This window comes from Peromyscus eremicus, chromosome 20, assembly GCF_949786415.1.
Source record: "Peromyscus eremicus chromosome 20, PerEre_H2_v1, whole genome shotgun sequence".
Classification (NCBI taxonomy): Eukaryota; Metazoa; Chordata; class Mammalia; order Rodentia; family Cricetidae; genus Peromyscus; species Peromyscus eremicus.
In genome coordinates this window covers 4,634,487-4,774,955 of record NC_081436.1, presented here as the reverse complement: position 1 = coordinate 4,774,955, position 140,469 = coordinate 4,634,487, and the positions used below count along the sequence as shown (strand labels likewise).

Below are 140,469 nucleotides of genomic sequence, written 5' to 3'. Positions count from 1 at the left end.
TCACAGAGGTTAGAATTGTGACTTTGTGGCATATATGAGGCCTGCCTTGTGTTCAACCCCCGCCCCAACACACACACACACACACACACACACACACACACACACACACACACACGTGGGGGGGGGGCTGGAGAGATGGCTCAGCAGTTAAAGAGCACTGACTGCTCTTCCAGAGGACCCAGGTTCAATTCCCAGCACCCACATGGCAGCTCACAACCGTAACTCCAGTTCCAGGGGATCCGTGCACATGAAATAAAAAATTTAAAAAAAAAATGAACTAAAAGAGACAATTATGTCATGGGAGCTCCAAATTAATAAATGGATTCATCCCTTGGTGAGAGAGAACAGAGGAAGAAGGCCATTGGTGGAGGGTGCTCCTGAGGCTCTAGTTCACTCTGGTCCCTTCCTGTATGCCTCCTTTTGTGACCATGGACCAACCCTATGGAATTCTGAGCCAAAATAGACCTCTCCCTCCTTGAAGTAGTGTTTCTTGGGTATTTGGTCACAGAGTCACAAAATTCTGACTAATGTCGTGCTTCACAGGCCTTCTTTGTTTTCTACAACTCCAGATCACTGCCTACCTGATGTATAATAAAAATCATTATCATCATAAACAACACTGGGCGGTGGTGGTGCACGCCTTTAATGCCAGCACTCAGGCAGGTTGAGCTGAGTTTGAGGTCATCCTGGCCTACAGAGTAAGATCCAGGACAGCCAGGGCTACACAGAGAAACCCTGTCTCAAAAAACAGTCATGATAATAAACCGTAATACTTGGTAGCTGTGGCTTTTTTACCACTGTCTGGGGTTTGGGGGCATTTTTATTTGTTTTTGTATTTTATATTTTTTTTTTGTTTGGATTGAGTTTGGTGTTTTTGAGACAGGGTTTCTCTACCTATCTCTGACTTTCCTGGAACTCACTCTGTAGACCAGGCTGGCCTTGAACTCACAGAGATCCGCCTGCCTCTGCCTCCTGAGTGCTGGGATTAAAGGCGTGCGCCACCACTGCCCGGCAACTTCCCACTCTTGACACCCTGCTTCATAGCAGACACGAGGCCGTCTATGTCAACTGTGGAAACAAACCTCCAAGTTGAGTATCTAACCTACAGCAACCTGAACTTGCTCGTATCTAGTTTATTGTAGCTACTTGAGTGGTAAGAACCTACTTGAGACTGGGGGCATAGCTCAGTGGGAAAGTACCTTCGAGCAAACACAAGCCTGGGTTTAATCGCTAGTATAACTTAATAAAAAAAAAATTACAGAAAGCACAGTTCCAACACTTTATTTTTGTTTTTTTTGTTTTGTTTTTTGTTTTTTGTTTTTTGTTTTTCGAGACAGGGTTTCTCCGTGTAGCTTTGCGCCTTTCCTGGAACTCACTTGGTAGCCCAGGCTGGCCTCGAACTCACAGAGATCCACCTGCCTCTGCCTCCCGAGTGCTGGGATTAAAGGCGTGCGCCACCACCGCCCGGCCAGTTCCAACACTTTAAACAAACCTCACATAACAAAGCTGAGGGAAGTGGCATTGACATGGCCTGGCACCTCGACAGTTCTTGACTCTTTTCTGATGTCGTCACCCCATGGCCACACAATCAGGTCACCTTCAGGCATCACATCTAAATTCTAATGTTTTATATTGATATTTAAAAGCAACATTTTCGTATTCCAAAGTTTAAATGAGACTATGATTTTTTGTTTTGTTGTTTTCAACACAGTTTCTCTGTGTAGCCCTGGCTGTCCTGGAACTTTCTTTGTAGACCGGGCTGGCCTTGAACTCAGAGAAATCCACCTGCCTCTGCCTCCTGAGTGCTGGGATTAAAGGTGTGAGCTACCACCACCTGGCTTTTGATTGTATTTTTAGTTGGTTTTTGTGTTTGTTTTTGAGACAGGTCTCTTGTTACTTAGGCTGGCCTCAAATTTGCTGTAAAACTGAAAACTGGCTTTAAACTCTGGGTCCTGTGGCCTCCACCTCCCAAGGGCTAGGATTATAAGTGTGTGCTTGGGTCTCATGTACTTACACATAAACATATACATATATATTTATATACGTATTGGTAGTGGTAGTGGTAGTCCTGGGAATTGTGCGTAGGGCCCATATATTCTAGGCAAGCTCTGTACTGAGCCTGAGCTACCTCCCTATCTAGTTTTTCAATTTATATTTTGAAAGGCCTGCTGACATGGCCCAGCAGTTAAATAAACTTGCTGCTCTTCCTGAGGACTCTGGTTCAGTTCCCAGCACCCACATGGCAGCCCACAACCATCTGTAACTCCAGTTCCAGGGAATCTGATGCCCTCTTCGAGCCCCTGCTCACACCAGGCACCCACATGGTGCACATACATGCAGGCAGGCAAAGCACTCATGCACATAAAATAAAAATAATAAATCTTTAAATTTATATTTTGGGGCAGGGTCTTACTAAGTTACCCAGGCTGGCCTTGAACTTACAGGCCCAAGTCGGCCTGACTCACAAGTCTCCCGCTTCAGCCTCTTAGGCAGGGTCACTATAACTACGACACCTGGTTTTGTGTGAATAGCAGAGACAGCAGACTTGCTATCACGCTGGGACTCAAACAGTCCTTTTAAAGCTCAAGTCTGATCCTACCAGTTCCCCCAAGCTTAACTGCATTCATTTCTCTACTCACATAACTCCATCTTCAAAGTCTCCTGTGTACAGGTAGATGCCTATAACCTCATCCTTTGGGTTAGTTGAGGCAGGAGTGTCTCGTTGGTGCTCAAGTGGAGCCAGGTGCTCAAGGCTGTCGAGGCAAGGCAGCAAGACTTTCGATTTCAACATCAACCAGAAAGAGAGGTGGTGTAAGATATCCTTAGTACAGTCCAAAGCCTACCAGTATTTTCAGGGCCTGATAAATAGTCGCGGCAGCGACAGTCCCCGTATCTGACCTCTTCTTGCGTGTTAATTCACCTTGTTTAAATCTTACAGCACCTCAGGTTTTCCAGCCTCCTGTCCAGCCCTTCGCCATGGCCTCTGGCACCCCAGACAAAGTGATTTCTTTGAGAACACAAGTGATGAATAAGAACCTAAAAGGACATAGAAAGCTCTATTGGGCCGGGCGGTGGTGGCGCATGCCTTTAATCCCAGCACTCGGGAGACAGAGCCAGGCGAATCTCTGAGTTCGAGGCCAGCCTGGGCTACCAAGTGAGTTCCAGGAGAGGCGCAAAGCTACACAGAGAAACCCTGTCTCGAAAAACAAAACAAAACAAAACAAAACAAAAAAAAAAAAAAAAAGAAAGCTCTATTGGTTTCTAGATGTAGAATCACCGTCCCATGAGAAGCAGTCAGTTTAAAAGTGACTACTGAGGAGATGGCTCAGTGGTTAAGAGCACTGGTTGCTCTTCCAGTGGACCTGGGTTCATTTCCCAGCACCCACATGGCAGCTCACAGCTGCCTGTAAGTCCAGTTCCAGAGGATCCGACACCCTCACACAGACAGAAGTGCACATAAAACAAAATAGAAAAGTGGCTACTTCTGGCATGATACTCATTCTCTCCAAGATACTTGCAAGAATTTCTAGGACTTATCATGGAGTTTTTGAAAGAAACAGAAATCTACCTACCTTCTCATCCTACCAGACATGTGCCGTCATCCTAGACAACTTTATCATTCAAAACCAAACTCCATTCTTCCTCCACATTCTTCCTCAAAAACTCCATCCTCATCAGTTCATAAAAGGAGAGAGAAAAGGGAGGCTGTGTGTGAGATTTAGACTCACACTATGCCTCCTACAGCAGTCCAAGGGGTTTGGGGATTTGGGGGCCACCAGTGCCAGGGAAAAGTAGGTAGGAGACTTGGCTCATTTAGTTTAAAAGGAAAAAAAAAGGGGGACTGGAGGAATGGCTCAGAGGTTAAGAGCACTGACTCCTCTTCCTAAAGGTCCTGAGTTCAATTCCCAGCAACCACACGGTGGCTCACAGCCATCTATAATGGGATCTGGTGCCCTCTTCTGGTTTGCAGGCAGGACACTATATACATAATAAATAAATCTTTTAAAAGAAAAAGAAAAAAAAATCCATAATACCCACTGTCAAAGATTTAAGGCAATCTTAAGTCGGGCATGGTGATGCACACTTTTAATTCCAGCAGAGGCAGGAGGATATCTTTGAGTTCAAGACCAGGCTGGTCTATGTAGCAAGTTCTAGGACAGCCAGGGCCACATAGTGAGATCCCGTCTTTAAAAAGAAAAAGTCTGTAAGATCACGTAGACTAGCCAAGGACTCCGGCAACGAAGGGGCATGCGTGGTGGGAATGAGAGCAGTGTCAGCTGCCGCAGCTGCTGGGCTTAAGCAGCTGTTCCCTGGGCAGCTGCAGTGTCCAGCCCAGGCCTGGCTGTTAGGGGGGCGGCTCTGTCTCAGTCTGTGGACACCGGCTCCACGCTAAGCCAAGGCTCTCCTCACAGGACCGCTTGAAAGCCACAGAGAACAAGGGACGCCGTACTCAGGTGCTAGGGCCCGACGGAGATAGGTTTAGAGGCAGTCTGGACTTGGGTTTCCAAAGAAGCAAATCCGAGACTAGAGGGTAACAGAGTCCTGCTGTGTCCTCGCCCACTGAGTCCTGCTGTGTCCTCGTCCACCCAGCTGTCCAGGGGATCTGACACCCTCACACAGACACGCATGCAGGCCAAACACCAGTGCACATAAAATATAAATTATGTAAAAAAAAGGATAGATGATGATTTTCAACAACTCCTTTTGTTTTGTTTTGTTTAAAGGTATTACTCTTAGCATTTAATTATGTGTGTGCATATGGGTGCAGCCCCTGCAGAGACCAGAAGAGGGCATTGGACCCCCGGGAGCTAGAGTTCCAAGTAGTTGTGAGTGGCCCTACATGATTCCTGGAAACTGAACTCTAGTCCTCTGAAAGAACAGTGAGTGCTCTTCATGGCTGAGCTGCTTCCCCAGATCCTTTTGTTTTTTTTTTGAGACAGAATCTCGGGCTGCTTTAAAACTCCCCACTAGCCAAAGCTGGCCCAGAGCTCTGATCTTCCTGCTTCTGCTCCGGAGAGCAGGGTGATAATGTAAGCTGCTACGACCAGCAAAAGAGAAGATTCTTTTCATTAAGTCTTTGCTTTGACACTGGTCTCTTCCTAAAGACCGGAAGCCTGCATTCTTTGGCTATCATGATAAAATGTCACAGATGTTAGCAGGACATGCTGGCTCACATCTGTATTCCTAACACTTGGAGACTGAGGCACAATTGCCATGAGATTGAGGCCAGCCTGGTTTACAAAGAGAGCAACAGGCCAGCATGGGCTGCAGAATGAGACCCTCCCTTGTAATAACAATAAATCAATCATTAATTTGTCATAATTCTGGAGTTTGGAAGCCCAACACCAATGTTCTTCCAGATTCAGTTTCTAGTAAGGGTTCGAGACAAAGCCTTCCCTCATGTTCTCACCTATGGTCCTTCCTCTAGAGGTGGGGAGGAGCTGGAGAGATGGTCAGTGGCTAAGGGCATTTGCTGCTTTTACAGAGAGGACCTGGCTTTGGTTCTCAACACCCACATCGCAGCTCTCAACTGCTGTAACTTCAGTTTAAAGGGAATAATGCCCTCTTCTGGCCTGGAGCAGAACTACACTCAGATGGTACACTGGTGAAGTAGAAACACACACATACAATAGAAATAAATAAAAATAAAAATAATTTAAAAAGATGTATGGGGACAGCTGGGCGGTGGTGGGTTTTGTCGTTGTTGTTTTGTTTTGTTTTGTTTCCCCCTGGTGGCTAGTTTTGCTTTTTCTTTTCTTTTTTCTTTCTTTCTTTCTTTTTTCTTTTTTAATGCCGAATGCCGTTTATTGAAGGAGGGTGAGGTCTTAAATACAGGCTTACAGGCTTGTTTGTTTGGTTTGGTTTGGTGTTTTTGGTTTTCCGAGACAGGGTTTCTCCATGTAGTTTTGGTGCCTGTCCTGGAACTCACTCTGTAGACCAGGCTGGCCTCAAACTCACACAGATCCGCCTGGGCTCTGCCTCCAGAGTGCGCCACCACCACCCAGCCTAAATCTTTTTTTTTTTTTCAAGCTGAAATGGTCCCTTGAGTTTCCTCAGTCATGTGTCCTATGCTCTCATGCAGTGTATTCTACTTCTTTGCTTTAAATAAAATGGCTCCGCTGCTTTGAAGTGGGGGAGGGGAGCTACGTGGACTTTGTAGCCACGTAATGAGAGGGCCAAGCAAAATGAATAGAAACTGAAGACCACAAATCCCAGCCATCCATCAGAACACTCTCCTTCCCCATTCTATCATGCATCGGCTGGAGCACCCCAGGATAAGGACTTACAGCTCTGCTGTGAACCGGATGTGGTGGCCGGCTCACACCTGGACTCCCAGCATGCTGGAGCCTAAGCAGGAGGACTGCCTGGAGTTTGGGGCCAGTCTGAGCAACACAGTGAGCTCTAAGCCTAGGCTACAGAATAATACCGTGTCTTAGAAGGGGAGGGGGGAAGGCAAACAAACGTGTTTTCTTGAGTTTCTCACCTGTGGATTTACTGTAACTGTGTGAGGATTGAATGAGAATACACATACCGTGCTTGAGTTCGGCCCAGTGTGTACTGAGTCCTCAGTAACATAAGCTTCTTAGTCCCAGTATCTCTACTGTCAAAGGCCACACATCCTCCCAGATGCCAAGTTCCTGCCTGAGACATCCTTTCCAGTCTTGCCCTCCTACACACCCGTCAACAACCCTATTTCAACCCTCCTCTACCCACAAGGCCTTCTCTGCACCAATATGGCATATACTGCCAGTTGGATTCATCCTAGATGATAACATTGCTTTAGTAAGCCTATGCATTTATACATTAATGGTTATTTCTCTAGAATGTGGTTTCTTGATCTTTTGTGTGGTTTTCAAAGCCTAATACAGTGTTCAACTGTAAGTGTTCAGCAATTATTGCTTGAAAAAAGAATGGACTTAAAGTCAGCAAAACCTTTGGGTAGCAGGTTCTAACTCAGATGACCCTGTATGTAGAGGTCTTACCAGGGTTATCACAAAATGGTCTGAAATTCTCAAAAGAGGGTTAGGTTTTTTTCTTAACTTCTGAGCTCTCTCTCTACCTAAAATTTTTTATATCTTTGTTTTGGAAGGTTTGTTATTGTTTCTGAGACAGGGTCTCTCTGTTTAGCCCTGGCTAGTCTGGAGTTCTCTCAGTAGATCAGGCTGGCCTCAGATTCATGGAGAGCCAGCTGCCTTTGCCTCCCAAGTGTGGGAATTAAAGGTGTGCACTAACAGGCCACAGTACAGCCACAATTACTTGTAATTATACTTTCTTTTTTCTTTTCTTTCTTTCTGTCTCCCCCGCCCCCCGTCCCCCCCCCCTATGGTTTTTTGAAACAGTGTTTCTCTGTGTAGCCCTAGCTATCCTGGTACTCACTCAGTAGATCAGGCTGGCTTCAAATTCAGAGATCTGCTTGCCACTGCCTTCTGAGTGCTGGGATTAAAGGCATGTGCTACCACCACCTGTATAATTATACTTTCATTCTAAAGCACACCCAGTCCCAACATTCTGGAAGCTGAGGCAGGAATATTATGAGCTCAAGGGGAGACTAAGTCTCTGAGTAAATAAATAAATCCAAATGTGTCATGTTGCATCTGATTAAAAAAAAAAAAGTTTGTAGCTGGCTGCCCTCGAACACAAGATGATCCTCCTGTCTTAGCCTTCGGTGCTGGGATTATGGACACCAGCTACCGTGCCCAGCTTGAAAATCAAAACAAAATTCAACTCCTAAATCTTGCATTTAGTGGAGTATAGACAGCAGAATGCAGCGCAGCAATGAGAAAAAAAAATGCAAAGAATGGACAATGTTTGCACAGTTCCCGTGTTGGAAAGAGTTGCTGCACTTGGAAGGTGCTATGTGGCAAGTTAGTGTGCCCGCCTGCTTCAAGCAGATGGTGTATTTACCTGCTTGCAGACAGAGGGTATTTTTTTAGATAGCTGGGAGGGGCCTCAAGGGATGATGTTAGAGGGGGGAAGGTGAACCTCAAGCCTGGGAAGTAACCTACAGAATGTGATTTAATGATAACCATGCTCTTCTCCTTATCCCCAAATATATACATAGCCATTTGAGTGGTACTGGGGACTGACCTTGGGCTCTGTGCACACTAGGCTAATGCTCTGCTACTGAGCTATATTCCCAGGCAGCCATTATGGTTTTCTGGTTAAAGGCCTTAGTCTCAGCAGTTTAGATACATGTCATACTTAGGAAAGGTAGTAAACACAGGTTGCCCAGCGACACAGAAAGACTAGCTTATCAGATTGCTCATCATCATAAGACAAAAGGTACCAAGATCTGTGAGAAGCAGACAAGAGTAGGAAAAGAAAGAAAGCAGAAAAGGGTATTGTTTGGGATGTGTGTCTGAGACAAGGAGAAGGCAGGCAGGGTGATTATGGGTACTCGGAGAATGTAGACTGAGGATGTTGGTGAATGGGAGGGTCTTCGTCAGGCACTATTTGGAACTCTTATTTACTTATACCTCTGGACCACAAGATTTGAGGGTCACCAGAGTGAGGGACATGAGAAAGTCTACACCGTTACCTATACCTCTGGCTTCCCAGAGCCACAGAGCTGAACTAGGCACAGGGCTGTAAAAATGCCAAGGACTGAAAGAGAAGCAAGCAGGTCCTTCACCGTCTCCGGACACAGTGGCACAGTGCTAAAAGCTTAACAAGTCCCGTGCGTCAGTTCTGCCTTCTGGGACATGGTTCCTGTGAGCAAGTCCGGTGAGAGAGAGAGAGAGAGAGAGAGAGAGAGAGAGAGAGAGAGAGAGAGAGAGAGAGAGAGAGAGAGAGAGAAAGAGAGAGAGAGAGAGAAAGGGGGGAGTAGTGGTGGTGGTGGTAGTGGGTGGTGGGTGGGGGGACTGTTTGCCTATGTGCCTAGGCTTAGAATTCTCCCTAATGCCACCAGAGGGCAGCGTATACATAGGCTGGACTCAGATGCTCAGACCAGAGCCAATCTTTCTGGCAACATAGATGTAGCAGGCTTGGGCTCAGTCCCTGGAAATACCAACCACTCTTGACCATCCCTTGGATCCTACTTACTCTACTTCCAGAGGAGGCCCACCTGTGCATTCCTAGCTCAGGGACATCAATCTACCTGTATTTCAGGTGTCTGCCATGTTGGAATCCAAAGATTCCCCAAAACACCCACACCAAAGCAGCACAGTCAGCAACCAGAAAAGGGAAGGAAGGGGCTGGAAAACTGGCAGAACTGTCACCAGGACTTAAGGAAGAAAACTCACACTGTAACGCTAGAGCCTAACAGAGGAGCCTGTCTCCCTCAGATTCACCCAAGCCAAAACCTGTCCTCTCCCCCCCCACACTATTAAGCCCAGTTAGCCTTGAACTCATGGTCCTCCCGGTTGTCCTTTCTCCATCTCCAGAGTGTTGGAATTATAGGCATGTGCCACCATTCTTGGTCACTCTAGAGTTTTTGTTTGGGCCACAAATGTGTGTGGACTGTAAGGAACACACATAGTTCCTAAATTCGCCTAGCAAAATCCTAGGGAAAAAAAAAAAGAAATCAGACCACTTCATCAGCAGGCAGGATGGCAGCTGGGCTGATTCAGTCTATAGGGATAGGCCAGAACAGCTAAGAGAAGACTCCAAATGCAGGGAGCGGGAGGAGGGATGAGAGGGGGATCTGTGGTTGGTATGTAAAATGAATTTTAAAATTTACATAAAAAAAGAAGACTCCAAATGCTTTGAGTATCAATCTTCAGGCTCCCTCGGTAAGCCCCACCTCCACCCTCAAGTTGGGATGTATACTCATAAGCACAGTTCCGGTCCCAGCTGGGGGTAGGACCAGTACCAAAAAAGGGCAGGACATTTCTGGTCTGTTGCTGATGGGTTGGGATACCCTCTGAAACAAAAGAGTTTGAAAGGTCCTGCTGAGGAAGAAGGGAGGGTTGGTTGGACATAAGGTGTTGATTCTGGTTAGTCCCCACTCTCCCGCTCTTTGGAGGTGAAGTGCCTCTGAGTGAAGGTACTTTCCAACAAGCCTTCCCTTTATTAAGCCACCCGCAGGAAAATGTGAGAGTGTGAGACGTCAGATTGGCTGGCTGTGTCAGACAGTGTTAACGCCACACTCCAGGTCCTCACCTTGGTGGGCTGGGCCAGTAGATCATTATATTACAATTTATAAATAGAAAATAAAATTATCGGGTGGGACTGAGGCACTGCAGACGATGGAGGGGAAAAAAAGCCCTCATTAAAGAGTGCCTACCAGCAAACCCGGTTATCAAGGACCGGGAGACCACTCCTCTCAGCTAAAAGTTGCCCTTAAACCAAGAAGTTCCAGTACAGCCCTTCTGTTCTTCCTCTCGTTCCCCACCCACTCTCCCAATCGGCATCACCAGCTGCCCACATCCCCAGATCTTAGCATGTCTCGGCTTCGGTTTCGTCCAGAGCTTGGAGGACTTCTGTGCTCCGACGCTCAGCCCATTAACTCCTCCGCCAAGCGGTAAAGTAGTCGAGAGTACCAATGCATGCCAGTCGGCTGGACTGCACCCCCGGGGAGCAGCGCCCCGAGGGCGTGCAGCAGGCGCAAAGGGGCAAAGGCGCGATGGGCCCACTGATGACTCTCCAGGACCGCATAGCAGGACGCAAGGACGTCGTTAACCAGCAGCGTCCCGTGCGCAGTGAGCGGCGCGAACACGCCCACGGCTTCCTCGCGCGCCACGCGGGCTACACGAGCCGGCCGGAGCGCGTCCCCGCCGGGAGCCAGCACCGAGTCCCCAGCGCGTAAGCGGCGCGCGAACACCGGTGCAAAGTCACCTGGAGCGGGCGCTGGCCCGCGAGCCGCAAACACCAGATGCCAGGGTGTGAGCAACAGTTTGCGCGGAGGCCGCTCGGTCTCCACAGCCACGAAGGAGGCGCGGCGCTGCAAGTCCCGGTCCAGGAAGAGGAGCACCGGCGTGGGCACCACCCGGCCCGCTGCATCCGCGGCCAGTACCCAGTCACCACGATGGAGTTCCCTTAGGCCCTTCCGCTCGCCGCTCCGCAGGCGCACCGTAGCATTTCCCGGAAAGCAGCCGCCGGCTCGGACCGCCAGTGAGTTATCTGCAAGGCACAACCATAAAGAGGAGTAAGTCCAGATCAGCAAATACAAGTATAGATTCTCGAAGATGTGGGTCAAGCCCAACGCAGTCATGGGACAGTTCAATTTCCCAGGGATCTAGTCCCACCTTGAATGGAAGTGGGAAGGTGGTTTAGAACACTAATGCCCGTTTGGTCCCCTTAGGGTAGCAAGAAGGCTACAATTGACTCAGTTTCCCCGAGAGAGCCCCCTTTAGATGAACCACCATCTGGCCTCTACTCTACCAGCTTTGACGGACACGTGCACGTGGTTTCGGGACTCGTAGTAGACCCAGTCGAAGCCGGCTTCCACGGCTAGGCGTGCCAGCAAACCATACTTATTGCGGTCACGGTCGGACGTGGTGATGTCCAAGGCACGGCCTTCGTAGTGGAGTGAGTCCTGAGCGTGGTGACCGTCCTCGTCCCAGCCTTCAGTCACACGCAGGCGCACTCCTGGCCACATGTTCATCACCGCAATAGCCAGAGCATTCACCCTCTCTTTGCAACGCTGGGGGATGGGGGGGGGGGTGTAAAAGGCGTTAGTTTCTCCACTGCCATCGCCAGGCAGGCGATGGGAAGGGTGAGGTAGGTGGAAGGGGACCATTAAGGGATCGGTGCATCTTTATCCTCTGGACCAACCTCATTCCCTCCCGCCTTTTGAATGTCCTGGGGAAGCGCGAGGATTTGAATAGGTGTAGTCTCCAATTGTACTTCATTGCCAGGGTGTGCTTAGAAAACCGAACCATGGTGTTAACCCTTCTGAGGTGGAGAGGGGGTCCCCATGCCCAGTTATTTCCCCCGTTTTCAGTGCCTGCCTTTCTCCCCTATTTGTTCCAGGATCTCAGTCCAATCAAAGAGAGAACCATAGAGAGGGAGGATGGAAGTTTGGTTAGGGAGGGCCTGGCTCCCCGAATTGAGCCCTATTTAAGCCTGACCCCACGCCCCGGGCCCCAGCTGCCCTCCCTCCGTCTGATTCATCTTTTGTTTGGTTGCCTTCCCTGGCACTGGGCATCGCTTCCTTCCTTCCTTCCTTCCTCCTCCTCCTCCTTTCAGCCTCTAGCATTAACCCATTGGTGGTCTGGGTGCGCCCCTACAGAGGTGCCCGAGAGGAGCCGCGTGGGATCAAGGCTGCTGGAAAAAGGGTTGGGTGGCGGGGGTTGCATGAAGTACAATGGCCATTCTCTGAGATGACTTAACTAAGCGAGAATCTCGGGCCGAGGCCGGGAACGCGTCGGGAGAAGCGGACTCAGCAGCTCCAGCTACAAAGACGCTTTTCAGCCGCCCCGGCTCAGGGAGAGGAAAGGGCAGAACGCCGCGCCCCACATCCCTGCTCCCGCCCGCCAGGTCCCCTCCCCCAGCGTGCCCAGCCTGCCACTGTGTCAGCCCTGGGAGCCCCCATCTCTCCCATCTCTGTTCCAGAATCAGCCCTGAAAGGCGTGGGAGGAGCAGCACCTGAGACTGGCAGGAGCTACCCCCACCTCCGCGCGCAGGGTGGGAGTGGAGGAAAAGGAGCCACAGACGCAGGCCTGCACCCCGGGGGAGGGAGGCCACAGTTATCTTGGCGGCTCCGGTCTGGGAGTTGGAGACCTTGGCGCGCACCAGAGCCGCGACACCACGGGAGCAGGAGCGCAGGAGGAGCGCAGAGAACTTCTTTTCCTTTGTCCCTCTACATCCCTCACCTCAAACTTGGATTCTACACGATTGCTAGAGGGGCGTCCCCCCCCCCTACTCTCTTTTCAGGTCAACTGCACCTCTCAAGAGGCGCAGAAGTGGCAGCTCTTTCTCACTTGGTGTCGTTTTGGCCCCTAAGAAGGCCCTGACCTGCGGGGGCAGTAGCCCAGTACAGAGCCAACTCAATAGAGTCCTTTTGCAGCCAGGGTGTGGGAGATAAGCAAGACTCTGTGTGTGTGTGTGTGTGTGTGTGTGTGTGTGTGTGTGTGTGTGTGTGTGTTGGGCGGGGGTGTTCCCGGGCCTTTGAGGCCTCCTGAGCTTATCCCTTCTTCTGTCCCCCTGCTGCAGGTTTCAACTAGAGGGAAGGACCGCAGTGGTCCATGACCACGGTGGGAAATGGATGCCCCTTCTCAATTTCTGGAAAGAGGATGGCTTCCTCACTGGAAGTTTTGGCCTGGCAAGACTTTAATCCCAGCAAGCGCGAGGTAGAGGCGGGACTCCTGTGAGTTCTACATTGCCAGTTCCAGGCCTGCAGGGGCTACATAGTGTCTCAAAAAAAAAAAAAAAAAAAAAATCTCTCTTCCCTGTACAGGTTTTCCTAACAAAGTAACCTGGAGAGCTATGGCCGTTAGTTAGAGGAAATCCGTCCCCCCCTCCCCCCCACCTCCCTACAGCACACACAATTAGGTGGTGTAATGGAAAGTGTATAGGACTCGGAACCTGGAGTCCTGAATTCTAGTCTCAGCAAGGCCGCTAATTAGCTGTGAGGCCCTGATTAGATCGCTTTTTCCTCCCGGGGGGCCCAGCTCTCAGCTATAAAGTGAGGGGTGGAGTGAGGGTGCCTTCTGAATTTCCTTACTGTTCTGACACCCCAGAACACTGGTCAGAGGGGGTCCTTCTTTTCCAAGACATGGCCCACCTTACTCCAGGTAGGTTCAGTGCCCATCTGTGTAGCAGGTGCTCCATGATGGTAGTTGAATCTAATTTATTGGAAGCAAAGCCCTCAAGCTGAGCTGTTTGGACGCCCAGGAAATCTGATTCTCAGATGCACCCATTGTTCTGAGCACTGCTTTTTACCCAAAGTCTATTGTTTAGACCCTAATACAGGCCTGCCCTGGTTTAGGACATCTCTCTCATGCCAAGGGCAATTCCTGACCACCCTGTTCTCAGGTAGATGGCCTGGTAACCTGACTTGCCTATCCCTTTCCCAGCCCCCTTCTTTTTTGGCTCATAGAGCTTTTGGACATCAGGCCAAGAGCCAGGCTAAGTGTAAAGCCTTCTGTAGGCTACCTACCCTAGCCAGCTCCTGGCCCCCAGCTCACCCCAGCCCTTCCTGCCTGGCTCGGTGGCTGACCCCCGGTCCACGCCTCAGCCATTTCCCGTCTCGCCTGCCGCCATCCTCCTTTCCCCGCCCTCCCTCCAGCCTCTCCCAGATTCACTCTCACTAGCCAGTTCCTCCTCCCCCTCCCCATCCCAGCCTCTCCCGGTTCGGATACCTCCAAACCACTACCAGCTGGCAGGTCATTTGCTTTCTTGGAGGATGTGGTGATGGAGGTCTTACTTTTAGTTTAAGGTCTCGGGAGATGAAGTGACAGTTCATCTTCCAGGGCTGTGGTAGGAAAACTGAGGAGTTGGTGGTGTGCTCGAGAGCAGGTGGGGAGAAGCGCTCCTTACCTCTGTCATCAGGCGGTCAGCCCCGCTGTTCTCCTCATCCTTGAAGATTATGTCGGGGTTGTAATTGGGTACGAGGTCTCGGAAGCGCTCGGACCCCCTTGCTACCCTCCCCTCCGCTGGCCCACTCGCGCCAAGGGTCCGCTCGGGCACACTGGGCACAAACTGCTTGTACAGCAGAGGCACAAGCTGCTTGCGCACGTAACGCCGCCGGCCAACCGGTCCGCGGCCCGGCCCGCAGCTCTGGACAGACAGTGCCAGGAGTGCCAAGCAGCACAGGGGCAACAGACTGGCCGGCAGAGCCATGGGCGCAGTGGAATTGGGTCGAAAGGGAGCGTTCTGGTCCTCACTAGCTCTGCTGTCAGTTGAGCATCTCCACGGGAGCCAGCACCGCAGATAGAGAAGCCCCTAGAGTTCCTGGAGCGCTTGTGGCTCCCAACACCGGGCAGCCGCTAACTCTGCCTACATGCCCCGGGGAACCTGGAACCTACTACTGATAGACTACCATTACAGGGCAGGTGGATCGAGGGTGAGTGCCGGCCCAGCCAGCCTCTGCTGCCCAGCTCCCGGGCTCCCAGAACCGCCCTGACTCCGCCTTAAGTGGTCCCCGGCCCCGCCCCCCCGCCCTTCTCCCAGGACTGTCCCGCCCCCTCCCACCCGGGCTGGGGATCTAGCGGTCACCACTGTTTCATTACTCCATTGAAGTGTGTCCCATCCTGGAAACCAGGCAGGCACCTGCTTAGGAAATCCTTGAAGCTTTACAGTCCTGGCTGCCTGGATAAGCATCCTTCTACCTCCGAGTCTAAATTAGGAACCAAACTACCGTCCCCTGCTAGTCTTTGCTCCCAAAGTCGACTCTGGTCAAAGCCCCTCTGCTGTCATCCAGGAAGTCTGAGTTCCAATTTCTGCTCAAGGCCATCCAAGCAAGCCCTTTGGGCATATAATCAAAGCCTCTCTCCTCTGTGGTCCTCAGGTCTCCCTCATTTCTCTCTCTCCACACTCATCCATAACCAAGAGTGGATCCCAGAGGATCATTTTCCTTGGTGAGTTTGTATCTTCTGGGAAACAGAGCTTGACAGTCACAATCCAGCTTAGGACGTGTGTGTGTGTGTGTGTGTGTGTGTGTGTGTAAGTCAGAGGACTTTTGGAAATCAGTTCTTTTACTGTGAGTTCTAGGGATTGAACTCGTTAATCAGGTGTGTGCGCCAAATCCTTTGACCTGCTGATCCACCTTGCCAGCCTAGCACTTCTCCAGTTGTGTCCCCTCAATCTTAGCCAGGCACTGGAGGGTCACCTTTCATCCCTCCCCTCCTTGACAGAATCTAATGTAGCTCAGGCTCAGGCTGACCTTGAACGCTTTCTCCTCCAGCTTCCCAATGCTGGGATTAGTCATGTACCAGGTTTATGTAGTGATGGGACCTAAACCAGGGCCTCCAGGGCTGCAGAGATGGCTCAGCAGTTGGGAGCACTGGCTGCTTTTCCAGAGGACCTGAGTTAGATTCCTAGCACCCTCCATGGGGGGGGGGTCAATACTGTCTCCTGGCCTCCTCAGATACCAGGCATGCAATTGGCACAGTACACATGCAAGCAAAACACCCATACATATAAAATAAAACCTTTAAAATTAAAATAATTAAAAACAAAAACCCAGGCCCTCAAATATGCTAGGCAAGCACCACAATTTATCTCTATCTATTGAGACTTATCCACATTTCTCTTTTTTATTTGAGACAGTCACATATAACCTAGCCGGCTTCAAATTTGCTGTGTTAAGATGGATGGCCCAAGGCCAGGCAGTGCTAGCTCACATCTTTAACCCTGGAGGCAGAGGCAGGCAGAGTTTGAGACCAGCCTGGTCTACAGAGCAAGTTCCAGGACAGCCAGGGCTGTTAAGCAGAGAAACCCTGTCTCGAAAAACCAACCAACCAACCAACCAACCAACCAAGATGGCCCTGACATCCTGAGTGTTGGGATTACAAGCATGTACTTCATCCTGCACAATGCATTTTGAATAAGTAATTTGTCATTGGGAAGCTGCTGAAAGGCAGCGAGCACCCAAAATCCTGTCTGTAAGAGGATGGGGACCAGTTCTCTTTACCTTCTGTGCTCTCTAGCCTCCCTCTGGACCAAGGAATTTATTTCACATCTCCCAGGCCTCATCTCAGAGACACTTATCCACCAACTCCTATCATTTAATCAGTTCCTCCATGAGAAGTGTCATGGGGCACATGAGGTAGCACATGCAGGTGGATCAGGGTTCATTATCCTCAGCTACATCGCTGTCCTAAGAGTTCCTGTTGCAGTGATAAACACAAAGACCAGAACCCACTTGGGGAGGAAAGGATTTCAGCTTACAAGTCCCAATCACAGTCCATCATGAAGGGAAGTCAGGACAAGAGAGAGCTTAAGGGGCCTGGAGAGACGGCTCAGCAGTTAAGAGCACTGGCTGCTCTCCTAAAGGACCCAGATTCTGCTCCTGGCTCCCACATGATAGCTCACAACCACTCATAACCCCCATTCTAGGGGATCTGACACCTTCTGACCTCCCCAGGGGAACCAGGCACATGCACGGTAAACATACATACATGGAGGCAGAACACTCATACACATAAAATAAAAATAAAAGCAACAAAAATCCAAAGCAGAAGCCTCAAGGGGGGAACCTGGAGGAAGGACCCAAAACAGAGGCGATGGAGGAGGGCAGGCTTGTTTTACCTGTTTTCTCATGCGACCCAGGACTACCTGAGTCCAGTGGGCTGAGCCCTTGTGCACAATTGTTAAAGAAAATGGTCCAGAGTTGCCTACAGGCCAATCTTATGGAGGGGATTCTCAAGTTAGATTCTTTGGTCCAGAGTTGCCTACAGGCCAATCTTATGGAGGGGATTCTCAAGTTAGATTCTTTTCCCAGGTGTGTCTAGATTTGTCTCAAGTTGACAAAACCAACCAGGACAATAACTGTTTGCTACTGGAAGGCAATTAAAGGTGGAGGGATGGGTCACCTGCTTCTCCAAAGGACCAAGGTTAATTCACAGCACCCACTTGGCAGCTGATCAGTGGTCCGTATCTCCAATACCAGGGGATTCAACACCTTCTTCTGCCTCCTCAGGCACTGAACTCACGTAGTGCATAGACATACATTCAGGCAAAACACTCATAGGCATAAAATAAAAACAAAACCTAAACATTTTAAAGTCAATTAAAAATTTAAACTCGGGTAATTGGAGAGATGTTCCAGCATGTAAGACTACTTCCTGCTCTCACTGAAGACACAAGTTACCTCCTAGCTCACAAGTGACTGTAACTCCAGTTCCAGGGCATCCAATACCCTCCTTCTCTGGCCTCCGTGGACACGTGGACACACACATACACATGTGAATAAATAATAAAAAGAAAAGCTTTTGTGCTGGAAAGATGGCCAAGAGCAGTTAGAGCACTTGCTGTTATTGCAGAAGACCTGTGTTGGTTCTTAGCATCCCTTGGTGACTCACAACTTCCTGTAATTCCAGTTCCACAGAATATGATGCCCTCTTCTGGACCCTAGGAGGCACCAGGCATGCACACAGTACATACACATGCATGCACACAGACATTCATACATGAAAGCTAAAAACAAATAATTTTATTTATTTTGGTTTTTTGAGGCAGGGTTTCTCTGTGTAGCCTTGGCTGTTCTGGAATTTACTCTATAGTTCCAGGCTGGCCTTGAACTCACAGATTTGCCTGTCTCTGCCTCTCAAGTGCTGGGATCAAAGGCATGTACCACTAATGCCAGGCTAAAAGCAAATCTTTAAAAAAAATTTCTTGAAGCCCTGTGGCAATGGTGGCACATGTCTTTAATCCCAGCACTTGGGAAGCAGAGGCAGTCGGATCTCTGTGAGTTCTAGGCTATCCTGGTCTACAGAGTGAGTTCTAGGACAGCCAAAGCTGTTACGCACAGAAACCCTGTCTCGAAAAACAAATAAATATTCTAAGATAGAGTCTATGTATCCCTGACTGTCCTGGAACTTGCTATGTAGACTAGGCTAGCCTTGAACTCAGAGATCTACCTGACTCTGCCTCCACATGCTGAGATTAAAGGTGTGTGCCAGTATACCTGGCCAAAGTTTATTTCGTTTTGTTTTTTTTAAAGGGGCTTGGCATGGTGTTGCACAACTTTAATCCCAGCACTCAGGAGGCAGCAGCAGGTGGATCTCCGAGATTTGGAGGCTAGCCTGGGCTATATAATGAGACCTCAAAACCAAACAGGGCTGGGAAGATGGCTCAGTATGTAAAAGCACTTGTCACCAAGCCCAACAACCTGGTTCCAACCCAAACTCACGTGGTAGAAGGAGAGAACCAAAGCGAGTTGTCCTCTGATCTCTACACTTAACACCGTGTGTCCATGCGCACACATGCAAAATAAACATTACAAAGTTAAAAACAAAAAACTCTCCCTGATGTCCTGACACTGTGACCTACGTCCCCTTGTAGGGCCGCGATTCACTGCCACAGCACTACAAGTATTAGAATACTGGCACCCTTTAGACAAAGCAACTCTTCAGCACAGGCTTGTTTATCGGGTATTTCCAAGGCCGTCTAGCTTAAAGTACTGTACTTGGCAAGTATTTGTGGAATCTACACTTTTGTATTCCACGTTCACCCTCCCTCCACCCAGTTCCAAGGCTAGCACTCAGTGACTTTCTATGAACTAGGAGAAAAAGCTGAAGAAACCCTTCTGACCTCTGACTTCCATCTACAAGGAGATGATCATGGTGATGGCAATGTAGCTCAATGGTAGAGCCAAGTGCCTAGCAAGTGTGAGGTCCTGGGTTTGACACCTCCCCCAGGACTGGAAAGGTCAGGACAGGGGCAGAGGCATTTGTTGAATTTGATTCCCCAGGATCCACACACTGGGAGAATGGACTCAAGTTAACCTATGACTCCACACACACCATGATATTCCTGATCCCAATAACAGAATTTTTAAAATTCTAGGGTCAGATATGGTAGTACATGCCTTTAATCCCAGCACTAAACAGGCAGGAGCAGGTGGATCTTTATGAGTTCGAGGCCAGCCTGATCCACACAGTGATCCAGGCCAGCCAGGGGCTACATAGAGACTCTGTCGCCAACAAAACAAACAAAAAAAATAGTAATTACAAATAACTATGGGGGAAATGGTTGCCTTTGAAGCTATGCAATGTATAATCTGTAGATGTCTACAGAAGGTTTGTCCCTTAAGGACATCAAGGAATTGATAGTCTTTACAAAAATGAAGTCAGGTTCTTCTCTAAGGTAGGAATAAAAAAAAACTGCCAGCCAATCACTTTTACTCTACAATTGTTAAGTATGGGAGGTCAGGGCTGAAGGTGTAGGTGGGCAGAGGATGGGACCCATATGCTATAGTACCCCAATTTCCAAGGTATAGAAACAAAGCCCCAAGTAGTAGAGTGCATTCAGCTCACCATGTAACCTTGGCTGGTCTGGAACTTGCAATTAAAAAACAGAGATCCCACTGGCCAGCTTGAACTACGAAGTGACACCCTGTCTCAAAATAACAAAGCTGGGCTGGAGAGACGGCCCAGAGGTTAAAAGCACTGGCAGCTTTTCCAAAGGACCAGAGTTCAACTCCCAGCACCCACATGGTGGCTCATTACATATCAGTAATGAGACCTGGTGCCTTCTTCTGGAGCGCAGGCAGAACACTGTATATATATCATAAATAAATAAATCTTAAAAAAAAAAATAGAGATCCCTTCACTCCTGAGCGCTGGGATTAAAGGTGTGGGTCGACACACCAGCTGAGACCAGCCAACCTGAAGTAAACTAAGGGAAGCACAGAGGGGAAGGCAGACTCACAGGACCAGCCGGAACAGGTGTTATAGACACAGAGACAGGCTCTTTACAAAAACCAAGAGAACCCTGGGATCAACTTTATTGCTGATGGGTGCAGCTCTTCCTCCCTGCACCCTTGGTCTCTCCAGTGGTCCAAAGCCCCTCCACAGGATAGCACAGTGCTTAGGCTCTGCTGGGCCAGAGGCAGGGAAGACAGCCTGTCTCAGACCCTACCCCGGCCTAGTTCCCCCCACTCCCACCCACCCTATTGCACATCATCATGTAAACATGGCTTCAGGCATGGCCTGGAACAGGATTGAGGCAGATTGATGTGTAAACGGATCTGGGACCAGGAACTAGAGCCAGTCCCCCGGCTCCACCTTCTGCTGAGGCCACAGCTCCATCTGAAAAGGCCGGAGACTGGGTCCCAAACTCTGGCTCAGATTATGCAGCAGTACAGATGGTTCGGTTCCCTCCTCCACCCACACTCTCAGATTCCAACCACCCTGGCTCGCTTCCAGGCCTAGGCAGTGTCCAGTTTTCTCCTTCTCAACCCCTAGCGAGGGGTCGGTCACTGGTGCTGTTTCTTCCCGGAAGCCCGGGGGAAACCAGAGACAGGCAACGGCAGTCTGTCCAGCCCTAGAAAAGAGAAAGCAGACAGACAGAGTGGACACAGGTCCAGCTCCTCAGAGGTGAAGCAACCAGGGCAGGCAAGGACTGAATGAGACAGGTAACATAAAAAAAGGGAGCACACCCTCTTCTCTGCTGGGGCCACCCTCAGAATGAACATCCCTAGCCCACAGTTCACACTCCCTTACCAAAGGCTCGAATCAGCTCTGCCCTCACAGCTGCAGTGAAGGTCTTCACCAGACAGAGTGTGGTGAGGCCAGCAAAGGCTGCATTGTAGAGGAACACGATGTAGAAATTGCCCAGCCAGTTGAAGCGTCCGAAGTCACCCAGCAGGTCAAAGCGAGTCAGCCCTGAAGTAATAAGAAGGGGGATCCCCCAAGCCCTCTCCTCAAAGGAGCCCAACTTTCTGCTGCCCCCTCGTGGCCACATCAGAACATCACATCGGCTAGCATGGCTGTGCAAGAATTACTACTCTCAAGCCCATTCTAGGCCAGGCCAGTTCAGGTAGCTCTAGGAGTTCCCAGGATGACAAGTGGTTCCTAGCTAAGAATCTACAAGTCGGCCACTAAGTTTCCAGTAGTGCACATTCAGTAACTAAGAAAGACTAAGCACACAGTGCAAACTGTCATCACGCCTTTTTTTTTTTTTTTTTTTAATCCCAATTCCACTTCTCCATAGCTGGGTGATGCATGGCAAGTTCCTTAAATGCTCTGGGCCTCAGTTTCCTCAATTTTAAAACAGAGAAAGCAATGGGGCTATAATAATTAAGGCAATACACACATTTACCTGTTTGTACCAGGCACTATTACAATCTCCCCTTCTTTCTCTCTTTTGAGACACTCTCCTGTGTTCCAGCCTGGCTGTGCTACGTAGCTGAGGATCACTAAGAACTAGAAGTTTGTTTGTTTTTTTCCCCTGAGACAGGGTTTCTCTGTGCAGCCCTGACTGTCCTGGAACTCACTCTGTACACCAGGCTGGCCTCAAATTTAAGAGATCCGCCTGCCTCGGCCTCCCAAATTCTGGGATCAAAGGTGTGAGTGTGCCACCACCGACTGGCTCCTGCCCTCTTCTAGCCTCTTCTGGACCAGACACACAAATGGTGCACAGACATACATGCACATACAACAAACAAAACCGAAAACAAGCACCCAAAGCTTGGTGCAGGCCTTTATGGAGCTACATCTTCTCCTTCTGCACAGAAGGGAGTCGCTCTTTGTGGGTGTGCTGTGGACACTAGGGAGCACATCTAATTACAAAGTATTTTTTCTTTCTTCTGTGTGTGTGTGTGTGTGTGTGTGTGTGTGTGTGTGTGTGTGAATGCACATGCACAGGTAAAAGACAACTGGAGACCATGGGTTCTCTCCTCTCTTGTGGGTTCCAGGGATTGAACTCCAGTCAAGAGGCTTGATGGTGGCAACTGCCTTTACCCACTGAGATATCCCCTTTTGACCCTGACCCTTGAATACCTTTTTTGAGTACATACTCAAAAAAAAAAAAAAAAAGCCCGGTGCTAGAGCTGGTTCATTAGTTAAGCGCACTGGCTGTTTTTCCCAGAGGACCCAGGTTCAATTCCCAGCACCTGCATGGCAGCTCACAACTGTCTGTAACTCCAGTTCCAGAGATCAACATCCTCACACAGACATACATGCAGGCAGAACACCAACGCATATAAAAAATATTGAAAAAAAAAAAAAAAAAACAGTTCTGGGACTGGAGAGATGGCCGTAGTTAAGAGCATATGTCGCCCTTGCAGGAAGGAGTACCTGGGTCAGTGCCCAGCAGCCAGGAGTGGCTTACCACCACCGGAATCTCCAGTTCCAGGGCATCTGACCCCCTCTTCTGGCACCTCCACAGGTACATGCATGAAAGAGGTGGAAACATACACACAGGCAAACACTCATACACATAAACTACTAAATCTTAGAAAAAATAAAGCCCAGCTCGGTATGGTGTTGTATCACATAATTCCAGCATTCTGGAGGCTGAGGCAGAATGATTAGTGAGACCTTGGCAGTTCTGTTCTGTTACAGGGTCTCCCTGGGTAGCCCAGACTTGCTTGAAACTCCCTATGAAGCCCAGACTGGCCTTTAAAACTCATTTTTTTTTAAACTTTATTTTTTTTAATTTTTATTTTCCGTGCATCGGGGTTTTTCCTGCATATCCATCCAAGATCCCCTGGAACTGCAGTTACAGACAGTTGTGAGCTGCCATCTGGGTGCTGGGAATTGAACCCAGGACCTCTGAAAGAGGAGTCAGTGCTCTCAACCTCTGAGCCATCTCTCCAGCTCCCAAATCTCATTTTTAAAGCTATGAAAACAAAGCAAATCAGTTCTCTTCCCGACTTCCAGTTCTTACCGAGGGTCCGAGAGAAGACAGGAAGCGCGGAGCTCAGGACCAGCAGGCAGACGCAGTTCCCGATTATCTGTGAGAGAAAACAGAGAAGAAGCAAAACAGCAGGAACTGCCAGCACCCGGGAGGCAGAGGCAGGCCCACTCTGTGAGTTCCAGGACAGTCAGGGCTGCACAGAGAAACCTGGGGGGTGGGCTGCCAACACCCAGGGCTCACCCACCAGGAGGCCTCTCCCCTTTCCCTGCTATACCTGTGTCATAGCTGTGTCATGCCATCTGGGCCTCAGGCTTCGGAAAAGTGGAGAACTGTAGAAACCCACGACCGAAGACACCATCAGGTAACTGTTGCCCTGGGTTAGGGAAAAACTGGCCAGCTTCTAAGTAACCACTGCCTGTCTCAGAGAAAAGACTCCTCAGACCTCTTTCCAAGATGAAAGTTTTCTGTGTGGGGTATGTGATGTCCATGTGTATGCAGAGGCCACAGGTCAAGGCTGGGCATCTTCTCCTATCATTATTCATTTTATTTACTATTTTGTTTGTTGGTGTGTGTGAGGGTGTGCTACAGAGAACAGCTTTCAGGGGTTAGTCTTTCACACCACTGTGAGTTCCCAGGGGTAGAACCCAGATTGTCAGGCTTGCAGGGTAGACACTTTTACCTACTGAGCCATCTTTTAAAAACACTTTCCTCAATGTGTGTACGTGTGTGGGGTATGTGCATATGAGTGTGGATACCTACAAAGGCCAGAAGAGGGAGTCAGATCCTCTGCAGCTAGAGTTACAGACGGTTGTGAGCCAACTGAATTCGGGTGCTGGGAACTGAATTCGGTGCTCTTATAAGAGCACCACTACCCCTCCCCTAACCGCTGACTCCTCTCCCAGCCCTCGCTGAACCATCTCGCCAGCTACAACCTTACTCTTTTCTGAGACAGGCTATTTCAAGCCTAGAACTTACCAGTTTGGCTAGACCGGCTCTTGAACAAACCACCAGATCTTCCTGTCTCTGCCTCCCAGCACTGGACTACAGGCAGATGCACTTAGCCGACTGAGTTATCTCCCCAGTCCTCAAGATCAAATATTTCCTTGTCTGAACCCAAGTTAGATGAAGATTTGCCCCCCTTCCTCCTCCTCCTCCTCCTCCTCCTCCTCCTCCTCCTCCTCCTCCTCTTCAGTGTTCCCAAGGAGTCTATTGGAGTCCTGGGAGGCAGGTTTGGTAAGCAGAAGCCATGGGAATTTCCAGAAGGATACAAGATCAATATGACCTGGATGATGGCACCAAAGGATCCCAGTTTGGAGAAGGAGACCTGGCCCAGGGAGGCATCCTGTGGGGGTGGGGTGGCATGATTTAGGGACATTCCCACCATGAGTACCACTAGCTCTACCCAGCCTCCTCTCTGTCCTCAGCTTCTGTGTTTCTCTCTCTCCAACATCCCCCCACCCCTCTTAAGACATTATGCTATATAGCACAATGTAGCCCATTCTGTCCTGAAACTTGTGGCAATCCACCTGCTCCAGCCTCCAAGTGCTAGGATAACAGGCGTAAGACACCATATCCAGCTTCCCTAGCCTTTCTCAATTAAGTCCTCTCCAAAAGAAGTGGTGGGAAAGAAGAGAGCCCTGTACCTGAATGCCCCGCGGCATGGCGGCCTCGTCGATGAGCAGCTCCAGGATATGGATGGCCACAATAAGCACAGACAGGCCCTGTGTGCAGCAAGGGCACCAACTCCCATCATCCCTGCTCCAGCCCACAGCTGGGCTCTGAGCTCACCGGTAAGAGCATTCTCTTTAGTTCAGCGTTTTGTTTGTAAGAGTACTGCTCCCAAGCAGCTTTAGGGACCTCTTCGAGCTGCTGCTAGCAACACAGCACTCTGAGGATATTACTGGATGAACTGCTTCCAAATGGATGGACTGCAAAGCCTAACCAGAGAGAGCACACCTATGGGGCAGGGGGTGTAACTCTGCAGAGCACTGAATACATGCCAAGGCCTGGTCCAAGCCCAGCCATACACACACACACACACACACACACACACACACACACACACACAAGAAATGACCTGGAGAAAGGTACTGTTTCCTCTGAAACTATTCCTGAAGTCCTAATCCAGTACTGAAGAGACACTAGATTTTAACCTTTGTTCTCATTCCAAGGCAAATCTGTGTGTCTTCTCAATGACTTTGTGGGATTTGGGGCAAGTCAGCTGTGTTTCTTCATCTACAAAATGGGAATTAATGTTCTTAGCACAGGAAGGGACACAAAGCAGGCACTCTGACAGGCAACTACCACAATGGACGACAACCATGTCCACGTACACCTCTGTCCTCCCTGAGGATGCTCAAGTACCCATACTCCCCATGCCCACCAAGGCTAGTCAACCCACCGTCAGCAGCAGCAAGCACAGCATGGCCAGAGGGTAGCCCAAGTTCCGCTGCCAGGCTGAAGCCTTCCGCCGCTTTTCTGTGCAGGAATGGGAGGTTGTTAGCAAGTACCTGGAACAAGGATCTGCTCTCCCTGGGTAAAGCACCAGTCCACATACCCAAGAGGACCCTCTGTGTCTGCAGAGCCAGGACTTGTCTGTGCAGCAGCTCCATGTCCAAAGGCAGCCAGCAGGAGGTGGGATCTGAGGCAGAGAACACACTTCCCTGCAGTGCTCGCCCAGGCCAGTCCACCACCCAAGCAAGGGGGTATCTGAACTCACTGCAGATCCTCCGAGTGAGAGCTGCCTCCTCAAACGCTGAACAGTTCAGCTGTTCTTCCAGATCTTCCAGTAGCTGAGGGCAGGGGGAGAGGGGGCTGTCAGAGGCTCTGACCCCAACAGCCCTCTACAGTCCCGGTCTTGGCTCTAACTCTCCTTCACCCCCCATGCCCAGCAGCTTTGTCCTATCCCTTCCAACCCGAGTTCTGACCAGCTCAAGAGGATGGGGCAAAGGACACAGAAGCCAACCGAGGCTGTGGCCTTCTGCAGGTTGTGCACAACACAACCCTAGGTTCATTTCAGGGTTCGGCTTCAGATGCAGGAGATTCACCCTGTACAAAAGGCAAGGAGCACTACATACTCGAGGTTTGACCAGCAACTTCCCAGTGACGGAGAACATGCGGGCGAGACCCAGTGGAGTGCACACTGTTGGGACAAGAGCTTGTCAGTCACCCGCTAGATCCTTCCCCTGCCCTTCTCCTTCCACCCCGACTGCTGGAGCCTCCCCGACTCTGCACTCACCCAGGAGGAGGAGGACTCCAAGGAAGGAGATACAGGAGTAGAGGTAGGGGAGGTAGTACTCCCAGAAGTCTAAAGACAAGAAAAGGCATGTCAGCTTGTCTTACTCCTCCTGATTACCAGGAGGTGACAGACCTCAGGGTCTAGACAAGAACAATTCAAACACCGCAGGCTACAGGCAAGTAACACACATGGGAAAGCTGCTCCAGGTTAGCGGTAGAGTGCTGGGCAAACTAGAGACCCTGAATTATACAAGACACAGCTGCTGTCTGGTCCAGGTGAGCAGGGTTAAGTATAGCCAGATCCTCTCCCTTGTCAAGCAAGGCAGAAACTGAGATGAAACTTCTCGGTTCTAAAGTAGGAGGCCAGATATGGTGGCACACATGCCTGGTAACCCCAGCAGAATCAGGAGGTGGAGGCAGAAAGATTTCAAGGCCAGCCTGGGCTTCATAGTCAACAATTGGTTATCTATTATTTATTTGTTTATTTTTAAAGATTTATTTATTTATGATGTATACAGTGTTCTGTCTACATTCATGCTTGTAGGCTAGAAGATTACACCAGATCTCATTACGGATGGTTGTGAGCCACCATGTGGTTGCTGGGAATTGAACTCAGGACCTCTGGAAGAACAGCCAGTGCTCTTAACTGCTGAGCCATCTCTCCAGCCCCTGTTTATTTTTAAACAAGGTCTTTCTATGTAGTCCAGGCTGGCTTGGAACTCACAGGGATCCACCTGCCTCAGCCTCCTGAATGCTGGGATTAAAACTGTGTGCTACCATGCCTGGCTGATTATCTATTTTTTAAAATCACTGCGTGGACCCAGGGAATATTTCTATGTGTTGGATATGTCCAAAGTCCATCAGTTTGGAACTCCAGCCTACAGGAACGCTGTCAGTCTTCTCCACTTAGGGGGACTACAGTTGACTAAATGCACACGGCCAATTCAAGAGCCAGGACTTCTTTTCTTTTCTTTTCTCTTCTTTTCAGACAGAATCTCAGATGAGTGGTGGTGGTGGTGAACACCTTTAATACCAACACTTGGTAGGCAGAAGCAAGCAGATCTCTGTGAGTTGGAGAATAGCCAAGGTTTCTTTGTGTAGCAAAGAAACACTCTCCAAAAGAGAGAGCGAGAGAGACAGAGCATCTTCCTCTGTGTCCCAAGATGCAAACTCACTGTATGAACTCATGGCAAGTCACCCTTAGTCCCGAGTGCTCAGATTACAAGCTCTGAAGAGGAGGTGGACGGACAGGGGCTGGAGAGATGCTCAGTGTAAGAGCAGCTGTTGATCTTACAGAGGACCCAGGTTTGGTTCCCAGCCCCACAGGGCAGCTCACAGCCTCCTGTAACTCCAGTTCCAGAAGATCTGATGCCCTCTTCTGGTCTCTGTTGGCACTGCACAGATGTGGTGCACAAACACAGATACAGGGAAAACACCCAATACACATAAATCTTGTAAAAAGAGGAAAAGGCTGGCGCTCTGTTGTGGTTTGGATATAAAACGGTCTTTCAAAACGTGAATGTTGAAGGCTTGGGCCCCCATTACAACGGGCAGAGGTGGTGTTCTTAGGACGTGACTGGAGCATAGTTTTAGCCATCCATGGGTTTAGAGGCTTTGCTCCAGCACATGATCCTTGCCATGAGGTTCGGCTTCACCACAGCCCAGAAACCAGAGCCAAATGACCACAGACCGAAACCTCTGAACCCATGAGCCAAAACTGTTCCTCCTTTAGATTAGTGACAGAAAATTGAACTCTCACCATAGAGTGATTCCCTGCTGGCCTTGTCATTATCTACAATGGCGGATGCCACCCATACCATGCCCAGGACAAGCAGAGTGAGGAGTATCAACATCACCACTGTCTCGTAGACCCGGCCCAGGACACCCTACAGGAGGAAGAAACGGGTAAAGCAGAGGAGGGGGGTCAACTTTACAGCAGGGTGAGGAAGGAAGGAGACATTAGAGCTGCGGCTGGGCTTGGGAGACCAAGGAGGTCTGGATTCAGCAGGCAGGAGGGGCTGTTTCTCTCTTCTAATTCTGAATCGCTCTGCCTTCCTACTCCCCAATCTGGGTTCATTCCATATCCTGGGGATCCACTTGTAAACCCATCCTCGAATCATTCCATCTCCTCGTCTGTTCCGAGAAGATGATCCCTGACATCTGCACCACACAGGCTCTCTGCTCTGACTTCTAGTTCAGCCTGCCCCAGGCAAGGATCAGCAGGGAAGTGGAAGGTAGTGGAACAAGTCTGGGATTTCCTATGCAGGATTTCCTATGCTTTCTCTCACCTGTGGCATGATGGCTTCCAGCAGCAGCTATGACAGTAAGACAGTAACTCTTCTGCTAAATGAGCAGCTCATATTCTCAATTTTACCTACCAGCAGTTCTAGAAATGCCCTGTAGGCTAGGGGTGACAATGACTTCTCATGTTGCTACAGCCTCAGACTCCTTGTTCCATCCCTTAACTCTGACTGAAGTCTGCAAATTATCTCCTATGTCAACTCCCTAGACCAGAGTTCTGCTCCTGGCCTGAGTTGACTAATATTCCCACATTACCTTTCTGGAGCCAGCGAAGCCCTCAGACTCTGTGAAGAAATATGCAAAGGGCATAAGGAAGATGAGGGACAGGTTGGAGAAGAGAAAAACGAGGTTCCAAAGACCTAGAGCCAAAAAGGAAAAGCAGAGGTGGTCATTAAGGGGCCAGTGGAGGTGGGCGCCATGACTGATTAGCCCAAGGCTGCCTGGGTCTGCCTAATTACCTGCCCTACTCCCTGCCCCAGCTCCAGTCCAGAGCCACATACCGTGGATGAGGGAGCCGTTGAGCCACTGGATATAGTAGTTCCGTGGCAATGAGAGCAACACCTCATTGCTGAGGATGGAGAAGGGTAAGAGTAAGACGGCCCCCAGGGCGACTGCCAGGGTAAAGGTGCACAGCTCCAGCCTAAGAAGGGAAGAGGAGGTGTCTGCCCAGCACTCACCGCCCTGCTGCCCTAGAAGACCCATTTTCCCCAAGGGCATCTATGGCTTCTAGAACCAGCCGGAGCGACGGGAAGGAGCTACCCAGCTGGGCTCTGCCCACTGCTATCCCATCCTAGTCCTCACCTACAGGGTAGCCTTGGCACCTGGAATGGATGCCAACTCAGGCATTCACAGGCACCTGATCACCGGCCATGTCACTTGTTTAGGCTATCCTGGGAATGTGATCTTCCCATACAAGCCCATAGGGCATGCCAGGAATGCTAACAAAGCAAGGGGCGTGGCACCTCCTCTGCTTAGGGATATAGATTTCTGAGCTTGCCTCTTTCCCTACGGATAAGAGCTCAATCACTCCATATGGCTATGCCCTTTAAGAAGGCATTAGTGCAGAGGATAAAGACAAGCTAAAACCCAACTTCCGAAGCAAGGCCTGTGCCATGGGCCGCACCAACTGGAAACAAATTCAAAAGGAGAGCGCTGCCTTCTAGTCTGTCAAGCCAGAGGGGGCACCTCCACATTTCCTCTGTATGTGCTGCTAGTGAATAAGAACCGTCCATAGGAGGCTGGAGACATGGCTCAGTGGTTAATTCCCAGCAACCACATGACAGCTCACAGCTGTCTGTGACTACAGTTCCAGGGGACTCCACACCCATGGCAAAACACCAATTCACATAAAATAAAAATAAATAAGATTTAAAAAAATGTCCATAATAAGGGTCTTCCTCTAAGAACCAAGCATTTTTTGCCCTCAGGGTGTGTGTGTGTGTGTGTGTGTGTGTGTGTGTGTGTGTGTGTGTGTTTTCGGAAAGTGGGTGTTTTGAGACAGGGTTTCCCTGATCCCTCAGGGGTTTTTAATCTTCACCAAACCCTGTCCTGTTTCCTTAGCCTGTCTCCCCCTTCCATTCCCCACCCACATTGACTGCTGGGAAGTGAGGCCAAGCTGAAGCCATTTCTTGGTGACTCAGGCAGGTCCAAGCCAACATCCTGATCATGAAGCACCTGGCCCAACCAGGGAGACAGGAACAGCAGCTTTTCTGAGCATCCCCAGCATAAGGCAATGCCAGAAGAAGCCAGAGACAGGGTGGAAGTAGGAGCTCTTTCTCTCTTGGACAGATGACAGCTCCTTCTCCCGCTGCCCTAAAGGACTTTCCAGATCCCAGCGTTTAAGTCACTGGATTCGGGGTTTGAGGGAGCAACACTCACGCAATCTTGTTAACGGTGGCATCTTCATCATCCACTGCAAGAGACAGACAGGAAGGGGGCTCAGCAGGACAGCAGTGGGCAGTTCTGGGAGTCAGATGTACTATAATGTGTCCCCTGTCCCCACCACTGACAACAGTGCTGAAGAAGAGGCTCTGGGAGATCTTACATTATAAACCTCAACCTGTTCTCCAACCAAGGTGGCAGTTTAATCATCAGTGGTCCTAGGTACACAGAACATAAGCCCCAAATTCCCCTCCTCCTCCTCTTCCTCCTCTCCCTCCTCCCCACCATCACTATCACCACAGGTTCCTCTTTATAGAGACTCAGACTGCAGTCTGTGAGGTTGTTCATATCAGTGGTGAGGGGAAGAGGGGATTCACAGAGAAAAGTCCCCGAGGGGCAGCACTAATGGAGCTAACTTGCTAGGTGTGTTTCTCTAGACCCACTGAGATCTATGGGACCCAAAGCCACACTCTGAGAAAACTTAGTCTCTCCACAAAGAGAAAGATGAACGTTGCCAACCCTTGGGAGGTGCCAGGTCCAGCGGGAAAGCACTAGGAAAGAAGATGGCACAAAGCAAGTGCCCCGACACTCAGCCTGCAGCTGCCCACTTCAGGGTCACAAACGGCTCTCATTCGGTCCTCCCGTGACAAAGTACTAGGTGGACTTAATTATGCCCATTTTGTAGGGTGAAACTGAGGATTAGAAAAGCTACATGGATGCCGGCCGGTGGTGGCGCACGTCTTTAATCCTAGAACTTGGGAGGCAGAGGCAGGCGGATCTCTTGAGTTCAAGGCCAGCCTGGTCTACAAAGTGAGTTCCAGGAGAGTCAGGGCTACACAGAGAAACCCTGTCTCAAAAGGAAAGACAGGAAGGAAGGAAGAGGGAAGGAAAGAAAAGAAGGGAGAGGGAGGGAAGGAGGGAGAGAAGGAGGGAGGAAGGGAGAGAAGGAGGGAGGGAGGAAGAGAGAAAAAAGAGAAAGAAAAGCTACATGGATAGAGATGTGGTAGCACACACCAATACACCATGAAGCCCAGTATTTGGGAGGTAGAGACAGGAGTTCAAGGTCACCCTTAGCCACATAAAGAGTTTGAGGCCAGCCAGGACTACATGAGATATTGTCTATAAAACAAAATAAAACCAAGAAAGGGGTACCTGACTTTGAAAAAGCCACAATACAACATTATTTTGTACTCTACCTTAAAACATATAGAAATAAAGTAATTAAGTTACAAGAAAGAAACGAAAGCTATTTCCATCTAGGCCACCTTAGCTCTGCCCGTGGAAGGACGGGCCGAGGCAGCCGAGCTTCCAGCACAGCCACCTCTCCTGTCCCCACAGGCATCGTCACCCACTCCTCTGAGGCTAGCTCCATGGCAACCGGCACTCTGGCTGAGGTAGGAAGTCAGAAGCACCTGTGGTGAACTCAGCGGGCTTCTTGAAGCGGGTCAGGAAGACATGGCAGAGGATGTAGAGTGTCGCAAACAGAAGTATCGAGATCTGTGGCAAAAGACAGCCTGGAATGAGAACTTCTATAGTTTCCAGCACATTCCACAGCCCCAAGGGCCTCAATATAAAGCTCCATACATCCGGGGATTCTACAATTCTCACAGATGCCTTCCTTCTAGCTAAGAACCAAACAAGAGGATGTCCCAAGTCCCTGGGGAAACAGTGCCAACCCAGCCCCAGTACTCTGCTGGAGCTACAAGCTTCAACCATATCTTTAGAGGTGAGCAGAGACACTCCGAGAAATACATATACTCATGCACACCCCATACCCTAAATCAAGCCACAGAACAAGAGAGACTGACTATACTTTGAGAATATTCTGGGAAAGTAAAGGCTTGCGGAAAGATGTGTGCATTGTCTTGGTATGGCCTCTTACCCATCTCCATTTGCTGTCAAGGGAAAGGATACTCCGTGAACTACTATAAGAGAATCTCGTCTCTAGACCACATCAGAACTTCTACTGTGTTTCATCAGGGCCTGAAACATCAGGTCTGCTCTGTGCTAAACTAGAGCCCATTTAATTATCATTTAGCCTGAGATGTCAGGCCCAACATTTCCAGAGCTGGTTATCCGCCACTTTAAAGTAGTCAGTCCTCAGACCCTGCCACAAGTGACTTCCAACTTCAGGGCCAGGTCTCTTAGGACCTACCCACGGCCCTGAGTGGTTAGACCTCCAATTGACAGGACAGATAATTAGTGTGTGGGTTACATCTCTACACTATCTCAAAGTTGGAGAATGCCAAAAAAAAAGATGTCATTGTAGTTGAGGTAGGCAAAGACAAGATCAGCCTCATGTGTCTTCTAGTCTCCAGGAGGAACTGACCCTATAGGAAATCTGTACCGTGACAAGAACAACCAAGGAAGTCCTGTACCTAGAACAGAGCTGGAGCTTTTGACTTAGGGAAGCCCACAAAGATTGTAACTGCATTTTTACAGCCAAGTGTTCCGCCTTATTCCTCCCTGAACTTGCGTAATAGCCAAGGAGGTAGAGAGCTCAAAAGGTCAGGCGTGGGGTTCCACCCAATCCCAGTAGATAGAGGAAAAGCTGTTTCTTTCTCTCTCTCTCTCTCTCTCTCTCTCTCTCTCTCTCTCTCTCTCTCTCTCTCTCTCTCTCTCCAGGGTTCCTCTGTGTAGCCCTTGGCTGTCCTGGAACTCACTCTGTAAATCAGGCTGGCCTCGAACTCAGAGATCAGCCCTGCCTCTGCCTCCTGAGTGCTAGGATTAAAGGCATGCACCACCACCACCTCCACCTGGCCTAGGTTCTCTAGGTTCTCTAACTTCTAGATGAGAGCCATGTAGAGGAGGTAGTAGAAACCTTCAGCTGCCCTTGGCTGGTGCTGATGTCCTAAGCTAATGCTTTAGAAGGCAGAAACATACAGTTTCTGAGGGCTCATCCCTCCAGGTTGTCAGCCCCTATACAGCATCTCAAGGCCTAGATGTGCCTCCATGATATGCCCAATGTCCCAATGAGTACCTCTCCACCAAGGAACACACCAGGGATGCTACTCGATTCTTACACCTCGGGCCATACACTTGTACTTTCCAGCCCTCATCGATAAGGGAGACCTAGGTATATCCTGTTTGCCTCTACTTTCTCTTCAATCTAAGCATGCCTAGGGGTAGCCAGCCTAAAGCTCGGCCTGAGAAAAAGGATGACTCCATCTGTGTCTCCCCTCAATTTAGTAAGACTTCTTTCCATTCCTCCAGACTCCTCTCTTTTCATTTAGTACGTGCAGAGCTCTGTGGGAGAAACAGCCGACAGAGAGATGATCCAAGGAAAATATGCTTCCCTAAGTTCCACTGCATGTTCCTACCCTGGAGCAGTATACCACTGTGTGGAAGGTTCAGCTGCGGGCTGAACTCGAAGGAGTAAGGAGTCCACTAGATGTGCTCAGGACTACTGCGGACCCCCCTCCCAGAAGAACTCCCCTGAATGGCCAGAAAGCTGGACACCCAGTCTTCCAAGAGTGTCAAACCAATGATCAGGAAGTGTTGCGGGGTGTGCGTCACTGTGTTGGCTTGTGTTTGGCATGCTGCACGCCAGAGGCCCAGGGTTCAATCACAACGCGAATGAAAACAAACCACCATCCTTGAAGGGGAGAGAAAACAGGCGCCGCCGAGACTTCGGGGTGTCCCCATCTCCCTATCTGACAACCCACCTCGGCCAGGATTACTTTCTTCCTCAGTGGGAGGACCCACGACATCCCTACTCTTCTTCCCTCGCGCCAGCAGAGCAGATCCTTTAGTTAACTGCTCAATGTGACCGGGTCTCCAACACCCGCTACGATCGCCCTCCATCTACTTTCAAGGGGAACACGCACATCAACTTGTCCCGAAGCAAATCCGTCCTTTTCCAGAAGATCAGACTCTTCCTCGCAAGAGGACCCACCGCCAGGAACGCCCACCGGGGTGGAGTAGAAGGGGGCGGGGGGAGGGGCGAGCAGCCGGGGAACGGAAACCCCGCGGCTTTGTTTACGGCTCAGGGACCCGGCGGACCCGACTCCGGAGTTCGCCGTCCCGCCCCCGGCCCTCTCGGGGACCGAGGTGCTGGCAGCCCGGGCAGCAGGACTTCCTGTCCCCACCGCTGCCCGCCCGCGCCCCTCCCACCTCGGCCCGGCCCCTTCCCGCCCAGGTCCCGCACTCACGATGCACTCGCGGACCCTGTTGTGGAACAGCTGCTCTCGCACGGATAGCACTTCGTAGTCAGCTGCTTCCATACTCTGCTCAGCATGACTGGGGCGGGGGTGTCTCCGGGCCCGGGGAGGACGAGCGGGGATGAGGCCGCCGCCGCCGCCGCCGCCGCCGCCGCCCGCCAAGCACCCGGACCCAGCCGAGGAGCCGCTCCTCGCTGCCCGTGACGGAAACTCAAGGTAATCTGGGGCTCGGATTCAGCCGTCGGACGCCCCGCCCTTAAAGGGGCAGGTCCCAGCCCGCCTTGTCTTAAAGGGCTCGGGTCCCCCCGCTGCTCCCTCCCCTTTAAGGTGGGGGGGGTCACCCACAGTCACGTGTCAACGCTAGTACCGGCCGCCCAGCTACGCGGAAGCGCCTGGCTTGGTGCGAGCCTTTTAAGAGGCCCAGTGACGACACAAGGCATGGGCGGGTTTCTTCCAAAGAGCGGGACTGATTGGCTCCTCGTTGGCCGTCGCTCATCGTTAGGGGTGCGCTGATAGGATATTCTGGGAAGGGAGGTGGGATATTTTCGGCCTGTCGAAGCTGTTCTAAAACTTAAGAATCCACTTGATCCGCTGGTGAGATAGGATGGTTCCAGGGTATTAGTTAGTGTCAGCCACGATTTTAGTTTAAATGAATGGTTTGCATCCGGACAACCAGTCTAGATGTAAGAGCACCACGGAGCTGTGAGAAGGAGCCGCTGCCCTGGCACCCGTCAAGGGCCTAGAGCTTTTTCTGGAGGTGTGTTTGTATTGTAGTTCCCCGCAGCCACTCCTGAAAGCTTTCACTCAGTCATTTGTATGGAAGGCCTAGGGTATCAGAGGACAAATAGTAAAAGCAAAACAAAAACTGGATAGGGAAGCCGGGCGGTGGTGGCATAAGCCTTTCATCCCAGGAGGCAGAGACAGGTGGATCACTGAGTTCAAGCCACCCTGGTCTACAGAGTGAGTTCCAGGGCAGCCAGGGCTACACAGAAAAACCCTGGCTCAAAAACAAAAAACAAAAAACGAAAAAAAAAAATGGATAGGAGGCTACAGAAAAATGTCACGAAACTTTTGTTTGGTTGAGACAGGTCTTGCTATGCAAACCAGGTTATCCTTGAATTCTCAGCGATCTTCCTCAGCCTCCCAGTTGATTGCTAGATGATAGGCATGTTGTACCAGGCCCGGGCTATCCTGAAACCCTGTGAGGAAATGTCCACAGGGAATACTGGTGAGCAGATTGAGCGAAACATTAACTAACTACCAAACATTAACTACCTACCTGCTATGTGCCGTTCTCTTTATAGCCTTTATCTGATTTTAACATCATAGCAAGAATTTGAGACTAGAAATGAAAGGTTGTCGCGGTCCTACTTAAGACTTAGATTCTAGCTGGACTTTGTGACAGATGCCTTTAATTCCAGCAATAGGAAGGCAGAAGCAACTGGATCTCTAAACACAAGGCCAGCCTGGTCTACATATCCAATTCCAGGCCAACCAGAGTAACATGATAAGAATCTATCTCAAAAAGCAAAAACATATATGCAGATATATGTGTGTGTCTGTGTGTATAGCAAGCTTTCTTATTGGACTATCTTTGGATTGCCAGATAACAATATGGAGACTTATTAATTATGAAAACTTGGCCTTAGCTTAGGCTTTTCCCCAACTCACTCTTATAACTTAAATTAATCTGTTTTTATTAATCTATCTTCTTCCGCATGGCTCGGTTGCCTCTCCTCTGTACCACATGTCCGACTTCTTCAGTGTCTTTCTGTTGTCTCACATGCTCCTAGATTCATCCTGAGTTCCTCTCTCTGCCCAGAAGTCCCACCTATTCTATCCTGCCTAGCTATTGACCATTCAGCGCTTCATTAAACCAATCACAGTGACACATCTTCACACAGTGTAAACAAATATTCTTCAACATGTATGTGTACAAATAGTTGGCCCTCCACGTTGTTGAGTTCCACATCTGTGGGCTCAATTAATCTCAAAAAAAAAAAAAAAAAAAAACCCTAAAAAAACAAACCTTTGGGAGGGGTAGCTGTCAAGATGTCTCAGTTGGTAACATGCTTCTCTGCAAGCAGGAGCTAAGATCCATCCCCAGCAGCCACAATTAGTAGTGCATGCTGGTGAACCCAGCATGGGGCTGGGGAGGTGGAGACAGGAGGATCCCCAGGGCAGGCTGCCTAGCCAGCCTACTCTATTCATATAGCCCCAGGTAAAAGAACATTTGGAGTACAAAGAGGGAACCTGTCTCAAAAACAACAGCAAGATACATTTGGGGTAAATGTAACTCAGTGGTAAAGAACTTAGCATGTGCAAGGCCTTGGATTTGGCCCCTAGTACCATGAAAAAAACAATTTGGGAACAAAATCATGTCTGTACTGAACATGTATAGACTTTTAACTTCTTGTCATTATTCCTGAAACAATAGAGTATGATAACTATTTACATAGCATTTACATTTTATTAAGGATTGTAGGTGTTCTGGAGATGGTTTAAAGTATTCTTTTTTTTTTTTCATTTTGTTTTGTTTTTTTGAGACAGGGTTTCTCCATGTTGTTTTGGTGACTGTCCTGGATCTCGCTCTGTAGACCAGGCTGGCCTTGAATTCACAGAGATCTGCCTGGCTCTGCCTCCTGAGTGCTGGGATTAAAGGCACCACCGCCCAGCAGTTTAAGTATTCTGGAGGATATGCATAGGTTATATGCAAATTCTACCCCTCCCCCCCTTTTTTTTGAGACAAGATCCCTCTCTCTGTGCTTTCTTTCCTGAAATTTGATATTTAGACCAGGCTGACTTCAAATTCACAGAGACCTTCTGCCTCTGTCTCCTGAGTGCTGGAATTAAAGACATGTGCCACCATGCCCTACTCTACACCATTTTTAAATTTAAGTTTTACACATATTATACATATGTGAGTGTGTATGTGCACACTCACAAGTGTGCACAAGAGCAAGTTCATGCCAAAGTGCATGTGTGGAGGTCACAGGACAACTTGTGAGAGAGAGTTTTCTCCTTCCACAGTGTGGGTTCCAGTAATTGAACTCAGGTTATCAGATTTGGCAAGCAAGTGCCTTTACAGGCCAAACCATCTGAGTCCTCAGATACTTATTTCAACTATGAAAAGCATTGTGCTTTAATGACTGTATTGAAATGCAAGTCAAGTTGAGGTCGCATGTGTTGGTACATGCCTGTGATCCCAGCATATGGAAGGCTGAGACAGAAGGATGTGAGTTGGCCAGCCTGGGTTAATGAGTTCCAGTCCCACCTGGGCTACCTAACATGATCTTGTCTCAAAAATAAAGAAATTGATATTGTCTCAACAAAATAAAGCAAAAATAACTAAAAGACTTAGAGAAACAATCATACCACAAAGATACATGCTCAACTATGTTCATAGCAGCACTATTCATAATAGCCAGAACCTTGAAACAACCTAGATGCCCGTCAACTGAAGAATAGATTAAGAAAATGTGGTACATATACACAATGGAGTACTACTCAGCAGAGAAAAACAATGACAGCATGAAATTTGCAGGCAAATGGATGGAACTAGAAAAAATCATCCTGAGTGAGGTAACCCAAACCCAGAAGGACAAACATGGTATGTACTCACTCATAAGTGGATACTAGATATAAAACAAAGAACAATCAGACTGCAACCCACAGATCCAGGGAGGCTATAGTGGGGGGACCCTAGGATGACTGTGGCTTATAATAAGTTTTGGTTTTACTCAATCACTGGGCAAGCCTCAGTGAAACATTTCACTATTAGGATAAGAATTTGGACTGTATCAAGCTGATAATAGAAAAATAAATAAATAAAAATAAATAAATAAAGTGGAAAAAAAAGACTTAGAGCAAAACCAGAACATTTCATTCATATTTACTTAATTGGCATGCATAATATTAAGGTCCATAATGTGCCAAAGACTAGGCATGGGTAGCAGACAGAAATGAAGGATGGAGCTCCTGCCCTCGTAGAGCTTAGAATAATAGTAAAGATCAGTGAGAAGGAACTTGCAGCCACCTGTGACTCTAGTACCAGTGAGATCCGATATTCCTGGCCTAGGAGACACCTGCACTCATGTGCATTTACCCAACATACAGACCCACACATTGTGGTGGTTTGAATGAGAATGGCCCCCATAGGCTCATTATATTTGAATACTTGGTACCCAAGTGGTGGAACTATGTAGGGTCTCTTTCTCTGTCCTACCAGCCAGCTCTCCAATAACCACACAGAGACATTATTAATTATGAAAGCTTGGCCAATAGCTTAGGCTTCTTTCTAACTAGCTCTTATAACTTAAATTAACCCATTTTTATTAATTTATGTGTTGTCATATGGCTCATGGCTTGTTATCTCATCTCCTACATGTCATGCTTCCTCTGCATCAGTCTGGCAAGCCCTTTCTTCTCAGAGTTCTTTCTGCCCCCCAAATCCTGCCTAGTTATTGGCCATTCACCTTTTTATTAAACTAATCCAAGTGACACATCTTCATAGTGTACAAAAGATTATTCCACAACAGAACTGTTTGGGAAGGATTAGGTATGGCCTCGTTGGAGGAAATGTGTCACTAGGGGTGGACTTTGAGATTTCAAAATGCCCAGGTCATTCCCTCTTTATCTGCTTCCTGCTTATGAATCAGATGTAAGTTCTCATCGTCTGCTCTACAGCCATGCCTGCCAGCCGGCGGCCATGCTCCTCACCATGATGGTCATGGACTCACCCTCTGAACTCCCTAATAAACTTTTTCTATGAGTTGCTTCGGTTATAATGCCTTATCACTTCCATTTAAAAAGTAACTAAGATGTAAATTGGTACCAGGAAGAGGGTTATTGCTGTGACAGACCTAACAGTGCTGTATTTGGAGGAATGTGGAAGACTTTGGGACTTTGGGCTAAGAAATGGTTGAATGCTGTAATTGGGGCTTAACAGTCAATAGTACTGAGAGCAATTTGGACTATGGAGGCCCAGCTCAAAAGGTTTAAGAGAGAAACAATAGTAATTATTGGGCTAGACTCTCTTCTTGGGATATTTTGGTTAAGAATGTGGCTGTTTTTTTATTTTTATTTTTTGTAAGAATTCACCTGAGGCTAAATTGAAGAGTTTTGAACTAATTTCGTTGGCAGAGGCGATTTCAAGACAGCCCAATACTGACTTTGTCGCTTGGTTATTAGTGATCATTCTCATGCAGGTCTACATTGGAAAGGAGCAAATGGGTCAAAAAGAGATTCAAAATGTGCAATTTGAGAAAAAGAGCACCAGGAAATTTAATGTTGGAGCCAAAGCTTGTGCTGGAGGACAGAAGGAGAAAGAAAGTAGAAAGTAGAAAGAAGGGTGTAGCTGGAGTTTTCCTGCCTGGCCCACGGTCAGGACAAATCTGTTACCCGCCAGTCCCACAGCCGCTCAGACCCGACCAAGTAACACAGAGACTTACATTGCTTACAAACTGTATGGCCGTAGCAGGCTTCTTGCTAACTGTTCTTATATCTTAAAGTAATCCATTTCTATAAATCTATACCTTGCCACGTGGCTTGTGGCTTACCGGCATCTTCACATGCTGCTTGTCATGGCGGTAGCTGGCAGTGTCTCTCACTCAGCCTTCCACTTCCCAGAATTCTCTTCTCTACTTGTCCCACCTATCCTTCCTGCTTGGCTACTGGCCAGTCAGTGTTTTATTTACTGACCAATCAGAGCAACATATTTGACATACAGAACATCCCACAGCAGAAGGGAGTGTCCTCAGGCCAAGACCCCCATTCAGCTCATTCTGCAACTGTAAAGAGAAAACTTATCCAACAAAGGGAAGCAACCAATCAAAGCTTATGCAAATAGAATTGGGGAGGGGGCAGTTCCATCCCAAACAGACAGCCTAACAGGCAACATCAGCCACATGGTTCTTTCTTTCCTTTTTTCCTTTTTTTTTTTTTTTTTTTTTTTTGGAGGTGGGGGGCTGGAGACAGTTTTTGTGTAATCCTGGCTGTCCCAGAACTCATTCTCTATAGACCAGGCTGACCTTGAACTCAAGAGACCTGCCTGCCTCAGACTCTGGAGTGCTGGGATAAAAGGCTTGCGCCACCACCATCCCCTGGCTGGTTCTTTCTTGAAGGATATAGGAGTGTTGAAGAACAGAGGAGTAAAGAGATTGTAGAATCCTCTTCCACCGTCAAGGAAACCACCAAAGCCAGGTGTGTGACAGGGAGTCCCTGCCTGCAGGCCAGAATAGGCCATTTCATGAGCTGTGAAAGTGAAGCCTGGATTGCATCGGAGACCCCAAGATGTTGAGGCTGCTATAGTTGTGAGATATCTGCCAAAGAGAACTTCCAACAGGGGAGTGGGACCAGCCTAAGAGAGAAAGATGTGTTGTAGGCAGCAAAGCTGGAAAGAATGAGCCATGGGGGCTGTTGACATAGACATGGAGTTCCAGGTTTTGGAGTTCGCCCTGCTGGGTTTTCTGTTTTGTTTGATCCAGTATTTCCTCACTACATCTCATTATTCTTTTGGAATGGTAATGTATATTTTGTGCCATTGTACACACACACACACACACACACACACACACTCATGCTCTCATAATTAAAAAAAAAAATTTTTAAATAAATTAGGAAAAGGGACTTGTGATAAAGTATGCCAGACTGATTAAGGGAGATGAATTTGTGGGGTGGGGGAAGATTCCTCTCTTCTAAAAAAAAAAAAAAAATCTCATGGCTCTCAGAGGTTGTACAAGAGTGATAGAGGCTTTGGGTTGATTTAGATCAATCTTTTTTTTTTTTAAATCAAATCTCAACCATGGGAAATGATCTCTCTCTCTCTCTCTCTCTCTCTCTCTCTGTGTGTGTGTGTGTGTGTGTGTGTGTGTGTGTGTGTATGTGTAATGCTGAGTGCTGGGGACTAAACCAAGGATCTTGTGTGTGGTATTGCTAGCACTCTACTACCGACCTACACCCTAGCCCAGAATGTTTCTTTTCTTTCTTTCTTTCTTTCTTTCTTTCTTTCTTTCTTTCTTTCTTTCTTTCTTTCTTGTTATATTTCTTTATTTAATGTATATGAGTGACCTGTCTTCAGGGACACCAGAAGAGGAAATCAGATCCCATTATAGATTATTATGTTATAGAAGGTTGTAAGCCACCATGTGGTTGCTGGGAATTGAACTCAGGACCTCTAGAAGAGCAGTCAGTGCTCTTAACTGCTGAGCCATCTCTCCAGCCCCAAAATGTTTTTTTTTTTTTTTTTAAAGATTTATTTATTTATTATGTATACAGCATGTATGACTGCAGGCCAGAAGAGGGCACCAGATCTCATTACAGATGGTTGTGAGCCACCATGTGGTTGCTGGGAATTGAACTCGGGACCTCTGGAAGAGCAGTCAGTGCTCTTAACCCCTGAGCCATCTCTCCAGCCCCCCAAAATGTTTCTTAAAGAATGATCTGAGCCAAGTGATAGTGTCACACACCTTTAACTCCAACACTCCAGAGACAGAGGCAGGTGGATTTCTGAGTTTAAGACCAGCCTGGTCTACAGTATGAGTTCCAGGACAGCCAGGACTACACAGAGAAACTCCATCTTGAAAAACCAAAAACAAAACGACAAAAAAAACAACAACAACAACAACAACAACCAAGAGGAATCAGACCCCTGGCTGTATAGATGGGACGGATGTGTGCACTGGCCCACACCCCCATCATGCAGTTCCATACCTTGCCAGATTTTCTGTTTGTCAGCTCAGATTTTGTATTTATGATCTAGACCTTTTCTCTTATAACCTATAGAAGGCTTTTTTGGACCACCAGCTCCTAAATCATGACATGGAAACTTCTTCTTCTTCTTTTTTTTTTTTTTTAATTTATTTATTTTGGGTTTTTCCGAGGCAGGGTTTCTTCATATAGTTTTGGTACCTATCCTAGATCTTTCTCTATAGCCCAGGCTGGCCTCGAACTCACAGAGATCCACCTGCCTCTGCCTCCCGAGTGCTGGGATTAAAGGCGTGCACCACCACCGCCCGGCTGGAAACTTCTTATAATTATGAAAGCTTGGCCTTATCTTAGGCTTGTTCCTAACTAGTTCTTATAATTTAAATTAACCCATGTTATTTTAATCTACGTTCTTTTATGTCACTTGATTACTGCACTGCCCATCCGGCTTCCTCCGAGTCTGGCTGGCAACTCTGCCTTTCTTCTTCCCACAGTTCTCTCTGTCCTGAAGTCCTGTCTACACTTCCTACCTACCTATTGGCCGTTCAGCTCTTTATTATACCAGCAATATATTTTCACACAGTGTACAGGAATATTCCAAACCAGTAACCTGGCTTTTTCCTCATTCTGGCCTTCTATCAGTCCCTAGTGAACCTTGCCAAGCCCTTTCCGATCTCCGGACTCTGGATTTATTGTTTCCTTTATCCAAGATAACTCTTTTTCCCTTCCCAGTTCTCTTCTGTCTGGCTCCAGTGGCCCAGGATGACCTTGAACTTCTGATCTTTTCCTCCCTTTATCTCCTGGTTCAAATGTTACAGCTCAGAGGAGTCTTCCCCCACTACCTTATCTAAAGCAACCTATTTTTTAATGTTTAAATTATTTATTTATGTATTGTGTGTGTGTGTGTGTGTGTGTGTGTGTGTGTGTGTGTGTATCTAGGTATATTCCTGGCATTATAAAGTATGGAGGTCAGAGGACAACTGGCAGGAACAGGTCTCTCCTTCTGTCGCGTGGGTGTTGGGGCCCAAACTCAAGTCATCCCACTTGGTGGCAAGTGCCTTTACTTGCTAGGCCATTTTGCCAACCCAGGCAGCCTGTTTTTTCTCATGTTATCAGAAGCCACCATACTTATAATTAGCTTGTTTACATTCATTTGTTGGCCTTCTCCATATAGACTTCTCTGGAGAAAGAATCGTGTTTGTCTTGAACAGAGTGATTTTCTTAGCTTGTAACCTGGTGCCCAATCCATGAGGACAAATATTTACAAACATAGTAAGAAAAACACAGCCATCATTAATATAATCAAAAGATCTAGGTTCTGAGTCTATTAGTCTGTTGTCCAGAGCTATACTTCACTTTGCCTCATCTCGTAGTCCAATGGTTTTTTTTTAACCCTGTGATGGGGATCAAATCCAGGGCCTAGTACATGCTAAGTAAACACTCCACTGTTGTTGAGCTAAAGACCAGCCCTCCAGACCCTACTTTTTTTTTGTTTCAAGTCAGGGTTCTGCTCTGTAGCCCAGGCTAGTCAGAACTGTGCTATGTAGTCTGGGCTATCTTCGAACTCCCCAAGGTCCTCCTGCTTCTGATTCTCACAGGCACTCCTTGTTATGGAATTTAAGTAGACTTTTCATCTACAGCCTAGAGATGTGGAGAACCGATGTGAGCCATGTTTATTTCTTTTGAGACAAGGTCTCACTGTGAACCCAGGCTGGCCTCTAGTGCTGAACTACAGAAGTACAGTACACCTGGCCTGAAGTGAACTTGAAAAGGCAAAACATCAGGAACTGGAGAGATGGCTCAGTAGTTAAGGGCACCTGTTGCTCTTGCAGAGGACTTGGCTTGAGTTCTGAGCACCTATATGGTGGCTTACAACTACCTGTAACTCAAATCCTAGGGGAATCCAGTGCCCTCTTCCAGCCTGGCCTTCCTTGGGCACATGCACACTTTGTTTTGAGAAAGGGTCTTACTGTGTGACTGTAGCTGGCATGGGCTATGTAGACAGGGCTGGCTTCAAACTTACATGTCCAACAAAAGTAAATCTTTTTTCCTCCGGAGACAGGGTTTCTCTGTGTAACAATCCTGGCTGTCCTGCAACTCACTTTCTAGACCAGGCTGGCCCGGAACTCACATCTGCCTGCCTCTGCCTCACCAGTGCTGGGATTAAAGTTGTGAGCCACCACCACCTGGCTACAAGCCAATCTTTTTTGACATGGTCTACATAGTGAATTCCAAGCCAGCTAGGGCTATAAAAAAAGAAAGAAAGGAAGGAAGGAAGGAAGGAAGAAAGAAAGGAAGAAAAGACAGGCAAAGTGTATCAAAACAAGCAGTGATAAGAACTGTATAGTGTAAGTTCAAGCAAAACCAGAAAAAATTTAAAAGACCTCTTAGTAAAAGTGGTTGAGCCCAGTAGCAACCTGTGACCTGTTTCCTAATCCATAGAAAGCACAATAACGTTTTTTTTTTTTCCTTTTGTGACTAGATCTTCCTAGGTAGCCTAGGCTAGCTCAGCACTCACATTGACTAAATCTTCTCTATTAATTAGGCTCTTTTGATTGGCTTACTGAGGACAAGAGGCTGAACCTGACTTGGGGTACAGGTTGTGACCTCCAAGTTTGATAACACTATCTCTCCAGACCCCTATTTACTTCTTATACCCAACTGAGATATCTTCCAACCCCTCAAAGGGATTTCTGCCTCCTCTGAGTTTCAAAAGCACTGCTGAGCAGCAAACATCCATGTTGTATACTGTCATAATACTCTCTGTGCTGGTCTAAACTGTTTTCCCACCTTATAGTGAATGCTTCAAATTACAAGCATGTACCAAGTCCTTTTCTTTAAATGATGATATCAAAAACTTCCTGTTTAGATTATCCTCATTTTCATATTATATTTGTTTCAGCCAAAGAGTGCCTGCTTGGTTTGCATGAGGCCCTGAGTTTCATTCTCAGTACCAATAAAAAGACAAAGAAGAGCTGGGAACGTAGCTCTGTTGTTAGAATGGTTGCCTAAAAGCTGATACAAGGACCTGGGAAGTACAAAAAAAAAAAAAAAACCGAAACACACACACACACACACACACACACACACAATTATAAATATGACTCTGCCTTCCTTTTTGTTGTTTTTTGTTTTGTTTGTTTGTGTTTTTTGAGACAGAGTTTCTCTGTGTAACAACTCTGGCTGTCCTAGAACTCACTGTGTAAACCAGGCTGACCTCAAACTCACACGAGATTCACCTGCCCTTCCAAGTGCTGGGATCAAAGGCGTGCACCCTGCTGCCCGGTGACTCCGCCTTCCTTATTTAAGGTTTTCATTCTGAACACATGAACACAGTAGCATACAGCAAGCTGTCGGTTGGGCGTGGCTTGTGGACCAGGTGGCGGAGAGGAGGAAGCTAGTCTTAGCAACATACTGACAGAAGTAGCAGCAGGGAGATGCTCCTCGGTGATTATTACTTTGTATCATTATTGAGTTTATGTAATGTATCAACATTCTCTCCCTAGTTTATGTGGACCCAAGGCCATGCTTTTCCATTGTCCTGGAGTACGGGTGGAGGTTGGGGCTCAAGTCAAGAAACCTCTTGGGTGTGGCGTTGCCTCTGGCTGCCTGAGTCACAGTGACCTAACACCGGGCACAGCTCCCTCCACTAATTGTCAGAACAAACTGACAAACCTGGGAATGCTAGGGATGCCCGGCAGTCACTTCCTGTTTGTTGCATTTTTTGAGTCTTAGCTCCAAGGTGATGGCAAGGGCAGAGTTCACACGGCTCAGCTTGGCTCTCCTGGAGGAAGAACTCCTTGTCGGTGGTGCCATCTGCAGGGCATTAAGGAATTTGCTAGGCATTTTATGGGATTGGGATGGGTCAGTGCCATCTTAGGCTAAAATATTCTTCCTGCCTTCCTCCATTAACTCTTTAACTCTGAGTCTCTACCCTGGATCACAGCATGGATTCCCCCTAAGGCTGAAAGACCGATATTCCCTCTGCTCTCTTAACAGGCAGTATTTAAGGCAGATCACAAAGCTGTGGTATCATTGCCTTTCTTCCAATTAAATCTGTTATCTGCAAGATGAAGAACCACCTGGAGTCTTCCCAATTTAATACTGACCTCAAGAAGGTGAAGAATGCTAAGCTCTGAATGCATTTTAATATTGTGTTTTCTGTTGTTGTGGTTTTTTTTTTTCCCGTTGTTTTTTTGTTTTTTGTTTTTTTCCCCTGAGACAAGGTTTCTCTGTGTGGCTTTGGAGCCTGCCCTGGAACTAGCTCTGAAGACCAGGAAGGCCTCGAACTCACAGAGATCTACCTGGCTCTGCCTCCCGAGTACCTGGATTAAAGGCTTGTGCCACCACCGTCCTACCTGTTGTTTTTTGTTTGTTTTGTTTTGGCAAATATTTCGGCTAATGAGATGTCAAGTTAGATCACCTAAGTTTGATCCCCAGAATCCATATGGTGGAAGGAGGGAACCATCTCCTGCTCCTGAGCTTCCAGGGCCTAACAGGGTCTGTCCCTACCTATTAACTCCTACGAACAAGGCGTTATGAGAACCTGTAGTGTAAATGAATAAACGGGCCCAGAAGGTCTTGGGCTTCGTGACAGAACAAGAGTCAAGTCTCTCTGATCCCTAGGGATAGGCCTTTGGGACTCACCTTCTCTGATCCCTAGGGATAGGCCTTTGAGACTCACCTTCTCTAGAAGTGCTTATGGAGGACCAGGGCTGTAAGGAGAATGTGTGTGTTTTATAAAATGTTGACGTTTATGTTGACTAAACAATAAAGATCCTAAGATGGCCACATGCAGTTGTACTTGCCTGTAATGCTAACGTTTGGGAAGCTGAGTCAGAAGGATAAAGTTAAAGATCAGCCTGGGACACCTATGGAAACCTGTCTGAAAAAAAGAGCTGGCCTAAGAGGGAGTCATCCTGATTTCTTCATTTTGGAGCCTTCTGTAGGACCACAGGCTTTACCAGGTACTGCACCTTGAACAACTTCTGATCCCCCTGCCTCCACCCTGTGAGTGCTGAGAGTATAGGCCTCAGCCCCCATGCCGCGTGGAGCGCAGAGCTTGGGATCGAACTCAGGGCTTCATGCATGCTCGGCAAACACCTACCAAACCGAGCTACAAACACAGCCCCTGCAATCCCTAAATTTGTTGTTTTGAGACAGGCTCTGTGCAGTCCTGTCTGTCCTGGAACTCAGTGTGAAAGAGGCCTACCTTGAAATCAGAAATTCACCTGCCTCTGCCTTTTGCGTGCTGAGATTAAAGGTTTGCACCACCATGCCTGACACAATCTCTCTTGTAAAAAGATGTGGATGTGTGCTCATACGAAAGTGTGAGCATGTGTGTGGAGGCCAGAAGTCAACTTCAGTGTTTTCACTTGTCCACCTCGTTTTGGGTTTTGTAGATTTTGATTGTATGTAAGAGGGTCATGTGAGTGCTGGTATCAGAAGTCTGAGGAGTCAGTCCTCCCTGGAGCTGCAGTTAGCCAACAAATGTGGCGGCTTGGGTGAACTTGGGTCCCCTGAATAAGCACTATCCTCATCTCTGTAGCCCCTACCTTGGTTGTTGTGATAGGACCTCACTGGGATGCAGGGCTTGATTAGAGCAGACTTGCTGCTTCTCAAGCACACTTTTTTTTTTTTTGGTTTTTCGAGACAGGGTTTCTCTGTGTAGCTTTGCGCCTTTCCTGGAACTCACTTGGTAGCCCAGGCTGGCCTCGAACTCACAGAGATCCGCCTGGCTCTGCCTCCCGAGTGCTGGGATTAAAGGCGTGCGCCACCATCGCCCGGCTCAAGCACACTCTTGAGGGGCACTCTTCCTCAGCTTACTCAGCCACCGTACCTAGTTTGTGTGGTTGTTTTGCATTTTTTTCTTGGGACAGGGTCTTCTGTAGCTCAGGCTAGCCTTGTATTCCTGATCCTCCAGCTTTTACTTCCAGCAGAGGTGTAGGTCTTTAACCCCACACTCTGGAGGTAGAAACAGCCCTGGGCTACATACTGAGTGGACAGCAAGACCAGCATGGCAATGAGACCATCTCAAAGTGAAAGAGGAGTTAACACCTTTGCCCAGCATGTCTGAGGCCTGCCTCTTGCTCCATCTCAAGTCCAAATATCCTCATGCTTAGTGGTGTAAATTGAGTCCCAACACTGACAAATGTTCCCAGTACCTGCATCGCAACCCTTAGTCCAGTAGACTGGACTATGTATTCTTTGGTTCTTTCTTGGTGGGAGATGACCACTGTTAAATTTCACCTCTGGAGACTTTGGCACCAAGCATTGAACACATCTTAAGTTGTTCCGCATGTCATAATCCAAAAAGAGCCGTCACATCACCCTCAAAATTATTTTCAATACACACACCTCCCAGTACTGTGGAGCTCTGGCTGGCCCGTAACTGTTTCTTCATCCTAAGTGCAGGTATTAAAAGTATGCACCGGGCCAGCCTCAAGGATCACTCGACATTTTGGTAGTGTGGGGTCTGGGTCACTAACATGTCCTATGGACTTTCCTAAGCATCTTGACTAAAGGTAGGAAATGCTGTTCATTGGCCAGTGCTCCCCTAGCATACAAGCAGCACTGAATCACCTGAGTGGTGACCTATTACTACCCTAGGGCATCAAAATTGCAGAATTAGTTAGAGGCTAGTGTGGGACACAGGATACTCAAACCCAACAAAAAAGTATACAGAAACCAATTTTCTTAAAGCTTTTACTTTGAGACATCATGGAAAACACATACAGGGACACATGGAGAAGACATGATCACAGAATTGAAAGGTAACACAATCAGAAGCATCAGTGCTGCCTGTCAGCTAAGGTTGAAGTTCTGGGAGTTTGACATGATCCAGGGGTTTACAGGATGGATTAGTATTCCTCTCCTTCTTCCTCACCCTCTCCTTCAACAGAATCCACACCCACTTCCTCATAATCCTTCTCCAGGGCAGCCATGTCCTCACGGGCCTCAGAGAACTCCCCCTCCTCCATGCCCTCACCCACATACCAGTGCACAAAGGCACGCTTGGCATACATCAGATCAAACTTGTGATCTAGGCGAGCCCAGGCCTCAGCAATGGCTGTGGTGTTGCTCAGCATGCACACAGCCCTCTGGACCTTGGCCAGATCTCCACCAGGTACCACAGTGGGAGGCTGGTAATTAATGCCAACCTTGAAACCAGTGGGGCACCAATCTACAAACTGGATACTGCGCTTGGTCTTGATGGTGGCAATGGCAGCATTGACATCTTTGGGAACCACATCACCACGGTACAGCAGGCAGCAGGCCATGTATTTACCATGGCGAGGGTCGCATTTCACCATCTGGTTGGCTGGCTCAAAGCAGGCATTGGTGATCTCTGCTACAGAAAGCTGCTCATGGTAGGCTTTCTCAGCAGAGATGACAGGGGCATAGGTGGCCAGAGGGAAGTGGATGCGAGGGTAGGGCACCAGGTTGGTCTGGAATTCTGTCAGGTCAACATTCAGGGCCCCATCAAATCTGAGGGAAGCAGTGATGGAAGACACAATCTGGCTAATAAGGCGGTTAAGGTTAGTGTAGGTTGGGCGCTCAATGTCGAGGTTTCTACGACAGATGTCATAGATGGCCTCGTTGTCTACCATGAAGGCACAATCAGAGTGCTCCAGGGTGGTGTGGGTGGTGAGGATGGAATTGTAGGGCTCAACCACAGCAGTGGAAACCTGGGGGGCTGGGTAGATGGAGAACTCCAGCTTGGACTTCTTTCCATAATCAACAGAGAGCCGCTCCATCAGCAGGGAGGTGAACCCAGAGCCAGTACCCCCGCCAAAGCTGTGGAAAACCAAGAAGCCCTGAAGACCTGTGCACTGGTCAGCCTGTAAGAAGAGAAAAGAAAATGTATTGTGGTATTGGCAAGCACACTCAACACCAGAACCCTCTCACTGCATTTTAAATGTACCCATCTATGGCACTTACCAGCTTGCGGATTCGGTCCAAGACAAGGTCAATGATCTCCTTGCCAATGGTGTAGTGGCCCCGGGCATAGTTATTGGCAGCATCTTCCTTGCCTGTGATGAGCTGCTCAGGGTGGAAGAGCTGGCGGTAGGTCCCAGTGCGAACTTCATCTGGAAAAGGAGAAGCGGTCAGCCATCCACCAACAATCCGCACATGCTCACTCACTGTTCGGTGTCTGAAGAAGAGACTGAGTCTGTGACCAGGACAGAATGCCTCAGGGAAGCTCCTGGTCCACTTACCGATAACCGTGGGTTCCAGGTCTACGAACACGGCCCTGGGCACATGCTTGCCAGCGCCTGTCTCACTGAAGAAGGTGTTGAAGGAGTCATCTCCTCCCCCAATGGTCTTGTCACTCGGCATCTGGCCGTCAGGCTGGATGCCATGTTCCAGGCAGTAGAGTTCCCAGCAGGCATTGCCGATCTGGACACCAGCCTGGCCAACGTGGATGGAGATGCACTCACGCTGTGGAATGAAAGGAAGGTGGGGGGAAAAAATTAGCGATGCCAAAAGCAGCTGGTGTTCTAGCTCATAGGCACAATGTGACAAATCCTTAAAACTCGCAAGCATTTATTTAAAAAAAAAAAAAAAAAGCCAATCTCTTTTTCACACCTAGGAGTTCTTAGTCATACTTCCTCTTTTTGAAAAAGATACCCCTCCGTCCTCAGAGTTCCACTTCTGCTCTGTGTCCACATTTTCAGACAACTCTGGGCAGAGGAAGCAGGTGGCTGCGCAGTGAGGGGAGATGTCTCGCTGCAGCAGGGACAAGGGGCAGGGCTCTGCCGAACCAGACAAACGAGCCATTATGAGAGCATGCACCCAGGCGCCCGGGATGCTGCTGGTAGGCGCCGAGCTCAGCTCCTCCACATCTGTTCCGGTCCAGCAGGAGACTATCAACCGCCCAGATCCGATTTCTGTTTCCCTGAAAACCCTTCAATGTCGCCACCTGGCCCCACATAAATTCCTAACTCGAGACAGTTGCGACTCCATGCTGTTGGTAAGTTGCGTATTGTGGAGTACAGTTGAGGAATCCTTCCCCATATTCCTCATTCCTTCCATTAAAAGCAAAAGGAAGGTCGAGGCTGAGGTTGTTTGTACCTCGGTAGCAGGGAGCTGGCTTAGAATGCGAGGGCCTGGGTTTGTCCCTCCACCCCCCTCCCCCCAAAATACACAGGTCCAAGGAGACACACCCTAAACGAAGGAAACCCGCAGTGCCTCAGCGCGCACGCGCACACTGCAGAGGCGGTTCCCGCCGCTCACAGGCGGGAACCTAACGGTCGCGCATGCGTCCTTTGTCCTCGGCGCCTTCCCGCCCCCGCCTTTTCGCGCTAAAGAGGAAGTGAGGGCGGGGAAAGGCTCTGTGCTCGCGCCCGAGAAGCGGAGCGCGAGGGGAGGATGGGGGAAGGGCCCGCGGGCGGGAAGGCTGTGGTCGGAAAGCGCCATGCTGCAGGTCCTGCGCAGGGCGTGGACGGATGCAGACCGGAGTCCAGGAGGACCCGGGGGGCCCCTTCCCCCACGCCAGACCCCGGCGTCGCCCGGCAGCCTGGGCCCCAGGCTCTCCGGCTCGCACACGCCTGGGCCCCGGGGGTCCCCAGCGAGCCGCCCTCCGGTGCGCTCCTCCCGCTCCCCTCCCCACCACGCCCGATGCGCTCGCTCACCATGGTAGCTACGGGTTAGAAGGCGAGGGTGACAGAAGCAGAACACCGGGTCCCGGTTACCGTTCCCGACAGCTAAGAGTCGAGGTAAGTAACGCAATGAGGCGGAGGCGGCGGCTCCGGCGCCTCTTAAGTAGCCGCCGGGGCGGGGCGGGCGCGGCCGGGTGGCCACGGTCCCGCCCCCGGCCAGCCGCGTCCATTGGGCGGCCGGCCTGAGCGCCGCAGAGGCGGGCTCGGCTCGCAGCCTCCTCCCCGCGGGGCGGGGCCGCCGCCGGGGCTGCGGACCGGGGCGCGCCGCTGCAATGCGGAGCGGGAGCGGGCGGGCGCTGCGGCAGGGGAACGGGCCCGGGAGCCCGGGGAGGCTGCTCGTGCGGTCTGGGCGAACCCCGGACGTGAGAGGTCCGCAGGTGTTAAAGGTGAAGCACCCTAAAAATGCAGAAACGTGTGGTCCCGATAGCTCAGCCCATTATATTCGTGTGGCCACACGGGATGCGTGAGTTTTGCCTTTTCTCCTCGCTCCCTTTAAAGGCTGTGCATTCCCTACTTACCTGCTACTGTGAGAGCCCCTTATAAAGCCCAACAGCAGTACTTGGTATATTGTAGTGGCTCGTTCTCGAAACTAAAGGTAGCCAAGTGCTGGAAGCAGCTTGAATCATCCAAATGTTAAAATAAGGACCGACTAGGCCCCATCTTTAGCCTTAAGCTACCAACTTGATGGAGAAGCCCTAAATAAGGGCTCTTTCAAAAGATTTTTACAACATTTCAAATGGTAGCTAAATTTGAAGGAGTGAGGAACTAGAAGGAAAATGTCTCACCGAATGTAGAGCGAGGATTTCTTGTGCTATACAAATTTTCTTAAAGGATTGCTTGGCGTTGTGTTGAGTGCTATGATGACCAGATTATAATCAATAAACTACTACCGACCATAGGAATTCATAACGTGGTTAGGGCTAACATGTGGCTTTAAAATCGCCCTCACAGAACAGATTGCAATTACTAAACTATTCAAAATGTCTTCCTGGCAGTGGCAGCCGGGAACACAGCCTCTGCAGGCCCGACAACTCCCCCTTTCAGAGCCTCAGGCGCCTCTTAGTCAGGTGCCCCGGGATTCTTGACACAGTGCAGCCCAGGCGAATTCCAAGAGTCCCAGTAAAGGAATGCCTCAGCTAGTTAGTTAGGAGAAAGAGCAGACACCTGATCTGAGGTGGCTAGTGTTAGAAGAGGAAGGCCCCACGTGCCTCAGCAGCAACTATGTAGGTAATTTCGGGGGCCTTTGGAGTTACATTGTTTAAAAGAGGTGATCTGAAAAAAAAAAAAAAAAAGCAAGGAAAAAAAAGAGGTGATCTGGGCTGAGGAAATCGCTCAGTTAGGATCCGAGTTTGATTCTCCAGAACCCGAGGGAGAGAAAAAAAAAAACCCGTCCTGGTGGCTTCTGCTTGTGTTGTCTGTGCTGCAGAACTGGCAGACCCCTGAAGCTTAGTGGCTAGCCAGGCTGGCCTTTCTGGGCTAATTCCAGGTCAGTGAAACCATGTATCAAAAGCAAACAAGGGGGAACAAAATACACCCACCCATAAATATGTAAATATGATAAATTTAAAACAAAACCACAAAACCCTAAAACTTGATCACATGCATGCTCATACACGTGCGCTCACCCATGTGCCCATGTAGGTGATGCTCAGCCTTAATCTTGTCCCACTAGCTCTTATAACTTAAATTAGCCTGTTTCTCTTCATCTACGATTTGCCTTGGGTTTTTTTTTTTTTTTTTACCTTTCTCCCCTTCTGTATGTCCTACTCTGTGTCTGGCTGGCCCTGGACGGCCCCCTCTCTTTCTTCACCCTCCTCTCGTTCTCTCTCCTCTCTCCTCCTATTTATTCTCCCTGCCTGCCAGCCCTACCTGTCCCCCTCCTGCCTAGCTATTGGCTGTTCAGCTTTTTATTGGAACAATCAGGTGCTTTAGATGGGCAAAGTAAAACAGCAACACATCTTTACATAATTAAACAAATGCAGCAATAAACAAATGTAACACACCGTTACATAGTTAAAGTAATATTCCTCAGCATAAACAAATGTAACACACCGTTACATAGTTAAAGTAATATTCCACAACAGGCAGGGCATGTGCAGCTGCCACGTGTGGAGGCTAGAGGACAACTTTTGGAAGACAGTTCTCTCTTTCCACATTTCTGTGTCCCAGGAATCAGGTCATCAGAATTCTGTAGCAAATGCTTGACCCTCTGAACCATCTTAACCAAGACAAACTTGTTATTGTTTTTGGAGACAGGGTTTCTCTGTGTAGCCCTGGCTGTCGTGGAACTTGCTCTGTAGACCAGGCTGGCCTCAAACTCACAAAGATTCACCTGCCTCTACCTCCCAAGTGCTGGGACTAAAGGCGTGCACCGCCACCACCTGGCTCGAAGACAAACTTTTTAAACAACTTTTTATTACATTTATTTATCTGTGCATGTGTGCTGCAGAGCACATATGGAGGTCCTAGGACAATTTGCAGGAACCGCTGTCTCCTCTACCTTGTAGGGCCCAGGGATCTAACTCAGGTTAGGTTTGGCAGCAGGTGCTGTTAGGTTTGGCAGATGGCACCTGCTGAGCATCTTGTGCCACATTCAACATGGCTCCAGGCTCAGACCTGACGGGGGCGGAGAGGGAATGAAGACAAGACATACATAGACAGGAAGCTGTGATTGGGTGGTGTGGGCTCTTACAGAGAAACGGCAGCCTCTGGAAGCTAAACGTGTTTATTATGTAGAGTTGAACAGAGAAGTGGGGTTATTAAGTACAGAGGACATGGGGGCAGGGCCTATGGTGTCCAGCTGAATCCAGGAAACGGGCTTAGCTGATCTCATGGGAGCAGTGTCTGTAGGGGAGCAGTCTTCAGGACATAAATATCAGGGTGGAAGAAGCTATGCTGGACATTTTCTGTACACACAGTCAACACTGGGACCGGGTCCTCTGAGGAAGACTTTGCTTTGCCTCTGGACCTCACTCCAGGGTGAAGGCTTTGCCATTATTCCATAGATCTGAGGCTCTGTAGTCCTTGACTTGGCCGTACGCATGTCATTAGCACAGATAAACTCAGGGCTTTCTCCATTTTCTATAGTCCTGTGTTACGTATGTATGTAGTCCTGAGCATGAATTTGTCTATCTTAATAGTGTTGTTCATGATGTTTTAGGAAGGGAATATAATTTCTGTGTAAAGTTTCTCTGAAGGGGGGCTGGAGAGATGGCTCATCAATTAAGAGCACTGGCTGCTCTTCTAGACGACCCAGGTTCAATTCCCAGCACCCACATGGCAGCTCACAACTGTCTGTAACTCCTGTTCCAGAGACTCCAACACCTTCACACGAATATACATGCAGGCAAAACACCATAAAAAGAAATAAAAAAATTAAAACATTAAAAAAAAAAAGAAAGAAAAAGTTTCTATGTAGGACAGTCTCCAGTCAACTGTATAGAAACCTCTGATGTAGTCAAGTTCATGTTGGTAAGGATGAAGGGCTCTTTACTATATCCCTTTAACCTTTTCCTGTCTTCTCTCCTTCAACAGTGATGGTGTAAGAATAACAAAAGGGTGAATATAACAGTAAGAATTCTAGTTCATATTAAGTTGTTACCTTAATGAGATTTGGTGAAGCCTTCACCCATTGCTTCCTACAAACAACAAACTTACACTGTTAATAGTGTGTGTGCATTTTGTAAAGGTGTGTCTATGTGCCGGGCGGTGGTGGCGCACGCCTTTAATCCCAGCACTTGGGAGGCAGAGCCAGGCGGATCTCTGTGAGTTCGAGGCCAGCCTGGGCTACCAAGTGAGTTCCAGGAAAGGCACAAAGCTACACAGAGAAACCCTGTCTCGAAAAACCAAAAAAAAAAAAAAGGTGTGTCTATGCACATACATGCCTTCCCCTGAATCATGCATGCAGATGAAGAACTTCTTTCATTTTTTCCCACTGTTGGATTTTTGTTTGTTTGTTTGTTTTTGAGACAGGGTTTCTCTGTGTAGTTTTGGTGCCTGTCCTGGAGCTTACTCTGTAACCCAGGCTGGCTTCGAACTCACAGAGATCCGCCTGGCTCTGCCTCCCAAGTGCTGGGATTAAAGGCGTGCGCCACCACTGCCCAGCATTCACTTTTGGATTTTTTGAGAAAGGATATTGAACTGCAAGTCAGTGGACTTGGAACTGACTCTGTTGCCCAAGCTAGCCTTGAACTCGCGTCTTCCTGCATTCGTATCTGAAGTGCTGGGGTCACAGGATGACCCCCACTCCTGGCTGCCTCATTTCCCCTCACTTCCCTTCTTCCTCTTCTCTTATCAGGGGTGGTTCTAGGAATTGAACCCAAGGACTGATGCATGCTAGGCAAGTGCTTTACCACAAGAACTCGCTGTATAGCCCAGGCTGGCCCTAAACTGTTGGCATTCCTCTACCAGAAGCTTTCAAGTATTGGGATTACAGGTATGAGCTAGCATTCCCGGCTTCTTTAACTTTCAATTTTGGAGACAAGGTCTCTAGCCCAGTCTGGCCTTAAATTCCCTACACAGCCAAGGATAATACTAACTGCCAATCATCCTGCCTCCACCTTTTGATTGATAAGATTACAGGTGTAGACCACCACGGTGCTGGGGATTGAATCAGGGCTCACGCTTGCTAGGGCAACAAGCACTCTACTGACTGAGAAATATCTCCAGCCCCTGAGGTAACTTTGTTTAGTTTTTGGATTTTGGTTTTCAAGACAGGGTTTCTCTGTGTAGTTCTGACTGTTCTAGAACTCACTCTATAGACCTGGCTGGCCTCAAACCCAGAGATCTACGTGCCTTTGTCCCTTAAGTGCTGGGATTAAATGATCTTTTTTTTTTTTTTGAAACTAAAAGAACTAATACTTTTATTTTCACATGCACAATTATATATTAAAACTGCTGGGGTTAGGCCAGGTGGCGGCGGCGCACGCCTTTAATCCCAGCACTCGGAGGCAGAGCCAGGCGGATCTCTGTGAGTTTGAGGCCAGCCTGGGCTACAGAGTGAGTTCCAGGAATGGCACAAAGCAATACAGAGAAACCCTGTCTCGAAAAAAACCAAAAACCAAAAAACTGCTGGTGCTATTTGAGCAGTGGTGGCACAACACTTAGGAGGCAGAGGCAGGCAGATCTCTATGAGTTTGAGGCCCTCTGGTCTATAGAGCAAGTTCCAGGACAGCCAGGACTACACAGAGAAACTTATCTCAAAAAACAACAAAACCTGCTGGGGCTGGAGAGGTGGCTTAGTGGTTAAAGGCACTTGTTGCTCTTGCAGAGGACCCAGGCTTAGTTCCCAGCATTTACACAGTGGCTCACAATCATCTGCAACTCTAGTTCTGGGAGATCTTGTGCCCTCTGACCTCCAAGAGCATCAGGCATGCTCGTGGTACAGAAACAGTCATGCAGATAAAACATGCAAATACATAAATACATGGAAACTGCATCCTTTATCGGACTTCTCCCTCCAAAACCCTTCTCTTTGACAGGAAGAGGGAGCATGTCCTCCTTGTCATACTACTGAAATCACTCAGGCACAGCATCATGATCCACTGGTGGAACAGAAGGGGTAACGTAAGAGAGCAGTGCCACCACTGCCTCCCTTATGTCCGGCTGAGTCATCCCTGGCCAAGTGAGTATCATCTTGTGGCAAGTGGGAGGGGCTAGCTACACACTTTTAATCTCGGTTTCTTAGAAGGCTGCGGCAGGAAGATAATAAGTTTGAGACCAGCCTTGGGGACACAGTGAGCACCTGTTTCTCAAAATGAATGGGGGGGTGGTCCTTACAGGAGCATCACTGTCAGGGAGGGAAAACGTTATCAGAAACCCTGCCCCATGACTTCTTTTGTATATCCCATTGGTCAAAGCCAGGTTCAATTCTGAAGGAGGAGGCTAGGAAGGCAAGGGTTGGGAGAGGAAGGGTTTGCTCTAATTTACCCCTGGGAACGAGCACTGAGTACCTTTTTCTCAGCCAGAAAGAATGGGGAAAAGGTCATTATAGATGCTTACTGTGGCTTAGGCTTGAATGTCCCCCAAACCCCCCTGTGCTGAAGGCCTGATCCTAGCAGTGCACCATTGGGCAGTAGGGGAACTTTTAGGCAGTAGGAACTAGAGGAAGGAAGTATCAGTCATTGGGGGCATATCTTTGAAGTGGACACTAGGATATGACCCATTGTTTTCCTGTCTTTCACGTCCTGGCTGCCATGAGCTACATCTGCTAGGCACTCCAAACATTGATGGACTGATGCAGTTGTGTCACTGAAAAGGTCACCCCAGTATAGGAGAAAGTCCCACAAAAGCTGCATCCCTGGAGTTCCCTTGCACACATTGCATGTGCACCCTCCAACACACACATTCTAAATAAATGTTTGAAAAATAAAATATAGTTGAAGTAAAATGCACTGGCCCAGGAAATGGCTCAGCAGGCAGAATCTGCTGCACAATCGTGAGGACATAAGTTTGGTGCCCAGTAACCACATAAAAGCTGGGCCTGGCAGTGTGGGAAGCAGGAACTGGGGGAGAAGTATCCCTGGTGCTCTCTGAGTAGCCACACTAGCTGCATCTACGAGCTCTAGGTTCAGTGAGAGACCTTGCCTAAAAAACTAAGGTGGTAGGGCTAGAGAGGTGGCTCAGTGGTTAGGAAAACCTGAGTTGGGTTCCCTCACCTCTACCAGGTGCCTCACAATTGTCTGTTAACTCAGCTCCAGGGCATCCAATGCCTCTGACCTCCAGGGCAGCTGCATTCATGGTACACACAGCAGGGACACATGCATTCACAGAATGTAAAAAATAAGTAAAAAGAAAGGTAGAGGATGGGTGTGGTGGCACATACGTTTAATCCTATCACTCGGGAGGCAGAGGCAGGTGGATCTCTGTGAGTTCTAGGCCAGCCTGGTCTACAGAGTGAGTTCCAGGACAGCCAGGGCTATATGATGAGACCCTATCTCAAAAACAAACAACAAGAAGGAAAAAAGTTTCAGGCCAGAAGAGGGCACCAGATCTCATTGTAGATGGTTGTGAGCCACCATGTGGTTGCTGGGAATTGAACTCAGGACCTCTAGAAGAACAGCCAGTGCTCTTAACCTCTGAGCCATCTCTCCAGCCCCAGAAAAAAGTTTCTAACACATACATCTCTCCTCTTTTTTTTGCCTAGAATGTGGGGCAATGACGGCCATGATGATAAACACCGTGTCATACGGTATGGATGGAGGAACGTGGGATCTAGGTCCCTGTGACATCTCGGAGCTACAGGAGCCTGGGACCACTTCATCAGTTTGAACACGTTAATAATAAACTCCGAGTCACCAATAATGTGTCTGAGTCTCATTAAGGAAGGAGATGAAAGCATTTCCCCTGTGTCCTTTAACCCAGCGTGAGCCTGGATTTGAACTTCACTGCTCTTCTGTGTCTTCCATTGTCCTTCATGTGCCGTGTGAGTCTGAAGCTGTGCTAGCCCAAATGCTGCCTTGGGTCTGTCCCTGTGTCTGTGTGCCCTTGTGTGTATGTTCCTAACAAAGGCTTTGCTCCCTCTATTGACCAGCACAGACATGGGGAAGGAATGAAGGACACTTCACAGAAGTTTAGAGTGTTACAAGGAATTAAGTCACTGACCCAGATAACAAACGCTATCAAGCAGTATCCAAATGCTGCTTCAGCATTTTGTGATGGATATTTGTTAATAAAAGTTTGCTTTCTAGCCTGGTGGGGTGGGAGGGTGGGGGATGGCTCACACCTTTAATCCCAGCACTCAGGAGGCAGAGGCAGGCGGATCTCTTGAGTTTGAGGCCAGCCTCAAACTCTGAAATGCTTCTGTAAGGACCACCACTCCCATTCATTTTGAGAAACAGGTGCTCACTGTGCATTACCCATGGGTCAGGGGCGTGGAAGAGTATATAACTGAAGATTTAGGTTATAAAAAATGATTATATGGAAAATCCAAAACAAGAAAGTTCGAATGTTACACTGTTCTCTTAAAGACAGTTTAAACAAACAGGCCGAGTTCACAGCAGGATATCAGGCGTAAGTTTTAAGTGACTGACTCAGGATGTGTTACTAACTCTGGTTGTGAGGTCCAGCAAAAGTTCCACTCTTTTTAGAATATAACAGAGATTTTCATGGGGGTCTGGAGAGATGGTTCAGTGGTTAAGAACACTGACTGTTCTTCCAGAGGACCTGGGTTCAATTCCCAGCATCCACATGGCAGCTGAGAACTGTAATTCCAGTTCCAGGGGACCCAACACTCATAGCAAAACATCAATGCACATAACATAAAAAGAAAAATATTTTCATAACACTGTGTTGCCACAGACTACCTACCTCTGAATTCCTCATTACAGAAGAAAATAAAACAGTTTGTTTAGGTATTTGGTGATAGTTCATTGTGCCTTGTACCCGTCATGACAGCACTTGAGAAAGCAGAAGTAGGATGGATATTAGTTCAAGGCAGATCGGTTACATAGTGAGTTGTTAGCCAGCCAGAACTGCACAGATGTTTTTGTTTGTTTGTTTGTTTTGAGACAAGGTTTCTCTATAACCCTGGCTGTCCTAGAACTCGCTATGTAGACCAGGCTAGCCTCAAACTCAGAGATCTACCTGCTTCAGCCTCTCAATTTCTGATTAAAGATGAAAGATTAATTTAAAGATTAAAGGCATCTTCTACACCCTAGCCTGAAATCTATGCAAAACAAAAACTGAGCAAAACCGGGCGGTGGTGGCGCACGCCTTTAATCCCAGCACTCGGGAGGCAGAGCCAGGCGGATCTCTGTGAGTTCGAGGCCAGCCTGGGCTACCAAGTGAGTTCCAGGAAAGGCGCAAAACTACACAGAGAAACCCTGCCTCGAAAAACCGGAAAAAAAAAAAAAACTGAGCAAAAATGCTCAAAACGGGCTGGAGAGATGGCTCAGTGGTTAAGAGCATTGACTGCTCTTCCAAAGGTCCTGAGTTTAATTCCCAGCAACCACATGGTGGCTCACAACCACTTGTAATGAGATCTGGTGCCCTCTTCTGGCCTGCAGGGACACATGCAGTCAGAATATTGTAGACATAATAAATAAATAAATCTTTAAAAAAAAATGCTCAAAACAAACACAAATATAATATTAAATAGCATTGTTCAAAAAAAAAATAAACTAAAAAAAGCTGAGTGGTGGCGGCATGTGCCTTTAATTGTAGCACTTGGAAGGTAGAGACAGGCAGATCTCTGTGAGTTTGAGGCCAGCCTGGTCTACAGGGTGAAATCCAGAACAGCCAGGTCTATACAGAGAAACCCTGTCTTGAAAAACAAAAAGAGCCGGGCGGTGGTGGCACACGCCTTTAATCCCAGCACTGGGAGGCAGAGCCAGGCGGTTCGAGGCCAGCCTGGGCTACCAAGTGAGTTCCAGGAAAGGCGCAAAGCTACACAGAGAAACCCTGTCTCGAAAAACCAAAAAAAAAAAACAAACAGATGTTCATTGTTTAAGAGTTTTTTTTGGGTGTGTGTGTGTGGGAATGTTTGGAGACAGGGTTGCTCTGTATAACAACCTTGACTGTCCTGGAACTTTGTAGACTAGGCTGGCCTCAAACTCACAGAGATACACCTGTCTCTGCCCCCAAGTGCTGGGATTAAAGGCATGTGTACCACCACCACCCTGCAAGAGTTGTTTTCTAAATCATTTTCATCTAAATTAGTGAGAATATCTTTGGAGAATCTATGGGACCAGTTCTCTCCACGTGTGTGTAAACCCTTTCAGCTACCTAGTCTTTATATGTAACCAATCACCTCAAAACTTACCAACTTAAAACAATTATTTATAGAAAGAACAAGTATGTGTTATTTCTCTTGGTTCTGTGTGGTGTCATCTGGCTTACTCAGCAGCTTCGTCCAACTGGGACGTCTAGAGTGGCAGATATCTTGGCCTTTTGTTTTCTGTTGGATGAGATACAGTGCTTGTCCACATGACCTTTCTTTCTCTCCACATGTTCTTTTATCCATTGTTAATCTAGCTGGAGCTTTTTTGTAGGGTGGCTTGCCTTTAAAAGGATGAAAACAAAGCTACCAGGCTTCTTAAGGGCTTGACCCGGTTCTGGCACACACACTCTTCTGCCGCTAAGTCACGTGCAGCAAGCACTTAGAAGCTGCTTTTGCTAAAGAATATTGACTCAAGGATAAAGGCACAGCGACAAGTCATTGTCCTACACCTGCAGTCACCTTGGCTTCCAGGAAGAAGAAGAAAGAAAGCCTTTGAAGATGGACCCCCCCCCCACCAGTCCAATGCTGCATGCTGGTACAGAGGTCATCTGCTCATAGAAACCCAGGATTCACAGGTTAGCAACAAAAGATCAGGTTAGCAGTTTACCAACTGCCTTGCAGGACTGGAGCTGAGACAGTGATAAACAGGGCCACTCCTGAGCAGTACTCTTAATTCTGTGTATCTCTTTCTTCCTGCCCCAGATCTCTGCTTAAAGCAAAGCTTCTGTCCATACCCTGAAGATGAACTTGGAGCTATGGACTCACTCTATGTGTTCCTTTCCCTGAGAGTGATGAAATCTCCTTCCCTGCCTTACACCATTATTTACTGCCTTAATTGTTACACTGGGATGAATGGGCACGCCTGACTTGTTAGAGCTGCTGGATGAGGTTTCTGCTCTAAAACTCCACTTACAACTTGGGTGAGTCACACACCTTGGGGCATCAGCCACTAGTGACAACCCTAAATGCCTGGGAAAGATTAATGGCCCCATACAGATGTTGGGATCACTTTTATTACAGGGACTTTTTCTTCTTTTTTCCTTCAGACAGGGTCTCTCAGTGTAGCCTTAGCTTTCCTGGAACTCTCTCTGTAGACCAGGCTAGCCTCAAACTCAGAGATCCACCCACTTCTGCCTCCCAAGTACTGGGATTAAAGGCATGTGCCACCACCACCCGGCTGGGAGTATCTTAATTTGTGGCTTTCTTGGTTGTGTTACTATAAAAATTTGATGAAAACTGTTACTGTATTGGAACGTGGTATTTGGGGTAACCTGAATCCATATTCCGGTGCAATGGTGGACCGTATTTGGCTCCAGAATAAACTCTTACTCTCTTTGAGGTGGGAGCTCTGGGTTGTTTTTGTGTTGTTTTACACTGATACAAAACTAGAATCTTACGCTCCCTGTCTAAAGCAACTAGGCTTTTTTTTTCTCTTTTTCTTTTGTTTTCGGTGGTCCTCAAACCCAAAGATCTGTCTGCTGCTGCCTCCCATTAAAGGTGAATGCCACCACGCTTGGTTGTATCTAAACTTCTAACATACAAAATTGGACAATAAAATTCTTTTCATGTTTCTACTGCCTATAATTAGATTTTTTTTTTTATTTGCTTATGCGCTTCAGCCTCTGTGGCCTGTCCCCTTCTTGTGGAGTAGTTTATCACCAGGCCAAGGAACCTAGAGAGCCAGATTAGCAGATATCCCAGTTCCCTCAAGACTGAGGACTGTTCAAACACAAGGGGAATTGTAACAGAAGCTACTTTTGTTACAAACTGTTGACTCTTCACTTGGGCCACAAAGCGGAAGGCACAAAGGTAAGTCCTTGTCTTAAACCTGCAGTCTCTTTGGATTCCAGAAGTAAACCATTAGCTGACCCCCGCCCCCAGCCCTTGTCCCCCAGCCCCGCTTCCACCCCCCACCCCACCCACCCACCCACCCCCGCCCCAACACACACAGATGAGGGCAGCGATTACTTACAAGGGTAGGCTGCACTCTGGAGCAGAAATAATCATCTTGTGGGAAACAGGAAAACAGTGATGCAGATTAACAGTTTATCAGCCACCCTCCTGGATTGGAGCTGAGGTGATACAGATGGGGCCACACCTGCGAGACTGCTTCGTTATCACACTTTTTGCTCATAGCCCGACAGTTCTTCCTCTGTTTGAACCTAAAGTCTGTCCCTTCTTCCGGATGCATCCCTTAAATCTCTCTTCTCTGCTTTCCCCGTTCTTTGTCTCTTTGGTTGGCGTGTTGGAACCAGCAGGGGAGCGGAGAGTGCGGCGGTACTGGAGACACGTCCCCTGAAACTGCAGACAAAGTAACAATTATAAAGGCCGAGTGGATTTTGATTTTGACACAGTGTCTCAATCTGCAACTCCGGCTGGCTGAGCACTTGCGATACGGATCAGGCTGGCCTCAGGTCACACAGATTCTCCTGCCTCTGCCTTCAGAGTGCTGGGATTAAAGGTATACACCACTATGTCCCAAAGTAGTATGGATTCAAAGAGAGCGGAATAGATTCTACCTTTCTATTTTGCTTGTTTTCTTTTTCTATTTAGTTATTTTTATTTTTTCTAATTGATTATTATTGTGTGTGGACGTGGTGTATGTGTGTGGGCACATGTGGTCAGAGGACAACTGTGTGAAGCTGCTCCTCTTCTTCCACCTTTACATGGGTTCTGAGGATTGAACTCAGGTCATCAGGCAGTGTACATGCTTGGTCCTCAAGGGGGTCTGACACCTTGGTCTAGAGGGTATCAGACCCCCTAGAACAGAAGTTACAGATAGTTGAACCATCATGTGGGTGATGAGAATCAAACCTGCTTCCTCTACAAGAGCAGCAAGTACTCTGAACCGATGAGCCATCTCTCCAGCCCTTGTCTGTTGGTTTTTGAGACTGTCTTACTATGTAGATCAACCTGTCCTTGGTTCATAGAGAGCCACCTCTGCCTCCCGAGTGCTGGCATTAAAAGCTTTTTAAAAAGTGTGTATTTTTATGACTATTATTATTAGTTTATGGTTTAGATGATCTCAATTTTGTTGGCAACATGCATCCCAGTCAGGAGCCAGCCGAACATGTGCATTCTATCAGGCCTGAGCAGGGTGTTGGCTCAGGCTACACGAATGTCGTAGATTTTCTGCACAGCTCGTTTGCTCTGGTGCCTGTTGGCCGTGCATCCACAGAGAACACAAGTCTGCTGCCTTCTTTCTTCTTTATGGCTGAGTGGTCAGGGGAACTTATGATGACGTAGTGGTCAAGCTTGTCTTTCTGGGGATGCTCTTGTGAGGGCACTTGGGCTGTCTCTCAAGCCATGGAAGGTGAGCCACGGAAGGTGAGGATCTTTGTGACTGTGGTGCCTTTCTGCACTGTCTCTTGCTTTCACTGTCTTCATTTTGGCTTTGGCTTTGGCTGGGAGCAGTTGGGCAACACAAGTCTCCTTCTTTCAGCACCCTCTTGGTGGAAAAAAAGTCTTTTGTCAGTGTTTTAGTGCTATGAAGAGACACCATGACCACTGCAACTCTTATAAAGGAAAGCATTGCATCGGGGCTGGTTTACAGTTTCAGAGGTTCAGTTTATTATCAGCATTATGGAAAGAATGGCACACACAGAGAAGATTAGAGTTCTGCATCAGACCCACAGGCAACAGGAAGAGGGAGGCACTGGGTCTGGCTTGGGCTTCTGAAACCCCAAAGCCCACCCCCAGTGACACACTTCTTCCAAGTAGGCCACACCTAGTCCAACAAGGCCACACCTCCTAATCCTTCTTAAGTAGTGTCATTAATGACCAAGTATTCTCAAATATATGAGCCTACAGGGGTCATTCCTATTCAAAAATCAACTTTGTTTTTTTTGAGACAAGGAAAAGAAAAGAAACCAATAAAACCTCTTATTTGGGAAGAGGGAACTGGAGAGATAGCCCACTGATTAATAACTCTTGCTGTTCTTGGAGAGGACTTGTGTTTGATTCCCAGTTCCCCTAGGCAACTCACAATCATCTGTAACTCTGGCTACAAAGGATATGACACTATGACACCCTCTTCTGGCCTCCATGACTGCACTCATTTGCACACACACATACACACTAATGTTTTGTTCTAAAAAAAAAAAACAACAACAACAGCTAGGTGGTAGTGGCAGCTAATGCCTTTAATCCCAGCACTTGGGAAGCAGAGGCAGGGAGATCTCCATGAGTTCAAGACTAGTCTGGTCTACAAAGAGAGTTCCAGGACAGCCAGGGCTACACAGAGAAACCCTGTCTCAAAAAAAAAAAAAAAAACCAACAAAAAAAAAAAAAAAAAAAAAAAACCAACAAAAAGAACAAAAACTCCTCTTATTCAGCTTGACCTGTTAAGTTTGTACTGTTTCCCTATACCATGGACTGAGGGCCCAAGACCATTTGGAGACATTCCAAATCAAAACAGCAGCATCCAAACGGAGCAGTAGTGGCACATGTCTTTAATCCCAGCACTCGGGAGACAGGCAGGCGGATCTCTGAGTTCGAGGCCAGCCTGGGCTACAGAGAGAGTTCCCAGGACAGCCAGGGCTGTTACACAGGGAAACACTGTCTCAGGAAGAAAAAAAAAAAGCTACACTCTCTACCAGCAAGCACTCCTTCATCCCTGGAGCCACAGTGAGAATGTGGGAGTGGCCAGCAAGGCAAGTTGCAGACTGAAGTTTTTCACACTATGGTTGTCCTCCCTTTTTTTCATTACTCTTTAGTTTGTGTACATGTATGTGTGATACCTATGTGTATCCGTGTATGTGTGTGTGTGTGTGTGTGTGTGTGTGTGTGTGTGTGTGTGTGTGTAAGACAGGTCTCATGGGGCCAGAGAGAAATTACTGTTCTACAGAGGACCTGGGTTTGGTTCCCAGAACCCACACGGTGGCTCACAGCCACCTGTAACTGCGGTCCTAGGGGATCTGAGCTCTGCAGGCTTCTGTATGCCATCACACACACACACATAAATAAAAGACAGCATCTCACTCTGTAGCCCAGACTGGCCTGGAGCTCACAGCAATCCACCTGTCTCTGAGTCCAGAGTGCTGGGATTTAAGGCCTGTAACCACCATGTGTAGTAGTTCTTTCTCACTGGGACCGACAGCCTCTAAATAATGACCTGGAAACTTATTATTAATTATGGAAGCTTGGCCTTAGCCTAGGCTTGTCTCAACTGGCTCTTATAACTTAAATTAACCCACTTTTTTTTTTTTTAAAGATTTATTTAGTATACAATGTTCTGCCTGCATGTATGTCTGCAGGCCAGAAGAGGGCACCAGATCTCATTACAGATGGTTGTGAGCCACCATGTAGTTGCTGGGAATTGAACTCAGGACCTCTGGAAGAACAGTCACTGCTCTTAACCTCTGAGCCATCTCTCCAGCCCCAAATTAACCCATTTATATTAATCTACATTTTTTTTTTTTTTTTTTTTTGGTTTTTTGAGACAGGGTTTCTCTGTGTAGCCACCAAGGAAGCCTCAGGGAGCCAATGGGATTACAGGTAGGAAGCCTCAGGGAGCCAATGGGATTACAGGTAGGAAGTCTCAGGGAGCCAATGGGATTACAGGTAGGTGCCAATATACTCCGTTTTCTTTTGTTAACTTGAGTGATGAGGATCAGAGTTCAAGTCCTCATATTTACACGGCAAGTACTTTGTCCACACCCTTCAGCTCTACTTTTGACTTTCATTTATTTATTTATTGGTGTGTTGTTGTCGTTGTTTTTGGTTTTTCAAGACAAGTTTTGGTTTTTTTCCCCCTAGCTGTTGTGGAACTCACTCTGTAGACCAGAACTCACAAAGATCTCCCTGCCTCTGCCTCCCAAGTGCTGGGATTAACGGCGTGCACCACCACCTCAAAGCCCACTTTTGACTTTTAATATCACACTGTTCTGAGTAAGTATGTACAGTAATCATATGTCTACTAAGAACTTTAGCCTACTAATTGCAGGATATTGGGGGCAAGAGGATTGCTTCAAGTTAGAGTCTAGCCTGAGCTACACAGTGAGTTCCAGATCAACCTGACCTAAAGGAATGAAACTGATCTCAAAACAAATCACAGTTAAATTTTAAAAGGGTTCAGAGAGACGGTTCAGCAATTTAGAATTTACCGCTCTAAGAGGTGTGTGTGGCTCCCACACACGATGGCTAACAAACATCTGTAATCCCAGTCCCAGGGGATCTGATATGGTCTTCTGACCTCTCCAGGCTCCTGCATGCATGTGGCACACGAACATCCACCAGGCATGCACACACAGACAAATTAGATAAATAGTTTTTGAATGAGCTGTAATGATGACTCAGGGTTAAGAGCTCTTGTTGCTCTAACAGAGGACCTGGGTTCAGTTCCCAGTACCTGCATGGTGGCTCCCAACCACCCCTAACTCCAGCTCTGGTCTCCTTGGTAGCAGGCACACACAGTTGCTTGTGTATAGGCACAGACTACCCCACTCACTTTGGCCTTACTTCTTAGACAACATTGCTGTTTGCTTTATTTTTCAAGACAGGGTTTCTCTGTATAGGCCAGGCTGTCCTGGAACTCACTCTGTAGACCAGGCTGGCCTTGAACTCAGAGATCTGCCTGCCTCTACCTCCTGAGTGCTGGGACTAAAGGTGTGTGACACCACTCCAGGCAACGACATTATTTTTATTGACATATTAAACTCAAACATCAGTGACTATTACATGTTGATATTGTTTTGTTTTTGTTTACCACACTGGTCTTGAACTCACAGATACCCACGTGCCCCTGCCTCACAAGTGCTGGGATAAAGATGTGTGTCACCATTCCCAGCTTAAACAAACAAAACCCTCTTTGGTTGTTATTAATTAAAATTGTTCTTACAAGGCATGATGGCACACATCTTTAATTCCAGCACTCAAGAGGCAGAGGCAGGTGGATCTCTGTGAGTTGAAGACCAGTATGTCTACACAGCAAGCTCCAGGCCAGCATAGTAGGACCCTGTCTCAAAAAAGCAACAACAACAAAGCAAAAAACAACATTAAATTTTTTAAAGCAGAACTGGAAGTTATTAAAAGGACATATTTTTATTTTTTTTATTATTTTTTTTTGGGGGGGTTGAGACAGGATTTCTCTGTGTAGCTTTGCGTCTTTTCCTGGAACTCACTTGGTAGCCCAGGCTGGCCTCGAACTCACAGAGATCCGCCTGGCTCTGCCTCCCAAGTGCTGGGATTAAAGGCGTGCGCCGCCGCCGCCGCCGCCGCCGCCGCCGCCGCCGCCGCCGCCGCCGCCGCCGCCGCCGCCGCCGCCGCCGCCACCACCACCACCACCCGGCTTTTTTTTGGGGGGGGGATTTTTAAACAGATTTAAATACAGGGTGCTGAGAGAGAGAGAGAGAGAGAGAGAGAGAGAGAGAGAGAGAGAGAGAGAGAGAGAGAGAGAGAGTAAGGCTCCCAGGAGTGTGGGGATGGGCTTCTCAGAGAAGTGTCTGTGATTTGTCCTCTGACAATGTCATACTTGTGGATAATGCAGTCTAATCACTTTAATCCTCTTCCCTCTCAACTCTCCCTCCCACCCCTCAATCCCTTCCCGAGCTACAAATCTCTTTCCTGCAATCATTTGGCAAACCTGTTTTCATCATACTTCATTTTTTATTTTGTTTTGTTTTGTTGACACAGAATTTCTCTACATAGTCCTGGCTGTCCTGGAATTCACTCTGTAGCTCTGGCTAGCCTCGAACTCACAGAGGTCTGCCTGGCTCTGCCTCCGGAGTGCTGGGATTAAAAGCGAGCACCACCATGTCCAGCATCACCGCACTTCATTTTAATTATTTTGTGTGCATGTATGTGGGCATGTGTGGAGTCAGAGGACAATTTTCAGAAGTCAGTTCTTTGCTTCCACCACATGGATCTTGAGGACAGACTTGGTGATAAACACTTGACCTGCTGAGCCATCTCTCTGGTCCTTACATTCATGTCTTTCTGTTTTATTTTATGACTCACTGAGTTTACCCAAGGCCATTTGTATAAATGTGGGTTCAGTACTAGCCTTTGGGCTGGGCATGGTGGCCCAAGCCTTTAATCCCAGTACTGAGGAGGCAGAAGCAGACAGATAACTGTGAGTTCAGAGCCAGCCTGGTCTATATAGTGAGATTCAAGATAGTTAGGGCTATATAGTGAGACCCTGTCTCAAAAAAACAAAAAACGCCGGGTGGTGGTGGCTCACGCCTTTAATCCCAGCACTCGGGAGGCAGAGCCAGGCGGATCTCTGTGAGTTCGAGGCCAGCCTGGGCTACCAAGTGAGTTCCAGGAGAGGCACAAAGCTACACAGAGAAACCCTGTCTCGAAAAACCAAAAAAAAAAAAAAAAAACCAGCTATCTACTGGAGCTTCTTGGGCTCTTCAGTGAATACACAGCTGAGAATTTGAGTAACTACAGTACCATTTACACCCCTTAGTTGACAGTGGGTCAGAGTAAAAGTACATTAAGAAGGCAGTTGATACAAAAAATACAATTTGTTTCCACTGAGTAGTATCTCAGAGCAGAAAGAAATGTAATAGTGTTAAGGACAGCATGCTCTTCTGCCCAGTTAGACTGACAGGTTTCAATTTTTGGAGAAATCCTTAGTCTGAAACTGTTTCTAGGACTGTGTGATGGGATGGCTCAGCAGGTGAGGATGTCTATTCAAGCCCACTGAACCACACAGTGGAAGGAGAACTCTGCCTTCCACATTGCTGCGACATGTGCCACACAGCCCCATGCACACAACATAAATAAAACGTCATTTTTAGAGCCGGGCGGTGGTGGCACACACCTTCGACCTCAGCACTTTGGAGGCAGAGCCAGGCGGATCCTGTGAGTTCGAGGCCAGCCTGGTCTACAGAGCAAGATGTAGGACAGGCACCAAAACTATAAACAGAAAACAACAACAAAAACCCCTCGTCATTTTCAAACTCGGCTGTTTGGGAGTGGTGATGCTGCTACCTGAGGTTTGCAGTACTTTTCTTCTTTGAATTTATTGGCTCATACTGCAAGAAGAATATCCTTAGAGAGTTATTCAGATTTAATTAACATTAGATTGAATAGATTCATTAGGGTTTCAACATGGCATTCAGCTAGAGATGGGTTTAGCAAAAAAGATTAAAGACCTAGGTCAAACATAAGAGGCACTTGCTTGGAGAACAGGCGTCTTTTGGGAAATTTGGGCAGTGGGAGCATGTGGCACTAGACACATGCTGAGGAGTCTGGGGAGCCTAGAAAAGAGAGCCTGGAAACCCCAGGACACATCTACAAAAGTCACCATTTTATCTGTTAGTGGCATAAGGCCTCAGTTAACCAAACACTGTGACTGTAAATTAGCAACTTTCAACTCAGAAAGTTACTGCTTGGTAGTGTTTTAGGGAGCCTGAGACATCCGTACTTAGAGTTCAAGGACAATCTGTGCTACCTAGAACGGCCTGTTAGAAAAAACAGAACAGGAGCTGGAGAAAAGGCTCAGTGGTTGAGAGCACTGGCTGCTCTTCCAAGAGGACCCGGGTTCAATTCCCAGAACCCACGTGGCAGCTCACAGCTGTCTGTACTCCTGTTCCTGCGGCTCTAATGCCCTCACACAGACAGATCTTCAGACAAAACACCAATGTATACAAAAAAAAAAAATGAAATAAAAAGGCAAAGCAAAGCAAACTGCCAGGTTAAGTAACTTTAGTGAAGTGAAAATGTAAATACTGAAAAGTGTTTTATTTTTTATTGTAATCTTTAATCTTTATGATGCCCTTTCTTCCTCCTTTTCTTTCTTTTCTTCTCTACTCACCCCACCCCACCCCACTCCCTGCCCCCAGGCAAGGTTTCTCTGTGTAGCCCTGGCTGTCCTGAGACTTGCTTTGTAGACCAGGTTGGCCTTGAACTCCCGAGATCCGCCTGTATGATGGCATTTTCATCCTTATGTATTACTCTACTTTGTTCTCATTCTCCTCACTGTCCTGTTCCTCATTAGACATTTCCTTTGTTTTCCCTTCTAGTGGTTGGTAATCCTACATATATATACTTTATATTAAGAGAACTTAAACATAACTATAGCATATACATAAGCTACCAGCAACAGTTCCATTATTTAAATATTTAGTGGCCTGGTCTTATCTGCAGCCCTGGATGGCCTAGAACCTGCTAGGCAGAGTAAGCTGGTCTCAAACTCACAGATCCATCAGCTTCTGCCTCCTGAGTGTTGGGATTAAAGGCGTACACCACCATATCTCACTTATTTTTAAAAGTTATCTTTATGTATTTATGCCTTTTATTTTCCAACCTTTTATTTATTTTTTTTTTTAAACTCTCATGTAGCTCAAGCTGGCCTGCAGTTTGTTATAAGGTAGATGACCATTTAGTCCCCCTGCCTCTGCCTCCCAAATGTTGATACTGCAGGCCTACACCACCAAATCTTTATGTTCTTCATTATTCTTTCTTGAGTCCTGGATTTTCATACCCTGTGGTGGTTATCTGTCAACTTCACACAATATGGAGTCACATGGGAAAGAGAGAATGCCTCTCTCAGATGGACTTGTTAAGCAAGTCTTTGGGGGCATCTTCTTGATTACTATGGGTGTGGCGCTGTGGGCGGTGCCAGCTCTGAGCGGGTCACATAAAAGGGCAAGCAGAACAATGGAGTGCTAGTAAGCAGTATTCCTTCACTGCCTGTGCTTCAGATCCTGCCTCAGTTTCCCCTGATGGACAGTAAGACACAGTAAACCCTTTTATCCCCAAGTTACTTTTGGTCAGGAGGTTTATCTCAGTAAAAGAAGGAAAACTAGGACACACCCAAATATAAACACAAGACAACTTTTAAGACAGGGAATATTTTATTTAAAACCCATCAGTGAGATGGACAGCTTGGGTCTATGACAAATCATTCACGTTTAAAGCATAAGTCAGTAACTGTATGAAAGCACACATTGCCACATACAAATTAACTGATCAGACCACAACCTTCTATGTTGGAACAGAATTACTTCCCTGTAAAAGCAGCACCTTCATGACATTTAATTTAGTATTCCTCTCCTTCTTCCTCACCCTCTCCTTCAACAGAATCCACACCCACTTCCTCATAATCCTTCTCCAGGGCAGCCATGTCCTCACGGGCCTCAGAGAACTCCCCCTCCTCCATGCCCTCACCCACATACCAGTGCACAAAGGCACGCTTGGCATACATCAGATCAAACTTGTGATCTAGGCGAGCCCAGGCCTCAGCAATGGCTGTGGTGTTGCTCAGCATGCACACAGCCCTCTGGACCTTGGCCAGATCTCCACCAGGTACCACAGTGGGAGGCTGGTAATTAATGCCAACCTTGAAACCAGTGGGGCACCAGTCCACAAACTGGATGGTACGCTTGGTCTTGATGGTGGCAATGGCAGCATTGACATCTTTGGGAACCACATCACCACGGTACAGCAGGCAGCAGGCCATATATTTACCATGGCGAGGGTCACATTTCACCATCTGGTTGGCTGGCTCAAAGCAGGCATTGGTGATCTCTGCTACAGAAAGCTGCTCATGGTAGGCTTTCTCAGCAGAGATGACAGGGGCATAGGTGGCCAGAGGGAAGTGGATACGAGGGTAGGGCACCAGGTTGGTCTGGAATTCTGTCAGGTCAACATTCAGGGCCCCATCAAATCTGAGGGAAGCAGTGATGGAAGACACAATTTGACCTATCAACCTATTTAGGTTAGTGTAGGTTGGGCGCTCAATGTCGAGGTTTCTACGACAGATGTCATAGATGGCCTCGTTGTCTACCATGAAGGCACAATCAGAGTGCTCCAGGGTGGTGTGGGTGGTGAGGATGGAATTGTAGGGCTCAACCACAGCAGTGGAAACCTGGGGGGCTGGGTAGATGGAGAACTCCAGCTTGGACTTCTTTCCATAATCAACAGAGAGCCGCTCCATCAGCAGGGAGGTGAACCCAGAGCCAGTACCCCCGCCAAAGCTGTGGAAAACCAAGAAGCCCTGAAGACCTGTGCACTGGTCAGCCTGTAAGAAGAGAAAAGAAAATGTATTGTGGTATTGGCAAGCACACTCAACACCAGAACCCTCTCACTGCATTTTAAATGTACCCATCTATGGCACTTACCAGCTTGCGGATTCGGTCCAAGACAAGGTCAATGATCTCCTTGCCAATGGTGTAGTGGCCCCGGGCATAGTTATTGGCAGCATCTTCCTTGCCTGTGATGAGCTGCTCAGGGTGGAAGAGCTGGCGGTAGGTCCCAGTGCGAACTTCATCTGGAAAAGGAGAAGCGGTCAACCATCCACCAACAATCCGCACATGCTCACTCACTGTTCGGTGTCTGAAGAGAGACTGAGTCTGTGACCAGGACAGAATGCCTCAGGGAAGCTCCTGGTCCACTTACCGATAACCGTGGGTTCCAGGTCTACGAACACGGCCCTGGGCACATGCTTGCCAGCGCCTGTCTCACTGAAGAAGGTGTTGAAGGAGTCATCTCCTCCCCCAATGGTCTTGTCACTCGGCATCTGCCCGTCAGGCTGGATGCCATGTTCCAGGCAGTAGAGTTCCCAGCAGGCATTGCCAATCTGGACACCAGCCTGGCCAACGTGGATGGAGATGCACTCACGCTGTGGAAAGGAGAAAAAAATTTATAAAATTAAGCTGTATTTCTATTTTAGATTTTAATAGATTTCTAAAGTGTTTCTAATAATACAAATATTGTTGAAATTTATTTGAAGTCATATCCTCATACGACAGAAAGAATAAGGACCTGCTACAAACACTGCAAAGGGGTGTGGTCTGAAGAATGTCACCTTAATACATGTTTAAGACATGGTGCAAACCCATTGTTCCCACAGCCATACTTGAACAGAAGAGCTTTCATATTTGAAAAATATTCAAAGCACAGATTCTGTAAAATGAGATTAATTGTCTGTTATTACTTTAATAGCTTCTTTTCCTGGTAAGGAAAGACCAATGTTTCATCCTATAAGGATCTGGTACTTCAGGAGGGACCTCTGTACTGCGGCTGAGGCCAGGAGCCACACCCTTCTGCAGAGTATCTGCAGAATCAATCCATCAGTACTCTGAGGTTAGAGGCTAGACAAAGTGTGACTTCTGCATTGCCGTGTTCGCTGTGCCTGGTGCTAGCCTGTGCCCTTTGTTACATTATTTAACAGAGAAAGCTCTATTTCCAGCAGCTGTCTATACGATCTCTTCACTGCTTTCTGTGTCCTAACCCTGCCTGGGTCGTTTGCCTGAATTAATGAATTAGTGAAGATATATTAGAACAAAAGACAGTTGGATACAGACTATAATTTTTTCTTTGCAGCATTTTCATTATTTTCTGAAGGTTTTCCAGAATCCTTTCCACTGTATGGAACCGAAATACCCTTAAAGCTAAGTTAGAAACAAGCGCCAACAATAAAAACCTGAGTAAAAAGATTAACATTTAAAACTAGAAAATGGTATTTTTATTCGATGAATCTTTACATACCACATAATATATTACTATTATTTCATGCTATAGAGATATTCTTTAGGGCTACAACTTTCATTGTCTGCGGGGGTGGGGGGCGGGGAAGGGCGTTTCCCTGGGTTCTGACAATCAGCGTACTTGGGCTTCACAAAGTGGGCTTTGTCCCTCGCCAACCATCCAGCCCCCCTCCCCCCAGCGAGATGTCCCCGTCGTTAAGTAAATCGTACTTTTTGATACTCAAGCAAACAAAACCTCTTGTAAGACTACATTTCCCCAATTTTTAAAAAATTAAAGTACAAAACCGCTCCCGAGGGAAGTTGAGAGAGGGCGAACCCCTCCCAAAACGCCACGGAAGCAGGAGACAAACAACCCCGCCCCTGCGCCTCCCTGACACCGGCTGCCATGGACCCGACGCAAACTAGCCATTTTCCCGGAGAAGTGGGGCGGCGTTTCTGCAGTGCCGGCTCGGCCGCCGCCCTGCCTGCTCGGCCCCCCGCTAGCCCCCCGCTCGCCCGCCGCAGCGGACCCCCGCGCCCTGAGCCCCCGCCCCGCGGCCCCAGGCCGTGCGAGCAGACACTGGCCGGCGCCTTTGTTCTTCCCGGGGTCTGGGCGTTTCCGTATCCCGCACTGCGGCGGCCGGACTTACGGACTCCGCGCAAAGCTCAACCTAACAAAGCATCGAGACCACCCTTCCCCGCAGGGATGACAAAAGGCTTAGGCTTTTCCTGGCAGATCTCGGGCGACTGGCTCCCCCACCCCGTTACCGAGGGCCAGAGGAGGCTTGGCTCACCATGGTTGCTGCTTCGCGGCTGCCGGGAGGATGGCGGAGGCGAGGAGGAGGTGTTGCTTCTTACAGCGCGACTCTTAGGCGGTCGATGTAAGAGAACCTGCGGCACATGGGCGGATGCAGCTCCTTATATACAGCTCGGTCACCATGGGGATGGGCCACGGCCTTTTCCTGTTGGTCCAGACCCCTCTGTCTGCCCAGAGAAGCCGTGACAGGAGAGTGGTGATTGGTGCAAGCGACATGGTATGAGGTAATCTCTCCCCCACCCCTTCCCCCTAGCATCCGTAGACTTTGCATCCTTCAGACAAAGGCTGTGCAAAGGCGACTAACCGAGCATCCATTATGGGGTGGGGCTGGGGAGGGGAGGGAAGAAAGAAAATTGGGGTTGGATGATTACACATGGCTTAAACCTTAAGCTATAGTTAAAATAATCTAAGGTTTTCCCCACCACTTAATCACAGAATTTACGTTGAGGTTTTTTTTTTTTTACGGAAAATTCTAGCGTTTCATTCATAGTATACTAAATTTGAATACTTTTGTCAGGTTCCAGTATCTTTAATTGCTTTAAAAAAAATAGCAGAGAAGATGGGAATGATGGTCAAAATGGCTTGGGTAAATGCTGATTTTTACAGTTATTGTTATTATTATTATTACTTGAACAAGATTCAGAAGCCCAGTATGAACAGGCCACGCTTGTAATCTCAGCAGCACCTGGGAGTCAGCGGCAGGAAGAGCTGCAATTCAAGGTCATCCTAACTGGCCTTAGTGGCTCATGCATGTAAATCCCAGCCTTGAAGGCTGAGGCTGGAGGATTGCAGCTAGTTTGAGGCCAGCCTGGATTATAGTGTGAGATCATGTCTCAAAAAGCAAAAGAGAACAAAGCCAAAGAGAAATAATGTACAAAACAGAATTTCGTAATTTACTAGGAAAGCTTTCTTTGCCGATAGAGAGTATTCTCCATCTCCGCTCCACGCCCACTCCCCCCACCCCCCATCCCCCACCCCCACCGCCCCGGGATATTTTATCCCTAGAAATGAGCCACCCTTTCTAATACAGGATTCAGAAACTATAAGGAGAAAGAATTGAGTTTAAAAACTAGCTCTTTCTTTGTGTGGGCTTGTATTTCTGCATTGCTCTTTCTTGGGGGAGGGGTGATACCAAGTAAAAAATAACTGAGATACCAAATTAAAAAGGGGAGAGTTATATAATATAAAAGGAAACCATTTTGTGATGTTTTTCTCATCCCCCAGACAACTGTGTAATGTCAGTCGACTGCAGTTCATTTTCTGTAGTTCCTGAATTCCGTAAATAGCCCCGTCTGCAGTTGGGCTTCTAACTGTGGGAACAGGGGCTCCTCACAGCACTGCTATTCAGCTAGAGACTGTGGTTGTTGCTCAATTGCCCCTTGGGACAAGAAAAAATGCCTCGCTTTCACCCCTAGGAAATGGATTACAGTGGCATTCTTTTGCTATTTAGAAAGCCTCCATTATCAGCAAGGATGGTCTATATAGAGTGAGTCTCCGAGCTGCAGACCACTGAACATTTGCTGGATAAAATTTCAGAGGTAAAGAGATGTTTGTTGGGGCACCCAAGCTGCAAATTTGAATTTTGACAGATGGTTTCCCTTTTAGTTTTCTGTAGCACACACAGTCTGGTTGTCGGCTCACTATTTCCAGTCTCTATGGAGTCCATTCATCCGGCTGGGCTGGCAAGGAGCGGGTGTGGGAGGGAGGGAGGGCCTTGGGAAGAGAGCAGCTGCAGGTTGTGCAGGCGACAATGGTGGCCGAGACTTCTTCCAGCCTGCCCTCCACAGCTCGGCTTTTCTTGTTTGAGTGTATTGTGAAAGCCTTTTCTAGAGGAAAATAAATCAATAAAACCAACACACAGATCATTTGTTTGCTTCTTGCATGTTTCCTAGGAGAAGTAATCCCCCACCCTCTCCATCATTTTAGGAAATAAAAGTTTATTTTATTAAAGAATCAGGAATAAAGATGACTACTTCTAATCTGTAAGTACATTTAGCAAGGATAAGAATTAAGTGATGGCAGCTCTCTCTTAAAAGCCCACACCCCTGCTTGGTCTTAGAGAGGACCACACCCACTCTCTTGGGTATTTTTCTGACCGCTTCTCTCTTAACTCTCATGCTTAAAACCTATTTTAAATCCTTTAATAAACCCCAACTCTGCTTCATTTAAAAAAAAATGGCATCGATAGGGATTAATAAATAGCTTATTGAAAATATTGTCACAATAAAAAATGATTGCATTTATTGCACATATTTGTGTGTGTGTTTGCCACAGTATGTTTAGAGGCCAGAGGACAGCTATCAGAGCAGATTCTCCTGTCACCATGGGAGTCCCAGGAATAAAACCCAAATTCCCAACCTTGGTGACCAGCTAAGCCTCCTCTCCTTCCCCGAAATTTTAATAATGAAAAAAATATCATACACTACAGGGCCATGATGAAGTGTAATACAACCCCCCCTTTTTTTTTTAAGTACAGTGATGCATTTCTATTTCTTTCCAATATAAAAGGCTGAGAAACACCTTCTTTCCCCAGTGCTCAGTTCTTTATGATTTTACAGAGGATGAAAAGAGGATTTGTAGGATCACTCTTTGTCACTCTACCTCAGAGCCATTCGGTTCCTTGTGCAAACGAGAGGCCTTTTTCTCTCCCCTTGAGCATAAATAATCGTAAGATCTGGGTCAGAAACAGACTAAACACTGCCATCTTCAATATATAAGTGGCATTCCACGTGGGTGGGTCAGTCTGCTCTTTTTGCTCCTTATGTAATAGTTTTCAAACTGTGGGATGACGTGTGTATTTGTTTACATATTGCTAGTTCTAGTTTGACTGTTGATTTCTTTATGTACATCCACAAGCAGGTATATAATACATTCTGCTAACAGGTTCGTTCTCTACACAGAGATATTGGCATAAAAACTTTGTTTCTTACCACTTCCGTGGTTTAATTATCTATTTGCATGTTCACACCTTGCCCTTTACCAAGCCTTGTGCATGCCGGGCAAGCGCTGAGCGCTTACCCCTGAGCTACATCTCAACCCTAGATGATGTCTCTCCTTAGCTCCAGTTGTCTTAGCTTTCTCAAGTATCTGATATTGAATGTGTTACCTTCTCAAATACTCAGCTCTGAAAGGTTGTGTTGCTCACTAATGGATCAGTATACACCTGGCTTCTGAGGTCAGAAACAGCCGTTACTGGCTTCTCTCTCACCTGTTTTGGGCTCCCTGGAATCACCCACTAAGTCACGGCAAGTCTACTTCATAAGCCTTTTTTGTTTGTTATACTGAGAAATGACTGGTGTAGCCTGGGCTAGCTTCAAACATGATTCAGTATGTAGCTATGGCTGGCCTGAACTCCTGATCCCTCTGCCTTCATTGCCCAAGTGCTGATTTTAGGCATATGCCATCATACCCAGATCTCAAATCCCATTTTTTAACAAAAAGTTCAATGTACTTATGTATTTATTGTGTGTGTGTTGACACGTTCATGTGTGAAGACACACACACAGTGAAGGTCAGCTAGAAGACAAGCTGGTACTGGCTTTCCCACGGATCCAGGGATCTAGACTCAGGTTGTCGGGCTATACGAGCACAGAGTTATCTCCCAGCCCACGTTTTTGTTTTTGGAGTGTGTCTTAGTTATTTTTCTATTGCTGTGATAGAACACTATGACTATGCATACCTTTAATGCCAGCACTCTGGAGGCAGAGGCAGGCAGATCTCTGTAAGTTCAAGGCAAGCCTGGTCTACAGAGTGAATCCCAGGACAGCCAGGGCTACATGGAGAAACTGTCTCAAAAAACAAAAACAGCAAACTAAAAAAAAACTATTATGAAGGCAATTTATTTATTTAGTTGGTTTTTTTTTTTTTTTTTTTTTTTTTTTTTGGTTTTTCGATTTTTGTTTGTTTGTTTGGTTTTGGTTTTTCGAGACAGGGTTTCTCTGTGTAGCTTTGCGCCTTTCCTGGAACTCACTCTGTAGCCCAGGCTGGCCTCCAATTCACAGAGATCCACCTGCCTCTGCCTCCAAAGTGCTGGGATTAAAGGTGTGCACCACCACCACCTGGCTTTGTTTGGCTTTTTAAGACTGGGTTTTGCTGTGTAGTTTTGGTGCTGGAACTCACTCTGTAGACCAGGCTGGCCTCGAACTCAGAGATCCACCTGCCTCGCCCTTCCGAGTGCTGGGATTAAGGGCATGAGCCACCACCACCCAGCTCTAAGACAATTTATAAAAGAAAGCATTCATTTGTATTTATGGCTTCAGAGGGTTACAGTCCATGATAGTGGAGCGAAAATATGGTGACAAGAACGGCTGAGCGTTCACATCTCAAACCTCAAATAGGAGGCAGAGGGACACACTGGGAATGGTACTAGTCTTTTTTTTTTTTTTTTTTTTTTTTTTAAACCCAACTTAGTACTTTTTTTTTTTTTTTTATTTTCTTTTTTTTTTTTTTTTTTTTTTATTTATTTATTTTGTATACAGCATGTATGACCAGAAGAGGGCACCAGATCTCATTACAGATGGTTGTGAGCCACCATGTGGTTGCTGGGAATTGAACTCAGGACCTTTGGAAGAGCAGTCAGTGCAGTCAGTGCTCTTAACCGCTGAGCCATCTCTCCAGCCCCCGGTACTAGTCTTTTGAAACCTCGAAGTTCATCCCCAGTGACATATCTCCTCCAACAAGGACACACCTTTTAATTCTTCCCAAACAGTTCCACCAGTTGCTGACCAAGTGTTAAACATATGAGGTTTATGAGGGCCATTCTTATATTATATATTTATTGTTTGTTTGTTTGTTTGTTTGTTTTTCGAGACAGAGTTCCTCTGTGTAGCCCTGGCTGTCCTGGAACTCAGTCTGTAGACTAGGCTGGCCTAGAACTCACAGACATTCACCTGCCTCTGCCTCCCAATTGCTGAGATTAAAGGTGTGTGCCACCACCACCCGGCTTTCACTCAGATGATTTTAAGCAGAAGATGTGCTTCTGGAATGGAATTGAAAGAGGTGAATTAAGGATTTGGGATCATCATTTTATACACAGTAGGGAGTCATTGGTCTACTTTAAACACTAGAATGACGTGATCTGTCATGTATATGTACTATACTAAAAGCAGTATGACCATTGCATGGAGGTTCAGTCTAAGGGCAGTGGGAGAGAAGAGGAAGAGGAGGAGGGGAGGAGGAAGATATGAACTTGTGAGAAAGAATTCCAATTTGGAATTGGAATGGGGAGTGTATTCATGTATGAAATTACCAAACACACACATACACACACACACACACACACACACACACACACACACACACACACACACAGAGGTGGTTTGAATAAGAATGGCCCTTAAAAGCATGTAAACATGGAGAAGTCAGAGGATAGCCTGGAGTGTGGGCCCTCCCACCCCACTTTTAGGACAGGATCTCTGTCTTGTTTCCTATTCACTCTCCCAGGTTTATGTGATTTCTAGGGATCCAGACATGGGTCCTCACACTTGTATGGCAAGCATCTTACCCACTGAGCCCCCTCCCCAAGCCTGTTCATTTATTTTTTTGGACAAGAGTCTCATGGATTCCAATCTGGGCTCAGACTTGCAGTGTAGCGGAGAATGACCTTGAACTTGTTAGCCTCCTGCTTCTGTGCTCCAAGTGCTGGGACCACAGGCCTTTAGCACCATGCCAGTTTTTATGTGGTGCTAGGGACTGAACCCAGGGCTTCGTAAGTGCTAGACAAGCACTCTACCAACAGAGCCACATCCCTAGCTGCACACACTGATTTTAAATTACATTCAGTTTTAGATAAATGTTCTAGAAGTTGGTATGGAAAACAGTAGGTTCGGTGGAGGCCCCAGGACCGAAGGAGTCATGGAAAGAACCTGGGGCTTGGCACTGTGAGAGGCGAGAGGAGGTACTGGTGATGGAGACCCCAGGGTACTGGAGATGCCAGGATCAGGGGGCATTCACCAACGACAGTGGCAGTTGTGGAATGGATTCCGCCTGAGCCTATAAGCCAAACTCTGTGCTGTGGATGGCAGAGTCAAAGCGGAGAGCCTACCCAAGCCCTTTGGAGTCCAGAAATTATAAGTGAGCCCCAGATACTGGACACTGAGCTTTTTATATAGTCGGGGTTTGGTTTTATGTTGACCTGATTATAATTTCCCCTTGTTTTTCCCTGTTCGCATAAGAAAGTATATTTTTTTGAGATAAGGTCACACTGTGTAGCGTTAACTATCTTGGAATTTACTGTAGAGCATGGCTGGCCTTGAACTCACGAAGTTCTACCTGCCTCTGCCTCCCAAGTGCTGGGATTAAAGGCATGAGCTAGGAGGCCCAATTTTTTGTTGTTGTTGTTGAGACAAACTTGTTTTTGATTTTATGGGAGCCGATAGTTGAGAGACATTAGAATTTTAAAGAAATCTTCGGTTGTTTTCTTTTCTTTTCTTTTCCTTTCTTTTCTTTTCTTTTCTTTCCGTTCTCTTTTCTGGTCTTAGATTTTTAAAGTGTTGAAAGGTTATGGTTTGAAGTGACATGTTTATGTGTCAAGGTTGACTGGGGTAGGAGTTGGGGGTGGAATGTCACAGTTATCTTCAGCTTCCAGCTTATACAGACTTAGTCACCTGGGAGGAGAAAACGTCAACTAAAAAATATCCTTTAATCAGATTGGCCAGTGGATGTATCTGTGAGACATTTTCTTAATGGCTAATCAATGTAGGATGACCCAGCCCACTGTGAGTGGTACCATTCTAGGCAAGTGGGATTGTGCTGTATAAGAAAGGTAACTGAGTAAGCCAGAGGGAGCAAGCCGGGAAGCAGTATTTGTCCATTTCTGTGTGAATTCATATGTACACTGGTCATGTTGATTTAAAGGGCCTTGTTTTCTTGGTGTCCCTCATCCCCTCTGGCTCTTATACTCTCTCTGCTTCCTCTTCTACAGGAGCCCTGACGGGATAGATTTCATGGAAATATCCTGTTTAGGGCTGAGTGTTCCTAGGTCTCTCACTCTCTGCAAAATGTCTGGCTGTCTTTGTTCCCATCAGCTGCAGGAGGAAGCTTCTCTGATGATGGCTGAACAAGGTGCTGATCTATGAGTACAGCAGAATATTATTAGGAGGAGTCTTTTTTGTTTTGTTTTTCCCAGACAGAGTCTCTCTGAATAGCCCTAGTTGTCCTGGAACTTGCTTTATAGAGCAGGCTGGCCTTGAACTCAGAGATGCACGTGCCTCTGCCTCCCAAGTGCTGGGATTAAAGGTGTGTGCCACCATTGCCCGACAGTTAGTTTTCCTAGGTTTTTGTGTTTCCATATGAAGCTGAAAATTGTCCTTTCACGATCTGTGAAGAACTGTGTTAAAATTTTCATGGGGATTGCATTGAATCTGAGATTGGTTTAGGTAAAATGGCAATTTTCACTATAGTAAGCCATCTGCATGGGAGATCTCTCCATCTTCTGATATCTTCCTCAGTTTCCTTCTTCAGTGTCTTAAAGTTTTTATCACATAAGTCTTTTACTCGCCTTTTAGAATTACTCTAAGATATTTGATATTATTTGAGGCTATTGTAAAAGGTGTTTCCCTGATTTCTTTCTCAGTCTATTTCTCATTTGTGTATAGGAGGGATACTGATTTTATTTTTTGTATCCAGCTACTGTAGGGGTTTCCTGGTAGAATTTTTGTTTGTTTGTCTGTTTCTTGTTTTTTGAGACAGAGTTTCTCTGTGTAGCCCTGGCTGTCCTGGAACTCACTTTATAGATCAGGCTGGCCTTGAACTCATAGAGATCCACCTGCCTCTGACTCCCCAGTGCTGGGATCAAAGGTTTGCACCAACACTGCCAGGCTCCTGGTGGAATTTTAAGTTGATGTTGGCTATGGGCTTGCTGTAACTGTTTGTTCCTTGGTTTCTGTTGCCCTTTCTAGCACTTGGGAGGCAGAGCCAGGCAGATCTCTGTGAGTTCGAGGTCAGCCTCATCTACAGAACAAGATCCTGAACAGGCTCCAAAGCTACACAGAGAAACCCTGTCTCAAAAAAAAAAAAAGATAAGTGGCACTAGTTACTGTGTGGAAAGGTCTTGAGGCAGGAGCCATCACAAAACCCAGTATCAGAGCTTTATTAGCAGGAAGTGGGGGCCGGGGACAAAAGAACCAGGCGTGGGGAAGAAGCACGTGCAGAGAGCAGAGACGAAAGAGGAGTCTGTGTTCAACTTTTTTTTTTGGGGGGGGGGGTTCGATTTTTTTTTTTTTTTTTTTTTTGGTTTTTTGAGACAGGGTTTCTCTGTGTAGCTTTGGAGCCTGTCCTGGAACTCACTCTGTAGCCCAGGCTGGCCTCGAACTCACAGAGATCCGCCTGCCTCTGCCTCCCGAGTGCTGGGGTTAAAGGCGTGCACCACCACCGCCCGGCGTGTGTTCAACTTTTTAAGGATTCCCGTGCACATACGCAGGTGGGCTTACGGAGCTACACCACACATGCGCTGATTGCGTGACTGCCCTGCGCACATTTGTGCGATCACGCAGCGCACTGATGACGTAAAACGTAAGACGCCTTGCTTAGCTACTGAACTGGGCATGCTTGGTCATGCAGCTGGAGGAGTGGCAGAATCCTAACAATACTAGTGCATCCAGCACCGGAACAGAATCATTCACCAAAATAAATGAACAAACACACAAATGAATGAATGAATATTAAAAGGACTCTTTCTTTCCTGAACTACACTCTATCCTTTTTTCTCCCCCAAGACAGGGTTTCTCTTGTGTAGCCCTGGCTGTCCTGGAACTCACTCTGTAGACCAGGCTGGCCTCAAACTCACAGAGATCAGCCTGCCTCTGCCCCTCAAGTGCTGGAATTAAAGGTGTACACCACCACCGCCCCACAACCACTCTATTCTTTTAAGCTGTTCACTCTTCTCCTTTATTTTATAACCTAACCGCTCCACTCCTCCTCCTCTCTCTCTCTTCATCCTCCTTACTCTCTTGAAACAGTTTCATGTACCCCAAGCTAGCCTCATACTTGCTATATTGCCAAGGATAACCTTGATCAATGTCTGATCCTTCTGCTTGCACTCCTGAATGCTGCAGAGACAGGTTCCTATGACCACACCCAGTTTTACCTGGTGCTGGGGAATCAAAATCAGGGCTTCCCACATCATAGGCAAGGACTCTACCAGCTGAGCCACATCCCCAGCCAGCTGGAATCCCAGTTTTTGTAAAACACAATTGATAACTTAGTTGCCTTTCATTGACTTAGATGATGCTCACGCGCTAGCAGAATGTACGCTGGACCACCTTTGTTCAGCTCCCTTTGTTCTGCGGAGCAGATGGAAATTAAGTGGCAGACTGGGAAGGTTGCCATGGTGCTCTGGCTTCTGGGATTTAACAGTCATCAAAGGAAACGCCAGGCTCCCCTCCCCCACACACCCAGTACCGGTTTCTCACATTTCTCCCCAATCCTTATCTTTTGTTAGCTAAACTGCCTGGTCAATGGTCCCCAAAGATCCTCAGTGTCTACTTCCTCGGTGCTGAGGTTACAGGCATGTGCCACTGTGCCTGGCTCTACCGTCTGGGTGCTGGGGATTGAACTCAGGCTCTCATGCTTGTGTGGCAAGCACATTGCTGTCTGAGCCATCCCCCAAACCCTTCCGTGCACTATGGTAAATATGTCATTATATTTATTTATTCTCAACCAGTCATTAAGTTCTGTCAGCTATATTTGAAGATCACCTTAATAACACTTGGAACCAGCAAATGACAAACTTGTAAAGCTTGATCAATTTTGTTAGTCAAAGGGCCTAATGGAAGACAAGATGTAGCATAATATTTGGGGCTCCATCTTTGACCTCTTTTAACATTGTATTCGTTTTCTAATACAGTTACTTTTGTGTTGCTATGGAAAAACATCAAGACCCAAAGTAACTTATGGAAGAAAGAATTTATTTTGATTTAGCGGCAGAGGGAGAGCCTTGATGGCCAGGAGTCATGGCAGCAGACACAGGGCAGGAACCAAAGTGGAGGGTCACATCTTCAACCTCAGACTTGAAGCAGGGCAAACTGAAAGTGGGTCAAGGCTCAGAGCCCAGGGACTTCCTCCAGCAAGGCCACACTCCTGAAGGTTCCATAACCTCCCCAAACAGCACCAAGGCCAAGCAGCTCCACTCACTGGGCACCAGAGTTCAAATACCCCAGGCCTTCAGAGATGTTTATCATTCCAACCACCACAAATATGTAAATTCAAACAGAAGACAGGCTTCTGAATGGTGTTGGAGTGGGTGGCCCCAAGTGCCTGTTCTTCCTCGGTGTACTGAAGTAGATGTGCTGCTGAAGATTTCTGTTTCCTTCCCTGGAGCTATTCCGTAGCTCTTATTCAGCCAATCAGATTCTTTTAGAATTACTAGTTTACCCTCTTGGAAACTTCAAAGTTTTGGTGTAATTAGTATGGGTCTGTTGTTTTTGTTTTTGTTTTCTTTCATTCTTTCTTTTTTTTTTGTTTTGTTTTTTTTGTTTTGGTTTGGTTTTGGTTTTTTTGTTGTTTTTTTTTTGTTTGTTTGTTTTGTTTTGTTTTTTGAGACAGGGTTTCTCTGTGTAGCTTTGCGCCTTTCCTGGAACTTGCTTTGTAGATCAGGCTGGCCTCAGACTCACAGAGATCCACCTGCCTCTGCCTCCAGAGTGCTGAGATTAAAGGTGTGCGCCACCACCGCCTGGCTTTCTTTCTTTTTTGGGGGGCGGGGGTAGGGTAGGTTTCACTGTGTAGCCCTGGCTGTCCTAGAACTCACCCTGTAGATCATGCTGGTTTTGAACTCACAGAGATCCACCTCTACCTCCTTAGTTTTGTGATTAAAGGCATGTGCCACCACTGTCCAGCTGGGTCTGTTGTTCTAAACTCTGATAATTCCTAGATGAATTGACTGAAAATTGCCTGTTTTTTGATAATTATTCCAAAAGATACAACTCCCAGTGATGCCTGACCTTAGGGGCTTGTTTGTTTTACATTCATTTTATGTATGTTTACATGTGTGGGTGCACCTGTCATGGAACACTCCAGAAGTCAAAGGACAACTTTAAAGAGTCAACTCTCCCTCTATCATCTGGCTCCCAGGGCTGAATCTCAGGTTTTGGGGCTTGATGTAGAGTTCCCTTGCCAGCTAAGTCACATCCCAGGTTACCTGCTAAGCACATCCCAGGTTACCTGCTAAGCACATCCCAGGTTACCTGCTAAGCACATCCCAGGTTACCTGCTAAGCACATCCCAGGTTACCTGCTAAGCCACATCCCAGGTTCTGTCTGTTTCTTTGAGACAGGGTTTCATGTAGTCCAGGCTGGTCTTGAACTCCTTTCCCTTCTGCCTCTACCTCCCTAATGCTAGGATTATAGACATGAGTCACTGCATCTGACTTACGAGGATATATTTCTCCATCTTCTTTTAGATTTAAAAATTGATTAAGAATCGAACCCAGCCGGGCGGTGGTGGTACACGCCTTTAATCCCAGCACTCGGGAGGCAGAGCCAGGCGGATCTCTGTGAGTTCGAGGCCAGCCTGGGCTACCAAGTGAGTTCCAGGAAAGGCGCAAAGCTACACAGAGAAACCCTGTCTCGAAAAACCAAAAAAAAAAAAAAAAAAAAAAAAAGAATCGAACCCAGGTCCCAGAGCAGCCAGTGACCTTAACCACCGAGCCGTCTCTCCAGCCCCCGAACTAGGGTTAAAAACAAAACAAAATACATTTATTTACTTAATGTGTGGGGGTTTCATGTGGCACACACGTAGAGATCAGAGAAAAGCTGTGGGAGGTGGTCGTCTCCTTACTACGTGGGTCCCAGGGATCATCAAGTTTGGTGGCAAGCACTGTTACCTTTGGAATCATCTCGGCAGCTCTCCCCTCCCACGAATTGAAGCATTGGTTATGGACATACAGAAGCAAAAAGATTTTAAAAGGCTGCAGGTTTCCCCTTCTTCTGCTTCTGTCAACAGCAGATTGTTCCAGGGTGCACACTGTAAGAGGTGGAGAGGTTCACCCGAGCTAATTTCTACGACTGTCTCTGCATTTAGTATATTTTAATAAAGAAGTCCACCGTTGAGTCTTTTTTAAAAATGTTTTCTGTATTTTTAGATTTGTAAGAGTGGTTGCACTCTCACCTCTCATGTTGCTAAGCAACAAACCGTACAGTTGCTAGGAGATGGACTAGCAGGGTTGGGGGTAATGCTCAATCCAGTCACCTGACTTTACAGCTTCGGGCAGAAGAGAAAACAGTTCATGTCGGATAAAAAGGTTAGGGAGAGGCAGGAGCCCGGTGGTCAGGGACTGAAATACGGCAGCTCGGAAGGATTGGAGAGCAGAGTGTGTGGATTCTGCAAGGAGAAGCTCTAATGCAATTTCCTTGCATGAGTCATGGAAAAACCTTACACTGCCATGCTGAATTTCATCTTCTGCGTGCTTCTACCTTATCTGAAAAACAAATTAGAGAAGAAACTCGGGGAAGAAACCTTCCAGTTACCATTCCTAAATGTGTACAGGAGAGTGGCAATCAATAGTAACGCTCACGGAAGACCGACCATTACAAAAATGTTTACGATTATTTAAAAAGCCCAAGTCTAGAGATCGGGATGCAGCCGGCCTCATAAACTGCTTGGGTAGCTCAGTGGGCAGCACCACACAAGCCAGACGTGATGGCGCACCCAGGAGAGGGCGACCACAGGAACGCAAGGTCGACTTCTGACACGAATTGAGTTTGAGGCCTGCCTAGGGCACACGTGACTCTCTCTACACACAGGGTCTGCACAGCTTCAAGTCACACAGGGTTCTAGCACAGAGAGGGGGATGTGGACCTGGATTTCATCCCTAATCAAGACTATTTGCAATGAATACCTGCTGGCAGAGGGAAAATCAATCCTCCAGTGGAGTGTCATTGGGTCTATCAATCACACTCCAGGGCGCGCTTCATGCCCAGAAATAGTTAGCAACACAAAATGAACTCCGTATTTGTTTTTGTGTGGGGGCACTTTATAAATATAATAAAGTTTATAAATACAATAATTTGGTTTTGTTTGGGCATTTTCATCTTATTGTTTTGGGGTTTTTTTATTTTTATTTTTTGAAAGAGAGAAAGAACATAAAGTTGGGTAGGTGGGGATGATCTGGGAAAAGTTGGGGAAGGGAAAAGCATGATCAAAATATATTGTATGAAAAAACTATTTAGAGGAAATTGAGATGACTCTGTGTTAAAGTCACCTGCTGCCAAGCCTGTGTTCGATCCAGGGACGTACATGGTAGAATTAGAGCATCTACTCACCAAAGTTTCCCGTCAACCTCCACATCCACACATATGAACAAATAAGTAAAAGAGTAGGTCAATAGAGGAAAGCTAAGAAAACAGGAGGAAGCAGCGATTGTACGCTACCTTTGCTGTGTGTGAAATAAGAAACCAGCCCCAGGCTTCCGAGTACTCTGTAAAAGGCTGAATCTTTGGGGCTCTGGGTAGTTACCGTTGCTAGCAACCAGGAAGCTCTGGGCTGCTGTTGCAAAGTCCCCACTCAGAGCCTCTGTCTGCCTAAACCAGGAGCTAGTGCCAGAAGCACTGGAGATAAAAAAACCATCGCAAAACATCCAGCTTCCGTTATCCCCTGTGATTTTATGCAAGCGGTCTATTTTGTGTCCTTCGACCATCTGTGTAAAATGTTGGCTTCGCACAAATGGCTCATGGGCATCTTCATGAACGTCATCCCCACTGCGGAGCGCTAGGAAGATGTTGGGGAATAGACTAAGATATGATACACGTTCTGTTGTGGCCAGCTTTAACTAAAAGCATAATAAAGAATCTGAACACAGACTTGAGGAGGAGGGGCAGCAGATAAAGGCGCTGCTAGACCTGAGTTTGATCCCTAGAAACAACAGCACAAAGGTATTCCTCCAGAAGCAGGCTGTGCACATGTGTGTTATGTGTGCACAAATGTGACCATACAAACACACACAACAACAACAGCAGCAGCAGCAATGACAGAAATAAATGTAATGGAGAAAAAAAGGACCCTGGAACTAGTGTGTGCAGTGGGGGATGTGCACCTCCTTGCCCAGCTCAGTAGTAAATATTTCTTTTTTAAATTTTGTCTTATTTTATTTTATGGGTACAGATGTTTTGCCTGCTGTGTGTCTGTGTACCACATGTGTACCTGGCCCTGGACATGCCGGAAGAAGAGGTAGGACCCTCTAGAATGGAGTTACAGATGGTTGTGAGCACCGTGTGGGCACTGGGAACTGAACTCAGGTTCTCTGGAAGAGCAGCCCGTGCTCTTAACCACCGAGGCGTCTCTCTAGCCAGAGAGATGTAAATACACATGTTTGAAAGGAATTACTGTACACTAGACTCTGTGCTGGGCATTTTGCTCTGTAGCCCAGGCAGTCTTTAGATTTGTGACCTTTTGCCTTTTGATATCAGCTGTAAGGACTGTATCATGGAGCCTAGTGTGTTGTTGTATAGAGTCTTGCTATATAGCCCAGGTTGGCCTGGAACTGGCTTCTGTTTACTCCAATCTGTTCAACTTGAGATCCTCCTGCCTCTACCTCCCGAGTGGTAGCATTGCAGGTGTGCTCCACTATATCCAGATGTTTTCTTTCTTTTCCCTTTGGTTTTTTGAGACAGGTTTGTCTTTGTGTAGCTGTGGTTGTTCTGGAATTCATTCTGTGGTTCAGGCTGGCCTTGAACTCACAGATATCCACAGAGATCCACCTGCCTTTGCCTCCAGAGTGCTGGGATTAAAGGCATGCACTACCACGACAGGCCTATCCAGATTTTTTTTTTTAATTTTAATTTTAATTTTTAATTTTTATTTATTTATTTTTTTGGGGGGCGAGTTTCCGAGACAGGGTTTCTCTGTGTAGCTTTGGAGTCTATCCTGAAACTTGCTTTGTAGACCAGGTTGGTCTCTAACTCACAGAGATCTGCCTGCCTTTGCCTCCAGAGTGCTGGGACTAAGGTGCTAGCCACTAAGCCCTGAGGATCTGGGTTTGGATCCACAGTGTATGCAGAAGAGCTGGATGTGGTACATCAAATCTATAATCCCAGAACTGGATTTTTAGAGATGGTGGATCCCTAGAGCTCATTAGTCAGCTAGCCTATTCAAATTTACGAACTCCAGGCTTAGTGAGAGATCCCTTCTCCAGGAAAAAACACCACCAGCAACAACAGCAAAAATCTTCCATATATTAAATAAAGAAATAAACTCAAATCAAGATTTACATTTAGGGCTCATTTGGTAAAGTGCTTTCCTGGCATGCATGAAGCACTGCATAAAAATCAGGTGTTGGGGCCGGGCGGTGGTGGCGCACGCCTTTAATCCCAGCACTCGGGAGGCAGAGGCAGGCGGATCTCTGTGAGTTCGAGGCCAGCCTGGTCTCCAAAGCGAGTTCCAGGAAAGGCGCAAAGCTACACAGAGAAACCCTGTTTCAAAAAAAATCAGATGTTGGGAGGCCCAGAACCGTGGCCTGTGCACGCCTCTAATCCTGGCACTCCAGAGGCAGAAGCCGGTGGAGCTCTATGAGTTCGAGGCCAGTCTGGTCCACATAGTAAGTTTCAGGACAGCCAGGGCTAAGTAGAAACTCACTTGTTTTATTTGTTTGTTTGTTTGTTTCTTCAAGATGTGGCCTCACTGTGTAGCTCTGACTGTTCTGGAACTTCCTATGTAGCAAAGACTGGCCTCAAACTCACAGAAATCTTCCTGCTTCTGCCTCCCAAGACTGGGATTAATGATGTGTGCCATCACACCTGGTTTAGAGACGCTGTCTCAAAATAACAAAATCTAGCTGGGTGGTGGTGGTGGTGGTGGCGGCGGCGGCGGCGGCGGCGGCGGCGGCGGCGGCGGACGCCTTTAATCCCAGCACTCGGGAGGCAGAGGCAGGCAGATCTCTGTGAGTTCGAGGCCAGCCTGGGCTACAGAGTGAGTTCCAGGAAAGGCTCAAAGCTACACAGAAAAACCCTGTCTTGAAAAACCAAAACCAACCAAACAAACAAACAAAAATCTAAACAACCCTCCCCAGCACAAAACAACCCCAGGTGTTGCTCGGACACTCAGAGGTAGGACAGGAGGATCAGAAGTGAAGGTCATCCTTGGCTACATAGTAAAGTTATGGCCTGTCCGATATATGGTACCATGTCTACCTGTGTGTAAGAGCCAGGTTGTATAATCCATGTTACTCAGGGGACTGAGACAGGAAAACTGACAGTTTGAGACAAGCCTTCAGCAAGACATCTCAAATACACATATTTTCCGTGAACTGGTTTTCCCCACCACCATGTTGGTTCTGGGCCTGGAACTCAGATCATCACGTTTGGTGACAGATGCCTTGACCCAGGAGCCATCTCACCTGCCCTTGTCTTGTTTCTAGTCAGGATCTTGTGTGATGTAGCTCAGGTTGGCTTCAGATTTCACGTGAAGCTGGGGCTAGCTTTGAAAACCTGGTCTTCTAGTTCTGATATTACAGGCCTGTGTCATCAAAGAGGAATCTCTCTTGCTTTATAGGGACCGAAGTCAAAGCCTGAGACTGTCTTTGTTAGTACTTCCTTCTGGCCCTTCCAGGCCTCTTCCCCTACCGGTGGAATATGAGAGAGGAAATCCGGACTTTAATTTTTAAAGCCGGGGGCTGGAGAGATGGCTCAGTGGTTAAGAGCACTGACTGTTCTTCCAGAGGTCCTGAGTTCAATTCCCAGCAACCACATGATGGCTCACAACCATTTGTAATGAGATCTGGTGTCCTCTTCTGGCCTGCAGTCATACATGCTGTATACATAATAAATAAATAAGTTTAAAAAAAAAAAAAAAAAATTTTTAAAGCCCCGGGACACATGCGGCTTGTGTGACCTCGGTGACGAATCAGCTGAAATGACTCACTTTTGTAGAATTCAGCAGATACCTTTGACTGGAATGTTGTCTGCCGTTGAAAACATCGTGCTTGACCTCATTCTGCATATTTCTGGAGAGGGGGATTATGTTCCCCTCAGACTGTATAACTAGAGGCCTGGCGTTTGGACCGCAATTCAGGTTAACTATTTTCTTGTTTGGTTAAATAGGAACTCGGTTTTGTATTCTTTTAGTGCTGACTTGGTGCCTGGCAATCTCTTTACCTTTGGGGGACATTGTTAGAGTTCCTGAAGCCACAGCCAGACCAGTCACTGCCAGTACCCTTCGTGTGGCATTGCCCAGTGAGGGGCATGCCTTCCCTTCTTTCCCCAACTGAACACTCCACAGAGGCGGATCACTTCGGGCTGGACAGCTTTAAAAAGGCAATTAGCATAATGTAAGGAAGCCTCAGAAACCGGAGGGGCTGCGACTCAAATTACACTCTAAATGATGAGCGTTGGGAGCAATGAAAAGGAACGATTATTTGGTGGGCATTTAAAAGTAATTTCCCTACAGCCTCAGGAGTGTTTCCTTTTCATCCTGGGGTGAGGGGCCTGGGCGAAGCTCTTCTAGAAAACCGGTTGCAGAGGAGAAGATTACGTATGACTTACTGGAAGTGCAAAGAGCAGCTTCATGTTGAGAGCAAGGCTGGGTGGATGCCAGGAGACATCCCAGGGGCCGGTGCTGCCAAGCAACGGGCACACAGAGAGCTGACCTGGCCCTTTTCTTAACGCTGACTGCGGCTCCCAGTTCTGTCAGAGGACTGCACTGAAAGGCCCAGTATGTGTTAAGACATCGTGGCGACTCCAGAGCAATCTGAGAATCTAGTAGCTGGGAAATAGAGAGGTATATCCATCAGCTCTCTGTGGAATGACTGTTCAGCTTGGGGGAGACGTTCGTTGAGACAGCTCCACATGGCCAAACGTTCAGTGTCACCATCCTCTCCGTGCCTTTGAAATGACCAGTTTGAATCCAGACATCCCCAAATGCTTCCTAGAACTTCTTGGGGTTGAGGAAGAGATAAAGAGCACATCATTCTAGCCAACAAATTTAGACTTAAAGATGCTCTTGTAATCTGGGTTGGTGGGGGCACACACCTTTAATCCCAGCACTCGGGAGGCAGAAGCAGGCAGATCTCCAAGTTCAAGGCCAGCCTGGTCTACAGAATGAGTTCCAGGACAGCCAAGGTTACACAGGGAAACCCTGTCTCGACCCCCTGTGCACCCCTACCCCCCCCCAAAAAAAAAATCATTGCATTTGTACAGCCAGAACTGAAAGTCAGAGGCTAGAGTGAGTGGGCACACAGGACAAGGAGGAAAGATGTTTTCCTAACTAATCCTCAGTGCTCATCTTACTAATGAGAAATCTTAGCTCAGAAAGGCAGGGTCCAAAGAGGCAGAACCTGGTGGTGACAGCCAGGCATGTTCCCTGTCAGCTGGCAGCTGACTCACTGGAGCATTTTAAGAGGTTTGGGCAAAGGAAACCACAGAGCAGGTGGCGCTGTGACTCAGTGCGGTGGCTTGCCCATCCTAAAACAACACATCAATTCTGCTTCCAATCAGCTCTTAATTTGTTATCTTTCCTTTGGAAATATGACATTTAAGCATACTAGAGAGCAGGAATGGGGGGGGGTGGCTAACATCTCACAGGTATTCTTTAAGCAGTTAACTTCCTGCCATCTTTCATGACGGGATGCATCCTGCACAGGCCTGACGGCCTTCGAGGCAGTATCAGCTGCCAGGTTTACGTGTTCCTGGGGCACGGCAGTCGTTCATCTTCTCCATAGCAACCTAAGACCCAAGGCTTTTACCAAGATGCAGTCCAGGGACCACATGAGACAAAGGCTCGGCCCTTCAGAACAAGCTGGCTGACGCCATTTAAAGTAATAGGAGAGGCCCCCGGTAACTGGTGTAATGTAAACTGTAATAACAGGGTGTGCCTGGAGCTTGGCCTTGGGTCTTTAATTACTTTCTCCTCCCCTTTATTATTGCCTTATACTCTACCAGACACACGGTCGTCTCAGCTACGGGGCAATCGGCGCAGGAATTTATGTCTGTTCTTGGAGAACATGCATCCAAAAGCAGAAAAACCACACAAATGGGAACTTTTTATGAAAAGATTTATTAACTTTTCATTTTCTGTGTATGAGCATTTAGCCTGCCTGTATGTATGTGCCTTATGTGTAGGCACGGTGTCTGAGGGAGCCAGAAGATGACATCAGATTCCCTGGAACTGTAGTCACAGCGGTGAACCATCCTACGGGTGCTGGGAATTGAACCCAGGTCCTCGGAAAAGCAGCCAGGACTCCTGATCACGAGCCAAGGGGACTTTCTCCTGTTGGTTCTTGGCAGATTAATGGTAGCAGCCCACAGAATATCCTAAGCATCTCTGTTCTGTTTTGTCGTCTAGTGCTTCTTTCTGGTGACCTACACTGTGGAAGGGAGCCCTCGTGGCTCCTCACCTGGGCTCCACAGGAGGTGCTGGGATGCTTCTCAAATGTTAGGAAGTAGAATTTTCCCAGTCAATATTTTACAGTAATTATCTATGTATGCACATCAGGATTTTGCCGTTTACGATTTTATTATTCGTGTGAGTGTGTGTTTTATGCACTTGAATGTGGGTCCCCAAAGAGGTCAGAAGATCTGAATACCCCCCCCTCCCACCCCCAAGAGTTACAGGCAGCTGTAAGTCTCCTATTGTGGTCCCGAGAACCAAACTCGGCCCTCAGAAGCAGCAAGTCCTGCTTTTAACCGCTAAGCCATCTCTCCGGCCCCCAGGGACACTGGTTTGCTTCAAACCAAATTTCTAATTCTCTTATGTATTTGAAAAGACTTTGTCATTATTATTACTATTAGTGTGTGTGTGTGTGTGTGTGTGTGTGTGTGTGTGTGTGTGTTGTGTCATACAGAGACTGAACCTAGGGCCTCTTGAATGTTAGGCAAGCACTCTACCACTGAGCTATATACCCAGCTGTTGTTAATACTTTTTAAATTATGGTTTTTTTTTTGGAAGCAGAATCTCACATTGTAGCCTAGGCTAGCCTGGAACTCATGACAGTTTATAGAACTGTCCTGGAACCCACTGCCTCTGTAAAGTGCTACGTGCCATCCATAAGAAGCAGGTGCTTTACATTTTTTTCTGTTTCTGTTTTTGTTTGTTTGTTTGTTTTTTGAGGTAGAGCCTCACCATATACCCCAGGCTAGCCTGAAATTTTATTTCTGTATTAATTTTGGGTATAAGAAAATAGACAAGAGAAATTAAGCCATTTGCTTGATGATGTAGAGATAGTTCTATGGAATAGCCAGGACTGGAGTGTAGTCGAGTTCCAGAATGTATGGCTTAAAGAAGTATAAATTATAGTTCCTACACTCAATAAATGTGTAATCTAGTTGAGGGAAAGATGACTAACCCACATTTTAAGGAGCCCAGTAAATTATGTAACATAAGCATATATAATTAAGTGTTAAATTAGATGTTGTCAACTGTGAATGCTTCAGGAGGACATGGAGGCCTGGACTGGGAAAGCAAGATCTTGTGGAGGAATGACCTTGAAGCTGCGCTTTCAATGACCTCTGAGATGTGCATGTGGAAAGTGCTAGAAGCAAGAGTGAACAGAGCCTTGTCCTACAAGATGAAGCAGCCAGCCATCCTGGGTGAGGCTCATGGACTGGCCGGTCCAGCTTTGAAGGCCTTTAAGGCAGAGTTTAAACTGACGGTATTAACAAGAATACGTCACTAAAGGCCTGATCCACGGAGAGCTAGAGCAGAAGGGTGTTCACAGGGAGCTGTTTGTTTGCTAGTTTTGTGGCTCAGATCTGTAATCCTAGCACTTGAAGCTGACCCAAGAGGGTTGCTGCAAATCAAGGCCAGCCTGAAACCACAGAGTGAGGTAAAAGGGAAGGCCCCTGAAGAGGTGACACATGAGCTGGCCTCTGACACAATTGGCTTTCTTAGTGAAAGCGTCATCTTGGCACAGGCTCTGGGGCTGGTGTAAGAGAGAATCCTGCATGCCAGGCTGAGCTCAAAAAGATCAACCTGTTGGTGAGGGCACAGGAAAAGGGGAAAGCTACCTAAATACAAAAGTGTTTATTTATGACTCTGTGTGTGTGTGTGTGTGTGTGTGTGTGTGTGTGTGTGTGTGTGTGAGAGAGAGAGAGAGAGAGAGAGAGAGAGAGAGAGAGAGAGAGGTGGTATTATCTCATTTCTATTCATCTACATGCTGCCACATGGCTCGTGGCTTTCACCTCTCCATCTGCATGTCCTCCTTCCTCTGCATCCAGCTGGTGACTCTGGCTTTCTTCTTCCCCGAGTCCTCTCTGCCCCCAGAAGTCCCGCCTAACCTCTTCCTGCCTAGCTATTGATCATTCAGCCCTTTATTAAACCAATCACAATGACCCATCTTCACACAGTGTAAAGAAATATTCCGCAACAGGGGACCTGTGCATGCTCGGTGATCATTTTACCAACTGGACCATGATCTGTTACTCCTCACTCAGAGCCAGGCATGATGGTGCAGACCTGTGATCCCAGCACTCTGGAGGCAGAGGCAAGAGGAACATACCAAGTGTGAGGCCAGCCTGGTCTACATATCAGGTTCCAGGCCAGGAATACACAGATTGACTCTTGTCTCCAAAGGCAAAACAAAAATGTTGGTAGCCAAGCTGGGCACATGGCATTTGCTGGTGTCCCAGCTGCTTGGTAGATAGAGAGAAGGTAAGGGTCCTTTGAGCCCCGAAGTTCAAGAACAGCATGAACCACACTTGAAGACTCTCAGCTGAAAAAAAAAAAAAAAAAAAGGATGGAAAGAAGAGAAAAGTTATCTTGGCATTGTTCTCTTTCAGTCTTCACATGGTGGCTTGTTCTTTTCGGTCAAGGCCCCTAAGCTACGGCCTGCCTTACCACCAAAATGTTCTAAAATGCAGTTTGGTGGGACCAGTGAGAGGGTTCAGCAGATAAAAGCTCTTTGCCACCAAACCTGATAACCTGAGTTCATCCTCTGGGATCCACATGGTGAGGAGAGAAGTGACTTCCTCGGGTTGTTCTGTGACCCACCATGTGCTGTGGAATGTCGTGCACACACGTACAGATAAACAGATATGATTTCCAGGGCCTAGAGGGGACAGGATCCAAACAACAGATCCCAACTGTCTAACTCTAGGTCCGGGGGACCCAATGGCTCTTTTTTCTTCTTTAAATATATGTGTGTGTGTGTGTGTGTGTGTGTGTGTGTGTGTGTGTGTGTATGGGTCTTTTGCCTGCATGTATGTCTCTGCGGCGCATGCATGTAGGTCCTGTGGAGGCCGGAAGAGGGCATCAGATTCCCTCAGAACTGGAGTTGCCATGTGGGTGCTGGGAATCGAAGCTCAGATCCTCTAGAAGAACAACCAGCTCATAACTGCTGAGCCAACTCTCCAGTCCCCCAACACCTCTCCACCTCCCCAGCATCTCTTCTGACCTCCAAGGGCTCCTGAATGTGTGTAATGCACATAAGCATAAACATATGCACACACATAAAATAAAATAATAGATAAATGTAATTTTTAAAAATGCAGTTTAGGGGGTTGGAGGGATGATCCAGCAGTTAAGAGCACTGGCTGGCCAGGCAGTGGTGGTGCACAACTTTAATCCCAGCACTTGGGAGGCAGAGGCAGGGGGATCTCTGTGAGTCCAAGGCCAGCCTGGTCTGGTCTATAGAGTGAGTTCCAGTACAGCCAGAGCTATATAGTGAGATCCTGTTTTCAAAATAAAACAAAACAAAACCCCCCAAAAAAATTAAAATTAAAAATAGAAACAACCAAACAACGCACAGTCTGGATCATGCACTTCCTCGCTTCTTAGGAGGCCCCAGGCAGACTCCTTCAGCTCTTTTCCTGTTCCCATTTCTCACACTGAAGTTTCCAATCCGCCTCTTAGAGGTTGCCTCTTTGTTTGCTTGCTTCTTTTTTTCTTTTCTTTCCTTTTTTGTTTTGTTTTGTTTTGTTTGTTTGTTTGTTTGAGACAGGGTTTCTCTGTTGCCCTGGCTGTCCTGGACTCACAGAAATCACCTGCCTCTGCTTCCACGTGCTGAGATTAAAAGCCTGTGCCATTGCCATTCAGGCTCTAACAGTCACTTCTGGCTTTTTTTTTGTTTGTTTTTTCGAGACGGGGTTTCTCTGTGTAGCTTTGCGCCTTTCCTGGATCTCGCTCTGGAGACAAGGCTCACAGAGGTCCGCCTGGCTCTGCCTCCCAAGTGCTGAGATTAAAGGCGTCTAACAGTCACTTGCTCATGCCAAGGTCACAGCCAGGGCCACTCCTGAGCCCGCTGTCCCCAAGAGTCCACTGTTATTTGGTGACTCAGCTTCTATTGTAAGAGCTCTCTGCAAGGGAAGTAGTTCTGAAAATAATGTCCTGGACTGAGAATTCCTTCCTCGGGGAAAGAAGGGTTTTCCTGACCAGTGTGGGATGGGGGCCACACTGAGGAAAGCCAGGCTGGTGCCCACGAATCAGCAGGCTCTTGTTCAGTGTCAAGGGTTAGTGGCTGTTAACTAATACACCACGTGCTTCTCAGTTCAGCTTTTTCCCCGGTTTTTAACCTCCCCAACAAAGCTATTAGATTAGATGATCTCATTCATATATATATGTATATGAGATTGTGTGTGTGGTGGGGGTAGGGCCATGATGTCATGGTGTTACACACTTCCAGCATTTGGGGGGCAGAGGCAGGTGGATCTCTTTGAGTTCCGGGACTGCCTGGCTTACATAGAGCATTCCAGGCCAGCCAGAGTTACATAGTGAGACCTTATCTTGTTGTATATCTGGTGCGGGTGTAAGTTCACTCGGGTCCATGGAATCAAGAGACAGAGGCTCCTCCAGGATGATTCTCTCCTGTCCCAGCTGCAGCGGGGGTTCGTCTCTGTGGACTGGTCCACTGTAGCTTATCAAAGAGCCCTTTTATTGTTCTCCAGTTTATACCCTTTAGCAAGTTAATCCTCGCACCCCGACACCTCTCATCTAAGCTTCCCAAAGGGAACGTGCCAAATGCAAATTAACATCTGAAGAATGCCTGCGGGGTTCTGGGTTCTTCTTCAACCCAATTTGCATGGCTTTGCACCTTCAGAAAGACTCTCAGACAAGATTCACATTGAGGGTACCGGGAGACAAAAGGTAGCAATCACAAAAGGCAGACTGAGGCTAGGTGCTAACACTCTGGAGTCAAACCAGGTGGAGCTCTGTGGGAATTCTCCCAACATTATCTCAAAAAAAAAAAAAAAATGTTTTTGTTCAGTTATTTATTTTTATGTATGTGGCATTTTGTGTGTGTGCCACAGTGTGTTTGTGTGTGTAGATCAGAGAGTTGTTTTTTCCCTCTATCATGTGGGTTCTGGGCATGGAACTCAGATCTTAGAACTTTACCCACTTAACCATCTTTTGGGTTTTAGACTAGATGAGTGCTTGTCTAGCATGTACAATCCCTAGGTTAGATCCTCAGAAAACTGGGCATGGTGCGTCCACTCCCAGTTCAAGGTCATCCTCAGCTACAGGGTTCAAAATGAATCCTAGGTCCAGGAGGCCCTGAAACAAAGAATGGAAGGAAGAGAAGGTCGGAGAGTGTGACCACCTACCCCCTTTCCCAGGCGTGCAGAAAAAACAAAGGTCACAGTGTTACTATGAGCAACATGGAGTATCATTAAACAATAGTTCTATGGCCTGTCCAGGCGATCGGTTTCACAGTATTGAGGATAAGAAAATTCAGACTGCCAGGAACGTTTATAAAAAGAGCCAAAGAAGGCAGGGAACAGATTGGAAGCCCACGGGGATGTTTCTGTCATCTATTGACTAGGATGAGGGTCCCGGATCCCAAGGGCGTGACGACAGGGTCAGCCCCGTCTCTTCACTCTGTCCTTGGCAACAGCCAGTCAAGCCAGAAAGAGCAATCTGTCAAATCTAACTAGAGAAGAGAGTGAACAATAGATGCCCTGCTCCTAACTGACAGCCCCGTTTAATGAGGTGGAGGAGCTCGGGGGGGGGGGGGGGGGGGGGCATGTGTGTTTCCTGTGCTTGGAAATGGGTCCTTCAGATCAATTCTTTCCTTAACACACGGTGTAAGACATCGCTAACTGGATTCTTATTTACTTCGTCAGAAATCTCCAGGTCTCTTCGCTTTTTAAATTCACGCACATCCAGCAAAGGCAGAAGAGAGCGTGGGTCTGTTTCAAAGGTGAGGCTGAAACAGAGTACGGTTTCATCATGAGTCGCTTGGATGTGGCAGTGTGTGCATGCTGTGTGAGTGGGTTCTCTTTTCTTTTCTGTAGTAAGTTATACCAGGGACATTAGCATGTCTCTGTCTTTGAAGTCCTTTTAAGACAAGGCTTACGATTCAACTGCTGAAGTTTCAGAACCCTCTGAAGTTTTATTAGTCATGAGTAAACACATCGTAAGTTACAAACATATTTAATTATATTTTTGATTTGTACTTTAAATGGCCTCTCTCATGTGGGTGATTTATTTCTTGTATCAAAAGTAGATTTCATGGGGGAAGAGAGATCTATTTTTTTTTTTAAATTCAGCTGAATGTGTTTCTTAAAATTGAAAATAAATTAGACTATTGATGCTTCAGAAACATGCATTTGTACAGTCTAATGCTTCAAATAAACAAAGCCTATCTGTTAAGCTAATATACTGAATTCCAGTGCTTTATAATTTAACATGACCTTGGTGTAGGCATTTAGTAATGAACAAAGTCTGGTCTTAGTGTGGGGCAGTTTAGGTATCTTAAAGGTAAAAGAAAAATTTCCGTGAGGAGGAAGAGACAGGATGGCAGAGGGTAAGAAACTAGGTGGGAATTCACCTGTTCCAGGTGCCTGAGTTTGATGGTGTTGTCTACTTATTGTCTACTTATCTGATGGATTTTCTACTGATTGTCTACTTATCTGATGGATTGTCTACTGATTGTCTACTTATCTGATGGATTGTCTACTGATTGTCTACTGATTTTCTGATTCAACTGTCACAGCCTTCCGTGGTGTGTGTTTCTATTCTCTCCACTCAGTAGTTAAGGAAATTAGTCCAACAACACAAAGAAATGCAGTCAGGCCTCCCTCCAGTCCAGGCTGGTCTGCTTCCAAGAGCCGAGAATGTCAGAACTCCTCCGGTGAGATAAGAAATATTAAATATTAAGAACCATTGCATCCATAATAAGATGGTAACCCGACATCTGTCTTCTGGTCTATCGGTCTCTATGGATACGGATGAGTCCAAGGCTTTAAGCCTGGTGTGTGCATGCCATTTCCTTCACTGCATGTGGGTAATCTTGTATTTTCCTTTTAGAAAATGTTTATTAGATTCATGTATTTTGATCTTTTCTTTTTGGACAGAGTCTCTGCTCCCCCACCCTTGTCCTCCTGTCCCTTTTCTTTTACACACCCATTGTGTTAATAAACTCAAGCCTGCTCCCCGGTCCAGAGAACCACTGTTATTGACAGATCTCCCTCAGTGGTCAAGGATGTCTGTGCATACATGCGTCTTTGTTCTGTGTGACTCTTAAGAAAACAGAAACGGCTCCATGCTGACCTTTCTGTTTGACTGGCTGTTTTTCTCTCTGTGCCTCTTGAACCTCTTTCACGGGGAGATTTCCATCTCGTTCCTCTCAGCTGCTGCACAGCGGTGTCCGTGACCACTTGGTGTCTGTGGCCACCTTCATTTTTTTTTTTTTTTTTCTCAACCTGTGCCTGTACTCTTGGAATGATTTCATGGCACAAGTCAACACCTAACTGGGTTTGTATCCACAGGGCAGGTTGAAACAGGCATACGCTTTATGCCTGATTGGAGTGTTACTAACAACATACAAGAACCAAGGAGAGTAGCTGGGGGCCCATCTCAGCACCCTGAGCCCAAGGCGCTGTGTTCTCATCCCCCTGCCTCCCAATAGTTCACCCAGCGCTCTCCAGTCATGTATTCTTCATACATGAGATGTTAGTAGTAGCCTCACAAGGGTCTTGTGAAGAGGAAGTGATGGAACACATGGAAACATGGGCAAGCCTAGGGTACAGAATTATGTTTGCACTTCTCTTGAGGTGGTCTTTCAGATGAAGTGCTTCGGTTGTGGCTTAAAGAAGGGTGGATAATGAACGGAGCTATGGGTGTGACTGGTAGCCTGGAAGCCCTGGAAAGATGACAGGGTGATGTGCACCTGTCACCCAAGCCCCTGGGAGACTGAAGAAGCCATCCTTGTCCTGTCTGAAACAAAACAAAACACCACACACATGCAAAAAACAACAACAACAAACAAACAAACAAAAACCCCACCACCACAACAGCAAACAAAACTAAAGGCCCTGGAGAATGGCCGCAGGGGGGACTGTCGATCAGCTGTGTGACGTGCGTGATGGTTGTCACATATAAAATAAGGGTGACGGTAATGTGTGGCCTTTTCCAAGTGCCACCTCATTCAATGTCACAGCTGCGCCCTGGGAAGTGGACTGAGTTGCTAAATGAGGTAACATAGGAACGGAACGCACTTAGTGTATTTTTGGTGTAAATGATGTATGTGGTATTACACTATGCAGACAGTGTGGTCTAAACTCAGAATTCAACCACATTCACTGTCCCTTTAATGCTTTTGTTAGTTGCTTTATTTCTTTTGAGAGGGTCTCAAGTAGCTGAGGCTGTCTTTGAACTCCTGATTCTCCTTCTTCTGCCTCCTGAGTGCTGGGAGTACACGTGTGTGCCATCACACCTGGCTAATGCGTTTTTTTGCAAAGCATGGATTCCTTGGATACCTGCTGTATGTCTAATACCCTGCGGTATATGTTCAAAATATGAAGTGCAAACCAGAGATTTTGTCCCCAAATTATGATTTTGATTTTTAAATTGACATTCTCTAAAATAATGAGGTAACATATTTTGGGAATGTTGAGCCTCACCGTTGAAAAACGCTGCTAAAGACCCACTGTAGAGGTAACTGACCTCAACCAACACAGGCAGAATTATTATGAACATTCACACCCAGGATCTGCTTAAATTTTCTTTTAACTACCGAGGTAAATATAAGCCCATGACATCTGCTCATTTGTTCTAGCTGGGCCTCACCTGTGAAAGGGAGCCTTTGGAGGGTCTCTCTAGGGCTAAGCAAGCCGGTTACTGGGGCTGCCTAAGGCTGGGGCAGCTGCAGGCAGATGCTCTCCTGATTCAAGATCTTCCAGCAGCATGCACATATTCCATTGTTCTGGACACAACACAAGCGGATATTTAGGGGGCAGATGAAATCCAGTAAGGATTATTTTAAGGAGCTGGACTATTCATGCAGAGTTCAGGAAATAAACCTGTGTTGTTTCTAAAATGTCTGCTTATTCCTCTCAGCTCAGAGAGCCTTCTCTAACCCACAGAACCTGTTTTTAGGGTGTGTGTGAACTCATCCCAGCCAGCCCTAAACTGAAATTCCAATTGGACAAAAAAAGACCACTTCAGCTGTTGGGAGCTGAAGCCACATGTGAATTTTGGTCGGAGAATCAGTCAAGCAGCAGATGGGCTGGGAGCTCGGGGAATGCGATGACTCCCAAGGCCTGAGTCAGCCCCTTTGCCTTAATTCCAGGCTTAGCTCAGAGAGAAGCAGTTTGGAATGCTTTTCTTTTAAAGGGGCAGTGGCAGATTTTTCTTTTTGTTTTGCCTTTTGGTTTGGGGTGTTGTTTATTTGAGGTGTTAGAAACTGCTCACAGCAAGCGCTTTCGCGTTCTTTTGTTTTATTTTGTTGACAGGGTTTTACTCTGTAGACCAGGCTGGCCTCTATCTTAGAGATCCACCTGCCTTTGCCTCCTGCGTGCTGGGATTAAAGGTGTGTGCCACTACCGCCCAGCTGGGGATATTTCTAAGGGAGCCCTCTTTCTTTTTACCCTGAAGAGATTTCTTAGCAGACGAATTTCATTGACTCAAGGCCCTAGAAAGAATAGACTCTTAAATGCAGTGTGTACCGAGTGTAATTATTGAGTTAAACTATTATAAGATACTTAGGTCCATAAATCAACGCTTTAGTTCCTCTATATTCCAAAGATACTGGTAAAGGAAAATGGATTTATTATTGTTTAGCTAAACCAGAGAGAGAAAGGCTTCTACTGTCTCTCTGCCAGCAGTGTTATGGGTTAGCAGAAAAGAGACAAAAGGAAAGCCGAGTGATCCACACGTACAGTATGACCATGAGAACGTTAACCAGCCTTTTCCTGAGGAGAAGATTTGGGCTCCATTATGTCCCATCCCTTGTTTGGAAGACAGTTTTGTATTTAAGTCTGGATCAAGGATGTGGGGCTGTAAAGAGTCCCCATCTTGAGGCTGTGACACAGCAACACTGAAGGACCAAAGGGGGTGAAATCTCGGACCGGAATGGAGACCCATGGTTTCTGTTGGATGGGCCAATCACCTGGCTCCAGGACCACCTCTGGGAGGGCAGATCACCTGGAGCCACTTGAAAGAGATAGGTGGAATAATTAACCCTATAATGAGACAAAGTGCCTCTTCTTCCCAGAATTCCCACCCCAGCGCTGTTCTGCAAGGCTGTGTTCTCGTCCAGTCTCATAGGCCTGAAGGGACACACACACACTGTCCCACTCGAGCACGTGGCTCTGGCAGGCCTGGCCCTTCTCCCCATTCTCTCTGCCTTGTTAAAAACCATTAGAGTACATTCCTGAAGCTAGCCACCACGGTCTGTTCCCTGATTTCACCACTTCCTCCTCCTGAGGCTGACTGCAAGGTCCAGCTATCAAAGTATTGAAGTCCAGCAGTCAAAGGGCCCCCTTTGGCTCACCTAATTAACATGCCCAATCAAAATTAAACATCTCGTCCTAACATGGCGTTCCCCCTTTACCTTTATAAACCGCCATTTTCTTATGAGCCATGCCTGTCCCCTCTCTCCCCAGAGGCAGTCCTTTGTCCCCCTCCAGGACAAATACCCCTCCCCCCTTCCCTCCTTCCCTTCCCCTTCTCCCTCTTCCATCTCCTGTCTTTGTCTCTTATTCCTGCCCTCTGTCCCTCTGGAGCAAGTAAGTGTCCTTGGTGCTGAGAACTTGGTCTTGGGGGTCCTTTTCCTTTCAAAGCCTGAACTTCTCTGAACTTAGGAAAGTATAATTTTTCCTTTTCTTCCTTTCTGCTCCAAGTGTCTGACTGCTGCTGTGTTTCTGACCTCCATGGCAGCTTAACTCAGATGAAATTTTGGTTTTGTTTTTTTCCTTTTCCATTCTTCTCTGGGCAGCTGCTGAGATTAACAGCCTGTCTGCCTGGCCTTGTTTTAGTTCAACTTCTAATAAAACTTCCCCGAGCTTCCATTTGAGTCCATTCCTAAGTTATTTTATTAAGGAGACTCAGAAAACAAAAAAAGGGTACCAGTTTCTCCAGGATCATAAAGATGGTTCCCTGGGAAAAAGCACCTACTGTGCGAGAGACAGAGAGAGAGAGCTCTTTTTTTTTTTTTTTTTTTTTTTTTTTTGGTTTTTCGAGACAAGGTTTCTCTGTGTAGCTTTGCGCCTTTCCTGGAACTCACTTGGTAGCCCAGGCTGGCCTCGAACTCACAGAGATCCGCCTGGCTCTGCCTCCCGAGTGCTGGGATTAAAGGCGTGCGCCACCACCGCCCGGCTGAGAGAGCTCTTTTTTAAATTTCTTTTTCTTCTTTTTTTTTTCTTTTTCCTTTTTGTTTTTTTCAAGAATAACTCAGAATAATCCATGGCTGTGGTGGTTCTGCCCTGCCAATAGCTGTACCAGGGGCATGGATCATTAAAGAGCTATTAAATTATGATGCCTGTCTCTATCACGGCCTAAGTAGTGGGGCCTAAGGGTGGTCCCTGGGCTAAATGACCTGATTTAGGCCTAACTGGGATGTTAGGTCTCCACCTAGGCCAGAGATTTAACCATGTTTTTTTTTATTCTGACACTCACAATAAACAAAATTAAAAAAAAAAGTAAAGACCCCCTGTTTTGAAAAAGAAAATAGTATTGAGTCTCCTCCATTCTGCACCTGACAGAGTTCTTCTTGTGTAACAGGGTTTTTCTCTGAGGTTAGCTTAGGCTCCTGCGCTCCTGCTCAGCACACTAATTTTGCAAATGGGCGTGAAGGTTGAAGTGAGGCATTCTCTCCCGCTGCGGCTTCAGTTGGGATCAAGGCTGATCTGCCTCTTCCTGAAGGTGAACTTCGTATTTTATTTCATTTTAAGGAGAAAGGACACACTTAGGAAATTTTGCCTGGAAGCTCAGATTCAAATTTCCAAGGGTGGGAGTGTAGGTGACTGGTAGAGTGTAAAGCCTGCAGGAAAAAAGCAAAACTCACAGCAGGTTAGAGTTCTAAATATAGTTAGACCTTGCTTTCCACAGAGTTCAGGGCTCCGGAAGATTCGAGGCTCAGATCAGTATTGGTGGGGAATTTATTTTGCCTTCCTCCTCCCAAGAGATGAAAGCAGCTGGTGGAGGAGCAGGAGCAGGTGAGAGGGAGAGAGAGAGAAAGAGAGAGAGAGAGAGAGAGAGAGAGAGAGAGAGAGAGAGAAGAGAGAGAGGGCTTTTTCTTTTCTCTTTTTCTTTCTTTCTTTCTTTATTTTTTTTTTTTTGAGACAGGCTTTCTCTGTGTAGCCCTGGCTGTCCTGGAACTCATTCTATAGACCAGGCTGGCATGGAAGAGACCCTCCTCAATAACAAAGAAAAAGAGGCTTCCCTTCACCACCACCACCCCGCTGCCCAGAGAAGGGCTTGGCTTTGTGTGAGCCGACTTCCTCTGGGGACTCCTCCAGGGAGGTTCAAGCGGTGTTCTTGCCTTAGTTTAGTAACCTTTGGTTCAGTAGTCCAGGGTCATGCCCGGAAATGTGAGCCTGCATTGTATTAAAGTTTTCAGCTACTGTGTTCTTGTATCTTCTCGCTGAAGGACACAATAGAATAACAGGGAGGCATTCCCTCCTTCCTCTCTGCAGATAAACAAATGTCAAACATCTTCCTGGATCTGCCCCATTCACTAAAAGTTACTAAATATCCCCTTTTGTCCTCCAAACAAAGAACTCCTGGTATTCATCCTGGTTGGATCCAGATTGTGAGGGCTGCAGCCCAGACACTCACCTATGGGACCTACTAACCCCACTTCCTTTGTCCTGCTGTGAGTTCCTAATTGGGGTTTTTCTAGCAGGGCTGTTGTGAACAAAAGCCTATAATGAATGCTTACAGATGGGCTGTGATGGGAAACACAATCTTCAAGTCACACAGAGACCCAGTAAATATCATCATTCCTTTTATTTCCCCCTGTTTAATGGACTTTTTTTCTTGTACTGAATTTGTTCTTTAACCATTTCATACAGCTGGGCATGGTGGCTACGCCTTTGATCCCGGCACTCCGGAGGCAGAGGCAGGTGGATAAATTTCTGTGAATTCAACCCCAGCCTGCTCTACCTACTGCGTTCCAGGGCAGCCAGAGTTACACGATGAGACCCTGTCTCAAACCAACAAAACCAGTTTCATATATATATATATACACAGTGCATCCTGATTACTGTTATCCCACACTAATTCCCTCCAGCCCTTAGAACTCCCTCCGTTGGTTCTGTTTTGTGGCCCACTGACTTAACCTGGGCTGCCTCTGTGACCACAAAACGTTTGCTACTTTTCTTTGGAATGCGGTGGACTGCTTGGGTGCACGGTTAAAGACAATGTCTGCCCCTCCCCCAGACTGCATCTGTGGCTCAAGAGTTCAGCAGGGAAGCATGGCCTCAAGGGCCTTCCCGGATCTCTGATAGATTGCTGACAGCCCTGGTCAACTGCATAATGTCAAGTACAGGCGTCCTATGAAAGCGCCCATCCGTGGGTCTTCATTCTCTCCCTGGAATTAAAACGAGGTTGTGTAGGATTCTAGCAATCGCTGTGAGTGGACGGCACTAAGGAATCGTTGGATCAGGTGAAAGACAGCTGTGCAAGTGCTTGATGAAGGGCAGCGTAGAAAGAGGAGCTGCACTTGGCATCACCGTGCAGGGTTCCCGACAACCAAGCAGCCCCGAGAGCAGATAGCAAGCCTTTCTGCCGGCTTCAGCCATAGGGGGAAAAGGTGGTACCACCATCCACTCCTCCAGTGGATGATGATGACGTGTTCTAAGGAGATGAGTACAGAGGCTCCTGTCAAATGAGTGAGGAGAAAACGGAAGTGGGGAGAGGAGGCGGGACTCCAGGAACCTCACCGCAATGTTCCTGGAATAAAAATGACAGGCAGAAGTGATTAGCGCGTCCACGGTTAAAACGCAATCCCCTGCTCATATTTCAGGTTTGCATTATAACCTCTTGTAATATTTGGCAAGTCCCATTAATACAGGGTAAGAGAAAATTAAAGCGGACTCCTGTCAGGTTCTGTTTTCCATTCCCCACTAGAGTTGTCTAAGATGACAATGCTATATCATAAAAATCAAACCCATCCTTTTTAGCTGTTGGAAGCATTAAAGCCGCTAAAGCCCTCAGGGACGTTGCCTTCCCACACTCTAGCAGGCACCAGCTTTCTCTTCCCGGCACAGGGGCGGCTCTGGCTAAGTCCCAGCTCCTTACGTGTTCGTGCTTAGGGCAGAGAATGAGCTCTCCGGAATGTGCAGGTCCACGCCCTGCAGGCAGCTGCGCGGCACCGAGCTCTTTGCCGCCTTGACCAGCAGGCGGCGCTGTCAGGACGCTGCGGCCCCCGCCCGGCGTCCACCGAGGCCATTTCGGTCGCAGCGGGAGAGCCAGCCGCCGCCACGCCTTGGGAGTCACTCGGTCCGTTTGCTTTAGTTTCCGAAACATCCTGCCTTTTTAAAATGATATTTTTATTCTTTTAACGTTTCATACATTTATACAACGTGTATGGATCATATCTATCCACCACTACCCCCCCCTCACATTTTATTTACTTATTTGTGGATTTTGCAGCTCCTGAGGCCTGAGCCTTGTGCACAATAGCCAAGGATTCTACCACTGGGCAGTATCCCCAGCTGCATTGTGCTCTCAGGACAATTGCTGCTGTTTGAAAACTTGGGCAGGCCAAATGTTTCAGTGGACAGAAGGGCTTATAGCTCTCAAGCCCTGCTCACTGAGACCGATTCCTGGAACACACTTGGGAAGAGACTTCTGACATCGCAAGTATCAGTGGTACTTTGTCCTCCACGTGTGCTCCACTCGATCGATCGATCGATCGATCGACAGATAGATAGATAGATAGATAGACAGACAGACAGATAGATAGATAGATAGACAGACAGAAACTTGCCCGTGTTGGGGCTTTTCAAAAAGAGGGATACTTAGGACTGGAGGGATGGCTCGGCAGGATAGAGTGCTTACTGATCTTGCAGGGGGCCGGGATTGGTTCCTACCATCCACATTCACCTGCCTCACAACTGCCTGTAACTCCAGTTCTAAGAGACCAGTATCCTTCCGGCCTCTATGAGTACCTGCATGCAGGTGGTGCACATAAACTCACAGAGCTATGTACACATAAATAAAAATAATAAATAGATCCTTTTTTTAAAAAAAGTGGGAAACCTAATGAACAAAGAGCAAATATTTCTAAAAACAAAACCAAAAAAAAAACCCAACCTGCATTTACTTGAGGTATAATCAAGTTTTTTAAAGACCTCCACTTTAATTCCACTCATTCTAATTAAAAATGGCCTCTGACCCAACAAAAAAGGAAATATGTGCTAAAAATTAGAATATATTTTTTAAAAGTCTCCTTCCTGTTTTGTTTTCCCAGCCTCCTGCGAGCATGGCGTGCACAAGACCTCGAGAAAATTCAGCTGCGCCGCCATCTGCTGGACGTTCAGAGATGCTGCGAGAACCTGCCGGTGGACCGAGGTGTGGTGGTTAGCCGGGCAGACCTAGCTTTTCGCCCAGGAAATAGCGCCGCGGCAGCGTTCACAGGCAGTCTGCTCATCCAAAAACAAACGAGCAAGCAAACAAAAAACTACCAGACCAGCCCTTTGCTAGAAAATAGTCTCCGTGTTGAGAAGCACTCAGATCTGCATGGACTGGGACTGGGGGTCTCAGGAAAGCCCAGGGCGGGCCACGCTATGGAAAGAGGCGGCATTCTCTTCACTACATACATCCATGTTGAGCACTGGCTGAAAACTAAAACCTGTTTTCCATCTCTGCACACGGGGGAGTATCAGAGACAGAAATCCCAATGCCCTTGTTCTCCTGGATGGACTGATTTTGCTGAACGGAAAGAATTTAAAAGGTGAAAGAAAGGGTAACAGAAATAAAAATCAATCTGGGAGCTGGGAGGTGTTCAGATGTAGCCTTGGTGGGGTTTGGTACGAGGTCACCAAACCTGCCAACGTTTTCTAACCTCTTAAGTCAGTTCTGATTCACTTGAAGATTTTTCTATTTAGGAGCTGTGGACCCTTTTCACACGAGGGTCTAAACCTATTTGCAAACACATTTATACTTGTGCTCTCAAATAAACATTGTTTATTTGAAACAATCTCTTCAACATTGTTGCGATTCTGCTACAACCGGAGCTCAGAAGCCACTTGGGGAACTGGGGAGCAGCAGAAAGGATCAGAGGATGCCCGGCCCACCCACCTGGGAAAATCCGGTTCCACTGCAGGAGCTTTAGTAATGGAAACACATTAACAAAACATAGCTCTGACCTCAAGGAGCTTCTGGACACTTGTAACAAGACTAGTTTTTGTATTCTGGAATGAGCTTTTAGTGATTTTCCTGGAAGAAATGAAAGGACTTGACCAATTGTGTGGCCCACAGGAGCCTAGCTGATTACAACATCCTTGGGGTCCGTGTCAGGTGACTTCCATATCCAGTCAGTGTGTTCTAAGGATATCCTACATTCCTTCAATAACAGCCCTCGAGAGGGAGACAATCTGGTCCTTCTGCTAGAAGCATAGCCCTCTCCAGGGTCCTTGGAGAAGATACTCCAGCAACTAAAAAAGCGGAATGGGAAATAAAGTACCCTATAGCAAGTCAGAAAATGAGAAAATCGAGCGTGGTTTTGTCAGTTATTTTTTAAAAGTCTTTCTGTTGTAGCTCAGGCTAGCCTCAAACTTGGGGCAGTATTGCTTCAGCCTCCTTTAAAATTTTATATATATATATATCTTGTCATATATACACACACACATATATATATCTTGTCATATATATATATGATGCACTGGTACTCTCTTGTATTGAGTCTCTACTTATCATATAGAGGACAGTAAATTTGTAGTGAACTTGAAAGTGGCTGGTTTTGTGCCCAGGGGAGCAGATAGAGGCAGCCAGAAAAATTGAAAGGGGGAAAGATTATCCTGAGAGTCAGGGACCCTCAGAAAACCAGCACTGTGTCAGCTGACGGCAAGAAGGTATAAGAGGAACAGAGACCCTCAGGGCCATTCCACTCTGGGCTGCCTGGGAGCTTTCTACATATGGGAATAAATAGGATTATTAAATAAACATTGCCAGCCGGGCAGTGGTGGTGCATGCCTTTAATCCCAGCACATGGGAGGCAGCGACAGGCAGGACAGCCTGGTCTACAGAGCGAGTTCTAGGACAGCCAGGCTACACAGAGAAACCCTGTCTCGAAAGAAAAAAACAAAAAACACAACAACAAAAAATCAAATAAATAAACATTGCTAATTGCTATCAGTAGAGAAGGATCCAGACTCTAGAATATGGTATACTTACTGGAATAATAATGCAGATAACTGTAAGGTATTTTTTAATTCTCTTCAACAAACTTTCACCCACGTGCCCTAAAGGGACAGGGAGGAAAGGGATTTTGTTGCTTTGTGATGTGGGGTGCAAACCGAGAGCCTCTTTACATGTTCAGCAAGTGCTCCACCATTGAGCTCTATCGCCAGCTGGAATGGCTTTTTTTTTTTTTTAAGGTTTCATTTTATTATTTATTCACATGTCAATTCCTCTAGAACTAGAGTTACAGATGGTTGTGAGCTACCATGTGCATGCTGGGAATCGAACCCATGTCCTCTGGAAGAGCAGCCAGTGCTCTTATCTGCTGAGCTATCTCTTCAGCCTTCCCGAGTGGTTCTTGATTCCAGGGGAGGTGGCAAGTTTGAGGAAGAAGGCTTATCTACTTCACTGTAAAGTAGAGACACAAACACTCTTTTGCTCCCCATGAGGAGAGGATTCAAAAGCATGAGTTTTGGGGAGACACAGGGCTGATAAGAACTAAGACAAATAAGGTCTCCTCAGAAATAAACCATGAGATTTCAGAGGTGAAAGCTCATTATATGTGGTTATTTCCCAGAATGGAACTAGCAAAGCCAGGCCTGTGGGACAGGCTTTTAACCCCAGCTCCTAGGGAGGCTGAGGCCGTGTTGTGGGGTATCTACCAGAGAAGACTGCTTGGACATGGATTTAAGCCAATAGAAAATTGCCTGGCAATTACACTGGGTGTTTGGGATCCCAGTGTAGCACCGAGCCTTTCTCAAGGTGAAAGTTTAAACACAGAAAACATGTCCTGGGTTGACATACTTCAGTTAACAAGAACAGTTAGCCAGAATGGAACCACAGAAGCCAAAAGAGAAGGTTAGTACATTTAGAGACTTTCCCAGAACCACAGACTTTGATGGATTAGGTCTTTGTTTTTGTTTTGGCAGGTGGTATTGTCTACATACTGAGTTTTATGGCCTGAATCATGGAATCAATTGTGCTAAGGTCTGGGGCCCTGTTACAGCAGGAAAATCTCAAATTCAAGACCTGCATGGCCACAGAGAACAGAGCTATAATGGTATATGTGAATTCCTAAGTAAAGGGGCAGTGCCCTGTGGTGGTATTGTGTTCCCCAAAATATTGTGTACCCTAATAAACTTATCTGGGGTCAGAGAACAGAACAGCCACTAGATATAGAGGCCAGAAAATGGTGGGTGGAACACACACCTTTAATCCTATCACTTGGGAGGCAGAGATCCATGCGGATCTCTGTGAGTTTAAAGCTATACTGGAAACAGCCAGGTGTGGTGATTCACACCTTTAATCCCAGGAAGTGAGGGCAGAAAGCAGAAAGGTATTTAAGGCATGAGGACCAGGAACTGGCTGGTTAAGCTTTTAGGCTTTTAGCAACAGTTCAGCTGAGAGCCATTGGGATGAGGACTCAGAGGCTTCCAGTCTGAGGAAACAGGATCAGCTGAGGAACTGGCAAGGTGAGGTGGCTGTGGCTTGTTCTGCTTCTCTGATCTTCCAGCATTCACCCCAATACCAGGCCCTGGGTTTGTTTTTATTAATAAGAACTTTTAAGATTCGTGTTACAGGGTCCAAAATACTGCCCAGATAGAGAAAGCAACTTCTAAGAACTCTGGACTGGGTGGGCTGGGTGTGGCTCAGTTGGTAGAGAGCATGCCTGACATGCAGGAAGGCCTGGGTTTGAGCCTCAGCATCACAAAAGTCACATACACTGGCACATAGTTGTAATCCTAACACTCATAAGGCAAAGGAGTCAAGGCCATCCTCGGCTACAAAGTGAATTCAAGCCTAGCCTGGTCTACAGAGTGAGACCCTGCCTCAAATAGAAAACTAAGGAAAATTAGCAAAGCCCAAACTTGCTTTCTGAGATTTTGATAAAACACATTCTTTATATCACAATAGATAAATATACAAATGTCATTGTGATGGTTAATGCTAATTGTCAACTTGATAGAATCTAAAATCAGCTAGAAGATGGGTATGCCTGTTGGTAGGCCTCTGGAGGATTATCTCAGTTGCCTTGAAGTGGGAAGGCCAACTTACCCTGTGAGTGTGTGTGTGTGTGTGTGTGTGTGAGTGTGTGTGTGTGTATGTGTGTGTGGTCCCATTCCCTGACTAGATCATGGACTCCTGTGGAATAATCCTTCTGTACACTGTGTGAATATATGTTGCTATGGTTGGTTTAATAAACAAGCTGACTGGCCAATAGCGCTGAACAGGATAAAATTAGGCAGGAAAGCCAAACTGAGAATGATGAGATGAGGAAGAGCAGAGTCAGGGGAGTCACCAGCAGACACAGAGGGAGCAAGATGAGAATGCTGTAGTGAGAAAAGTTGCCAAGCCATGTGGCTAAGCATAGATAAGAATTATGAGTTAATTTAAGTGTAAGAGCTAGCTTGTAACAAGCCTGAGCTATCAGCCGAGCATTTATAGTTCATATTCAGCCTCTGAGTTGTTTACTTGGGACCAAGCAGTTGGGATAGGAAATGTCCATCTACACTGTGCTGTGTAAGTGGAGAAAAGGAACCAAGCAGCAGCCTGCATCCATTGCTTTTTCCTGACTGTGCATGCAATGTGTCAAGCTCCTGGACTTCTCTGACATGATGGACTGTTGTCGGGGATCTCTGCAAACACCAGCAAAGCATCCATCTGTGGGAGGCAAGAAGCAAGCCTGCTTTAACAGACTTTCTAGAGTCTGACACCAGGCACTTGATTTCAGGCGTATTTAAGTGCAATACAATTTGGAAAAAAAGTTTCCTGGTGTAACCCAATCCTGTGTGCACAATAAAGCTTAAGGCACCATTACATCAAAACTCTTTTAGAAGTTCATGTCACTCTCCCATAAAGATATGTTCTATAGATAGACTACGTGTGTCATCTTAAGGGTCTGGGAGAGGATCTGGTGTGGTCTCAGTCTTAGAGAGGGCAGAGGTCACCTAGACTATTAGCATTCCCAGCCTTCTGGGCTGAAAACAGGTTATACACTTCTTCCTTTGAAGAGACAGCCTAGCTGGGTAGTGGTGGTGCATGCCTGTGATCCTAGTACTTGGGAGGCAGAGGCAGAGGCAGGTGAATCTCTGAGTTCGAGGCCCACCTGGTCAACAGAGTTCCAGGGCACTTAGGGCTACACAGAGAAACCCTGTCTCAAGAAAGAGAGAGCAAGAGCGAGAGAAAGAGAGAATGAGAGAAAGAGAGAGAGAGAGAACCTTGTGTATTTAACATCCCTGGTGTCTCTAGAGCAGAGGCTGTATGTCATATATCCTGCATATCAGATATTTACATTATGATTCATAACAGTAGCAAAATTACAGTTATGAAGTAGCAATGAAACAGTGTTATGTTGGGGGTCACGACAGCATGAGGAACTGTGTTAAAGGGTCACGGCATTAGGAAGGTTGAGAACCATGATTCTAATGCTTGTCTATGAGGACAAGGACTTTATACCCTCTACAGACTCTACTCTTGTACTGTGAGCCAGAATAAACCATAAACCCTTGCTCCACGAAGTTGCCCTCTGTAGGGGGAAATTTCTCCAGTCCCACCTGGCCCTGTGGTCCTGATGAATCTCTCATAATCATTCAGAGAATTAATATTGATTACAAACTATATGGCCTAAGGCTCAGGCTTCTTGCTAGCTAGCTCTTAACTCAACCCATTTCTATTAATCTATGTATCGCCATGTGTTCCCGGCTTTACCTGTGTCCCATTACATGTCGCTCCTTGGGCTGCGGGCTGGTGCCTTCCCCCACCCCCTTTTCTTCTCTGTCTCTCTTGGATTTTCCCGCCTGGCTCCATCCTGCCCTGCCATAGGCCATTGCACCTTTATTTATTAGCCAATGGGAGCAACACATATTCACAGCACACAGAAAGACATCCCACAGCAGCCTTTGTCAGAATGATGTATCACAGTGGCAGGAAAAGGAACTATGATACTCCTTTAAAAAACAAAACAAAACTCTCTTTGGTGGTGGTGCATACTTTTAATCCCAACACTCGGCAGGCTGATCTCTGTGAGTTTGAGACCAGCCTGGTCTACAGAGCGAGTTCTAGGACATCCAGGGCTACAAAGTGAGACTCTGTTTTGAAAACAAACAAACAAACAAAGAACTCTGTCATGGGGGCTGGAGAGATGGCCAGCAGTTAAGAGGACTTGCTGGCCTTAAGTTCTGTTCCCAGCACCCACATGACAGTTCATAACTGTCCTTGACTCCAGTTTCAAGGGACCAGACACTCTCTCTCGGTCTCCTCTCAACAGCAATTTAAAATGGTATGTACACACAGGCTCATACACATTTTCACAAAAAAGAGACTCTCTTGACCAAACAAACAAACACTCCCCTCTAGTGGGAAAGCTAGGGTGGGGTTCAGCTGATAGAAGACCTGCCAGGCAGGCACCCAGTCCCGGGTTTGATCCTAACACAACGTAAGTCAGGTGTGGAGCATATGCCTGTGATGCTGGCACTGTGGGACAGCCCGGGGGGGTCAGTAGTCCAAGGTTGTCCTCCACCGTCTATGTACCTTGAGGCCAACCTTGGATATAGGAGAATTTATCAAAAAACAACAATAATAAAAAAAAACCCACCAAGGATATAGTACTGGAATACAAGATCCTTGGTTGTATTTGGGCTGAGACATGGCTCAGCAGTTAAGAGCAGCTGCTGCTCTTGTAAAAACCTGAGCTCCATTCCCAGCACCCACAGCAGATGGGCTCACAACTTCCTGTAACTCCAGCTCCTGGGGCTCTGATGCCTCTGGCTTCGGAGGACCCCTACACTCGTGAGCACATGTCCACACACAGGAACATAAAATTAAAAAATAATAAATCTTGGGCTGGAGAGAGGACTCAGAGAGGAACAGCACATGAGTCTCTCCAGAGGACCAGAGCTCAGTTCCCATCACCCATGTGGGCAGTTCATAAACTCTGTAATTTAGCCCCAGAGGCCCAGAGGACCCAACATGCTCTTCTGGCCTACACAAGTACTGCATGCACATGTACATACCCACACAAACACACACTCATACACAAAATTTTTTAAATTTAAAATAAATCGTTTGTTTGTTTGTTTGTTTGTTTGTTTTTCAAGACAGGGTTTCTCTGTGTAGCTTTGGAGCCTGTCCTGGAACTCACTCTGTAGACCAGGTTGGCCTCAAACTCAGAGAGATGCACCTGCCTCTGCCTCATGCGTGCTGGGATTAAAGGTGTGTGCCACCACCACCTGGTTGTTACACATTTTCATATGAAAGAAAGTGTCTTAGGGTTTCTATTGCTGTGAAGAGACGCCATGATTACACGACAACTTTTATGAAGGAAAACAGTTAATTGAGGTGGCAGCTTACAGTTTCAGAGGGTCAGTCCACTATCATCATGGCAGGACATGGTGGCATTGGTGGCATGCAGCCAGACATGGTGCTGGAGAAGAAGCTGTATCTTGAACTCACAGGCAGCAGGAAGTGGTCTGAGACACTGGGCATGGCTTGAGCATATATGAGACATCACAGCCCACTTCCACAGTGACACACTTCCTCCAACAAGGCCACACCTCCTAATAGTGCCACTCCCTATGAGCTTATGGGGCCAGTTACATTCAAACCACCACACAAAGCAAAAGAGAAGACAAAATACCTTGCCATGTGACCCTTCCCCTCAGATGCCCCTGTCCTTCCTTGCTTGTGACAGGTGACTTGTACTTCAGCACAGTTCTGTGTCAGCAGTGTCCCTGCTCAGGCAGCAGGAGATTGCAGACAGCCCAGGTCTGTTTTTTTTTTGTTTGTTTGTTTGTTTGTTTTGTTTTTTTTTTTTTCTTTTTTCTCTGTCCTGTCTGTAGATCTGTTAGCCTGCAGTAAGGAGGGACCTTCAACATCACAGGGCGGGCTTCGCAAGGGCTGGTCTCCAGGAGCTTAGAAGAAAGTCACTTGAACTTGTCTTTCACTTTGGTGAATGTCTCTGAAAGACACTTCCTGGTCCTGGCCATCATCCCCTTCTGTTTGGTCTGGGCCTTGTCTCCCAAGGTGTCCCCAGATTCCTCCATTTTCCCTGTAGGCCACCTCAGCTTGGGCTGGGCCTGTGTCTGACTGGGTCAGGACGGCTGGAGTAAGCTTGTTTTGTGTGCTCAGACTGTCCTCAAACTCTCTGTGTAGCCCAGGCTGGCCTGGAACTTGCTGTCATCCCCCTGCCTCAGCTTTTGTCTCGACTAGTGGTTCTCAACCTTCCAGATGCTGTGACACTTTACTGTGGTTCCTTATGTCGTGGTGACCCCCAACCATAACATTATTTTCATTGCTACTTCACAATTGTAATTTTGCTACTGTTATGAATCGTAATTGTAAATATCTGGGTTTTCTGATGATCTTAGGGGACCCCTGTGAAAGGGTCGTTGTAGGGGTTGAGACCCACAGGCTGAGAACCACTGGTCTAAAGTCTTTGCCCCTGCTTTGTGAACCTGCTCAGTGACAGCAGATTTCTCAGACAGAGTAGGTCTGCAGGGATTCTACTGAAGCCTGGAAGGGTTCCAAAACAGCTTATCTGGGTTTTCTGAGGAGTGTGATTCTTTTTTTTTTTTTTTTTTTAATTTTTTTTCAAGACAGCGTTTCTCTGTGTAGTCCTGGATGTCCTAGAACTTGCTTTGTAGACCAGGCTGGCCTCAAGTTCACTGAGATCTGCCTGCCTCTGCCTCCCTTCTCCAGAGTGCAGGAATTAAAGGCATGTGCCACCACCACCCGGCCTCATTCAGTCTTTTAAGAATCCCACTCCCATGCCAGAGGCAGAGGCAGGTGGATCTCTGTGAGGTCCAGGTCAGCCTGGGCTACAGAGTGAGATCCAGGACAGGCTCCAAAGCTACATGGTGAAGCCCTGTCTTGAAAAACCAAAACACACACACACACACACACACACACACACACACACACACACACACACACAAGACTAGATGATGCCTGTCTCCACCTTCGCTCACGTGAACTCTGGAGCAGGAAGGCTCAGTGTGTTATGAATTATACACGTGTGGGAAATCCCCAGCTGGCCGGGTCAGGGTATCCCATTCGTGCAGGGAACCATGCTGGCATGCTGGGCAGATGCAGTGATGGGCTGGGCAGATGCATGCCATGAGGGGATGGTGGCGGTGGTGGTGGCCAGTAATTCGCAGCCCAGACACTGTATCCACGTGGAGAGTTTAATAGAGAGATGAAGAAAAAGATAGGAAAGGGAGAGACAAAGAGAAAGGAGAGGGCGTTGAAGGGGAGGAAAAGTGAAAGGGAGGGAGAGAGAGAGAGAGAGAGAGAGAGAGAGGCAGAGTTTTTCCATTTTTTCTTAAAAAGAGCCATTTATGTCAGGACGCAGGGCGGCCCCAAGGGGTGGGATTTCGAGGGGGCAGGTCAGAATATTACACAGTGTCCCAGGACACTAGGGCTGGAAGAGGCCTCAGAGAGGGCGCTGTCCAGTGCCCCAGGTTGCTCCTGTGGAAACCCGGGCCTGAGAAGTGCTCCTAGGGAAGCTACAAAGGCCACGTGGAAGAACACAAGCAGGTCTCCCATCTCTGTGATAACAAACAGACTTATGGTAAGTTCTGGAAATTTTCAACTACGCAGTAAAATCAAATATTTTTATTTGAATGCAATGCCAAGATTTTTTTCCATAAAATTCCAGCAGGGGGCAGCAAACATAAGCATTGCTCTCAATGCTTACCAGCAGAGGGCAGCAAATATAAGCACAGCTCTCAATGCTTACAATTATTTTACGGTGTAAGAGTACTTTAAAGTTTTTTAAAAAATATTATTTGATGAGTGTTTTGCCTGCATGTATATATGTGCACCATGTGTGTGCCTGATTGCCACAGTGGTCAGATGAGGGGGTTGAATTCCCTGGAACTGGAATTAGGGCTGGTTGTGAACCACCATATGGGAGCTGGGATTCATGCCCTGGGTCCTCTGTAAGGGCAGCTAGTGCTCTTAGTTACCAAGAAATCTCTCCAGCCCCAAATTAAATCTTAAAACAAGAAAGAATTTCCACATGACTAAACCTATGCTTTTATCTTATCAAGCTGTAATACCCAATGTGCCTCAGAAGCTGCCCTATGATCTCGTGTATGAAAGGGAAGGGGAGGGGAGAGGAGAAGGGAAGGGAATGGAGAAAAGTGGTGCCTAGGGAAAGGGGTGTGGTGGCACCCTCCTGCAATCCCAGCACTTGGCAAGTGAGGGCAGAAGGGTAAAGGCCAGCCTCAGCTTTGTGAGACCCTGTCTCAAAACAAAAGGAAAAAGAAAAAGCCACGCGGGTGTGGTGGCACACTCCTGTGACCCCAGCACTTGGGAAGCAGAGGAAGGACTGTGTCCATGTTTGAAAGAAAATGCCCCCCAAAGGGAGTGGCCCTATTAGGAAGTGTGGCCTTGTTGGAGTAGATGTGGTCTTGTTGGAGGAAGTGTGTCACTGTGGAGGCGGGCTTTGAGGTCTCATATGCTCAAGCCACAACCTTTGAGACAGACCACTTCCTGCTGCCTGCAAGTCAAGCGGTATTCACTCTCAGCTCCTGCTCTAGCACCATGTCTGTCTGTCTGCACCTCATCATGGCTGTCTGCACATCACCGCATCCCATCATGATGATAATGGACTGAACCTCTGAAGTGTAAGCGAGCCACTTGCTTATAAGAGTTGCCGTGGTCACAGTCTCTCTCTCTCTCTCTCTTTCTCTCTCTTCCCCCAAGACAGGGTTTCTCTGTGTAGTTTCAGTGCCTGTCCTAGAACTTGCTCTGTAGACCAAGCTGTCCTCGAACTCACAGAGATCCGCCTGCCTCTGTCTCCTGAGTGCTGGGATTAAAGGCGTGTGCCGCCTCTCTGCCCACAGAGCGTCTTTACAGCAGCAGAAACCCTAAGACAGACTGCAAGTTGTTGGTCAACTTTTCTCCACAGCCAGTTTAGGCCAGTTGTGTCTACATGGTGAGTCCCTGGCTCAAAACAAAAACAAGTTCCTTAAGACCCCTCTGAGCAAAGTAACTGCCATGTTGTTTTCCTGGGAGACACAAAGGCCTGTTCACCCCACAGAGGGCGCCAGCACAAGGGTCGATTTGACCCAGCTCCAGCTGCTGAGCCAGCGAGTCTATCGGGCTTACTTACAGAAGCACGGGTGACCCCCAAACAGCTGCATCACTGAAGCCCCACCCACGCACGGGAGCCAGCCCCCCAAAGCTGTGTAGCTTCAGTTAACCTTTTATTTCCTGTACACGCTAATGCCTCAGGAGTCCATGTGGCTGGTGCATATCCCCTGCAGCTGGGGGTGGTGCCCAGGAGGGTGTGTGACTGCAGTCTCAGGTGAGACTTGGGATGAGGGAATGTAAACCGGCCCGATCTTGTTGGGGTCACAGCGGCTCTGCCGAGGATGTAAGACCTTGTTCTGCACGGAGGGCAGCGGCGGCGTAACAGGAGCTTCGGAAATCATTAGAGGATCTGGAGTTTGTCCTGCTGGGTTTGGCTTTCCCTCTCCTCCTTTTGGAACTGTAATGTATATCCTGTGCCATTATATGTTGGCAGAATGTAATTTACTTTTCAAACTGATCGGGGGTTACAGTGAATAGATTGCCTTGAGTCTCAGAAGAGACTTTGGACTTTGAAATAGTCTTGAGACTGTAAAGAATTATGGGGACTTTTGGAGTTGGATTGAATGCATTTTGCATTATGATTTAGCTGCAAGCCTGTGGGTGCCAGGGCATGGAATGTGCTGGTTTGAACGAGAACGGCCCCCATAGGCTCAGACATTTGGGTACTTGGTCCCTAGTTGGTGGACTGTTTAGGAAGATTAGGAGGTGTGGCCTTGCGGGAGGAGGTGTGTCACTGTTAACGGCTGGGGCTGTAGGGTTTCAAAAGCCCAGGTACCGGGCCGGTCTCCCTCCTCACCTCCCTCTCTGTCTCTCTGCTTCCATCGCCTTGCAAATCAGATGTGAGTTCTCAGGTACTGCTCCGGTGCCACGCCTGCCTGCCTGCTGCCATGATGTCATGGACTACCCTCTAAACTAAATTCCTTCCTTTAAAGTTGCTTTGGTCATGGTGTCTCTTCACAGCAATAGAAAAGTAAACATAGGGGACTGGAGAGATGGCTCAGAGGTTAAGAACACTGACTGCTCTTCCAGAGGTTCTGAGTTCAATTCCCAGCAACCACATGGTGGCTCACAACCACCTATAATGAGATCTGGCGCCCTCTTCTGGCCTGCAGACATACATGCAGGCAGAACATTGTATGCATAATAAATAAATAAATCTTTAAAAAAAAAAAAGAAAAGTAAACATACACAAGCATACACGTGCACATGCACCCCCCCCCACACACACACACACAAACACACACATGATGGATCTCTTTAAGTGTTTGGACCTGCACAATGGGTCCTGGGAACCTGACTTGGGAGACAAAGGGATGAAGAAAGACATGCAAACAAAAGCAATAGGCCATATAGGCCATGTTCTCTGCTGACGACCTAGACCACCAGCAGCCTGGAAGCTAGGCATGTAAACATCTGGGAGGAGGAAGCTGCGGTTAATACATCTGTACACACAGCAGCCAGGGGAAGGTCTGAGGTGTTGGCCATGCTCACATCAGCAATACATTGTTGTTGTCACTCAGGACTTCATCTGTTCCACACACCTGAATTGTGTTGACCTCAGACTTGTAATCTCTTCTCCTCAGTCTCCTGTTGGCTGTGTTAAAGGCATGCTCCACCATGCCCCAGCTTCCGCCATTCATCTTTTCCAGGTACTTGTTTTACACCCCAGAACAACCAAAGGCTTCCTTGTGACTGGGGATTTCTGAGTCTATTCTTCTATCAGGTTGTCCCCTCCCCCTGCCATGACCTTCAAGTTTTTATTTAAATCTCAGACTTTGCAACTAATCCTGACCACCTTGTTATATTGCAATTCTTACCCACCGATTTCTCAGCTCCGTTCACTTTTCTTTTTGTGACAGGGCAGACAAACCCAGGTTGGCCTGGAATTAACCATTCTTGTCTCCTGCGTGCTTGAGTTGCAGTTATACACCAGAATATAAATAGTTATAAACCAGAAATAAGCTATGCTGTGAAAAATTTGTGTGTGGTGTATATGTGTATGCAAGTGTACACACACATGTATGGGCCAGAGGTTCATGTGGGGTGCATTCCCCTCCTGTTCTTTTTATTTACTCTCAGTTTTTTGGAGACAGGGTTTCTCTGTGTAGTCCTGGCTGTCCTGGAACTGGCTCTGTAGACCAGGCTGGCCTTGAACTCACAGAGATCCGCCTGCCTCTGCCTCCTGAGTACTTGGATCAAAGGCATGCGCCACCACCGCCCAGCTTCACTTCTTGTTCTTTACCTTATTTATTTATTTTTTTGTTTGTTTTTTGAGACAGGGTTTCTTTGTGTAGCCCTGGTTGTCCTGGAACTTGCTTTGTAGACCAGCTGGCTTCAAACTCAGAGAAACCTTTCCCTGGAGCGGGGCTGTAAGCTGCTATGCTTACAGTGACTTTGTGGTGTTCTTGGCTCCCGGCTGCCAGAAGACCTTCCCATCCGAGCTGCAATGCTTACACTTGGTGTCATGACTCAGATAGGCTCATGGCTTTTACCACCCCATCCCTGACCCTTTCCTGTGGATGAGATGCCCCCCACAGAGCTCAGTTTTTTGCCTTCACCTTCTGGTCTCTATGAAAGCCCTGGTACCACGTGCTGAGTCTCTTCTCTGGCTTCGCCAGGTACACCCCTGACTTCTGAAGAGTGTGGTAATGACCCTCTGAATGGCTTGGTCCTCATTTGGTCCTCCCTGAGGACACCCATGACTACAGGCTGCAGTGACATTTTCCTTCTCTCATCCATGAGAACGGTGTCTTCTCTACCCTCTCATTCCTCCTTGGACTGCCTCTTAGAAAACCACCAGCCTCTACACCTGACACGTGACCTGAAGGACCCTAAACTTACCCACATTTGCCATCAAATCTGGTGTCAATACCCCTTAGACAATCAGTCCAAATGGCTGCCTAACAGTGCCCTAGGTCTTTTTTTTTTCCTTTTGATTTATTTATTTATTATGTACACAACATTCTGCCTCCATGTATGCTTGCACGCCAGAAGAGGGCACCAGATCTCATTATAGATGGCTGTGAGCCACCAAGTGGTTGCTGGGAATTGAACTCAAGACTTCTAGAAGAGCAGTCATTGCTCTTAAACTCTGCACCAGCTCTCCAGCCCCCTAGGTCTTAATATTATTCGAGATCTTTATGAATACTGTGAGTGAGATTCCCCTTTCCCTATTTTCTTTCTTTTTTTTTTTTTTTTTTTTTTTTTTGAGACAGGGTTTCTCTGTGTAGCTTTGTGCCTGTCCTGGATCTCTCTCTGTAGACCAGGCTGCCTCGAACTCACAGAGATCCACCTGCTTCTGCCTCCTGAGTGCTGGGATTAAAGGCCTGCGCCGCCACCACCGCCGCCGCCAGCTAGCCAGCCCCTTTCCCTATTTTCAAGCTTTCTCTTTTTTTCACTCCAAGACCAGTTTTTTTTCTGGTCTCCCCCCACCCCACACACACACACTGTGTAAATGTCCTGTCTTTTAAGTTGCCATTGATGGATCTGTAGGCTTGTTGCAAAGTGGGAGCTGGAAGCTGGATCTAGTAGGGAGAGAAAGCAAAGAGGTCGGCCTGCTGCAGCGTGCACATACCTGCACACACTCATCCCTGGCTGGTGCATGTCTCAGCTCCTTCCTGCATGGTGCATGTCTCAGCTCCTTCCTGCATGGTGCATGTCTCAGCTCCTTCCTGCATGGTGCATGTCAAAGCTCCTTCCTGCATGGTGCATGTCTCAGCTCCTTCCTGCATGGTGCATGTCTCAGCTCCTTCCTGCATGGTGCATGTCAAAGCTACTTCCTGCATGGTGCATGTCAAAGCTACTTCCTGCATGGTGCATATCTCAGCTCTTTCCTGCAGTGCCCACTGTCTGTGACTAGGGCTCATGACTCTCTCATCTTGAAGTCCTCTTTGTTCATGGCTTACTGGACTCAGTTTTACAGGGATTCAGGTGTCTTTTACGTATGAATGGCACTGGACATTTGTTTTATGCTATTCCATTTCAATGAAAAGCTGGAGTTGGGGAATGGCTCCCCCTCCTCTTGACCCAAGCATGCTTGTTTAAAAGGTTTCCTCCAAAATCTCCATCCCATATCAGGCAAGCCACCTGCTATGTGACAGAAAGGAGAGCAAAACAAAAATAAAGGGACAGACTATTCCCAACAGGGGCTATTGCTGCTTATCTCATATGCTTTGGTTTTGTTCTCTAAAACTTTTGCTAAGGTATGAATCTTACCTCAAGATCTAGAAGCACACTGGGTAAGGTTATAAATCTAAAAAATCTGTAACACTGGGGTTGATAGTGAAAAATCTATACTGAGGTAATCAACAGGAACCATGTGGTGTGATGTCATTTTGGGATAAACTACCCAAGGAGGAAACAGCTCCTCCTAGCTATGAAGCGGAAACCAGATGATTCCTCCACTATTTTCCATCACACTGGCGAACCTCCGCCTTATGAGCCTCAATCCACAGTCCCTTCTCTTCCTCTCCAACCTCTCTGGTTTCCCTTTACAGGACTGGGCATGTGTCATTAAAGCAGAGGACGCAACTATCAAGTATAAGGCCTTGTTCTGTGTTAACCAGTCGGGTATCCAATATATTACCCAATCTTTCAACCTCACCTTCCATGATGTTTACATGCTTCTCGACAACAATCTTCTCCTGGAGGAGCACAGGCAAGTCTGGGACCAGGCTAGGGCCCATGCCGATAAAATCCACCGAAGTGTCAACACCCACCCAACTGAGGCTAGGGTAGTCCCCCACCAGGACCCTAAATGGGATTACAGTACCCCAGGGGACATCTTAACTAGAAATTGATTTTTAACTTGCCTCCTGGCCAGTTAAAACTTGCCTGCAAGGCCTCCCTTAAGGTGGTAAATTATGATAATGTCCAAGGATCATCCAGGAAAGGCGTGAAAACCTGTCTCAGTTGCTAGACTGCCTTCTTATGACCTTCTTTCCCCAAAGTTTCCCTGATGTTAGGGCCAAATGTAAACATCCATAGAGAGGGCCCCGACGCCACAGGCAGAAGTCTTAACTGTGGCCTTCAAGATGTACCATGGGAGGGATGAGAAAGCCCCCAAACAAAAATACCTGATTATGGGCTGGAGAGATGGCTCAGAGGTTAAGAGCACTGACTGCTCTTCCAGAGGTCCTGAGTTCAATTCCCAGCAACCACATGGTGGCTCACAACCACCTGTAGTGAGATCTGGTGCCCTCTTCTGGCCTGCAGTCATATATGCTGTATACATAATAAATAAATAAATCTTTAAAAAAAAAAAAAAAAAATACCTGATTATGGCTAAGGCTTCTCAGCAGCCAGAGAGAAAGTCCGTGTCCTCCGGCCTCCTGAAGCCCGAGAACCTCCACATCCCTGTTTGAATTATAGGCAGGAGGGTCACTGGGCCCGGGTCTGTCCAGGCCCCCATAAACCATCTGGATCATGTCCAAGGTGCCCTCAAGAAGGGCACTGGGGTATTGATTGTCCCCATGTCCCTCATGGCATGAGGACATCAAGCCCAGATCGCCCTTCATCTGACTTCCTTGGCCTGGCCATGAACGACTGAGGGGCCCAGGCTAGCTTGGCCTGACTACCTCCATCTCCTACAGGAGGCCTTGGGAAGTCATCACGGCATCAGGGTGAGCCATCTCCTTCCTTCTGGACGCGGGGCACACTTCTTCGGTCCTGATGGAGTTCTGGAGACCCACCCACTTCTCCTTGTTCCTCTATTGTTGGAGTAATCCCACTAATCCCTGAGGTCCCCGAACTCAAACAATGCCACCAATCCCTGAGCACGAAATCCCAGCAATCCCTGAGCTTGCCCCAGAATCAGACCACAAGAATCCACCAATCCCAAACCACCTTGGAAAGCCCTGCCCTGCCTCCCCCATAAGAATCCTTGTATGAGCTCTGTACCCTGTTCAGTCTGTTGCTGCTTCTCACCCTAGAGGTGGCCACCCTCCTGGATTCTTCCTTCCCAATAAATCTCTCCAGTGAGGTTTGTTGTAGGGTGGTGTGACATTTTCCCCGGAGTAGAGCCCAGCTGTAACAACTTTTACCTGAGCCAGAACAGAGCCCAGTGGAGCAGAACTGTAATATTTTCCACTGGGGAAGTTTTCCCCTAGCAGAGCAGAGTTGTTACACTGTAGGGGACCTAAGCTTACAGGGAGACCTTGTCTCAAAACAAAAAACAAAAACGCAAAACCAAAACCAAAATGCTACGCCTCAGAATCACCCTTCTGCCTGGCCAGTGTCCTCCAACACCTCCACAGTAACCAGGGTGTCCAGATAGAGAGAGCGGGGTACGGATCTGGGCCTCTCTGTGGCACTAACTAGGCAGCTCCAGCCACAGCTCTGTGGAGACCAGCTTGAGATGCACGAAGGTGCGGAAGCCTCCTGAGCGTCTCTGCAAGCTGGTCACTGGTGACCAGACCAGCTCTGCTCCTCACATGACATACCTGTTCCCACGGGGTGACCGCCCACGTCATCACAGGTGTGGGTTTTCCCCTCCGTCTCAGTAGAGACTTCTTCCAAGAACTCTCTGAACATTGGTTTGTTGTGCAGCTGAGACTGTCTGTCTCCAGGAGGACATGCTCAGATTTTTAAATAAAATGAACAGTTAAATCTCTCTCCGTGCGGAAGGTGGAGGCCAAGCAGTGGCCCTGTCAGCCACAGACCTGGTGACACTGCCTCCTCCCTGCTGACCTGGCCTAGGGTTCTGCCTCAGATGCCGCGCCTTCCCTTCCTACAATCCGCTCCATCCATGGAGTTGGTTTGAACTTTTGAGCCAATCAGGACCTTCTGTGCTAGTGAGGGAGTCAGTGTTAGGACAGGCAGAGGCAGGCAGATGATTAGGAGTTTGAGGCCAGCCTGCTATACATAGCAAGTTCTAGTCCAGTCAGGGCTACATAGTGAAAAACTCTGTCTCTTACACACACACACTCACAAAAGTAATAAAATAGAATTAAATGTTTTGTTTTTGTTTTTGTTTTTGTTTTTAAAGCCAGACACAATGATTCATGCCTATAATTCCATCACTTAGGAAGATGAGGCAGGAGGACTGCCATAAAGTTGAGGTCATACTGGATTATACACAGTGTATTCTAGGTCAGTTTGGACTACAGAGAGACCTTAAAAAAATCATCGCTCAGCAGTTAAGAGCACTGGCTGCCCTTCCAGAGGTCCTGAGTTCAATTCCCAGCACCCACATGGTGGCTCACAACCATTTGTAATGAGATCTGGTGCCCTCTTCTGGTTTAGAGTCATACATGCAGATAGAGCACTCATATACATACAATAATAAATCTTTTTTAAAGATCAGCAGAACATGTTGTAATCCTAGAACTTTGGAGGTGGAGGCTAAACATAGATAAGACCTATGGGTTAAATTAAGTGTAAGGACTAGTCAGTAATAAGCCTGAGCTAATGGCCAAGCAGTTATAATTAATACAAGCTTCTGAGTGATTATTTTATAAGCGGGCCACAGGACTGTGGGGGCTTGGTAGGATCAGATAAATCATCCAACTACACAAAGGATGACTTTGCAGAAATGTTTTCTCATCTCTGCTTCTGTATTTCTCTGACTTGCTTACTTGGGAGCACCTTATGCCTAGAACAAGCCACACCCACAGGAGCTGCCAGTCACTCTCCTCAGATGCTCCAGGAACGTTCCCTGTACCATTTCTGCAAAGCTTTCTATAAAAGGCTCAGCAACTGGACTCAGAGTTCAGATATTTGTGCTTGGCAACAAGCAAGGGAAAATGTTGTTAGAGATGACCTTTCCCTTGACTTCTGGCTTATTCTGTAGTAGGGCTTGGAGAGTTTATGGCTATTCTCTGAAAAGTATGAACTAGATTGAAGTTTTAAGATCCTAGAGATAAGCTGTTCTGAAACCCTTGGTGGAAAGATCACTTGAGGCAGGAGTTGCAGGACCCCCTGAGCCGCATATTAAGTCATCCATCTCCAAAACAAACAAGATCAAAAATCCCTGAGCCTGGTGTTGCATGTAATCCTTCCTACTTGGGCTGCTGAGGCAAGAGGTTCACAAGTTCAAGGACTACCTGGGACATCAGTGAGTTTACATCCGGTCAGGAGAACTTGGTGAGAACCTGTTTCAAAATAAAAAGGGGAAAAAAAGAGTTAGCCAGCATATATCTTCAGTCCCAGCACTTGAAAGGCAGAGGCAGGCAGATCTCTGAGAGTTCAAGACCAGCCAGGTCTAAAAGGAGACCTTAGACTGCTGTGGGATGTTCTATATGGCAAATGTGTTGCTCTGATTGGTCAATACATAAAACACTGATTGGCCATTGGCTAGGCAGGAAGTATAGGCGGGACAAGGGGGGAGGAGGAGAATAAAGCTGGGAAGTGGAAGGCTGAGTCAGAGAGACACTGCCAGCCGCCACCATGACAAGCCGCATGTGAAGATGCCGGTGAGCCACAAGCCATGTGGCAAGGTATAGATTAATGGAAATGGATTAATTTAAGCTGTAAGAACAGTTAGCAAGAAGCCTGCCATGGCCATATAGTTTGTAACCAATATAAGTCTCTGTGTTTACTTGGTCGGGTCTGAGCGGTTGTGGGACTGGCAGGTGAGAGAGATTTGTCCTGACTGTGGGCCAGGCAGGAAAACTTTAGCTACATTAGACCCTATCTAAAAAGATGAAGGAAAAAAAGAAGAAGAAAAAAGAAAAAGAAGAAAAGATAATGGGGCCAGAGAGACGGCTCAGTGGGTAAAGGCACTCACTTGTCACCGAGCCTGAAAACTTGAGTTTGATTCCTAAGATCACATGGTGGAGGAGAGAACTGATTCCTGCAAGTTGCCCTGTGACAGTCATACTCAGGTCATTACACACACCCAAATAAATAAAGAGTGTTTAAAAAGTAAAAAGAGCTGGGCGGTGGTGGCGCACACCTTTGATCCCAGCAATTGGGAGGCAGAGGCAGATGGATCTCTGGAGGCTAGCCTTGTCTACAGAGTGAGTTCCAGGACAGCCAGGGCTACAAAGAGAAACTCTGTCTCAAAAAAAAAAAAAAAAAAAGAAAAAAGAAAAGAAAAAAGCAACATATATTTGATCTGTCCTCCAAGTCCCTGCTACTGAGCTCCTAAGTTCCTCAGAATTTCCTGGGTGATAGAGCATCTTTTAAAAAATTGCTTCTGTTTTTAATTATGTGTACGAGTATGAACATGTGAGCGTATGAGTCTTCAGAGGCCAGAGGTGTCAGATTTCTGGGTGCTGGTGTTACAGGGAGTTTTGAGCCATCTGCAGAGATCAGCGTGACTTTGCTAAAACAGTAGTAGCCTTTGCATTTTCTTAGAATCCTCTAATAGATTCCTGTCTTTTTTTTTTTTTTTTTTTTTTTTTTTTTCAAATTTTTGAGACAGGGTTTCTCTGTGTAATAGTCTTGGCTGTCCTGGAACTCACTCTGTAGACCAGGCTGGCCTCGAACTCACAGAGATCCGCCTGACTGTGCCTCCTGAGTGCTGGGATTAAAAGCGTGTGCCACCACCTTCCAGCATGTTTTGGGTTTTTGTGTGTGTGTGTTTTTTTCTTTAAAGAGATAGCAAGAACATGAAGTTGAGTGGGTAGATGGGGAAGGATCTGGGAGGGTTTGGGGCATAGGAAAGAATATGATAAAAATATATTGTATGAGACTTTCAAAGAAATATTTATTTGTTTTGATTTTGTTTTTCCAGACAGAGTTTTCCTATGTAGCCCTGGCTGCCCTGGAACTCACTTTGTAGATCAGATTGGCCTCGAACTCAGAGATCTGCCTGCCTCTGTCTCTGGAGTGCTGGGATCAAAGGTGTGAGCTACCGTGGCCTGGCTTTTATTCGTTGTTTTGTTTTGTTTTTGAGACAAGATTTCTGTGTAGCCCTGGCTGTCCTGGAACTCACTCTGTAGACCAGGCTGCCCTTGAACTCAGAGATCCACCTGCCTCTCCATCCTGAGTGCTGGGACTAAAGGTGTGCACCACCAGGCCCAGCTGCAACAAGTGTTCTTAACCACTGAAGCATCTCTCCAGCTCCAAGAATAATATAATTTATCGTTTCCAGAAAATCTTGACCATTTTCAGGGTGCAGTATAGAATAAGTGCATCTTACAAATGATGAAAACGTGGATCGTTCAGTTACTTGTCCTGAAGCCGAATCAGGGTTTCTTGAGTCCCAGTCCAGCAAGCCAGGCTGCTGCAGGCCGAGTATCATCCTCCACTGGCACACGGGAAACTCAGCACAGACACACCGGTCTAGAGCTGGGGCCTTTCTGGAGCTCCTGGCAGCTGCAACCGTTCAGAGGCTGCGCGCTTGCCAGCGGAGGACTCGGCTCAGCCCGGCTGCCTTCCCTACTTCTCTGCAGTCTTCCCCTCAAGCCTTCTCCCCGCCCCATCTTCAGGGGTTGCAGGGTTCGCTAAGAAACTACGGCTTTCCCGTCAACCTGACTTCCCTTCTTACCGTTCCCTAACAATGGACTCGGAGTTGGTCCATGTGGACCAAGAGGTCGCCAAGACCCCCAAAGAAGGAGCAAACGGGCACCAAGAAAACAGGGTTTTATAGCTTGTCCGGTGGCTTATAGTCCAGGTTAATTTTTTTCTCACCGTAAAACAAGTTGACTTACTGCTATTCATCTGTCAGCAGAAGGCGCGAGATGGCCAAGCAACCTGAATTTTAAGTTCGTTTCTTTGTTTTGAACACAAAGGAATTTTTTTTCCCCTCCACAGTGTGTGAGCCAGGCTCTGTCCCTTGGGCTCCATATAAACACTCGGAGCTGCAGAGGGAACTGTGTGTAAGTTGATTTTTGTAGTTACAAGCTGTTCCACATCAACTATTTACAAGGTCAGCAGGGACCACGGCTTACCAAAACAGAGAACTATGTAATTTAAAATGAGGAAATCTTGATCTACCAGAAACATGAGACCTTTCAGGGTTTCTAAATAGCTTATATTCCAGACTCTGTTGGAACAAAATATGCTGGAGGGGACGGAAAAAGTACAGGGACTGCCGTACAGGATAAAATAGCAAAGAGCTTTCAAAATAAAGGCCTCTGAACATACATCTCCTTCATTCACTGTATCTCCTGAGGGGCTGGACCAGTCTAGATTTGGATGATTGGAGAAAGAGCTGTGGGTCTATACTAAGATATTTTTTGTTGTTTTGATATATTTATGTAATTATTGTATGTGTGTGTGTGTGTGTGTGTGTGTGTGTGTGTGTGTGCCACAACATGCCTTGTGAAAGTCAGAAAACTGTGGGAGTTGGTTCTCCCCTTTTATCATGTGGATCCTGGGGATCAAACTCAGAGTGTTGGGTTTTGTGGAAAGTCCCTTGAGCCACTGAGCCATATTCTTGGCCTCATTTAGAGTTTTTGAGAAAGGGACTCATGCAGTCCAGGCTGGCCATGAATTCACTATGTAGCTGAAATGGGCTCTGAGTTCCTGATCCGCCAGCCTGCACCTTGGAAATGCTGGGACAGCATGTTTACTACACCTGGCTGTACTTACGTGTTTGGACAGCGGACAGTACCACACCAGGCATTAGCTTACTCCTTGAACCTCAATCGTCAGGGGCTCAGGCAGAAGGACTGACAGGGTTGCATAGAAAAACCTAATCTCAGCCAGGCACTGCGGCACACATCTGGAATTCCAGCACTCAAGAAGCAGAGGCAAGAAGATCACCACAAATTCAATGCCAGCCTGGTCTGCATAGTGAGTTCCAGGCCAAGGCAGGACTACATAGTGAGACCCTGTCTGTCTCAAAAGACAAAACAAATACACAAATAAGTTTTTAGAAGATTTCATTATCCCCCACCCCCAAATAAAAGCCAGGATGGTAGTGTCCACCTATAATCATAGAAATTGGTAGCACTTGAGAGCTAGGGGCAGAAAGGTCTAGAGTTCAAGGTCATCCTTGGCCATCTTTAGCCATCTTGATACTAAGCTGGTTTACATAGGACCTGTTAAAAAAAAAGAATGGAAAAGGGTGGAGAAAGAAAATAAAGAAAAAGAGGGAGAAGGGGGGAGGGAGGAGAGAGGACCTGGGTTCAGTTCTCAGCACCCAGGTGACAGCTTGCTATACTCAGATCGCAGGGACCCCAAAAAGACCACCACAGAGACCAAATCCTGTATGTACAAGCAAAGAGCTTTTATTCAAGCTCTAGCTGGGACTCCCAGCCTGTCTGACATAGCAGTGAGAATGGAGAATGCCCAGCCCAGATGGGGTGGAGTTTTATAATGGTACAGGTTGGGGGTGAGGTGATTTCCAGAGTTTAGGGCCCTGATTGGCTGACATTTGTCTAGGGAAGGTTAAAAAAGGAAATAGATGTGTATTGGGGCTAAGGGACACCTGAGGATATCTATAATGGTTGGGATCTTAGGTATTTCTTCTGAAACGTTAAGTATTTTCTTCAGGGATGCTGATTGGCCCATTCCTGGGTGATGCCAGTTTATGACTTTTTCCTGGGGACCAGGTGGCACCTGCCAGTAAGCCTGACATGGCAGTTGTGTCTGGGCCCCTGAGCCTGTCATGGTGGCTGTGTGGTCAAGCTGTTTTGGGCCCCCCACAAGCTCCCCCACAAGTTATGACTGTCTGTAACTCCAGTTCCAGGCTGACATCCTCACACAGACATACACATAAAATAAATGCACATAAAATAAAAATAAATAAATCTTTTTTTTTTTGTTTTGTTTTGTTTTGTTTTGTTTTTGGTTTTTCGAGACAGGGTTTCTCTGTGTAGCTTTGCACTTTTTCCTGGAACTCACTTGGTAGCCCAGGCTGGCCTCGAACTCACAGAGATCCGCCTGGCTCTGCCTCCCGAGTGCTGAGATTAAAGGCGTGTGCCACCACCACCCGGCAAATAAATCATTTTAAAAAAGAAAAAAAAATCTTTGTATGGTGGCACAGGCCTGTAATCCCAGCACTTGGGAGGTGGAGAGAACTGGATGAATTCAAGGTCAGTCATTGTGGGCTACAAAGAAACCTCAAGCCTTTGGTCTACAAAACAAAAACAAAAACTGTTGGTTTTCTATGGTGGTGAGGTGGTGCGATGTTACTCATTAAGCAGCACTGTTTACCATGTGAGGAAAGCCACAAGGCATAACAAAACCCACTATGAGAGTTTACTAGGGGAAGTTTACAGAGGGGAATGTGCTTTAGGCCTATGGAAGGCTGTGCATGGAGAGAGGGGAAGAAGGAGAAGCGGGAGGAAGTGGAGATAAGTCTGTGACCCGCTCTTTATGGATTCCCCCAGCACGCGCATATGGGCTTACAGAGCTAAGCCACGTTTGTGCATGGATTTCGTGATCATGCTGCATGCAAAATACGAGACCACGAAGTGCACGGATTACATAGGATGTAAGGCCCCTTGCTTGGCTACTGAACTTCGCATGTACGGTCATTTAGCAACAAAAACAAAACAAGAATAAATAATTGGAGCATGGGAATTCCTTGGTATAGGGATGACAACCCAGTGGTGACCTTGGCACTCCTGTGGAGGGCTGGGGTTGAAGGGGGCAGTGTAAGAGGTGGGGTCTCAGCCAGGCGGTGGTGGCGCACGCCTTTAATCCCAGCACTCACTCGGGAGGCAGAGCCAGGCGGATCTCTGTGAGTTCAAGGCCAGCCTGGGCTACCAAGTGAGTCCCAGGAAAGGCGCAAAGCTACACAGAGAAACCCTGCCTCGAAAAACCAAAAAAAAAAAAAAAAAAAGAAGAAGAAGAGGTGGGGTCTCTTAGATAAAATATTTGGGGAAAATGAGGGCAGGGAGTGAGTGACGGAGCAACAGACGCTCAGAATGTTGGAGACCCTGGGTTCAATGCTCAGTACCCAAAACAAAACAAACCTACCTACCCAGAAGGAGCTGATTAGGAGACGGTAGAGCGGGGCGGGGGGTGGGGGGTGGAGAGTAAGGGTTGGGGGGCTGAGAGGAGTGCAGCTGCTTCTGGAGGAAGCAGGCTGAGGTTCCGGTTTTAGCTGGCTGTGAAAACAGGATTCAACCTGAAGCCAGTGAATGAGCCAGGTTTTGAGATTAAAAAACCATTTGATGCAAATAACAAAAGAACTAAGAAAGTAACCTTAACTTGGTCTAGGGTAGAAGCAGGGGCAGTGATACGCTCTTGTAGGAAGATTTTTTTTTTAAATTTTTTTATTTATGTGCATTGGTGTTTTGCCTGCATGTATATCTGTATGAGAGTGTTGGGTACCCTGGAACTGGAGTTATAGACAACTGTGAGCCGCCATGTGGGTGCAGGGAATTGAACCCAGGTCCTCTGGAAGAACAGCCAGTGCTCTTAACCTCTGAGCCATCTGTCCAACCCCCAGATTTTTTTTTTAATTTACTTTTCCCCTCAGAAGGTTCTAGAATTTAACCTATGAAGCGAACTGACAATATAGAGATTAGCAGGTGGGGGGTGGGATGGTCATATAACTTTAGTCACGTGAATAAGAGTGTGAAGGCCAGACACAGAGTGTGAGAGTCAGGGAGCAACAAGGTGGCCGAGCCTTCCTTGGAACTCAAAAAGGCTCAGGGGCTGAGGCCTGGGGGGACAGGGTTAAGAGGGCAGGGTAGGCTACCAGCTGTGGGAAAGACGTGTCCAGTCAGCCCAGGTTGTCCGACTATGAAACAGCCTCCTGGAAACTCCCACTCTGTCCGGGGAAGCGTCTGGCACCCACTTTCCGTAAAGATGGGCTCCTAGACTCTGAGAAAAGCCTGTGCCTACAAGGCTGGGTACTAAAGTTGACAGAAATAAATCTCCTCTGACCGAAGCAGAGCTTTCTAAGCCATTCCCACGTCTCCAGAGGGGGGAAGCGATCCTGAGAGTCAGGGACCCTCAAAACCAGCGTCGCCTCCGTCGCTGTAGAGAAGTTATAAAAGGAACAAACCCCTCAGGGGCATTCCACTCTGGGCTGCCCGGGTACTTTCTACATACGGGAATAAATACGAGTATTAAATAAATATTGCTATAATTAGGGAAGTTTCCAGACCCCAGGGTATGGTACACTTACTGGAATAATAATAATGCAGATTAACTGAAAAATGCGAGTAGGTATTTTTAACTTTCTGCAACAGAATTTTAACCGTGTATCTAAAGTCAGAGTGACTTTCATTGGTGGTGGTGGTTTATTCTCAGGATTAAACCCAAGGTCTAGAAGGCTTGAGTAAGAGAGCTTCTGTGTTGTGTCGGAACATGGAAATAGAGGGCATTGTTTCATCAGAAATGAAACATGATTTTCTGCAGTTATCTTCCAGAGTGGAGCACAAAGCCAGGCCTGCTGGGAACAGCTACTAGGAAGGCTGAGGCAAGATCTTACGTTCAAGATCTGCCTGGCGCCGGGCGGTGGTGGTGCACACCTTAAATCCCAGCCCTCGGGAGGCAGAGGCAGGCGGATCTCTGTGAGTTCAAGGCCAGCCTGGTCTCCAAAGTGAGTTCCAGGAAAGGCGCAAAGCTACACAGAGAAACCCTGTCTCAAAAAAAAAGATCTGCCTGGCCACAGAGTCCAGAGCTAGTATAGTATATGCAAATCCTAATGACAGGGTCAGGTACCTCTCAGATCAAAGAAGGCTGTTTTGGGATATTTGATTGCACTGTGACATTACAATACTGTTAATAAAGTTAAACTTTGAATCAAGGGCCAGAGTCCATGACAAGCCGACTGGAATCAGCCTTACAGATTCTGGAAGACTTTGAAAGATTTTGGAAGAGATAGAGAGGCAAAGGAAGAGATAGGGAGGGGCTTGGAGAGATTCTCGGCCTTTTTGACCTGGGTAGAAGGAGAGAGAGAGGGTCAGCTAGTCTTTCCTCCACTGCTTTCTTTTTTTTTTTTTTTTTTTTTTTTTCCGGTTTTTCCAGGCAGGGTTTCTCTGTGTAGTTTTGCGCCTTTCCTGGAACTCACTTGGTAGCCCAGGCTGGCCTCGAACTCACAGAGATCCGCCTGGCTCTGCCTCCTGAGTGAGTGCTGGGATTAAAGGCATGCGCCACCACCGCCCGGCACCTCCACTGCTTTCTTGATCTGTCAGGTTTGTGCCTCAATATCTGACTCCCGAATTTTTATTAATACTAGAACAACTTAGGTAAATGCTTCGGAATTCAGCAGCTTCTAAGGACTCTGTACTAGGTGGGCTGGGATGTGGCTTAGCTGGTAGAGAGGATCTGGGTTTGAGTACCAACACCACAGAAGCCAGGTATGATGGCACATAGTAGTAATCCTAGCACTCAGAAGGAGTTCAAGGCCATCCTTGGCTACATAGTAAATTCAAGGTCAGCCTAGTCTATAGATCACAGTAAAAAACAAAGTAAAACAAAAAGCCTCACTCATTTTTAAAAAGTTTTTTATTTTGTTAATGTGTCTGTGTGCTACATGTGTGTGGATGTACAAGGAAACCAGAAGAGGGTGTTGGGTATCCCATCCCGTAGCTAGAATTACAGGCAGCTGCGAGCCTCCTGACATGATTCTCGGAACTGAATTAGGTTCTCTGGAAGAGCAGCGAGAACTCTTCATCATTGGGTCTAGCTTCCAAACTCCCTCTTTTTAATGTTTGATAAAACATATTTCCAGCATCACAATAAGAAGTAAAAAAACAAACAAACAAACAAACACATTATGATGGTTATTGTTAATTGCCAACTTGATGGAGTCTTGAGTCACCTAGGAGATGGGCCTCTGGCACACCTGTAAACCCAGCACTCAGAGGGCAGAGGCAGGTGAATCTCTGTGAGTTGGAGACCAGCTGGTCTTCCGAGAGAGTTCCAGGACAGCCAGGGCTGTTACACAGAGAAACCCTGTCGTGAAAAACAAAAACAAAAAAGAAAGTAAAAGAGAAAACTGCCAGAGACCTGCTTCGGCGGGGTGTGTGTGTATGTGTGTGAGTGTGTGAGTGTGTGAGTGTGTGAGTGTGTGTGTGTGTGTGTGTGTGTGTGTGTGTGTGATGATCTGAAGGTGAGTCAGACTGGCTGCCAGCAGCCTTTAAATGAGAAAAGATTACACAGAGGATTAAACAGGAGACAAGAGGCCTGTGAGGTGAGCTCGGGTGTGCCCTGAGATCAGGGGTCAAGGGATCTAGCATTGACCTTGACAATAGACAGCAGTCTTATGTCAATGAAGGGCCACAAGTCCCTCTTGCTAGAAATAAGAAGGACTGCTTTATCAAGCAGGAACTTTCCTCAAGCTCTCAAGGGAATGGAGACCCTTAATCCAAATGCCTGACCTTGGGAAAAGGACTTCATCTGGGGAGCAGACACTACATTACAATTTCTTAGTCTTACTATATGGCCTGTTCCCCTCATAATGCTCCCCAAAGAGAAGGTCCTGATGTCTTACTCTTTTCCCATTATACCATACCATTCTGATTTCTCTGTATTTATTAACAGAACTCTTGCCTATTAAGCCTGAGGCTCTGGATCTGAATTGTAGTCATTTCATCCTTGGGGTCAAGTGTATCTAATAAATCTCTAACATTCCTGTTCTTGGTGTAATTAGGAGGGCAAAATGGAATTCCTGGTTCTATGGTGGTGAGGATTTTTTTTTTTCCAAAGAATTTTGTTTAGAGAGGCTACCATTGTGTGGGTGGCCCAAAACAGCTTGACCTCACAACTGCCATGACAGGCTTAGAGGCCCAGACACAGCTTCTGTGACAGGCTTACTGGCAGGCAGCATCCAGGAGAAGCCACAAGCTGACCCTACCCAGTGGGGCCTGCATCTAAGGGGAAATACATGACATTCCAAACATCCTCTATACCCCTAGACAAATGTCAGCCAATCAGGGTCCTGAACCCTAGAAATCCCCTCACCCCAACCTCTGCTATGATAAAATCCCCACCCTGCCTGAGCTCAGGGCTCTCTGCTCTCACTGCTGCATCAGACAGACAGAGGGACCAACGCTCTGAGCTTGAAATAAAGGCTCGTTGCTTTTTTTTTTTTTTTCTTTTTTTTCTTTTTCTTGGTTTTTCAAGACAGGGTTTCTCTGTGTAGCTTTGCGCCTTTCCTGGAACTCACTTGGTAGCCCAGGCTGGCCTCGAACTCACAGAGATCCGCCTGGCTCTGCCTCCCAAGTGCTGGGATTAAAGGTGTGTGCCACCACTGCCCAGCCCTTGTACACATTTTTATCCTTTTACCAAAGCCCACACAAAATTTCCAAAAGGGAAAGGCATTAATATTGAGAATCATTAAAAATGAAAATGAGGCCTGGCAGTGGTGGCGCACGCCTTTAATCCCAGCGTTTGGGTGGCAGAGGCAGGCGGATCTCTGTGAGTTTTTTTTTTTTAGATTTATTTATTATGTATACAGTGTTCTGCTTGCATGTATGCCTGCAGGCCAGAAGAGGGCACCAGATCCAACTACAGATGGTTGTGAGCCAACATGTGGTTGCTGGGAATTGAACTCAGGACCTCTGGGAAGAGCAACCATTGCTCTTAACCTCTGAGCCATCTCTCCAGCCACTTTAGTGAGTTGGTTATGCCCAGATCTCAGGGACCCCCAAAAGACACCACAGAGACCGAATCCTGCATGTAAAAGCAAAGAGCCTTTATTATTTCAAGGTCGGAGCCTGGACTCTCTGTCCATGCATCTGTGAGAACAGAGAACCCCAGCCCAGGCAGGGTGGGGTTTTTATCATAGCAGAAGTTGGGGTGAAAGGATTTCCAGGTTCAGGACCCTGACTGGCTGACATTTGTGTAGAGTATGGGGAATGTTTGGAATGTCAGGTATTTCCTCTTAGATGCAGGCCCCACTGGGTGGAGTCTGCCAGAAGCTGTGTCTGTGTCTCTAAGTCTGTCATGGCAGCTGTGTGGTCAAGCCATTTTGGGGCCCTTCTACAAGTTCAAGGCCAGTCTGCGTGGT

The 140,469-nt window shown here is 47.2% G+C and overlaps 5 protein-coding genes and 1 long non-coding RNA gene across 15 annotated transcripts; 2 read left to right on the top strand and 4 right to left on the bottom strand.

Annotated features, from left to right (window-relative positions):
• Positions 1 to 9,986: 9,986 nt before the first annotated feature.
• On the bottom strand, positions 9,987 to 14,984 carry Dhh (desert hedgehog signaling molecule). Its single transcript, XM_059247407.1, has 3 exons — positions 14,422 to 14,984; positions 11,323 to 11,584; positions 9,987 to 11,061 (listed from the first exon to the last, which is right to left on the bottom strand). The coding sequence occupies exons 1-3, from the start codon at positions 14,722 to 14,724 to the stop codon at positions 10,436 to 10,438; spliced, it is 1,191 nt and encodes a 396-aa protein (XP_059103390.1). The 5' UTR covers positions 14,725 to 14,984; the 3' UTR covers positions 9,987 to 10,435.
• Positions 14,985 to 20,298: 5,314 nt separating this feature from the next.
• Lmbr1l (limb development membrane protein 1 like) lies at positions 20,299 to 35,120 on the bottom strand. 3 transcript variants are annotated; one of them, XM_059247396.1, is made up of 17 exons: positions 34,758 to 35,120; positions 32,019 to 32,103; positions 30,604 to 30,637; positions 29,226 to 29,365; positions 28,981 to 29,084; positions 28,184 to 28,310; positions 26,426 to 26,494; positions 26,265 to 26,329; positions 25,907 to 25,979; positions 25,745 to 25,828; positions 25,589 to 25,665; positions 24,831 to 24,908; positions 24,456 to 24,529; positions 23,462 to 23,552; positions 23,218 to 23,284; positions 21,051 to 21,212; positions 20,299 to 20,871 (listed from the first exon to the last, which is right to left on the bottom strand). In XM_059247396.1, exons 1-17 carry the CDS (start codon positions 34,827 to 34,829, stop codon positions 20,804 to 20,806), a joined length of 1,470 nt encoding a protein of 489 aa, XP_059103379.1. In that variant the 5' UTR covers positions 34,830 to 35,120; the 3' UTR covers positions 20,299 to 20,803. The 3 variants fall into 3 exon arrangements, with proteins under 3 accessions (XP_059103379.1, XP_059103381.1, XP_059103380.1); XM_059247398.1 differs by lacking the exon at positions 34,758 to 35,120 and adding an exon at positions 34,434 to 34,613; XM_059247397.1 differs by lacking the exon at positions 34,758 to 35,120 and adding an exon at positions 34,272 to 34,417.
• On the top strand, positions 34,873 to 59,434 carry LOC131896659 (uncharacterized proline-rich protein-like). 6 transcript variants are annotated; one of them, XM_059247411.1, is made up of 3 exons: positions 34,873 to 34,982; positions 57,613 to 57,755; positions 59,277 to 59,434. In XM_059247411.1, the coding sequence occupies exons 1-3, from the start codon at positions 34,888 to 34,890 to the stop codon at positions 59,399 to 59,401; spliced, it is 363 nt and encodes a 120-aa protein (XP_059103394.1). In that variant the 5' UTR covers positions 34,873 to 34,887; the 3' UTR covers positions 59,402 to 59,434. The 6 variants fall into 6 exon arrangements, 3 of the variants coding, with proteins under 3 accessions (XP_059103394.1, XP_059103393.1, XP_059103392.1); XM_059247410.1 differs by lacking the exon at positions 34,873 to 34,982 and adding an exon at positions 51,178 to 51,444 and having other exon boundaries at positions 57,617 to 57,755; XR_009375487.1 differs by lacking the exon at positions 34,873 to 34,982 and adding an exon at positions 51,285 to 51,444.
• Positions 49,162 to 76,154, bottom strand: Tuba1b (tubulin alpha 1b). Of its 3 annotated transcripts, none has more exons than XM_059247402.1 (4): positions 76,063 to 76,154; positions 50,690 to 50,912; positions 50,412 to 50,560; positions 49,162 to 50,311 (listed from the first exon to the last, which is right to left on the bottom strand). In XM_059247402.1, exons 1-4 carry the CDS (start codon positions 76,063 to 76,065, stop codon positions 49,331 to 49,333), a joined length of 1,356 nt encoding a protein of 451 aa, XP_059103385.1. In that variant the 5' UTR covers positions 76,066 to 76,154; the 3' UTR covers positions 49,162 to 49,330. The 3 variants fall into 3 exon arrangements, with proteins under 3 accessions (XP_059103385.1, XP_059103384.1, XP_059103386.1); XM_059247401.1 differs by lacking the exon at positions 76,063 to 76,154 and adding an exon at positions 52,106 to 52,238; XM_059247403.1 differs by lacking the exon at positions 76,063 to 76,154 and adding an exon at positions 51,060 to 51,183.
• Positions 72,648 to 76,166, bottom strand: LOC131896654 (tubulin alpha-1A chain). The gene is made up of 4 exons (XM_059247404.1): positions 76,063 to 76,166; positions 74,199 to 74,421; positions 73,922 to 74,070; positions 72,648 to 73,821 (listed from the first exon to the last, which is right to left on the bottom strand). Exons 1-4 carry the CDS (start codon positions 76,063 to 76,065, stop codon positions 72,841 to 72,843), a joined length of 1,356 nt encoding a protein of 451 aa, XP_059103387.1. The 5' UTR covers positions 76,066 to 76,166; the 3' UTR covers positions 72,648 to 72,840.
• LOC131896662 (uncharacterized) lies at positions 75,670 to 111,366 on the top strand. Its single transcript, XR_009375489.1, has 2 exons — positions 75,670 to 76,309; positions 110,638 to 111,366. It is a non-coding gene; the product is annotated as an uncharacterized LOC131896662 (long non-coding RNA).
• Positions 111,367 to 140,469: the final 29,103 nt, after the last annotated feature.

What these genes read in the sequence shown, in the direction of transcription:
- LOC131896659 (XM_059247409.1), top strand. Translation starts at nt 51,920, where the DNA reads ATGCAGACCGGAGTCCAGGAGGACCCGGGGGGCCCCTTCCCCCACGCC. An exon ending in CCCGACAGCTAAGAGTCGAG is followed by an intron (nt 52,190 to 57,616) that starts GTAAGTAACGCA and finishes TTTGACAGGAAG; the next exon opens with AGGGAGCATGTCCTCCTTGT. An exon ending in GCTGAGTCATCCCTGGCCAA is followed by an intron (nt 57,756 to 59,276) that starts GTGAGTATCATC and finishes TTTTTTGCCTAG; the next exon opens with AATGTGGGGCAATGACGGCC.
- LOC131896654 (XM_059247404.1), bottom strand. An exon ending in CCTGGAACCCACGGTTATCG is followed by an intron (nt 74,071 to 74,198) that starts GTAAGTGGACCA and finishes CTCCTTTTCCAG; the next exon opens with ATGAAGTTCGCACTGGGACC. An exon ending in TGGACCGAATCCGCAAGCTG is followed by an intron (nt 73,822 to 73,921) that starts GTAAGTGCCATA and finishes CTCTTCTTACAG; the next exon opens with GCTGACCAGTGCACAGGTCT.
- Lmbr1l (XM_059247396.1), bottom strand. Translation starts at nt 34,829, where the DNA reads ATGGAAGCAGCTGACTACGAAGTGCTATCCGTGCGAGAGCAGCTGTTC. An exon ending in CAACGGCTCCCTCATCCACG is followed by an intron (nt 29,085 to 29,225) that starts GTATGTGGCTCT and finishes TTTTGGCTCTAG; the next exon opens with GTCTTTGGAACCTCGTTTTT. An exon ending in ATCCAGGTCATATTGATCTT is followed by an intron (nt 23,553 to 24,455) that starts GTATCCTTCTGG and finishes CCAGGGCAACAG; the next exon opens with TTACCTGATGGTGTCTTCGG.
- Dhh (XM_059247407.1), bottom strand. Translation starts at nt 14,724, where the DNA reads ATGGCTCTGCCGGCCAGTCTGTTGCCCCTGTGCTGCTTGGCACTCCTG. An exon ending in CTGACCGCCTGATGACAGAG is followed by an intron (nt 11,585 to 14,421) that starts GTAAGGAGCGCT and finishes CCCATCCCCCAG; the next exon opens with CGTTGCAAAGAGAGGGTGAA. An exon ending in GCACGTGTCCGTCAAAGCTG is followed by an intron (nt 11,062 to 11,322) that starts GTAGAGTAGAGG and finishes TGTGCCTTGCAG; the next exon opens with ATAACTCACTGGCGGTCCGA.
- Tuba1b (XM_059247402.1), bottom strand. An exon ending in CCTGGAACCCACGGTTATCG is followed by an intron (nt 50,561 to 50,689) that starts GTAAGTGGACCA and finishes CTCCTTTTCCAG; the next exon opens with ATGAAGTTCGCACTGGGACC. An exon ending in TGGACCGAATCCGCAAGCTG is followed by an intron (nt 50,312 to 50,411) that starts GTAAGTGCCATA and finishes CTCTTCTTACAG; the next exon opens with GCTGACCAGTGCACAGGTCT.